Source organism: Onychostruthus taczanowskii, unplaced genomic scaffold, assembly GCF_017590055.1.
Source record: "Onychostruthus taczanowskii isolate IOZ18803 unplaced genomic scaffold, ASM1759005v1 scaffold81, whole genome shotgun sequence".
In the NCBI taxonomy this organism is placed as follows: domain Eukaryota; kingdom Metazoa; phylum Chordata; class Aves; order Passeriformes; family Passeridae; genus Onychostruthus; species Onychostruthus taczanowskii.
The window spans coordinates 2,695,539-2,837,704 of record NW_024506002.1 but is presented as its reverse complement, the minus strand read 5'-3'; the positions used below and the strand labels follow the sequence as shown (position 1 = coordinate 2,837,704).

Sequence of the window (142,166 nt, the reverse complement as noted above, 5' to 3'; positions counted from 1 at the left end):
CCATGAGCATTTTCAGACTCGGTGTGCTGGAGAAAAGGAGATTTTGTGGGAATGCACTGAGGGAAAGGCAGCGGGTGCTGCTGGAGCAGGGGACACATGACCACTGCATCTGCGTAGCCCTTGCTGGGGAGGGACCAACACTTTTTCCTTTTTCATGAAAAAGAAATGAGACAGAGAGAAGTCAGTACATTTGATGAGGCCCAAGTAAGGAACAAGCCTGAGGCAACTCTTTGCTTTCAAGGTTGGCACCCCTTGCTCTGTGGGGCTCTCCCTCAAAGCTGGTGGCAGCTGGAGCCATTTCACAGGAACCTGAATATTTATCATATTTTAAATTCCATCCATTAGAGACTCCTGATTCAAAGTCTACCAAAACATGTCTTTTTATATGTTCTACAAGCCTGTGTGTGGTACAGAACAAAACAGAACAAAAACAGACCCCAGTCTGCCAAGACAAACAGCTACCCCTTGCTTCAGCATGCCCCCATTCACTGCAGCTGCACTGAAAGGAAATTTTAAAGACCCAAATTATGCATTTACTGTGTTGATAGGATTCATGAGCGAGGGTAACACAAGAATCCCTATAGGAACACACAGGTTATACTCACTAACAATCATGCAGAGATCTTGTTTGTTTCTAAAATCCAAATGTCACTCTAAGACTGGTGGGGATCATTATGAGAAAGATATGTAAAATTACCTGATTAAAAGCTTGAGGCCAAATGGTGCAAAGGAAAGAGTTCAACAAGCTCCCCTGGTTTTTGTCCCCAAATTCCCAAAGGCTGTTTAAAAATATACATTCCCTGGGGTCATATCTCTGAGTAGCTCCAAGGGAATTTGTACACCTTTATTTTATGTAACACAAATTTGTCACTGATTGTCCCAGAAATTTACATCTTTCTCAACAATTTGGGAATTCAGCAATCATTCAGTCAAGTATTCATCAGCCTCAGCTGGTATAAATTGTTGCAGTATTTAAAATTCATCTGCCATTATTATATCCTGCCACAAAGTAAACAAGAAATCCAAATGCACCCACCCAGCAAGCAGTAGCTTGGTCCTACAAAAGGGAGAGATAATTTACTGCAAAATCAACAAAGGGAGAAAAAAGCTGAGCAGAGAAGCTGGATGGCATGGACAGGGAGAGAGCCTTTCATTTCAGCACTGCTCATTAGCATTATATAGCAAGCAAGGATGCAAGGTTTCAACATATCTGTCTCTTCTGGGTCTCATAAATTCAACCAGCAACATAATTCCTACTTAAACAGAGCTCTCACTTGTTTCTTCTTAAATACAAGGATGTGTACCAAGGGTTTGGAGGTGCTGTCAGATGGTTTGTTGGTAAAGCAGCAATTGTAGCAATTCCAGGGGAAAAATACACAATCTTCCTTCTGCTTTATCACTGTACTTTCATTCTTATGTGCCTAGCAGGGAATGGTGGCATAGACTGCAATATTGGGGACAGCACTTGATATTGCAACAAAGGAAATATGAACTAAAACCAGCACTCAAAGCTGCCTTTTATGTCTTAGTTTACAGAGTTCGTCTCTGCACAGAAGCGTGGAGGAATTGGGGTTTCTTTTAAGGGACTATGTTTTATTTATCTAAAGAGTGCTGCATTGTAATAATACACTGTGCTTGTGAGCTCCAGAGACTGAAGAGCCTTTAGAGAGATGGATTTATAATGCATCCCAGGAGGATGAAAGTGTGTGCAGCTCTGGCTTTCATTACCCTTTGGCCCCTCTGCTCAGGCTGTGGCCATGGGGAACCAGAGAGGGAAAGCTATTCTAGGAGACAGTTTGGAGATGAAATATCTCTATTTTGTCACACAGAAAGCTGCAGAGAGAAAGAACTAACAGGTCATTTCCAAACCCCTGTGCAGGACCTACTTTTCAGAGGGGAAGCTTGTTTCCAGCGCCCCAAACACAGGCCATGAATGACAGTCTGGGAACTTCCACAAGCCCAGAGGGGCTGTGGGTCAGGTTCACCCCATGAAGGTGCCTCCAGTCCTTGCTGGGGCACAGGGACACGGGCACACAAAATACAGCTGCACACAGGTGCCCAAGCTCAGTGCTCAGAGCCACAAACTGCATCTCGTGTGCTGGTGACACCTTGGGGACAGCTGCAGTGCATCCCAAGCTGGCATCTGTCACGAAACATCCCCACTCTGCCAGCCCGGGAGGGTGAAGGAATGCAGGTTGAGAGGTGTGGCAGTCAGAGGGATCCAGTGCTTTGGGTTCTCACCCAGCCCAGGCTCCCTCTGCCTCATTTCTGTGTCTGTAAATTTGTGCTTCACGCATTCGTAAACTGGCAAAAATCATTTTTGCCCAAAACACTGCAGGGTTGGGGTTATGTTTATTCTTGCAGTTCCAAGCTACTCGGGGGGGGCAGGACCTGTAAACTCAACACAGCCCTTCCCAAACCACCAACCAGGGACAAAAATGTACTAAAAGCTCCATGGCCAAAGAGCAATGCTTGGGGACTGTCCTGAGGGCTGGAAGGTGACAGGAACCCAGCTAGGAGCCCTCACCAGGAGGCACAAAACAAAACAAAAAGCCATTTGAGCCTTCCAGAAAAAGAGAGGAGCCCTAAGGTGCCCTCCAGGGTGATGTCTCACTCCTCAGCCACAGGCAGCGCAGCCTTGCAAGCAGGAAAGAGTTAAACCGAGAGAGAAGGAGTTAAACCGAGAGAGAAGAAGTAAAACCGAGAGAGAAGGAGTTAAACCGAGCCTCGCACAAACTTTGCAGTGAGCTGAGCTCAGAGCGTCCCTCCCTTCTCTCGGAGCCGGAGCTCGGCTCATCCCCTCCTGGTGCTGCCGGGGGAGGCAGGCAGGCAGGGAGAGTTTGCCTGTCTCCATCCCTCCATCCATCCCTCCATCCCACAGAGCTGCTCAGCCAGGGAAGCCCCTCGGCCCTGCCCCTGCCGGGACCCAGCGGTGCCCTCCATCCATCAGCGGTGCCACGCTGCTCCTCTGGCACCCCGGGGTCGGGAGGAAGAGCCATCCCTGCCTCGGAGATCGATAGCAGAGGAGGAAAGTGCACTCGGCTGGAAGGGCCCTGCCCTGGCTCCAGGGACAGGACAGCAGAGCCTTCTGCACAGATCCCACCGCCCGGGAGGAGGAGATGTCCCCGGGGACATCAGCTGCAAGCTCGTGGTCTGAAGCAGGGACTCCGGTGCCTCATCCGAGCTCTGCTGCCTGCTCTGAAAGGTAACTGTGCTTTATTCTCTTCTCTCCCTGTGCACCACCACGGCCAGCACTCTCACACGTGGTCAGCATGAGAATAAAACACCTCCTCTGCCACGAAAAGAGGAGACAAAAGACACCCCTGCCCCTGTTCTCCCCTCCAGATCCTCTCTGGATCTGAGGGAGAAAATGCAAGCCATGGATGGAATTGATAGTTTTGATGGTTTTTTTGGTTTTTTTTTTCATTTCTTCAGTGCTGATATTTTTCTGTAAAGGTGACCTGGACAGAACACACCTGGTGCTGTGTGTTCAACCCCAAACCATCCTGTACTTGCCAGCCAGCTGGGTGCACTTGAAGAAGCTACACAAGTAATTGTTCTATTTTGTCCCACTTACCTGTTTGTAAGAGCCAGAGTGGGAGGAGAGGCCAGGGAGAACTCAGGAAAGTTGCCTGCACTTTCAGAGATGCTGTGCTGGCAAGTGGTGCTCACACTGAGTGTGGGAGTAGAAGGAAGCAGGTGGGCAAGACAAAAACATTTACTGCAGCTGCAGGATCAATTAGTACTGCCTGTGTGCACTGTTTGGAGAAAATCTTTTTTTTCTGCTTCCCTGTGACCTCCAAACATGCAGAGTAGAGCAATGCAGGCTTCATAAACACTCCCCAGAGCTGAAGCTCCCCACACCCTGAGAGCTGCAGTGGGAGGCTGCTAATGTCAGTGCCCATGAAGTTTTGGCTGATGAATTTCCTGGCTCAGCAACACACTGTGGGAAAAAAAATCCTTCTCTTGTTGTGTATGAAGGCTTCTATTTTCATTGCAGATTTTTATTAAATGAAATGTGTTGGGTTTGGGTTTGGTTTTTTTAATCCCTGATTTTAAAAAGCCACAAACTGATAAAAAAACCCCCAAGTGTCTGCTTGGAATCAGTCTGCACCCACTGAGCACCAGTGAGCACTCAGAACTGGAGCATTGTTCAGCCAGAGAATGACTAAATCTTGGAAACTGAGATCACAGGGAATGCTCCTGTGTCCATGAACTTGAGGGCTCCTCATGGTAACCAGTGAGGTTCTGCCTCCTCTAATCTGAGTCATACACAGCTATAGTCCGACCTGCTTTACACACAGAATTATTGTCTACCACCTATTTTCACATCACGTTGGTCTCTACAGTCATTCAGCTTCTCTTCCTTAAAGGGAAGTGTACAAAATCTGAATCTACTGGTATCCAAAGAGATGTGCTCAATGGGATAATTGGTAAATTGAAAAGCAAAAAATCTTTGGGGTTGCCTGGAGCTATTGAATTATTTCTGGCTCATTTCTGGAGAAGATGCAGTTAATGTTGCAGCTTTCAATAGTCTGAATAGTTGATTGCTCCTGACAAATCTATAGTTGAGCCTAAAAAACCCCAAACAGTGCCAGCTCTCCATTGCTGATACTTCTTATTATTAATCTGCTCCTTTTATCAATAAATACCCAGCTGAGCTTTACTAATTCAGCGTCTTGGTTTGTAGTTAATTATTGAACTTCAGACTAATGTCCTTAGCATTCTGCAGTCTAATTTTATGAACGATATAAAGCCATTAGGCTCTCTGCTCATTAAGGAGACAAACCAGCTCTGGCTTTTTCTCTCAGTAACAGAGCAGATGGGATGGGCAAAGACATTGCTCTGTACTTTAACTCACACAAGTGTCAGATTCCAGGCTGGTTGCACTTCATTATCAGCAGAGAAATCATATTGTAAGAACAGAATTTAATACAGTTACCTTCACACCCTCTATTTCCCACCTGCTGTGTAACATGAGAATATTCTTCACGGGGGAAGAATTTCCATTTATAGATTCCAAGTGTGAAAATCACAGTTATTGCCCTGTAATTGAGAGCAAAAGAGCCTGGCTGCCCTGCCCATACCTCTGCATCAGCAGCACACCCTCTGCCGGAGTATCTGGCTCCGGAGGGGCTGGGTCAGCCCCTGGAAGAACACGGAGCTTGCCCACAGCCTCCCTCACACAGCACAGCTCAGAGTCCCCTGCCTGCACAGGGACTGCAGAAGTCAAACCCCCAGGTCGTTTTTTCCATCAGCAATTTGGGCCAGTTTATTACTCGGCAGGATCTGGTCCAGTATTCCCTGAACTAGATCGCTGTCATCTCAAATGCTTTGGTGCTGAAAAAGGAGCTGGGAGGCAAAGGGTATCCAAGCCCTCATGCCCCTTCTCCAAAACCTCAGCAAATCAGATCTTTCCTCATCACATGAGCCAAAGCTGGTCTTTCTTGCTTGTAGTGAAAGTTTGAGTCCCTTGAAAGTCAAAATGTTTTGCAGCAATTTGTCATTTAGGTGAAATGTGTCAGAGCTTTTATCATATTGACCTAATGTTTCATTTATTCTGATTATCATAGTATATTACCATGTTAATATTACTCTATTTACATCTCATGTAGGTTTATAGGCAGTGAACATTATAAATCATTGCATCAGTTTGTTTAGTGCTTTCATTTTTGTTTCAGCTAAAACCAAAATTCTGGTCTTATCAGAGCAGAACATTATGCTTTTGAAGGCACCGTTGACAGTGAAATTTCAGAATTTTCATTTCTGTTTCCAGCTGGAAGAACAGAAACTACTAAAACATTTATTTCCCCAATTTCTAGTAAGTCCTGCTGCCAGGAGGAGAGGGAAGTGTCACATCCTGAGCAGAGTTGCTCCAGGGGGACAGGGAGGGCTCTGGACAGCTGCCAGGTGCATCCAGCCTGAGAAAAAGAGGGTAACTGATACACAATAAATGAGACCCGTGGTGAAAAACACTGATTTGATTCATATCTCCCCTTCCTCTCTGACATCTGACTGCACAGCTTGTGGGGACTTCTTGTGCCCTTAATAATGTGTTACCAGAGAAGACATCAGCAATTAGATTTGCACAGTGTTTTTCTAAAGTTAAATACTCAGTGCTTCTCCTCATCTCAGAGTGTCTCACAGGAGCATGAGAGGGGTTTTCTTATCTATTTGCTCTAAAGATACCACATCCAGGCTAGGCTGTTTTGGTATCTGGTGTCATTTCTCTCTCACACTTTTTTCCCTTTAGAAATCTGACTTTTTGACCGTTCCTAATGAGAAACTCAGAACTCCATACTCCTTAAGCCCTGAATTAGGAGAGAAGAGATCCCCCAGACGTTTGGCAAAGCAGAAAACAACCTTCCCCAGCTCACCCAAGGATAAACCACCTGCTGTGGGAGAGAGAAGCAGGCAGAAAGCTGATTGCTCAGTCTGTCTGGAAAAACAGCACTTGCAAAGACCAAAGCTGTGCCAACCATCTCAGCTCAGCTTGAGAGAAGGACCAAAGCTTTTCACCATCCAAAGGAGGTGACCTACCAAAAGGAGGCCCAAAGTATTTTTAGGATGAAATAAAAGCCAGAAGGAAGTGTAAAGCACAAGTGTGATGCTCGTTGTCATTATGACAGCAATGTGCAAAATGGTCTGCACAGGCTTGTCCCTCGCAGTTTGCTCAATTGTGTGAGCAGCAGCCTTGACACCGAGAGCATGGAGCAGCTCTTGCTGAAGCCATCACGCCATCTGCGCTGAGTTTCCTCTCCTGACCTCCTTTGTGAGTCTGGTGAGGGGAGACAGGAGATCTGAAGGTAAATACAGAAAATGGACCAAAGCTGACAGAGAGCAATGACTGAGATTTATTTCAAGTTCCGTGGAAATCTGACTGGCCGTGTCCACCTTCCAACTCTGGCTACTGAAGTAGACACGTCAGCAGACAAATATTCCAGCCTCTATGTGTATGTGGGGCTGTTCCTAACCCTCCTGGCTCTCCTCCTGATCCTGCTCTTCTCCATGCTCCTGCGCCTGAAGCACGTTGTGTCCCCCATCACCTCCCCAGAGAGCACTGAGAACGTGCACCAGTTCACAGACGTGGAAATGCACAGCAGGATCCCCACCACGTAGGGAACCCTCAGCAAAGAGGTCTCCGTTCTGGGCAAAGGTGTTTTGTTCAGCAAAGGTGGAGGAAAGGAGCTCTGGCTGGCTGTTGAGCCTCAGGACTTCTTGAAGAAGCCTCAGCAGCATCTGGAGAGTGTCGCTGGCTGTTGGCACCAAGGGCAGCATGTGTGCAGCAGCCTCCATGAAATGGACATCACAGAAACCTGCTGCTGCCAGGGACAGCTCACACCCCTCTGAAAACTTTGCAGAAAATGGGAAAAGCCACATTAATGACAGCCAAAACCCCAGAGAAACATAGCAGAATATGTCCTGGAGCCTGTGTTTGCTGACCTCTCGCTCTGAATCAACAAAGTTGAAGTGGTGTAAGTGGGAAGAGCCCACAGGGCACACACAGAAATTGTGGGTGGCTTGAAAATTCTCAGGCATTTCTCCCATTCAAGAGGGAAAAATTAAATTGTTCTCTTTCATTTGAATGGCAATTAAACAATGGAGCTTCACAAATATAGAAATGTTTCATCACCTGCTGGAACTACATCTTTCTGACATTAGAACCCATTTGGTGAATAGTTGCACACCAGATATCAAAAAGAGACAGATCTTTAAAGAGGAAAAATAATAAAGCCAAAATTTAAGCAAGATTTAAAATGCAATGAAGCAGCAGCAGCAGAAAATGAGATTAAAAAATTTATAAGACACTCTACCTCTTCCTTAGTCCTCCTTTATATTAACTGAGCTGAATACAAACATTTTATGCTCTCATGCTTTTAGGCTCTCCAGTATCACTCAGTAACTAAAATGCAATGTAAGTTTTGGGAGCCCAATTGACATTGCTCTCCTAACAGACTCCACTTCATAACAACATCTTCTGTCATATCCATTGGGTTTTCTTCCTCAAAAGACACGCGAGTTCTTCCAAAGATTTTCCATTTGGTTTCCTCCAAAGAAAGCTGAGGAAATGCCCAGGCCTGGCACTGCAGTAAGGAATAGTGGGAACAGCTTTGGACACAGACTAACAGGGAACATGCAGATGGAAAATAAACTCACTGAGAACTGAAAGATATGATTGGATTCAAATGTCCTGATGGAATCTCTTGGGGGAAAGAAATGTTTATTTGAATTTATGGAACAACAATCTGACCCAGTCCTATGAGTGACGTACAGAGGTAGCCTTTGCTTCTGTGGATGGAAAAGTTGGAACCAAATATGGCAAAGCACTCCTGGGAGAGCCACTGCCTCTCACAGAAAAACCTTCAGTGAATTGTTTCAGCCACATCTCTAAAGGGCAGGTATTTTACACAGCTTATCCACTTTATTACAGTCTAACTCTAGCTCAGCAATAAAATCCCCTGGATGTTTTCCACATATACATACACTCTTATTTGCCAATTCTCCTCTCTCCAAGGGCTTGGAAAGTGTAAAGTCCTCACACAAACCCAGTGCAAAATTAGAGAAGACACTGTCACATGGACCTGTGATAGTAGCACAAAATTTTTCTTCAAATGCTCCGTGTACAGCAGGTTTTTTTGCTCACCTTTGAAGGTCTGGGTAAGCTGTTTAGACTGGGAATATCTGGGCTTTTACAGATGATTGACAGGGGGAAGCAGAATGACAGGTAACATCCCCACTGGATACACTGGATCCATGGGCAGGACTAGTGCAACTTCTCACTGATGTATTGAGTACAAAACCATTTAAACATTGCTTCCTTATACTGAATAATTCCTTTTTACTTCATTAACCCCTGTGAATCATAGAATTCCAGAATGGTTTGGGTTAGAAAGGACCTTAAAGATCACCTTGTTCCTGTCATGTCCTTGTTCACGTGTCATGGGCAGGAACACTTTCCACTATCCCAGGTTGCTCCAAGCCCTGTCCAACCTGGCTGGGGACAGTGAACCAGAACAGTGATTGTGTGAGGGGATACAGCAAAAAATTCACCCTCAGCAGTGTCTCTCCATGCTGTGCTTGGCCGTGTTTCCCTAGAAAAATGGCAGGATGCAGGTTATCCTCTATGGGGACAGCACCAGGCAGGATGGTGGCTTCACACAGCATCTGAAGATTGGCTCCTCGACTCTCAGTACTGCACAAGAGCCAAAATTTTGTGTGATGATCAGGATATTAATCCGACTAAGACAGATGGCTACTGAGTTACTCAATGACATTTAAAATTAACAAAAATCTATGCTGCTCAAATTGGTTTGGTATGTGTCATTCATTGAGCCATCATGAGGCAGCCTAGCCCAGGCTCGACTCACCCTGGAAAACTTCTCCATTCAAAAGCTACCACTTACCTGGACTCTGTTCTAACTTACTGAATCAGCAACTCGACCACATCAGCTTCCCAGCACAACTATCTGCAGAAAAGCCTTGTATCCAAGAGTCTGCAGGACAGACTCAGCTTTTATTGACAGACTTTAATTGATATAAAATATCAGACCTACGGATGGAAAATGACAGTATCAAATTCTGAGTGCTCTCAGCCACTCTCTGATCTCAGCCAAAATTGCCCCTGAGGTACAGGTCAGGACTGAGCTTCTTTCTATCACACTAAGGAATGTTAATTCAGAAGAGTCCCACAACACTTTAAAACTTATTCAGTAACTATCCTTTAAATAAATGAGTAATCTCTTTATATATCAGATGGTATCTTTGGGCAGACTGGGTATTTTTATAGAGTACTCCTATGGAAGGCTGCCCTATCTTCTCACAGGAAAATGACAAGTTTTCTTTTCCAAAGCTTGATTTTACATAAAGTTTCTGTCCCACTTGACACATCTACAGTTGCACTGAGGGTGCCTCATTTGTCTGTAAAATGCCAGTATATTTTAAAACATTTCTCACTGAGAAATAGAAGAATGCCTTTCCCCTCTTTTCATTATCATTTACAGTGTCCCAGACCTGAGGGAAAAGAGACTTTTGGGATGTGTTGGCCTGTGTTTGGTGAGTGGCCTCTAGTGGAGTTTGGCATTCTTTGGCTTTCAGAAGTGGTTATGGGAACTTTTGCACAGTTTTGGAGCATCTTTTGGAACTTTTGCTGCATCTTGGAGCACTGCAGGTCTCACAGCCATACCCTGCCCCTCCTGCAGGCTGTTCCCTCCCCACCTGTCCATGTGCTATAGAAAATGGGGGTTTTTTTTACAAAAATAAAGAGACACAGTGCTACCAATGCTGAGTCACTGACTGCTCTGTACATTCCCACCTGTGGGTCTGAAGGAACAACTCAGAAGAAGGCTCAGGTGGTGCCACTATTCCACCCAACTGCTGGCCACAGGGAGTGTCTGGGCAAGAAAACCCTCTGCCAGTCTGTGTGAGTATTACTTGAACCAGCACAGCTTGCCCCCACCCTTACTCCCATCAGACACTGTAAATAAATCGAGTATTGAGTAAATTCCTCACCTCCTCCATGCCCTGCCTGCAGGGGAAGACAGCCACCTGTTGTTGTGAAGGAGCAGAAAACACCGAGCATCACCGCTCCTGCTGGGTGCGGCTGTGCGGCCAGAGCGAGCTCCTCTCACCAGAAAAGCACCAGTGCTCCCAAATCTCCCAGAGCTCTTGGCCTGGGAGCTGTCAGGAGTGTGGTGTGATCCCCCAGACCATACAGCATTAATCATTGAGTAATCTCACCCACGTGGTTTTCATCCACAAGCATGAATTTTCTGTATTACCGGACCCCCAAGGGTGGAGATGTAGAATCTGTTCCTTCTCCATGTCAGAATAAACATAAATATTTTCATACCCTCTCAGAGCTGCAGAGAAAAACTTGATTTTGCAAACAATATAACTGAACAGAGGATCAACCCCAATCCTTGATCCTTCCCAAAGGACCTTTTTGGATTTTACTTGAAAAATAAATAAAAAATGTTCAAAACCCCAAAATCATGTGACGTCACCCCTCCATTTAACTGACAGCGCTAATAGAATCTTCGATGTGTGACTTATCCTCACTAGGAATTGACGTATCCTTACATATCCCTACCCTGCAGTCACTGATGAGGTAAGTAGGAGGGAAGTGCAGACAGCTCCAGCTTTAGGGCAGGCTGGAGAGCAGGAGACATGCAGACAACTCCTCTGCTGGCAGGTGATGCCACATGCCTGCTTTTGCCACAGGTTAGGCAGCAAGGGAGGTGAAATCGTAGCATGGCTGCACTTTTTTCAAAGAAAATGCTTCTTTGTGTTGTGTCTATGCTTCAGCTTAGTTCTGGTATGGAAAGAAAGTCGGTTCATGTGCCCTGCAAAAAATGGGCAATAACATTCATAACTACAAATTCAGATGCAGATATATCTGGAAAGGGGAAATCCCAACCAGTGTTTTGTTGGTACATGAGCTGCAGACTCAAATGTTGACATTTTGGTAGAAAGCTAAAGCTGGAGATGGTGAAGTCTGCTTGATCTTTGCCATGGGCTCCAGAAAAGGCTACACAGAATGCTAAGGAAAAAATATAAATACTTCTGGACTGGGGAAGGTATTTTCAGTTATGTTTCCTGACAGAGATTTCACATTTCTTCACAAAAAGGAACTGCGTGTTATGCATTCCATCTGCCAAAAACCTTACCCCATAAAGGCCTCTCAGATCTTCACCTTCCTCAGGCTTTTCCAGAAGGTTGTGAAGTTCCAGAAAGGGTAAGAGCAGTCTTCAACTCCCAGTGTTCATTCTGGGGGCACAGATATCAAAATAAAGCCTAAAAAACCCACAATGATAATTTGGTTTCTTGTAGACTTGCTCTCCAGAATGTGATATATGAACATTTCCTCCTCAGTCCTTTCATTATCAAGAATAGTTGAAATATCATCTAAGATGATTGATGTTAAGAATGAAAAAAGAAAATGGATTTGAATTTTGATGGATTGGATTTTTCAAAGGTACTTAGAATTTCTTCAGCTGAAGGCAAAAAGAATTTGCCCAGCTGTAGTCAAAGCTAAGTTGTGAAAACAGATCTGGCTGCAAGAGAGGAAGGTCTGTGCAATTCATATGCAATTAATAAATAACCCACTCCTTATACTCCCACCTGCATTTCATGGCTATGTAAACTTGTCAAACAGATGATGAATAATTCAAAATACCTTCTCCTCCCTCCCTTCTCCTCTAGATTTATTAACCCATTTTCAAAGTATAATTTGATCAAGCTAATAGCCACAGACTTCCTAAGCTGACTCTCTCTGCATTAATTCTCTCTGCATGGCCATAGTCCTACTCCCACAGTACCATCTAATAAAAATCAATTACAAGACAACAAAAGACACCTGAAAGCCAAATGAGAGCTCAGCAACATTCTTTGATGCTTGAAGTCTGTTCTTCCCTGCAAGCAAGAAATTTATCTTATTTAATTTGGGCTGTTGTCCTGAAGTCAGTTCCTCTATAAGTCCTCAAACACTTAGCTACTGGATGAAGTTTATTTATGTGGTTTTATGAAAAACAAAAACACCACAAAACCAAAAGAACAAAACAAAACAAAAAACCAAACCAAACCAAACAAAAGAAAACAAAAACAAAACAAAACAAAAAACAAACACCAAAAAAAAAAACCCCCCCCCCCAAAAAAAAAAAAAAAAATCCCCAAACCACATCCTACCAACAATGCTGAAGGACCAAGTAGGACCTGTCTGGGATATTTCTCTGTGATATTTTGCTCACATGTGTGAGCAAACAACAGGCAGAGAAGCCCTCCCTTGCAGTGCAGGGGAGGTTTGGAAGCAAACTGGCCCTGGGCTACCCTTTGAATGTGTGGGCAAGCAAGTGCTGCACTGGGAAACGCCACAGGACAGCACTGAGCCATGGGCTGGATTTGAGTGTACCACAGGCTTTGGCATCCTCCAGCTTCTTCCCAGACCAGAACTCTGTCCTTGGCCCAGACCTCACAAGTGGGTGTTTCCAGTTTACTCCTTATGCCTTAGCAACCCTAATTCAAACTAATTCATGCTCGCAGCAGTTAACATGCAGCACTTTTTGTCCTGTTACTCCATAGTCTTTAGGTGACAAGGACCTGCCCAGGTTGCTGTGGCATGAGCAGCAGAAACACCCCGGCAAGATCAGATCTGGGCTGGGGTGAGGTTGCTGCCGTGGACTTGGTGGCAAATCTTACAGCTTGTCACTGCAGAATCAAACTGACGTGGGCTCGCTCTTGTTCACAAATTTTTCATGCTTTCACACCCTGGGAAAGCTCCCAACAGCCCTTTCAGCACTGACTCCGTCACGATGGGAACACCACACCCGTTTGCACTAAATGTTGGCACCTAGAGGGGAAGAAATGTGACGACTTCTTCTTCTTCTTCTTCTTCCTCTTCTTCCTCTTCTTCTTCCTCTTCTCCTTCTCCTTCTTCTCCTTCTTCTCCTTGTTTGTGTCCAACAAAACAGAGGAAAGCGGGAAGCACCCTGAATGCGCCTGGTCTGGGCTAATGCTGGGCTGAATTTCTCAGCTGTTTATTGTTTCAGGGCATGACCAACACTGAAGGGATGGGTAACAGATAACCACAGCACAGCAGTATTCTCCACATGCACTTCTGCAAGTTTCTCAGGAAGAAAAAAACGCTGGGATCAGAGTGCTGAGGCTGCTTTTCCTTTGTTTGACTTCTGCTGGTAACTATCCATCAATTTACTATAGATACATCATCGTTCTGCTGACCTGCTTCCCTCCACTCACTCTGCTCAGATGAATAATAATTTACTGCAAAGCAATTTGGAAAATAAATGCTGACAGACTGAGTGTATACTTAGCCTAGGTGAGATTTTTTCCTATTTCTACTTTTTCAATTAATTTTTCTGGCTTAGAATTCTAAAAATATCCCCAAAAGGAAAATGTTTTTGTGGAAATTCAGTGCTTTCATGCACTGAAGGTGAAGGTCCGTGCTGTACAACAGCAGTTACAAAGAGATTAGGAAAAGTTTATCACACTTTGAGGTAGTGGGGTGTCTTGAAGGCCCTTCTCTAGAAAGCTGTTTTCCATATCCATGAGCAAGTCACAGTTCAGCCATAAAGCTTGCAGACAACACCTCTGCATTTGGTGTCACTTCTGCCACTTAAAAGTTCAGATAAGCCTTTCCATCTTATGAATACTGATTAGTTCAGCATTGTTGCCTCTTTTTTTTTTTTTATCCTCCTGAAGAAACTTGAGAACACAAGAATTATTCACACCTCAAGAGCAGGGGACAGAGCAAGATATTTATCATGAAAATTTTAGGTCAGAGTGTCCAGTTTATGCAGGCACATAAGTACCCATGACAAAGAGAATATTAATCCATAGAGGAGGTGTTCAAGGCCAAGGAAGGTCTGTTGTGGATGGATGTGTGACTGTAGCTTTTTCCTGCTGTTTTACTCATGATCCAGCTGAATCCAAACACAACAGCCACACAGTAAATCACAGGCAGGAATCACAGCAGAGTGCCAGTGATGTTCATAGAAAGTAAAAATACACGTTAGAATACATCAGACAAAAAGCCCAGTCATTTCTCACTTTAGGGCAGTGTGCTCTCCCTCTCAGCAGGCAGCAGATGCTTAGAAACCAGAAACAGCCAAAGCAAATGCAGGAGTCCAAGCTGCACTGCCAGCCTAGAAGATGGGAGTGCAGACAAACCATGAGTCTGCTTTTTCTAGCTATGTCCTGCTTTGAAAATCTATTTGGATGAGCAGCCCCTTCCACTGAGGTCAGGTTCAGCAAGTGCTGCTTGGCTGTGCCCAGTTTGCCCCTCTGCACGTTCCATGTGCTGCTCCTTCCATTTACCTTGCCACATCACTGTGACAACCACTCCCAGAAGAACACAGGAAGCTGAGAGCAAGGAATTCTCTAGATAAAATCTTTGAATATAATTTAAAGGTAAAATAAGGAGAAGACAACCAGCTCTCCCTGGACTGCTCCTACATGGTTTGAGTTCAGTGTTACTGAAGCAGGAAGATCTGAGAGTTGCAAGGTTTTGTCTTTCTGGGTGTATAAATTCTCTCAATGGTTTCCTTGAAGGAAAGACAAACATGACAAACATCCCTACAGCCAGGAAGCCTAAGAGCTGTTGTCATTCTCTCATGTGATTAGATCCAGCTGTACAGGTTTTCACATCCCAAGTTATCATCTTTCAGCAGTAATCATCATTTGGTTTGGGTTTTTTTAGCAGATCAATCTGTAAATAAATGCAGTCTTGCTCTGGGGAAGGCCATTTATTCTTTCTTGTAAGTGAGTCAGTGTTATGAAGTATGACCATATATTGCATTCCATTGAAGGAAATAAGAGTTTGGATTCAATTTCACCAGACAGCTGGGGAAGGCAATTTCAATATTAAACATTGCCTCTTTATTTAATACTGCTGGTTTTAAACTCATAAGAGAACATCAGGCAAAATAAAATATATTTATGTGGAGTTTTCATCCCCCAGTGACCACAGCCTAATCTTTGTCATTTTCACCCTCTGTTGTGCCAAAGAAGCCTTGCAGCTCTTCTCCCTGCTGACTTTTTTGTCACTCAGCAGTCTCTTGAACAACCCTCAGCAGAGCTTTGCAGCTTAGTGAACCATCTCAGATCTGCAGAGATCCAGTCAAATCAATGCTGGAACTTGGGCTGAAGAATAAGGCTGTGAGTGAGGAAATCAGAGTTTTTTCCCTTCTTGACCACAGGCAACCCATTCTGGAATGTAACATGCCTGGGACAGATTGTAACATACTGGTCTCATTGTCTCAGAATTTCTTAGTGGTGTAGAACATGTTTTCAGCCATTTGCTTCCCAAATTTTGCTAATCCAACAATATTCCTGGATTGTATGTCAATAAATCCATCAGCAATCAATTGACAGTAACATTTCATAGACCAGTCACTTGATTTAATACAAGCCTAGATAAAGTATGAGAGGAGTTTATACAAACCATTACACATTCCTTCTTTGTCTCTAGGTGAGTCCTTTATATTTTTCTGGGTGTTTTTCTTTTGTTTTGTTCCTTGGTTTGTTTTGGTTTGTTTTGGTCTGTTTCTTTTTTTTTTTTTTTTTTTTCCCTGTGGCTGGCACAGGCTCTCTTTATCTATTGCAAAATTCATAATTGGAGTTCTTTAAGATTTTTAGCATTTCTAGGGGGAATTAGTTCTTTACAGAGGAAGGGTTTCTCCATTGTGGGATTCATACCATAATTAGACAAAATGATAGGCTAAGTCCCAGTGGAAAAAATGCACTGTAATTGGTGTTCATTTTTGTTACATAAACCCATGGAGATCATGCTGGTGCCTCCTCTTGCAGCCACTTCTGAAGCAGAGAGTTCCATTTAAAACTGATGTGTCATTATTATCTAGAACCACAAATATCTTCAAGACTTTCATCTGAGTATAATGTGAACCTTCTCCCTCTGACAAAATAAAACTTAAGATCAGTTTAAGGCATCTGCATTATCCAGTCTCAGAAGCCACAGATTACCACCAGCCATGCTTTGCTTTGTTTGTTCAGGCATCCTTGAAGTCAGAACACAAACACCTGGCATGGCACAAATGATATTTGTATGTCAAAGTAAGGCACACAGAAGAATTTCTTCCAGCCTGCACAGCACCTGGGACAAGAATATAGCTGGTGACAACCACAGAACAAAGGCACCAACCCCCAAGAACAGATCTTATTGAGTGCAAACAAGATGTGGCCAGATTTTGTGGAAGGTAAACAAAAATATTTAAATGTGTTTATTGTATCTAACAAACCCTTATTGAGGATAGTTGTTATTAAGAATTAACCAAATATTTGTAAGTTGGTTTTGGGTGAAAAATACCTGTCTCAAAAATTTTTGCTATTGCCTTGCTGATTTCAGAAAACACAGGATGTTCACAATTAAGCCAAGTCATATCAACCCCAAATGTATTTTTAGAGAGGAACAAACCAGTGCTCTGTGTACATGCAACTCCTCCAGCTAATCAGCACCTTGGGATAGGCTGTTCATAAACAGGAAACAGTAAGGGACCACTACATCCCAGCAGTACCTTGTTTAATACCAGCCTCAGAATCAATGAAAATTTTACCTGAATCCTCACCAAGTCACTGCCTCACAAAATAAAAAAATAAAATTTCAGGTTCAGAGACACCAAAGGGAATGATTTTGCCTATGATGACAGAAATCTAAGGCCCTGGAGGGATATGGGACACTCCTTCAGAAGACATTTCCTTTTGATCTTAGGCACGAATTATTCCTTTAATATCAAGCTCATTACCTTTGGAAAAATTAATTTATTTTACTAGTTATGCCACAAGTGTCAACAAGTGTGGGTGCTGCCAGGCAATTCCATCCCCTTGATAAGGGACAGAAAAGAACATAATTTACTTCACGACAAAGGCGTTGGGTCAAGTTCAGCACTGCCTGACAGCAACCTGATGCTGCTGCTGCTCTACACAAGGGTGGCACTGCAGCCTGCAAGGGTCTCCAGTCCGATTTCTGATGGCCAGCTGCCCACACCCACACTGAAACCTCAGAGCCATGACCAAAAGGATTAAACATGGACCGTACTGTGAAGTGGGAAGAATTTTTCAGCTTTAATAGTTCTACCTTCCAAGCCAGGCACATAAAGCTGAGCTGTCTGTAGGTCTGCTGTGCTTCACCCCACTTTTGAATAGATTTAGGGCTTCAGATTACCCTCAGCCATCAGCCCAATCTGTGATACACTTACAATTCAAAAAAACAAAACCAACGCCCTTCTTTTGGACACATTTAACCATGAACCACAATTTTAAGATGGCACAGGAAACATTGGTACACAAAACCTTGTTTAATGAACACAAACATTTTCCAGCTGAACAGCTCTTGGCTTCAGCAGGGAAAAAAAAAAAAAGGAAAAAAAGGGAAAAGGAAAAGGAAAAAAAGGAAAATTACTGTGGATAAAGTACAGGTGGCCATTCATAAGTGTGCTACAGGGTGTAGCAAACAGAACTAATTTGAGTTCAGAAGCTTTCTCTAGAGGCAAGATAATGAAAAATATTCTTGTTTTGACATTAGTGCATACAGTAATAATGGCTCTCCCAAATGTAACACCAAGCTCTGATTTAGATCAAAGCCAGCTCAGTCACACCTGGGATGAATCTGGTCCAATATCTCCCAGTGAGTTGCAGAATGATGATTTATTTTAAACAGCTTAATGTTATCCTGGAATTATGACACAAGAAATCCTGAAAGAAGATCCACCTAAATAGAAGATACCTAAATAAGAGAATTTATTTTTAAAGTACACATGCACACACACTCAAAACAGTTTTCCTGGTGTAAATATGACTTTAGATCTCTCTTACATGTCTCTCTGCATATATCCTTAGAACATTAAAAAATAAGAGCCACAATTTTTCATCTTTGTGAAATTCACTGCATACCATTAACCTCCTGGTTTGCCTCTGCATAAAACATTTCTAGCATTTCTGGTGATAAAAAGAAGGCCATAAACAGGAAATGCATGCAAATATGTTTCTGGTATTCTCAGTATATGCTGTATATCATGCACACAAAAAACCTGGTGGCCCAGAGCTGTTAAAGAATCTCCAAATTGAGCTCAGTGGTTTTGCTGAGTATCTTGTGGCCGCTGTGATCCCTAATGTCTAATGGAAACTAGACTGCTTGTAAATAATAAGCTATCATCTTGTTAGCACAAACAAACAGCAGAGAGAAATGAATCATGACTGTCACTGCTTTTAGCACCCCTGCTGCTGTTGCAAAGCAGCAGGGGGTGATGCAGAGGGCACAGACCCTCTGAACAGGACTGGCTGCAAACAGGCAGGTTCAGTCCATGAAACATCACTGGATTTTCAGACCTTGAGCAGATCTTTGTTGGCTGTGGCTGTTGGTCGGCTGGGAAGTGAACCTCAAATGTTTTCACCATTTCTCTTTGGTTCTGAGAGGCAGATTGGCAATTAAAAACAGGCATTGCAAATGGGAAGATGCTAATGCAGTGCGGAGCAAAATGGAGCCTGCAGGCTGGGTGCCCTCCCTGCAGCGAAGGCAGGCAGCCCTCTCCTGGTGTAAACACCACTGCTCACGTCTGCCCAACAGCCCTTTGCTTTTCTGGCAGAATCAGAGCAGCTTTTCATTCACTGTAGGGCATTTTCAGCAAGTCTGCATATTTCCAAAATCCATTTACTTCATCAGTGGACTGACTTAGGAGTCCCTGGATACTTCTGGAGAACAATTCAAACTGTCTACATAAACTGCTGCTGTCTCGAGCCAGCTTCTGGAGAACAGCAGGCAAATGGACAGAAGTGAAATTTAGTCTGAGTTCACACTGGGTTCACCTCCTTACCTATTTTTATGCTGCGTGGCAAACAGAGATATTTGTATGTACTTGCATAATTGGGACTGTCTGGGAAAAGGAATTTGGCTCACTTGGAGTTCCTTCCTAAAGATCTAAAACTGTTGGTTTACTTGAGCATAATATTCTAATTTCCTTTAAAAATGCACATCAAAAAGAATAATTGAAACATGAATTCCATCTCACTGCTTGTAAAAATGCATGCAAGGCACCTCAGGATTTGATTATATTTGCACCAGCACAAGCTGCCCTCAGAGAACAAAGCTCAATTGATTTGAGGGAGTCTGATTTGCCTGGATGAAAATGAATTTTTAATAGATTTGGTTGTCAGAGGGATTATGCAGGAATATGAAGTGGCAGGGTGTTCACACAGTGGACTGCTGTGGAGGTGTGTGCTGGTGGCCAGCAGGCAGGAATGGTGGTGAGTGTTTTCCACAGACAGCAAGAGCAGGATCTCAGGGGAGCTGAGGGGACCAGTTGCCAGGAGACATCACAACACTGAGTCCTCCTTGCAACAGACCTCAGACTCCCTCTTACCTCTGCACACTAGCCTGGTTTGCCACCACTCTTCAAATTATTTTCTTTCATCTCCCAATAACCCAAACACTACTGAAAATTACCAGCTTTGAGAAATTTCATTTATTTGATACGAAGTCCATTTTCTGGTTCATTAAGGTGAGCATTTCATTTATGACAGAAAACTAGCAGAGGCCTTGAGCATCAGGAAGGATCCAGCTCCAGGGCTGGTACCAATCAGCCCAGCCACAGTCCCTGTAACAAGGATTGAAGCACAGCATGTGCTGTATGCCAAGGCAGAGATGCCCTCCTGCTTCATGGGAGAGCAAAGGCCATTTTCTTTCATAAATGAGCAAACACTCAGCTTCCTGAAGCTCACGTCTCCAGGAATCATTACATTGTTTAAATACAAAGCACAACAGGAGTAACAAACAGATACATAGTTATAGATCTCCAACAAATATTGTTTGTGTCTTCAGAGTCACTGAGTGGTTTTCTCTCTCCTCTTCACAAATATAAGGCCTTAAGAACTATGATTCCATAATTCTAGAAGCAGGGGCTTCAAGGCACATCATCAGATGTGGCAAAATTCAGAAAAATCCATGAGAGCTGTCAGATGGTGGACACTCATTGTGGCTGAGGCACAGCCTCCTGTTCCACTCCACACATGAGATACTCAGTCAGAAGAGCTCCTCATGTCCTTCGGTGTCTGTCTTCTGCCATCAGCCCCGAGGAGGAGGTGATCCCTGTCTCCGGTCAGTCTGAGCCTTTGTGTCAATCCAGCTGCTAAATAACAAGCCCACAAAGACACAACTCAAAGGATGTAAAAATGTGATGAAATATTTCAAACTGACATTTGCCTGACAAATGCTACTCTGTTATTTTCCCAGGCCAAGCATCTCCGAATCACAGTAATATGAAGGAATTATTCCCCAAAAGATCCTCCATCTGATTTTCAAATCTCCCCACAGTAACAAGAACATCAACCCTCAAAGGTACAGCACTACATCTCAATGAGAGAGGAAAAGGAAGCAAATATTTTTTCAGTTCAAATTTATATAAAGCAAATCTGAAACAGAAGTAAGACCACCTTTACTCTTTCTGCACATTTATAAACATAGAAAAAACATAAATTTAGTGTGGAGAAGTCTAATTGCTCTCCTGTGCTTCATGTCATCCGCTGCAGCATTATATCACAAGCCATATGGAGAATCAATCTGTGCACAAAATACAAGGGAAAGGAAAGTCAATAACTAGCCAGTCATTGGCTTTTTTTCCTTCAAAGAAAATCAAAGTTTGTAGACTCATACAGGTTTCCTGCCTTCCTGTTAGTGTATATTTTTTAATGATTCATCATTTGATACACTGTGGCCCACGCATTTCAAGGGTCATCAGAGTTTTATCTCCACAATTGGGGTTCAGCCTTTAGACTTCAAGAGCAAACTAAAGGCAGGATGCAGTTTTCAGAAACAAAGATGTGAGCTGACTAGTTTATTTTCATTTGCATCTTACCCCTGAATAATAAAATTATAGAGCTTTGTGGGCAAATTGTGGCAAGCTCAACTGAATACAAAGGGACAGCGCTCAAAACTGAGCTATCCAGAAACATTTCAAACACCAGCTAAGGAGAAGAGGGGAAGGATATGTCATTCCTTTCCCAACAAAAACCAGCCTGCACTCATCACATCTTCACTTTCTTGCCCAGATGTTGTCACAGGAAGAAAATATCAGAATTTAAGCACAGATGAGAGCAAGCTCTCACAAGAACCTATTTCCCATTTCAGCCCTGTCCTAGCCCTCCCTGGGGTCCAGGACCACCTGATGTCAGATTGAGCCCCTAGTTCTGGACTGTCCCTGCTAATATCACACACATACAGACTGGAGACAGACAACTGGCACTGCAAAGAGAGACTGCCCAGCCCAAGCAGGGCTAGGTTCACACAAGGTTTGCCCAAAGCTACTGGCACTCATTAGCGGCGCCTACAGGGCTCAGAGAACCTGCCTGCAGCATATGACAACAAAAGGATGTGCAAACCCAGTGTTTAAAACAGACTAAATCCGGTGTACCACAGCTCTGCCACCTCCCTTGCGCAGCCCAGTGAGCTGGTCTAACTGCAAACAAGCCACTGGCAGGTCAGTTCTGTGGCCACTGTGTGGTTTATCACAGAGACAGCAATGAAACAAGGCACAGCACCAAGCCTGGATTAAATGACCTCTACCTGCCTTAAAACTGCACAGGCTCAGCTCCAAGTACCTCATTTTGAGAGTGATCTGTAGTTCTCACAGACCTCCGCATAAGCACTCATGGGCAAAATTCTACTTATGCTCTACACAACTTCTAATTAAAACAGCAGGTACAAATTAGCATGAAATTGAATCCCTTAATGGATGGTTTTCCCTTTTCTCTTCCATTTAAAATCACCCTAACAAGCCTGATTCAATGTGCAAGTGGGATGTATCCTCCAGTGAAAACTCCAACACAAATTTAAGTCTGCAATGACTGCAATGACTTTTCCATGTGAATATTTTTAATTCTAGTCCCTATACAGCATGAAGCTGGAAGTGCTAGCTGCAGAGGACACTGACTTTCAGTGACACATGAAAAAAACAACCAAAACCACTAACATTTAATTATCCTGTCCTTTACCAGGTGCTACCAGGTGAACCTCACCTCCAACACCTGAAAAATTTAGCATTTTCCTTTTCATCCCAAATCTATCTTTTTCTCCCACAGCTGTCACGGCCCTAACTGCACTAATTGTCTGGCCAGTCTCAGCTGGGGCTTCCACTCACGCTCGTGGACAGGGACTTTATTTAACCTTGGGGTTTCAATAGAACCATAGAATGGTTTGGTTTGCAGGGACCTTAAGTTCACCAGTTTTACCTCTCTGCCATGGTTAGGAACACTTTCCACTATCCCAGGTTGCTCCAAGCCCCATCCAACCTGGCCTTGGACACTTCCAGGGATCCAGGGGCAGACACAACTTCTCTGGGCACCTGTGCCAGGGCCTCACCTCTCTCACAGGAAAGAATTAATTCTCAATATCCAATCTAAATCTGCCCTTTTTCAGTTTAAAGCCATTCTCCTGTGTCCTGTCACTCCAGGCCCCTGTCCAAAGTCCCTCCAGCTCTCTCCTGGAGCCCCTTTAAGCACTGGAAGGGATTCGAAGGTCTCCCTGGAGCCTTCTCTTCTCCAGGCTGAACACTGAGCTCTCCCAGTCTGTCTCCCCAGCAGAGGTATTCCAGCCCCTGAGCCTCTTTGTGGCCCTCCTCTGAACCTACCTAACCATGTCCTGCTCATGCTGCGATGACAGAGGTGACTTGTGGGTGTCTTTGCTGCTAATTCTATTCCTGAACTGCTGTTTGCATTTCCTGGGCTGACATTGTGTCCATGTCCTTGGACATGTCACTGGACCATGCCCTGTTGGTGATGTCTTTACCTGGCTGGTGTTGTGACCATCCTCAGTTCCCAGATTCCTTTTCCTGAGGTACAACAGCAAGAGCTGCATGAGGCTGGGCAGAGCCACTAAGTCCCTGTGCACACAGGACACCATTAATGTTTTGTTCTACTGCATTTTCCCCCCAGACAATGTCTGCTGTCAGCACTACTTGCTTTAATAAAAAAATAAATACATTTCAACGTGGCTCATTATGCTAAATGAAAACAACAGGGGGCTAATGAGCATTGTGAACAAGGCATTAACATGGCAATCAGAGGTTTCCTCAAGACAGCCGCATCCTTCTTCAAACACCATGTAGACACAACTGTGCATACAGTTGTGACCTCATCTGTTGAATTTAATTCAGGAAATAAACAGATTTAGATGTCTAACTTTGGTTTATCTTTGTAGCAAATTGTGCATTGTGTTACACTTACTATTAAGAAACAAAACTGCCAGCTCTGTTTGTGCAACTGTTCAGGGGTCATTCTTACTCTTCAGTGAACACATTTAACACATTTAATATTCATAACTGTGTTAACACATTTAATACTCATGATTTTGGGGTAGAAGTTAAAGTGTTCTTCCCCCAGTAAGTATTGTGGGAGGCTTGGGCCAGTATCAGTCTGTAAAGGGAAGGTGGCTGTGGACCTACTCTGGCAATGGCACTTCTGAACACACCCAGACAGGCTGTCCGCGAGTTATGTGGGTCCCCAATAGATAACACGTGCAGGCCAAAACTTTCAGAATCCCTTTTCCAAATTAAATTTTCCCTCTTCTCCTTTAAAGCCTAAAGACCTGAAACAGCCCTTAAACGCTGCCGAACAGCGGCCTCGTTAGAGCGGCCACCATCCCGGCCGGTGTGGCACCGTGGGGGAGAACTCCACGTCGCAGCGGCACCAGCCTCGCCGAAACGGCCGAACGGGAAAAAACCCGTGAAGAGAAGCCAGGGTAGGGGACAGGAAGTGACAGGGAGGGCCGGGCCCGTGAGGGAAGGGGGCGTTCCCACCCGCCCCGTCCCTCCCCTCAGCCCGGCCGCCATTTCGGGAGCTGTGCGCGGGCGCGCGGCGCCCCCTGGCGGCCCCGCGGCCGGCCCGTCCCGCCCGGCGGCCATGAAGTCCGTGTTCGTCACCGTGGGCACCACCAGCTTCGACGAGCTGATCGCCACCGCCCGCTCCCCGCCCGCGCTGCAGGTCAGCCGGCCGACACACCGACACCGGCCCCGGGCCAGGCCTGCCTTCCCGGGGCTGGCGCCTGCGCGCCACGAGCTGCCCCGCCCTCCCTGCCGCGTCCCGGCTGCCGTGCCGGGGTGCCTGAGGGCGCCGGGGCGTTTCGGGCGTTCCCGGGGGAGAAGCGTGAAGTGTTGGTGGAGGAAAGGGAGGGACGGGGAGGGGGCAGCGGTATCGCGGCCGGGGTAGTCGGGAGCTGGGCACACCCCTCACACACCCTCTCTATCCCCGCCTCATGCCCTTCATTCCACCCCCATCATCCCTCCCCGTCATCCCATTCCTCTCCAGCTCTCTATTCATCCCCCCACCCTGCATCTCTCCAACATTCCCCCCCACGGCGTTATCCCCCCGTTGTCCCCCGCATTCACCCGTCCCGTGCCCCGCAGGCGCTGCAGAGCCGCGGGTACCAGAAGCTGGTGCTGCAGGTGGGCCGGGGCTCGCTGCCGCAGCCGCAGCCCAGCAGCAGCCCGGCCGTGGCGGTGGAAGCGTTCCGCTTCAAGGACTCGCTGGCTGAGGAGCTGCAGAGCGCAGACCTGGTCATCAGCCACGCAGGTACAGCCCGGCTGCTTCCTGGGGCTGCGGGAGCTCGGTGGGATGGAGTCTCTCCGGGCAGGGGTGGGCTGGCTGGGAATGCTGAGGTGCACAGCTAAAGCGGGGTTGTTCAAGAGGATCCCCTGTTTCAGCAGCAAGTAGGGGGATATTTCATCTCTCACCATGTTTTTTGTTTCTCTCGTAGGTGCTGGTAGCTGCCTGGAGACTCTAGAGAAAGGAAAACCACTAATAGTAGTAATAAATGACAAGCTGATGGACAACCATCAGCTTGAGCTGGCCAAACAGCTCCACAGAGGTGGCTATGTCCTCTACTGTAACTGCAGGTATGGAGCTGCTGCAGCTGTTCCTGCTGGGCAAGAGCATTCAGTCCATGTGACTGCAGAACTGAGACTGTAACGAGGACTGTACATCCTTCTCTGTAATCTCCATCTGGATACTACATTTTCCAGAGTGAATAGAATAACACTAGGTAGTAATTGACCACACTTACCAAGCCTTTTGATCACAACCTCTTCTAATTATTTTTTTCCATTTGAGGGTACATGTATTTAGATTTTAAAAAGAAAAACACTTGGATTCAGGGGATTAATAAAGCAGATATTATCTGGTTAGTAATTTTAAGTACCCCTGTTCTTTCAAATACTCATTCAGGCTGCCCTTTTAACCAAACTTCCTGAATCCATCATACACTCTGACAAGGAGTGGTACAGATCTACTGCTTGTCACTTCAGGAGAAAAACCCAAACCAAACAAAAACACAAGAAAAAGAACCCCATCCCAGAAGCAAACAACACATGAAAAAAAAATCACTTTTTTAGAATTCATCCTGACTCCTCTTGGGTTCATTTCTTCTCCTGGTTTTGACTGTATCTTACTATTTGCTCCTTACTTGTGATTGACTCCAGTCTAAAAATAACAGATTACTTTTAAACTGAAGGCAGAAAAAAATGTAACTCCCATTACTTAGTCTGCATCTTGTTCCTTTGCCTTGCAAGCAGAGTTTCATATGTTTCAGAAGAGCTTTCTGAACAGACCAGGCCTGGCATTTAAATTGAGCAAGTTTCTTAAACTCATTATCTTGGTGCTTCTGTCAGCTTTGGAATTTTTATTTCTTAGTGTTGGGCAGTGCCAAGCATTTCAGCTTTATTTGCAGCCTGATAATAGCAAGTAACAGATTGATGTAGCTGTTCTTTCTGGCTCTGATCAGGGGAGAACTCTGCCATGTGTTCAAATAGGATGGATTTCCTCCTATGGTTTATGGAGCAGAGCCTCAGATCTTGTTCAGTCTCCCAGCACTGCAGCCACAGAAGATAAAAAAGTTTAAAAGTTGAGTTTGTCTCTGAAAGCTGGTGGAAGTTGTTCTCAGCAATGCTGCCTACAAGCCAGAGCTGTCTGGGGCCTGCTGCTCTGGGATTTCTCTTCCTTTCCATACATATCCTTATTTAATATTTCCATGCTAAAGAATTACATATGGATGCATAGAAAGAAAACTGTATAAAAAAGAGCCACCCCATAGGAATTTTTCTTCTTTAATTTTTGCTTTTGGTGTGTTTTTACAGCACTCTTGTGGAGACACTGCAGTCGATGGACTTGTCAGCTTTGAAACCTTTTCCTCCTGGACAGCCAGAAAAGTTTGCTTCATTCTTGGATACAGTTTTTGGGTTACAATAAACAAAACAGAAATAAAAAGGTTGGAATAAAATGCCTCATCTGCTCCACTTAAGATCTGCAACTGGGCCAAACACTCAAAGAAAATACCATTTAATATTAACTGATATTAAATGGCTTCCAATTTAGTGTCAAACTCATTCAGCTTTATGCATAAAAGAGTACAATGCCAATAAGGAGGGAGTATGAACTGTCTAGTGGCATGGACAGACATATTTCTATCATAAAAGCTGCACTGGGATGGTAATTCCAGTGATGAGGACAAGCTAAACTACTTTACAGGCATGGCATATGCACTGTCGTCTCTTGACCTTTTTTGCCAAGTACAGGTGGAAATAAATTGTCTTTTTTGATGTTCCTGTGATGTTCTGCAGATGCCTTCAGCTCTTGAGTCATGTGTTTACAGAAGCACTGAAAAGAGAGCTTAAAACTGAGATATTTAAGCCTCAAAAGGGATAAAGGCATGTGGTGAAACCGGGTGAAAAAAAGTCACAAGCTGCAAACCTGCTGCCAAACTGCGGCCCTTTGTTTGGGTGATTGACCCACAAAACACAGGACAGGAATGGGCTTGGCAAGACAATCATTCCTTTTGCATGGTGTTACCCCATCACAACCCATCAGTTTGAACCTCTGCACACCCAGTGTTTCCTATTTAGATTATATGTAAGGAAGAAATTCTCCCCTGTGAGGGTGGGCAGGCCCTGGCACAGGTTCCCAAGCAGCTGTGGCTGCCCCTGGATCCCTGGAAGTGCCCAAGGCCAGCTGGACACTGGGGCTTGAAGCAACCTGGAATATTAGAAGATGTCCCTGCCCGTGGCAGGGGGGTTGAAACTGGATGAACTTCAGGGTGCCTGCAAACCCAAGCCATTCTGCGATTCTTTGATGCTGATCACAGCTTCCCATTTAGAGTATTGAATTTGACAATGATGTGTTACATCAATTTCTTCAAGTAAATATTTTGAAAACCAAAGGGGACTTAAACTTTAAAATGTTCAAGGGCTTCTAATGCTGTAGAACTCCAGAAGTGCATAACTGGTGCTAACTGCCCTTCCTACAAGGACAGCATTCTTGGCGGGGGGAGGAGGCGGTGTTGCTTTTGTTTTTTAAAACAAGAAAATAAAACTCCTGAATTGGCCCATCTGATGTCGAAGTACACTTTTCACGAGGAAGTTAAATGTACACAGAAGCATTCAAATCAAGCACAAAGGGCTACAGGTGGAATAAATCAGGCCGCACAGCTGTGCAAGGCTCAGTTTCGCCAATCCCCCAAAGTTTGCCCCAAATACTTGATTAGGAGCCACTAACATTTTTCATTCCCTTAACAATTTCTATGGAGTTATTTCCAACCCACTGCTAGCAACTCGCCTCCAGCCCGGGAGCACAGAGGGAATCCTGGATAACCATCGGAGCGATGTTCTCGCTGGTTCTCCGCAGCCGAGCGATGAAGTTGAAGGAGCGAGCTTAGCCAAGGCAGGTGCGGGACGAGCCGCTTCCCGCGGCTTGGGATGCGCACCCACTCCGGGAGCCGGGCACTCTAAAAACTGTCCTGAAACAACCTAAAATGGCCCCCGCGGGGGCAGCTCCAGCGGGATCCGAGGGGCCGGGGCCGGGGCCGGGCTGTCCCGTCCCGTCCCGCAGGTGGGCGCGGTGCCTCATTAGCGGCGCCTCATTAGCCGCGGCCGCGCGCCCGGCGCCTCGCGCCTCGCCCGCGTCTCCGCGCCTGCCTCAGCCGCCCCGGCCGGGAAGATGCACAAAGGCTCCAAAAAGTACTTCGGGCAGAAGTCCTTCAGCGAGGTGGCCATGGACGAGTACCTGGGCAGCCTAGGGCTGTACCGCAAGATGACGGCCAAGGACGCCTCCTGCCTCTTCCGAGCCGTCTCGGAGCAGGTGCGCAGCCGGCCGGGCTGGGGGCAGCCGGGGCGCCTCAGGCCCGGGGCGGGCCGGGGCTGCCCCCGGAGAGCTCCTGGAGACCCGGGCGGGTCACCAGAGCGAGGTGGCGGTAGCGGGGTTGGGTGGGAATGGCTGGGAACGTGTGTGGGGATGGTTGCGACCGGTTCTGGCGCTTGGGCTCCCCTCAGGTGTCCCCAGGTGTCCCCAGCCTCTGCACCGCCTCCTGCTGTGGTGGCGTTAGACTGGAGAGTTCATGCCTAACGCGAGGCGCAAGTCAAACTCTTGACGTTTTCTCCTTTATTACCGTTATTTTTCCAGCTATTTTCATCTCAAATTCATCACGCAGAAGTTAGGAAAGCTTGTGTCTCGTTTATGAGGCAGCACCAGTCGAGGTTTGAATCCGTAAGTGCCGTGTGTTCTGTGTCTAAGCCGGGTGCGTGCACTTGGGAGGTGCTGTGGGAGGGGGTCGGTGGTTTGGCACCGAGAGCAGGATGGTTTGTCACGCTTGCTGCTTGAAAGACAGGAGAAGAGGCTGAAGGCTGCTTCCTTGTGCTGAGTTGCAGTTGCACAAGTTTTGACTTTGGTTCTGAGATTCTGGAAACACGTTACTAAAACCTAAGTAGTGAGTGGGGCAAGTTATTTGTGTAGTATATTCTCTGTGGGGTGACCATTGCAGAATTTAGTAGGTGGGAAATGTGTAGGTTTTTGGAGCAAGAAATTAATAACCAAAGATGCTGGGAAATTCTGGAATAATTATGTAAAGTTGTGGAGTTTTGAGGTGTGGTTTTTGGCTGGTTTTGTCTGTGGCAGTTTGTGTGTGTGGTGTGGTATTGTAGGGTTTTGATGTGTTTTGGGATTTTTCTTTGTTTTCCCTGTAATCACATTTAATTGCTTCATCTTATCTTGGAGGGACTTGAATATTACTTGGACTCATATCCTTAACATTTTTTCAGGATTTCTTGGTATTCATTGATACCCCCAATCATTCTTATGTTCTGCATGCTTTGCCCCCTCCAAATCAACAGCTGGTAGCTGTTAAGTAGTCTTTAGATTTAATTTTTGCTTTCTAACTGCCAAAGTTTTTATATCTGTTTTCTTCTTTGTTTTGTCAAAAGTATGTGGAAGGTTCGTTTGAGAAATACCTAGAACGACTAGGAGATCCAAAGGTAAGCCTGATCTAAGACTTATTAAGAGATTTAAATTTGAAGAGACTAGAACAGTAAGGGGTTTAGGTAGTTATTTAAAAATGTGGTTATTTGAGTTTGTGGGGTTTTTTTAGATAGACCCAAATCTTGGGGAATCAATTGCGTAAGTAACACTTGGGGTTTGTACTGATAAATGTAAATAAAGTGTACATGTATAAACAATACCAGTTTTAGTAGGGAATTTGCATGGGTCCAAAGGAGCAGTCTCTGCAGGGTGGACAGTAAAAAACTTATTCATAACTGTAGCTCTTCAAGAAGAAAAAAAGCAAAATATGTGGAGCGTGCCTTAAATGAAATTTCTGTCAGGATTTACAATCCCCTGCTTCTTCCTTTAGTGTTCAGAGTTTTATTTCTTTATTCTTTGACCAGTAACCTTGGTGAATGCAGCAGTTTCTGAAACAAATGTGGATTTAAAAAAAAGTATTTAAAGTGATGTGTTGGAGCAGCTCTACAGCAACTCAGTCTTACAAATTTTGGTAATTGTGGCCACCCCTGTAGCAGACTCCTTTTACCTCACTCTCCCCCATGTCCTTATATCTCAACTTTCAGTGCATTACTGCTTTAACAAACTGATGATTTTGAACAGGTATTTTAATAGTACAGGATTTTAGTACCACAGAAATGTAGCATATAGTTGTTGATGTTTAGATTCTTCTGCTATCTCACATAATCTCCTAATATTGCATAGGAAAGTGCTGGCCAGCTGGAAATAAGTGCTTTATCAATGATGTACAAGTAAGTACCTCCTTCTTAAGGTTTACTTTGTTTTGCCCTTGGTGTGAGGGTTCTGGCCCCAGAACTTTCTGTGTGTTTGCCACTGAGAGGTGAATGTGTGAAACGGGATGAGAAATGTTTCTCTAAAACTTAATTAACTGAGATGTAAATGGTGCCATCACAGCCCCTATTCCAGTGGGGATTAAGGGCAGGGTCAGTTTCCAGAGATGCTTGCTTGTTGTCTTTTTGCTGATATTAAACTTGAATGTCAAGTGTTTGCTTCTAGTGGCTGAAGACTGGAAAATGGGGAAAACTAAGGAGCTGTGTGCAGTGGAAACACTGTGTGGTAGTTACAAGCATGACTAAAACTCATGTAGGCGTTCTTGAAAGTTCCAGAAGCTGTTCACACACACCTGGTGTGTGAACACTGCTATTTATTTCAGAGGTAACACAGAACTGTGCAGGTGCTGCTGTCTTGCTGAATTAAGCTAATCAAATGCTGCTATCTGTAAAAAGCAGTCTGGCTCTCTAGTGGTGGGAAATAGAAGCCTCCTTTTGCAGGCTCATTGTCCCAGTACTAAAAGAATGACTGAAGCTCGGCAGGAATTACTGGCTCCCAGCACTGAGGTTCTAGTCCTTTTGCAGGGTGCCTAAATCACTTAGAGTGAATAGTCTCAGTGTCTGAGCACCCTTCTGTAAGTATGAGTGCTTGACTTAATCTGTGAGTAAACGCAGATCGTGGTCTTTCACAGCTAATTTTTGTTTTTTCCTCAAGATAGGTTTGCTCATGTGGCTATTGCTTTATGGTAGCATTCGTTTATCAGGGAAAGTGCTTTGCTTGATTTTTCTGTAAACCAACAGCTCTAAACTGATCCCTGGAAACTTCTTCATGACATGGCTTTACTGACAGTGTGCTCTTGCAAGCTTTGTTTTCCCTCTGCTTACCTAGGCGAGACTTCATTGTGTACCGGTACCCCGGGAAGCCGCCCACACGTGCTACAGACAATGGCTTTGAAGACAAGGTCAGTAGAAGTGAGGGCCATTTCCTTCTGGTCCCCTGCCAGTCTGTTTCCTTACTTTTCCTGAAGCTGGATGAGTTGTGCAATTTTTTCCCTGAAAAGGGGAAATTAGTGGGAAGAGATGACTGTAACAAACTGGTTTTTGTGATGTACAGACTGATCTCAGTTCAGAACGGGAGTTACTTGCACAGGTTATCTACATCAGAACTACTGCTGGGGGCAAAAGGAAGGAGCCTAAAGGACAAATACTGTGTATTACCTTGGATCTGACCCCTCTGGTGCTTTCTGGAGCTGTGTAGATGTGGGTGCACAATTATGTGGCTGCTTCAGGCATGATTCCAGTGAAGCTGCTGCGGTGTGGATTTCAGTGTGGGCTGCTAGATTTGCCGAGGTGGTCAGTCTGCTCTGAACCTGTGCTGCTGCAGCTGTTACTGATCTGTTGATGAGCATGCTTGAATTCATTACATGTGCTTCTTTCTTCATCTACACTGTTTCCTGTGTAGCTTAATTTAATTCCAGAATGAGCTGAGTTTAAAAATCAAACACCACCGTCTAAGTGCTCAAGGCTTTCCCACCAGAACTCTCATTAAGTGTTGGCAGCTGTCGGGCATTGTACTGTTGAGTTCAGGCAGCAGCTCCTTCTGGTGTTGCTCCTCTCCTCACAAGGGGAGAGCTTGTGTTGGCAGAATCCACAGAGCACCCAGAATTAAGAGTCCTGGCATCTGGGTTCCTTCTGGGAGCTGATTTTCTGGGAAGCATCCTCACTGGCAGTGTGCTGACAGCTGCCTCAGGGCTTCTGCCCGATGCAGTTGGCTGTGGCTGTGTGCCAAGAAGTTTGGTGGCACATGTTTACATGATGTGTTAATGCATGTGTTGCAGAAAGCATCTATTCTGCTTCTTAAAAGCAAGTTTTTAAGGGCTAGAGAAGTAAATGCTCTTCTAGTCTTGCAGGCAGAGAAGGATGAAATGTGACTTTGACACTTGGGATAGTGAGTCTCGAGGTGCTGCATTCAGTGGGTTGTATTTATTTTACCTCCTGAGCAAATGGTGGTCTTGGAAACAAACTCCCATTTCATGTTCAATACAGCAGGATGTACAGATGGGTTTTTTTCTTTCTACGATACAAAGTTACTTAGAGACTTTACCTAATTTTGGTTTTGAGCTGATGCTACGGCTCAAAAAATGGTCAGTTTTTTCACATTTATATTGAGAATATTTACTGTTTTCTTGGTGAGTTGGTGTCAACTGTAGAATAAAAGAATAACAGAATTTACTGAATTCATCATAATTTATTGGATTACATCATTTCAACCTTAAAACTTTTTTTTTTTTTTAATTTTCCCAGATTTTACTGTGTTGTTCCGGTAACGGCCATTATGACTCTGTGTATACAAAACAATTTCAGGAAAATGCTGCCATTTGCCAGGGTAAACTTGAAATCATTTTTCTGTGGAAGAGAATTGTGTGTTTTCATATGTTTAGAGGCAGGGTTTGTTTCAATTTTCAGGGGTGGGGAGAAGAGAGATGGAAGCTGACTTCTGGTATATTTTTATGCATAGATTAATTTTTTAACCTGTTAAATGGGTTTTGGACCAAATGACTTCCAGAGGTCACTTATTCCCAATTTGGTCCCTAATTCCCAGTTACTTTATGATCCTGTCCTTAACTGCATTTGATGTCACTACTGCCTTGTAACAGTAGATAATATCTGAAGATCTGCCTGCCCTAAACTGCAGGAGTTCTTATGGATCTCATATTATCGAGCTTTGTGTTGGTTTGTTCAGCTGTATTATATGAGATCCTCTACAAAGATGTGTTTGGCATGGATGAGGAAGAATTAAGGTCTGCAGTTGAGGTGTTTCGAAGTGGATCCAAGAAGAACAGAAACAGTGCTCCTGTAGGAAGTGAGGATGCAAACTTTGGTTGTCTCCATGAAAAAGTGCCCCGAAATCCATCAGAAAAGAGGTAGTATGTTGGGAAGGGGATCTGGTAAGAGGAAAGCAAAAAAAACAAACCTACTTTAAAACCTTGCAGAGGACAACTTTTCCAAGTTTCTATGAATTTTTATGGAGTATTAACTCTTCTTTTCCTGTGTTACAACACAAACACAAAGCTCGAGTATATTGTGGAAGAGAGTGTGCTTTTCTTGGAGCTGGGAAGTGCCACATAATTGACTGTCCTCTGCTGCAGGCTGTGTTATAGCTGGGTGTTACTCTGTAAAATGACAGCTTATTTGTAAGTAAAATTGCTCCTTATTCATTAGAGCTTTCTTATTTTCTTTTAATGGGAGACTTATTACTCTTCTAAGCCTCCATAGCTCTGAAAGGCTTGAGAGCTGCCTCTGAATGCTTGCAGACAACGTTGGTTTGATGATACCTGGCACAGAGTGTCATTTTGTCCTTGACAGTGCAAGAATTCAGTCAGTGGGATCCCCATCATCCTTTCCTAATGCAAGCAGTAGCCCTCATTAGGGGTGGGTATTGGAACAAGCAGAGGTCGAGTTCTTAAAGCTTGGAAAAGGCTGGTCCTGCACTGCATTGCACCTGGCTGGTGTCTAAGGCAACATGTGCCACTTGATGGCACCATGGTGCTTTTTCAGGTCTGAGCAGTTAATCCTGGCTAGAAATTGTGTGTTGTAGCTTTTGTAATCTTATTTTCAATTTTTTAGACTGGACGACTGGGAAGGCAATGATACTGAGAATCCACAGGAAACCAAGTTCAAACAAGGCATTGAAGAACAAAAGGTTTGGCAGTTTGGGGAAAAATCCTTATGGTTTGCTTTTGGGGTTTTTTTCCCTGTTACCCTTGTTAGGGCTAAATCCTCTTTACCACTTTGTAAAAATGTATTTTTGGTTAGTAGGTGGCTTATTTCTTCCATCTGCTTGTCTTTTGGTTGTGTCCTTGAGTTTCTCTTAAACTGGAAATGGCCCTTTTACTTTCTGAAATTCTCTAGTCCTTCTGTAGCTGATTTTTAATTCCTCCAAAAGGTGGAGCTTAGCAGATGTTTCTGGATTTATTTGTTTTTTCCCAGAATATGGTTTAAAGTAGTTTATTTTTGTCTTGAACATAGTATAAATTGCTTCAGAATTTTGTTCTGTTTTCAGAGTTCAGAGTTTTCAGAAACTGATTGTCACTTTTGAAGCTGTGGCTTCATTGGTCTGGTTGGCTTCCTTTGGTTCATTTTCAGTACAGAGCAATGCCCAGTGTTACTCTTGAGCCTTTCTGCTTTCCAGAGTCAGTTTCCTCAGCACCTGAGTGCCTGGATTTGTTTTCATACTCTTGAGTTTTGGTTTTTAGGGAAATGCAGTGGAAGTGAAAATTTTGGAAAATAGCATCTGTACTTTTTAAAATGATACACAGATGCTGGCAGAACAGAGACTGTGCTGAACACGTGAAATGCACTTTTTAATGCTCCATTCAAATTCTGTTTTTAGCCTCCAGAAAATCCTCCAAAGATGCCTGTTCCTTATAAAGTGCTAAAGGCACTGGACTCTACCATCTATCGAAATGTGGAGTTTGATGTTTGGCTGGACAGTAGAAAAGGTATCTTTTGAAAAGGGAAAAAGCCAGAAAACTTTTCCTGTAGGAGGGTTAGCATTAAATTTATGAATCTTGAGTCCTGTCACCTGTTTCTTCACAGCTGAAATGTGAAGGGCACAGGTGAACCCAGCAGATAGCTGTAGGTAGGACATGTTCTTGGTTTCCTGTCTGGCATTCAAAGTACAAAAAACCCAGCTTTTGATACTGTATAGTGGTACAAGGTTGCTAAAAATCTGATCTCTGCTACTCACTGACTGTACACAGGAAATAGGAGGATTCAAAGCAGAGCACAGAACTCTGTTGCCATTCTGTTGTATTGGAAAGCATTCAAATGTGAGAGTTTTTTGTTAGAGCATGTGTGCAAAAACTTCTTTTTAGAGCACGATTTTGGCCTCAGAATTGTATAATAATGAAGATCTCAAATTTAGCATTGAGATCTGTCAGATGAGTTTTTCTCCTGCCTCCCAGCCCTCCTGGGCTTGAACATTCTGCAGAGATTTTGTGGTTCTCGTGGCTTGGGAAAGGTTGGCTGCTTTTTGGCATTCACTGTGGCTGATCTGTAAAGCAAGAAGTTACCAAGAAAGATAAGTTTTTAAGTGATACTTGATGTCTGACCCAAAGTGCTTTGCATGCTGAAGAACTCCAGCATTTCACCACGGCGTAATCAGTAATGAGGATCATTAAAATTCTTGGAACAGAGTGTGGTAACCAATTATCTGTGTAGAATACTGACGTGCAGAAAAGCCAGGCAAGGAACGGAGTAAAAAAAGCTGAAATCTAACAGCAAGGATACTTTAGGCAACGTTAGCTTTTCCTGGATGACATTTCATGTTTGCCAAGTGCCACCGGGACTCTGGCAAGATAAGAGATGTCCAACATTTTTAATTCCAGGATTTATATTAAATGCAGGATTAGCTCTGTGCCACCACAGAAGCTGCAGTGTTGTAGTGCTGCTTGCTGCATTATCTGGCTGTTGCTGGTCTCATGTGACTTAGCCTGGTTATAGTCTATTGTAAGAACACCTAGAGTTACTCCACTGTTACTATGGGGAATATTCAGGTATGCAGAGGAAGTATTTAACTCAATTGGCCTATAAATTGTAGTTGGCTGCTGTCATGAAGTACTTGTAGGTTATGTGAAGAAAGAGCAGTAGCTTAAAGGCTTTTTCCCCCCCATTTATTTATTTATTCATTTCTTTTTAGAGCTTCAAAAAACTGACTACATGGTGTTTGCTGGGAGACAGTACTATTTAGGAGATAAGTGTCAGGTTAGTACTCAAAGGAGACTCAGTTATGATCAACTGCTAAAACTACTTTAAATGGACTATGATAAACCAAGAAATCATTTGATTTCATAGACTTTTCTAACACTTTTCTCATTCTCTTCCCTGTAAATGTTCTTTTAAATGTAATTTCTTTCTAAAATCTACCTTTAAACTTGGTAGTATGATAGAAAAGCAGTTTGGGGATTCAATGTAAACCAGTCATGCACATTCTGAGCGTGGAAGTTCCAAGCAGAGCTCAAAATGCACAGGGGGTGCTTTTGATGTAGTTATCTTTGAATTTTTCACTTGAGCTAAGCAACAATTCTGGGTAGTCTTTTATCTTTCTCAACAATGAAGTAGCAAAATATTTTTATAAAATAAAAAGGGAAGATCTAAAAAGGGAGGAGTAGAATGATCTGGACAGGAGATGCTGAAAGAAAAGTCAGTTTTCTTTGTATTCTGATGTCATATGTAGTGATGGCATTTTTTTTACCAATCTTTAAGGTAGTGCTAATGATTGACTCAGTGATTTGTTTCTTACTGAGCAGAGCTTTCCTTTTCCTACTTTATCTTCTGTTCTCCTTGAGCTCTTAAATAGCAGTCTTCCTTGGCACTTATCTGCTGGGCACAGGGGCTAAAAATAAGTTAGGGAGCTGGTATCTTGCCTCTCAGTTGCTCACAAGACTGATTTTATTTCTTTTTATCCTCCCTGAAGTTAGTACAGCACTCTTTATTTTGGTTGCTGTTTTGAAGAAGTATTTGAGACTCCTGGGCCAGCTCACTAACATGGGACTGGCTGGGAGCAGCCTGTGCTGTTAGTGGTTTGTGGACAATATTCTGATGCAGTTTAAGTTTTTTAGAGCTTCCCTTGTTCTTTCTCCAGGTGCGTCTGGAACCAGGAGAGAAGTATTACAATGCTCACATCCAGGAAGTTGGACAGGATAGCAACACATTGACTGTATTTGTTGAGGAGCTGGCAGAAAAGTAAGGAGTCTGGTGATGACTTCAAGTTTAAACTCTTTCTGCTTGAGGGCTTTGGTTTTTTTTCCTTGGAATTCTAATGACTAAAATCATTATTGTAATGCTTTCTGTGAAATCTTGCTGCTCTTTCTTCACTGGAATGTAAAAGTGTTCATTACAGTTTGGGCTTAATTCATAGAGAGAAAATTGCCCTCTGCTGTTGGGTTTCTCTGGAGTTTTTATTCTGTACCCAAGCAACGAAATAATTGGCACTTCTGGTGAATCTAATCACTTTCTCCCCCTTGCTGTTCAATCATTCACCCTTTTTCAAAGCTGGGATTGACAACATCCTGCAAAAATTCTGTGTTGTCCCCTGCTTTTAAGTGTACCTCTGGAGGCACCCAAATGCAGGCGGGGGAGACAGACTTGACCCAAGAAATAATGGTGTTTAAACTAAAGCCTAGCTTGTCTTTTCTTATTAAACAAGTAGCAGTAATGTGTGCTTGGTGCCAGAGAAACAGATTATTTATTTTCACAAGCTATTTTGTCTCTCTTGGTATTGCTTTAGCTTATGTTAACGTGCAGAGTCTATCCCTGGGGCACTGCTAACATGGGTGTCCTTCCTGCAGGCACACAGTTCCTTTGGCAAACTTAAAGCCAGTGTCACAAGTGGCTCCTGTCCTTGCTTGGAATATGGCTCACAACAGAAGAGGAGCTTATCAGAAAGTAACAGGTGGACACTTCTCAGGAATAGGTTTGTACAAGGCTTTCAGAAGCATTTCTTCCCTGGGGAAGTAGGGGAGTTGCTCATGAGAGTTGTAACTGTAGCATTTGATATTGGATGGGCTCAGTTCACCCTGTGATGTAAAATTTGGCCACTGTGGGGGTTTGATGGAAAGCTGTCTTTCAGAGAGGGATGAATTTGCCTTTGCAAATGAGCACATTTATTGAAATACAGAGCAAATTTGGTATTGCTCAAAATTGCCCAGAACAAATTTGCTACTTGAGAACCATCTAAAAGACATGTCAGTGAACCAGAGCTTGTCTGACCAGCATTAGCAGAGATGCATGGATGGACCAGGGACCCACTTAAATATGGGTTCAGTTTAATTTGGAGGAGGAGTTGTGAGGTTTTTTACTTTTATGAGTAAATGCAGCCTGCATAGAGAGGTTTTAACACTGAGTAGTGGTTGGATCAGCTGAGGCTGGGAAGGTACTCCCATGTCAGATGCTTGTATCATGTAGAATTCCTGTTTGATCCTTTTAAAGAGGGGTCTGTAGTGTCCATATTTACAATACACTTTTTATGGAACAGGCCACTGGCTTTCTTCACTATGGGTTCAAATATTAATTCTTCACTTTATCATTTGAGGCTATAGCTCAGGTTTAAGGTGTAAATCTCTTTTCTGCCCTCAATGGAAACCGCAGAAATGGATATGAAAACACGGAAGAGGATGCTCAAGAAGGTCCGTGGGAAGGAAGTGTTCATGGCTGTGGCTTACAGCAGGGGACAGCCAGTGCTGCCGCCCAGGCTGCAGCACAGTCCTCCCTCAGGGCGCTTCCCTCCCGTCCACTGCTCCCAGGGAGGTGCAGGCATGGCACCCTACAAACCCTATCACCAGCAGAATCCTCCCAGACAGCACCGTGACTCTGGGATGCCGAGGTAGGAAGCTTTGGAAACACGAGTTGGCCGCTTGTTTCTGTTCACTCTTGCTGCAGACTGGTTAGGAGAGAATTTATGCTGTTCAGGTAAAACTACAGCTGGGAGGCACTTCTGGTAGTTGCACCTTTTCCCCTTTCAACTCAGGGGTTCTGCCTGTTTTATAGACATGCTTGGCTCTCAGATAGCATTCTACCCCAGCCCGGGGAAGAGAGGCTGTCAGAGTTGTCCTGCTGAGTGACAACAAACCTCTTCCACCAAAAATTGCTCTGGCAGGCATTGCGTAGGACGCTGGGGCATGACTTGCCTCTTTGCAGCAGAGTGTGAAAAAGCAGGTTTCTTGGTGGCTCTGCAGAAAGAGCTGAGTTAAAACTGAGCAGCCAAAGGCAGGTGGAAGTGCAGGTGGTGGTGACTGCTCACTCCTCTCCTGTTCCCCAGCTCGTACAGCCGCAGCCGCCGCCCGCTGCCGTGTGTGAACAAGGAGTGCCAGTACGGCTTCGTGCCAGGGGCTGCCGAGGAGCCCCAGGGGCCCGAGGAAACTGTAACTTTCTGTGAAATTGAAGGAGATGACACTGCTTTCCCTGCTCTGCCTGTGAGTTATGAACAAAGGGTAAACTGAAACTCCTCTGAGAGAGGAGGAGGGGGAAACTAAATGCACAGTGATTCTTAACCAAAAAAACCCTGCTGTATATTTAAGTATTCTTGGAGTAAGGTTTGGCAGTGAGTGCATTTTTGACAATGGAAGACTGAAATTAGTCTAGTTCCTGTAAAACCTGCTTGAAACCTCAGTTTTTCTAGATATTCCCTTCTCTGTATCGTCAGTAGCAACACTTGTTTTCTTTTAAGCATATTTTCATAAACATCATCATGTTTCTCCTCTCTTTTGCAGTTTGAAAACAAAATCTTTTCCTCCTGTGCATGTCTGTCTAGCTCTAAACATTGTGGGAGAAAGCTTTTCACTTGTTTGCCACACTATAATTTATCGTTTGGGGAGCAAGATTCAGAAACTGGATAGTGATAGCCTGGGTTTTTTTCCCTCTGAATTTGTAGTTGTGATGTTTTGGATTAACATGTTGATCCTGATGCAGTTTCTTCTGCTACCAAAACAGGAAAAAATTGTAAACCTAGACTTTTCTTAAAGCAGTCTTTTTGTTGAATTGTAGATAAAGTGGCAAAGTGTATTCTTAAACTTTAAAATGCCTTTTTTTTTTTTTTTTTATTTGTAGTCTAAACCTAGTCCAAAGCTGGGAATGCTAAAAAAAATCAATTTATACATAGGTATCTGAATAGGAAAACCGATTAAAAAAAAAAAAACTAAAGTGAACCTGGTATGTTTGAATTTTTTTGCTGTGTTGACGCAGTGAACTATTGTTAGACTCATATTTAAATGAGGAAGAGAGAATATGCTTAGGGCTGTTTCAGCACCAGTCATTTTTTTCTTTGCTCTGATGTACTAGATCTGTAATCTTTGCTCTGATTTTTCCTCCAGAGTGCCAAGGAATAAGGACAGATTATCCTGTAATTTCTTTTTTCCAACATGAAATCAATACAGCTCAGTGGCTTTTTCTCCCCCTTTGCTAGACTTGCCTGCAGCTCTAATGAATAGGTTTTCATGTTCATTCAAGTGACTTCGTTATTGTCAATGCCAAAGCTTTTTCTCTGTCTCTTCCTTGTCTTGTTTAGTAAAGGAATGTGACATTTCCTGGGGAAAGATGCATCTCACAGAGGACTCTGCCATGCTGCCAGAGGCCTGGTGGGAGAATCTTCTGACTTACCACCTCTGCTTCAACCTTGGAAATCTTTCAAGCCTCTCTGAGCACTTTATCGATCTCGTAGTCACCAGTGGCTTCTGAGGAGAGCTTTGAGTGTCACCTTAGCCACCACAAGAGTGAATCAACTTATTTTACTTAAGCATCTCAACCCTACATTCCTCCTTCAGAGAACTGATCTTTTAAACTGGGGTGCAGCTAAAGATTGATTTTAGTGCAGCAGCAAAGGGCATGTAAAAAACTGGAGTGCTGTGGGCAACCTTGGGGTGTGCTGCTCTGAAATAGTCAGGGTTGCACATGTGGATCAACCTAGTGCAGACAGTGCTGTCTGTGCCAGCAGCCACCTTCTGGTTCCACTAATTGTGACTGAAGATGACCTTTCTCCATGGTTCTCCATCCAAAACCAGTGTTTGGATGAACTGATCTGCTGCTGGTGTGGGGGGAATGCTCTAGAATGAGGAATGCACTAATGCAGCCTTGTCTGCGATCTGCTCCCTCCTTTGCAGCTTTGTTAGAGTTTGGACAAAGCTGGCTGAGTTATGGGAGGGAGCAGCTTGACTGCCTGGCATAGGACAATAAAAAAGCTTCTGAATTGCCTTAAGTATGCAAGGCAGAACAGAAGGAAAAGGAAAGAACTGTTTGTTGCATTGGAATGGACACAGAGGTGATGCTTCTTGTAAGCTTTGGTTGCAGCAAGCTGGGTCTGTCAGCCTGGTCCTGTGTGTCTGTCTGTAGAGCGTGGAAAGGTGCCAAATTATTTCTAAATGTGTGCTTATGACTTTGCTTTTCAGAGCCACAGTAGTCATGCTCACATTGTCCATGGTCCAGGGGCATTTTGGGTAGCAAGGAGAGGTCCAAACTCTGTTCCATCCAATAAGCAGACCCTGAGTGCCTTAGAGGAGGAAGAAGAAGCAAGTGAAAATGGTGAGTTCTTAAAGGATTAATAGGCAAAAAAATGTTTAAGAGATTTTCAATGTGCTTTTCGTTGTCAAAAGTAGGTTCCTTGCATCTCCTAAAGGACACAAAGTGAGATGATACTGAAAGCAGGTTATTAATAGATGCACTGAAGTATAATTGCAGTAACTCCAGGTTTAAGCTTTTTTTGCCTTCCCCTTCTTTTCCCCCTGAATCAAAACTTCCTGTTCTTTCCCTTGTAGGGAAATTTCATGAGGAATATATCTATGTATCTCCAGGTAAGTAAAAGTTTAGTCTTTACTGACAGAACATTTGGTCAATGTAATACACTCAATTATGAGGTTTTTATATGTTTCTGAAGGATTAGATTTAGTGCAGCTCTTTTCAATTAATGTTGCCTATGTCCTCCAGATCCCAACTGTGAAACTGCAACAGTGTTTAGTTCAGCAGAGCCTACAGCAAATTTGGTAAGTTTTACTCACAGACTGTTCAGATTAGAGATCTTTGCTGTGTGGAATTCATGAAAACTGTCCTTGGATGCATAGTAGGCTAGAGACTTAATAAAAGAAATGAAATCAGCATTCCTTTATATATTCACCATCCTTTTCCTTCCTGAATGGTGAGGTTTTTATCTGAGTCTGCAAGTACAGTCTGAAATGCACTGGATACAGTAATAATTTTCCACCTTTCCCTCTGCAAAGAGAATTTGTATTTGAGTGCTGTTTACTTTTCTTTCTCTGCTCCAGACAGCACTTGCTTTTATCAAGCCACCCTTCAGGTTATATTCCAGTTAATCTTAGCCCCCCTCTGTGGGACTGGAGAGATCTCATCTGTGGTAGAACTTACCTTGGAATTTTTTTTTTTTAACTAAATCTTTAATCACCTGCTGCTCCACAGTGGATGTGAAAGCAGTCCTGAGCATGCCAGAATAAAACTGTGTTTAATTGAGCTACAAAAGACACTCTGGGTGTATAGTCCATAAAAACAAAACATAGGGGTGTGGTGTATGTGCCTTGTGGCTTCTTTGCCACTGAAATGGACCATGCTTTGCTTTGGAATCCCTTCAGGAAGAAGGGCCAGTCTCTGTGTCACCTCAAGATGAAGTGGCTTCCTACAGCTATCCCCAGAAGGTAGTGTCTGGTACTCTGAACTGTATCTCACACTTCATTGTGGTGGTAACCACTCTGCTTGGACTGTGACAGTTTCTGGGGACTCCTCACAGCCTCTGGCAGCAGAGAATGCAATTCCTTGCAAATACTAGCAAAACAGAAGATGCCTTGCAGGTGTCTGCAACTCTAAACTGGTATTTTCAAGCCAATTTTTAGAGAGTTTGGATGGTTAGTGCCTTTACAGCTAGGATTTACAAGAAGTGAGAATTTTTGAAGTGTGTGGTATCTTCATAGTCTTTGTCAAAGCCAGTTGCAGAGGCAGACTGTTGAATACTCTTGACTCTTTTCCAGGTGTTGGTGAACTCTGCAACAGTTTCCACCTCCACAGATGTTTATACTGCTCCAGCCACAGGTCTCTCTTCAAATTCTGCTGCCTCCACTCCAGCCAGTGTCATAACAGCAGCTCCCCCACAAACAGCAGTGCAGCCTGTCATAGTATCTCCCTTTTCTGTGGGGAGGCCAGGTAGAGTGTACAGACTGCAGCTGTGGACTTGGATTCCAAGTTTTCAGTTACATTTTCCCCTCCCTTCCTTCCCCCTATCCAAAACAAGTGTTAAAAGGCTTTAAAAAAAAAGTGTCACTTGCTTTGGTTTAAAATTGCATAGTTGTAACTTGGCTGCTGGCTTCTTGTTTTGAAGGGGCTGTTGTCCCTGAATTTTTGTGGGAATTGGAGGTCTCTGCTTTGGGTTCCCCCCTTGACACCTTTAACCATTAATGCCAAGTGTTTACTAGAAGATTCTTTCCAGAAGGCAGAAGCTCAGTGCAACTCCCTTCACATCCCCTTTCCTACAGCTAAATTTTCCTCTTGAGTTGAGGTAGCAAGTCTCTAGAATTCTATTAGTTCAGGAGAGTCACTGGCTGGGGTGTTTCAGTTTATTTTTATGACCCTTAGTTTCCTCTGTGCAAGGAGATCAGGTCTGTGGGTAGTCACAGGGTGCACTCTCCACCTTAGGTGCTCTACCTGCTTTGCTCTTGGAAAATGGCAGTTATGTAAAAATTCTGTTTTCCTTTTTGCAAAGAGAACTTCTCCTGTCTTCTGTATCTTTTCATTTAGCATCTAAAAAATCTTCACCTTCCATTCTGCTCAGTTCTGTCTCACTTTTCTTATCTCTTTTTTTTTTTTTTTGTTCCTACTCTGCATGAGAGTTTAGTCAGCACAGTTCTCAAAGCTGTCTGCTCACTGGTGCCAACCTGCTGCTGTGTTAGAGGTGTGGGCCACCTAAATGAATATTTAACAGTTGTCTGTCCAGAAGATTTTTGTCCTGATAAGTCTCAAACCTTCCCTTGTTTTTGTGGACTTACTGTCACTCTTCTGAGGATTTTAAGTGATTAGTCTGTTCTCTGTTGTTTTCTTACATAACTGTCTGTCCTAAAAGTCTAGCCTGCCTTATAATATGAAGAAATAATTGAAAAATACTTTTTTTCCTTTAACTGGGATATACAGCTTTCAGATGAAAGTGCAATTAAGGCTTGAGAGATTGAAGCCTTCCCATCTAGTTTTAAAATTTCTTCTGTACACCTTTCAAAGTGATTGCTGAACAGAACCTTGTTAGAGCCTGCATTTAGGGGCACCAAGGTGTCAAATTGCGTGCTGAATTGTGTAAGTTCACACCTTACTCGTTTGACATACCATGGCAAAGTTGACTTTTTGGGTGACATTTGTTTCCTTCTAATTGTAGCAGTTTCTTCAGTGCCATTCCCAATTTATTCAGCTCCTCTTCCCCCAGTGAGTGAGGTGGGAGAAGCCAGTGCTGTTCTTCCAGCTTACTCTTGTGATCCCAGCGGCAGTGATTTGCCTCGAGGTAATGATGGTATTTTGTATTTTTACTCCTGCTGCTCTCCAGCACACTTCTGACTTGTGTTCTCCTTGGAAGCTTAGCAGAACACCAAGTGAGAATACATAGTGAGAAGAAATTGCTCTCTGCAAGTTGCAGGGAATGAGAAATAATATTATAGATACTTACGCTAAAACATTTTCATTCCCAGTTTGGAACAGAAAGTTTGTATCTGACTCAAATAATGTGATCATTGCAGCTCTAGACAGCACCTTAAATAAATGAAAGCCCAGGGAGAGGGTGCCTGGCCTGTATCACACTTGTTTGTGGCCAAGTAATCACTTTTCTGGTAACTGATTAAAATAAGAACTGTGTATTTATAAGTTGTGCTCTTGCACAGTTCAGTGGGGTATTTTGGTAGTTTTCCTTTATGGCTCCAAGCTGTAATTCTGTGGTATTACAGGCCAGGGCTGAAGTGTAGGCACAGCTAATTCTTGGGTGTGTAGCTCTGTCACACGCTGCCATCAGCTGGGACAGTGTCTCAGGTCCACGTTGAGCAGTGAGGGCAGAGACCAAGCCTGCTGCTTTCACACTGCTGCTGCCATGCTCTGCAGTTGCTCTGCTGGCTCTCCTGTGCCCTCAAATCCAAGGTTTGTTCATCTTGGCTGTTCTGGTTCCCTTCCCTGCTGTGGTAGCATCACTCTGACCCCAAACACACAGAGTTCCTGCTTTCCAGCTTTAGCTGAATGCCTTTAACTGAGGCTTTCCCCGCTTGGGAGAATGGGGTGTGAAGTGTGCTGACAAGAATCTGGAGTGGATGTGGATTAATAACCTCTCCAGACCCTGCCTGCTGCTCTTCAGCTGAGTCAGTCCACATCATATTGGTCCTGTCCTTGGCACGGGCTTTAGGAATTTTAAAGGTTGCTAGTTAACAGTGCTGCATGTAGCCTTTATGTTACACTGCTGGAGTGTAATCTATGTGGCTTTTCAGTTAAGAAACCCAGCAGGTTTGCAGTAGGGCAGGGTGAAATATGTGGGTGTGCTTGATCTGAAGTTCTGTGTGCTTTGCTAAAGACCCTAGGCCTGGTATAGATGGGGAGCAGGATTTGTCACCAGACTGAAATCCTGGACCTGGGATGAAATCCTGCAGTGGGCTGTAGCATTACTTGCATCTGCATTTATTCCAGTTTTCATAGCATCTTTTATCTTGTTTTGATGGCATTTAGGATTTGTCAAGTGTGTTTATTAACACAGTGACCTCAGGTGTCCTGCCCTTGCATGGTGCCTTGTATTTGAAGGAGCTGTTGATAAAAGCCTGCTTGAAATTCTTAAAATTGCTGTGTTCCAGAAACACAGTGTTCAGTACTGGCCAGAGCTTCCCCACAGCACAGAGAAAACTCTATCACGAGATGAAATTTTTATCAGGCATCAATATGGTCTTTATATTTTCATGTCAGAATGGGTAACCTTTTTTTGGGTTAGCTGTTGCTTCATAAGAGCACATTTTACTGAAGATGGACTTGATTTGCAGACATCTAAAAGAGGAATCTAAACAAAAACTGGTCTTCTACTGTACTGGTTTCTTTTCCATCATTCCACAGATGTCAGTATTTCCAGTGTCAGTTTGTCACTTCAGTCTCCCAGCAGTTCCTTTGTACTGTTGCTGCTGCTATGGAAGCAGCTGTTTCATTCAGCTCTTATGCTTGCTTTGCATAGATTTGCATAAACAATTGAAGAACAAAATTGGGTTTTTAAAAAAACATCCAACTTCTTCCAGATGTAGATGGAATTTCAGCTAGATACTAAAAGGTTTGCACTTGTGTAAGCCTTTGAGTTATTTTTACTATTTTATTGGCCATGGTCAGTGTTACAGCCAGACCACCAGTACTTCCAGGACTAAGGAAGGAAGGATCTGTGTGCATTTGCTAAAACAGCTGCATGGATTGTTGCCCTGATGGATGGGCTGAGCAGTAAAAGAATTGAGACTTGGCAGCAGTGACAGAGGAATAAATCCATGTGCATTTTAAAGTTTTGGTTTGCTTTGCTGATGCTTTTGCCTTCCTGCAGCAAAGCACAACTCCAAGTGCCACAGAAACAGGGCTGGGGAAGTGTGGGAGATGGGTGGGCAGGGAAGCACTGTGGAGCCTGGTCTAGGGCAGGGTGGGTGCTTGTGAAGATGGAATATGGTAGCTCTGGAGGTGTTGCTGGGTTGAATCCCTCAGTGGCTCCTTTTGAGTTGTCTCCCTGCTTTCCCTTGGCTTTAGTACAGCTGGGAGCTCAAAGGCTGTGCTGTGGAATAGGTCACTCACTCTGCCTTCAAAGCCTTCAAAGCAAATCTGTATTAAATCTAAGAAATCAATTTTTCTCATGCACAGTTCCAGAACTGCATCATGGGATTAAACACACACCATCTTTTTTTTTTTTTTCCCTTTCAGTGGGTCAGCTTTAAAGGTTTAAAGCTGCTTCACAGCTTTTGGACACTTGGAAATGTGCTTCCAAGTTCAAAACCCTGTTGCTTTTGGAGAGAGGTTTCAAAGTCCCTTCACACACCTGGGACTGTTTCTCAGCATATCACTTACTTGGCTGGGGACAAATTATTCAGCACAGGGAAGAGAGAAGTAAAAGACTCTGCAAGAAAGCAGGGAACTGAGTACCCTTGTGAGGAAGGAATATATTCCTTATTCCTGCCTTCACTGAGCTTAATATAACAGTTGGGGGGACCTAAAATTTGGTGAGAAGCTCTGTGTTAAGTCCTAGCTGCTTAGACAACTTTTTTGATTTTTTGGTAAAAAAACCTGAGTTATCCACTTGAGTAATCAAGATGAATAAACAAAAACTAATGCTGATGTAGTTATGGAATTAAATAATTAATTGTCCAGACAAATGCTCTGCCATTGCACAAACATCTAACTGGATTTAGTTTAAAAGATAAAACTAGTTGAACAACTATTTATATTAAAGATACATTCCTTACCCTTGAAATGTTAAAGAAAAGGTAGTGCTGAAATACTGTTTTTCATTAAGTAAGAATAACTTCAAATAAAGTGCTCTTAATATAAGTTGCTTTTGCTTCTTGGTTTGTATTCCTCTGCTCTTTAATGTCCTGTCCTTTAATTTCAGATACAAAGGTCTTGCGGTATTATTTTAATATGGGATTACAAGTAAGTGCTTTTAAAATGAGTATAGCAATTGCCTGTAAAAAGTGCTGGATTTCCTGACAAATGTACTGATGTATTGAAAACTTTCAAGTGTCCTAAATGTGCATTTTGTGTACTGGACTACTAATATGGATGGACTTTCTTTGTGGAGATTAAAGCCTGGCTCAGGAAGTGAAGTTCTACCTCAGAATGTGAAGTACACCATATTAATTGTTTTACTGTGGGCTGTGGTGGGTTTTCAGTTTTACTTTTAGTTTTTTGGGGGTTTTTTTGTTTTTTTTTTTTTTTAATATTTTGGTGGTGGATAAATATCTTTCTGTTAAGAGAGTGCAAGAACCTGAGCCATTCTTAAGAGAATTTGTGTACTTAGATAAGATATCAAAGCCATTTAGAGATGTGTGGATGGAGTCTCCTAGGATGCAGCTGAGCTCAGACTGGTTAGCATCCTTCATTTCTCTGTGTCCTGGAAATCTGCTCTGCTGAAGCATTCTCTGTAGCAGTAGTTAAGTGCAGTGTCAGTGCTGCTGCTCAGGGAAGTAAAAAGAGCAACAGGAGCTCCTTCAACTGAAGAAATGGGAAATATCTCTGAATATGACAAAGTTAAGTGGGAATCTTTGTTCTCTGTAAAGACTTCAGACATAACAGCAGTGTGGCTGTTGCTGCAGGTATCTTTCCTAGTAGGCTGTGTTGGTTTGATGGGTTTTTCTGTTTGTTTATGTGTCTTAAAGGGCTAGGGAGGAAAAAAAAAAATCACTTTTTCCTAACTTTAGCTCTGAAAGTAGCAGTGGTTTGGAGGGGGGCTGGAGAGTGTGTGGCTGTGACCATGTTTTTCCTTTTCCTGCAAGTATTGCCATCAGAGCTGCTGGCCTTCCATGATGTACGTGCAGCCAGTGCTGCCTCCATCTCCAGTGGAAGTTTACCCAGCATATGCTGAGCCAGCTCCTGTCCTGGATCAGTCAGTGCCCCAGCTCTTCCCTGATGCTGGGCAAGCTGAGGTCCACCAGGTTCCCTTGGAGGCATCAGCAAATGGTTTGTACTTGAGTAATTCTGCCTTCATACTCGTGAAAGCCTGCATAAGAAGGCCATCAGTGTGGCTGAAGTGTGTGAATGTGCTTTTTGTTCTGTTTTTTTTAAGGTAACTTCCAAAACACAGAGCCTCCACCCGTGTCCTATGGGCCAGTGTATTACCCAGTGGTGTCAGACCCCTTCAGCCAGCAGCCTCTGCCTGGCTTTGACTCTGTGGTTCCTGCCTACCGCTACATTGGCACCTGGCATCCAGTAAATCCTCCCCATGGAAATTCCCCACCTGTGGCCAAGGCTGGGAGCTCAGGAGCACCTCCTCAGGTCGGCTACGTGGCCTCCCCTAACCCTGCACCTCCTGATGCACCTCAGGGAATGTAAACCTGGGAGCTGGAGGCTCCTCCTTGGCTGCTCGTTTCTTGTTTGCCAGCTCTCGTTAATATTGTTTTGTGAACGTTATCCTCTCTTAGAGAGTTGAGTCAGTTGCTCAAACTGTGTTCAAATTTCATGTTTCTATTTAGGTTTATGACAAGATGTTGCTTTAGTTGATTAGGAAAACATAGGAGAAAAGTACTGTAGTGCAGGGGACAGCTTGGATACAAGTAGAGAAAGTATGTGAAAAAGCATGCTGTGACTAAAGACATGTTGTGAGGGCTTGCACTGAACACTTAAACACCTGGTTCTGCTGAAGCACTGAACCACTGCCATCACAGCTCGGGTAGACACTGGGCACAGGGTCATTAGAGGGGGACAATAATGTTTAAAATAAGTTGACTTTCTCAGATTTCTTAAGACAAAGCTGCTTTGCCTCTAGTGGTCACATATTTGTCATAGCTGTATTTCTTCTGTCTGACTTCATGGTGCATAGGTTTCATGGCTGTGGGAAGTGTAAGAATAATTTTGATCCGTTGTATATTTGTAAGATTTGTTTTGTGGAAGCTGTTGCACATACGGTGGTGGCCGTGGTGGTTAAGTTGCACTGACAGCACAAAATAAAAGCATTGAACACCTGAAAAATGAGTGGTCATTTATCACTGGCAGGTAATGTTCCTGACAATTAGCTGTCCCACAGCCTGGACTGAAGAAATGCACTTGTGTGGGACAAGGCTGCTCTGAGCTGCTGTGAGAAAGCAGCAAAAGCTTTCAGCATAGAAGTGGAAGCAGAATAATTCCTGGCAATTGCACCTTTCCCCTCTAAACTCAGGCACAACATGCTTGGCCCTCAGCATTCTACACAAAATTCAAATCAGCTCTATTGCCCCATTCTACTTTTTGGTGATTTTTTAAACATAACTTTTCCTTTCTGGGTAACCAGGGAGTGGTGAAAAGGGTATTAAGTGCAGAACTGGGAGAGGGAAAAAATTGTATTTCCTTTTGTTTCCCTTTTTAGTAACCCTGGAAGTAAAATCATAGTAGGAAAAAGTGACTTGTGTCATTTTTGTCTTAAATTCATGCAGCACTGTTGGTGTTGATAATGTAATTCTGTAGAGACAGGGCTGCAAGCTCAGCTTTTAGTTTGTCTACTGCATTTTCTAATTGCTGTACATTTAATTTGGCAATTTAATAATGGCTTTTCAAGATGAAGCAGCCAGGTAAAAAGTCAAAGTGAGATGAAAATGACCCCTGAATAGCTAATTTTATTTTGAGCTGCTGTGCTGTTTTTAAAACAAAACATTTATACAAAATTGTTTATGAAATAATGGGTGGCCTTTTGTTTCTGCCTCTGGAGGAGCACTTGACTTGCACAGATGTTTTTTGGAGAAAATACCATGAGGGTTTTTTTCCTTTTTCTCTGAAATAGCATTCACTGGCCTACCCTCTTAAAGGAACTAGTAAAGCCTGTGATTTATTTTAAGGAATTTAAAGTGGCACTTACCTAAGCACAGTCTCCATGCTGGAGTCATGGAGTGGGTTTCCATCTGTCATATCCCAAGCAGTTTCTGTCAAGCACTGAAGGGAATGGAATATTTCCCCTTCCAGGCTTCAGCTGTGAATTCTGCCTCCTTTCTTCCTCTCACTGAGACAGCCTTGCTGTTTTCTACAACATGGTTATCACAGCACAGTGTTGGTGTTTTGTCTTCTGGTATTAGTCTGTCCCTGGAAGTCAACTTTTTTTTTTTTTTTTTTAATTGGAAAGGCTGATAATTCTGCTAGAATTCTCTCCTGCATTTTTTGTTTTGCTTACCCATCTAGGGACTGGATTATTCACCATTACCCATGGCTATTTTGGCCTTATTGGCCATTTTGATATACATGAAAATGACTTTAATTGCTATAACAGCATGCCATATGTGGCCAGTTAACTTATTTATGGATTTGATATACAGAGGTACCTCTGTGGCTCATTTTATGTATTTTTCCCAAGGCTTTTAAGCCTCAAAATGGGCTTTTTGAACAAGTAAGCAGGGCTGTGGGGAGCAGGTAGGTGTGTGTCCTGGAGCTGATGAATGCTGTCCATGGATAGGAAATGCCACCTCTTTATTAACAGCAAAGGAACTAGAATGGCACAGAAATTTAAGTGATTGCTGGAGTCTTTTATTTCAATTCTGTTTCCCAGAATTGTGTTGCAGTACAACAGCTCTGCAGCACTTTTCTGAAACAGCTGCCAAAAAAGCCACACACAGCTCTGCCTAAACCACAGCTGACCTGCTTTGTGCTCCAGCCCTGCCCTCAGCTGGGGTTTGCCAGCTCCGGCTGCAGCATCCCTGGACTAACAGAGACAACATCCCTGGCTCAGGGCTAATCAGCCTTTTCAGGGGCTGTAGGATAATTCACATCCAAATTACACCAAGGGCTGGGGCTTGCTTTGAGGGGTTTGGGATTTTTTTTGTTGGGGTTTATGCACGTTCCAGGATGTGGGCTCAGGGTCTTTTCTTTGGTGGGGAACCCAGTGTTAGCCTGGTGCTTTTCCAGACCTCTTTGGCACATGTTTGAGTGTGATTATTTTAGTTTGATTGCTGTTACAGCTTGGTACTAGACCAATGCTCTGGGGTTTTTATGCCTGGCAGAATTGCTGTGAATGGGGATATTGGGATATAGTTTGAAGCCATAATCATATTTTATCTTTAGTTAGAAGAATGAAAAAATCCATGAGTATTGATTTCTACCTGGAATTATTTTTTTCTGTAGATCAATGTTTTTAAATTTTTTGGTTGTTATTGGACTTCTTGAATCATGTTGCCTAAGAGTAAATTTTTAAAGCAAAGATTTGATCCTGGAATATAGAATTTTTTGGGTTTTTTTTTTTTAATTGTTGTTGTTTCTGTTTTGTTTATTTTTTGTGGATTTTCAAGGCTTTTCAGCCTTGAAAAGGGAGAACAGAAGAATTCAGCCAAATTTTCACTAGGCATGCTTGCCACCTCTTTTCCTTCCCTGGGTTTTTACAGATAAAAGGCAGAGGCTCAAATTAAATTAACACCTGAAGGCTGTGCAGGCTTTGTGAAGTGGCAGCACCATGGATGCTGTCCCTCCGTGTGAGCCCCAGAGCAAAGCTTCTCCCTGCTGACCGAGGACAGGGCTCCAGCTGTGCCAGGGCAGGCTCAGGCTGCACACCAGGGAGAATTTCTCATGGGAAATGTTCATTGGTGAATGCTGGAAGGCACTGCCCAGGGAGGTGTCCAGGGAACACCTGGATGTGGCACTCAGTGCTCTGGGCTGGGTGACAAAGTGGGGATCACCCACAGGCTGGGCTCAGTCTTGGAGATCTCTTCCGTCCTGAAGGGTTCTGTGATTCTTCTGAGCCTGTAGGATGGACAAAGCAGTGACCAGCCCTGCTCTGGTGCTTTGGGGGGTGGCTTCTCTTGTGATTCAGTGTTTGGGTCTGGGAGGAGCAGGCTCCAGAGTGGCTGTGGTCTCTGTTATCTCATCTCTGTTATCTCATCTCTGTTATCTCAGCACCCCTCACTGCACAGTCAGCCCCCCTGGTGTTTGCAGAGGTGTCACCTGTGTCACCCCCAGGGCCATCCCAGGTCAGCACCATTCCTGCACTGCCAGCCACTGTTGGTGGCATCTCTCTGATGGGGCTGCAATTCCATCTGTGATTGAAGAAATGATAAATCCTGCACAGAGAGCCCGTGCTGCTTCTGCCTCCAGCAGCCCTGGCCACTGGGCTGTCCCCTGCTAATGCTCCTCTTTTCCCCTGGCTCACATAACCAAACCAATCCCTACAGAAAGTTTGCTTCTCTAGCTCAGTTGTTGTTGTTTTTTTTATTTCACTCTTAGGTTCCATTTCTCTCAGCAGTGCTGCTGGGATAGCTTTTATTTTATAAAATGACACCATCAAAAGCTGCATTATGTATGGAAGATACTCAACATATAAATCCAGACCCAGAATTCCAAGTAACTGCTTTTTTCATAAGGGAGGAAGACAAAACCATTGAACCAGGACTTTATAGCTTTGAAATAAGATCAGAAATTAAATTTTGCAGGGCAGGCCTGTATCTAGAAGCTCCTGGCCACTGCAGCTTACCAGATTTCACAGTCAGCTGGGCTGCAGCACATAGGAAACAGCCACAGGCTCAGAGCACCTTCCAGGCACTGCCTGCAGCCCAGCCCTCCTCCAGTGGGGTGATCTGCAGCCCCAAGTGCCTGAGCCCTACAGGGTGTTTTTATCTCTTAGGCTCTGTTTATGGCAACATTTTTATTCCAGATGCTAAATCTTGCCTTCCCTGGAGCAGCTGAGCATTTTGCCACAAGCTCTGGGGTGCCTGTGACCCAAGGTAAGGGTCAGTCTGTGCTCACAGCTCTGATGAGGGCTTAACTTTGTTGGGTTAGGGAAAATGGACTTTTAAGAGAAAGTGCAATATTCCCTAATGATAAAATTGATGGACCATCCAACTCCCTCTATAATCTCCTTTATGTATTTTTTCTATTCCCTACCCTCCCTGTTTTCGTTTTCCAATCAACTGCAGACATCTGGTTTCTAACTCTGTTTAAACCAGTACTTTTAAAATATGTCATAGTTGAAAGCAAAAGATGTTTATTTTGATGCATTTTGATTATGTGAATGTGTGATTTGTATAACTTTTCAGGAAGTGCAAGTAAGAGGAGTGTGCTGAGCCACTCCCTGGCTTTGCAGGGACAAGGAGGGGTGGAAATCCCTGCCAGGTGAAGTTCAGTCCCTCTTTCTGGAACAAGGACACAACAGGAGATTCACAGTGCCTTAACTTTCAACTTTTACCTTTCTAATGTGAGTGGAAATGTGCATGTCCAACTGCAAAACCTCCTTGTCTATTACAAAAAAAAAAAAAGGTGTAGCCTTTTGTTTTTATGCGAATATTTAAATTTCTGCGACCCTGTGGTCCTGGATTTTGTACAGTTTTTGCCATGGTCAGTGTAAATTTGTGTGTCCCCATTGCCTCCCTTGTGCAGGAATCTTCTGCATTCCAAGGAAAGGGAATTGCTGTGGTTCAACTTGTGGAAACTCTTGTTTTCCTGGAAGCTTGACCAAAAGCCTCTGGTCAGAGATGGAAACCTCCTGAAATGTATCTCTAGGACTTTAATGAGATTTGCTGGAGGACAGCTTTCCAGAAGCAAATTATGTTAATACAGTTGTAGGTTGTTGCTTAATGACTCCCTTACACTATTAGCTATATTGCTAATTGTGTGGCCAATGCAGTTGTGCTGGTCTGAGGATATCTTTGGGAAGTAAATTAAAATGAATTACAAATTACACTTACTTAGACTTTTCTGTGCAGGAGTAATTGCATTCATGTGGTGAATTTTATTTACCAACACTTCTAGTCTGTTGCTATTTTCTGTTGTAGCCAAGATATAATGACTATTTTGGGGCTGTTTTGTTGTTTGGTTTGGGTTTTTTTCCCAGCCAGGTGTTGTTCAGCTCTTGCTCAAATTTGGGTGATCAGCTTCACTGGAGGCAAGCAGGACTGTGAGATGTATTTTTTTATTGAAATACCAATAAAGTCTCCATACAATCAGAGCCCTGAAGTGCTCTTCTGACCTCTGACAGCCCTTGAGAAGTCTGTGCTGAACTTGTTTTTTAAAAACTCTAAAATGTCAGACCTGTTGCTGTTCATAAATGTTTATTATCAATAGGCAGCTGGAAATGTTACATCTGAAAAGGTAGAAACACCTCGATTTTTCAATAGGCTTACATTTTTGGGAAAAAAATTAAATGCTTTTTATTTGGTTTTTTTTTCAGTTTACAGTTAAGCTAAAAATACACATAAAATAAATAATTTTATTTGTTATGTACATTGTTTCATTTTGTACAGGTTATACGAGGGTCTGACATGGAATCTGCACTACAGGTGGAAGAGATGCAAGTAGAAAAGTACATAAAACTAAGCATCTGTTTTTGCTTTTTGCTCTTGCCCTTGTCTCCAGGGGTGGCTATAACCACTCAACTGGCAGATTCTGAGGTCCCCATTCCGTCTTTGCATACACAAAATTCTTACAAGTAAAAGCTTCTTTTGCCTTGAAAAGGCCTTTGAGTTTTTGAGCAAAACTAAAATAAAGAAGAAGGGGGTGGGAGGATGAGAAAAAAAGCCTCACTTTTTTTTTATTCCATGAAATAAAATGGCATTTTAAAATATGCTTGGGTGTGAAGGCTGTTTCTGTGGTTGCTTTTTTAATTAATGAAGATTTAATTTGACAATAAAAGTTGATTGCTAAAAAAACTTCAGTCAGCCCAGGTCTCCAGGGCTCCCATATAGAAAATAGAATACTCAAGCATCTGCTACTGTCTTTTGCTTCTCAAAATCCTTAGCCCTGTAGCTCCCAGATCTGCCTTATAAACACCTTCAGTAGTTTTTAAATAACTGTACAATAGCCAGAAAAATAGCTAAGACCCAAAAGTGCCCCCTTGCTGAAAAAACAACTATTTATAGTCAAAGGCCTCTCACTCTGCTGGCTAAAGGTATCACAGTGTTCTGTCAGCTCCTCACGGGGCACCTCTGAGCCCTGGGCACAGCAGCTCTGCTGCCTCAGGGGTGCTGCTGATGTGGGAATGCTTCCAATGGGAGGGGAAAAGAAAAAAAATCCCCCAAAAGATCCCCAAAACAGGCTGTGCTGAGCGGGGATGGGGACAGGCTGCACTGGGGTCCCAGGGGTGGGACTGATGGAGGAGGGGCTGTCAGGAGCTCCCCCTTGGCAGAGGGGGGGACTGGATCTCCAGGGCTCTCTTCCGACCCAAAGCAGGATTCTGGAATGAACTGGGAGGAATGAACTGATGGCACATTGTGGGTGGTTTGAGCTCTATTGCTGTTCTGCCTGGGGGGTTCGTTTTGCTTTGCACACCGTAAAAAAAAAAAACAGAGGAGGTCAAAGTCTTTCCCTGAAGCACAAAATGCTATCAAAGGTTTGGAAGATGAGGATCAAACACTTTTGCTTTTTAAGTGTAGTTCTTTGGATGAAACATGTTTTCTTTTTAGAACAATGGTTCTTGGTCATGAATTGCCTCCAGAGCAGTTGTTGGTGTGGGTGGAGGCAGTTAGTGAGTAGTACAGAAATTACTCTTTTGTAAAAAGGGCCTGAAATGGGGAAAGAAGTGTGAAAATGAAATTTAATCAAATTATAAATGTTTAGGGAATAAGCTGATGTGACTAGCCCAGAGTATTCTCTATCTCCTCCAAAATTCCAGTGAGGAAGTGACTTTATAGATGTTTCAAGTCACACATTCACTGAAAACTGCTGATTCTGTTGGGGGACAGTTTATTTTAGATGCTTCTCCAGAGAGTGGATTCATTATCCACCACAGTCTCACCGATTCCAATTAATTTCACCATGACATTAATTAGAGTGCCTGATGCTTCCAGCACACCTGGGAAGGTGTGACCAGCTCTGGAGGTCTCAGTTAAAAACCAACTCTCATTAAATGCAGGCAGCCCTGGTGGCTGGGATATTTTGATGGATTTTTGCCATTCTGTGTGTGGAATTGCAGCAGAGGTGGGAGGGGCTCCTGATCCTTTGGGAATCAGCCTCAGAGGCTGCACAGAGCTTTGTCTGCCTGTGGGACAGGGCTGGACACTGCAGGAGGAGCTGACTGGTTAAAGGAGAGCTCAGCCAGGAGTTCAACCAGCACTGAACCCCTCCTGGTTAACTGAAATATGCTTTTCTTTGGGGCTTTGATCCTTTGGAAGGGAAAGGAACAACACCAAAGCGAAGGGAAGTGGGACAAACACATCATGGTGTGAGGGCAGTGAGTGCTTGGGTGGTTTCCAGCTGCTGGAGACCCCAGATGTGATTCAGATGCTTGCTTACACTGCTGCTCACTGCCCAGATATCCCTGCCAACAACATCCAGGTCCAGTGCAGGGAGCTGCACGTGCTCCTGTCCCTGGCAGGGAGCTCAGAGTGCCCCTGCCCTGCCAGTCCCCTCTTGGAGCTCCTCTTGCTCAAACCAAAGACCTTTATCCAGGGTGAACACTAAAGAAAACACATTGTACAGAGAAATCTGGGTGAGGAGCCCCTCCCAGGGGTGCAGGGCATAGTGTCCAGCTGTCCAAGCTCTTCCAGCAGCCACAGGGTTGGCCACTCTCTGCTGCCTGGGTGGGTGCCCAGAGCTGCTGTCCCCTCTCCTGGGGCAGAACAGGCAGCAGGGCCACCCTGCCACAGGCTCCCTTTGCCCTCCTGTGACAGCCAGGTGAGCTGTCCTTGCCAGTGATGGGGTGAGAAGTGATGATCACTGAGGTGATAATGTGAAATTTCCCTATAGCCCTACCCTGGTGTGCTCCAGTGCTGAGCTGCCTGTGGAGCCCCCATCCCATGCTTGGAATCCTGTGGTACCAACCAATTTTAACCTCTTTCAAAGGTAAGGGTTTCTATGCATACATTAATATATTTATTTAAATACTCTTAATATTTACAGTGGCTGTTTCTGCTAAAAATCATGTTACATGGGCTGTGGGGAAAGGGGTGGAACACAAATACAGGAAGGTGACATTTGGGGTGAGGCATAAATCACAAAAGCAAAGGTATCAGAATTTAGGCTTCCAGGGTATGCTGCTCCTGCTCTCAGTCTACTGCAGAAGTCCCCTAAATTCCCTTCATGGGGAAACCATGCGAGTTTCCTACATGGAAAATTATCATAACAGGCATAACAGTTAAATCCTAACCTGAATTAGTTGTAAGAAAATAAAACTACAGACTACTGCTACCAATATGAACCACGTACTGTATATAGCGCCTTGAAACTGGAAAGTGCTTGTCAATAATGAACTAACCCCCCTGCGAGGTAGGTGAGTATTATTATCCCTATTTTACAGATGGGGAAACTGAGGCATTCCAGAGGCGGAGTGACTTGCCCAAGGTCACGGGGGAGGCAGAGGCAGAGCAGGGAGTGGAGCTGAGCTCCCTCCTGGCTCTGAACCTGCCCATGCTTCCTCTGAGGGGACACAGCTACAAACACAGGAGTATTTACAGATTTACCAGCAAGTGAGCCATGTACAAATGCAGTTATCCAAATAACCTGCACTGATAATTCAGTTAATTTCTTGTTTCTGAAGCAATTTAGGTAATCTCTGACCTGAGTACAAACACCTCCCAGCTCTATTAAATTCTTAACCCTGGGTGTTATTTGTTAATTTTTTAATTGGTGATGATGCCCCATCCATGGAAGTGTCCAAAGACAGGGCTTGGAGCAACCTGGCCTAGTGGAAGGTGTCCCTGCCCATGGCAGGGAGGCTGGAACAAGACCTTTCAGGTCCCTTCCAACCCAAATCATTCCATAATTCCATGACCATTTGCAGGTGTGCTGCTTTACAAAGCCAGGTGAAATGACACTGGCATGGGAGGCGAGAAAAAATGCAACTTCAAGAGCAAGAAACGTAAGAAAGGGCAAATGGTTGAGATCCCTGTTATCCCTAGCTCCAAACTCCTTGCATATACGCAAGGGTCCTTCTTGGAGCCCACAGATACAGGGCAGGTGTGAGCCAGCTGAGCCAAGGAAAGGTTTAACTCCTCACAGGAGAAACTCAAGTGTTCCACCAGCTCCTGCCCTTGCAGAGACAGCACAGGGGTCATCCACTGATTTCTCTGAAGGAAAGAAGGACTTTCACTACAACATGCTTTCATTTTTGGGCAATTGAAAGCAGAAAAATACTGGTGTAGTCCCAAATACTGTGCTGCAAGTGAATTAAGCAAAACCTGGGTGGGTTTTTTTTAATCAAATGTATTTTTCAGAAGCTACTTCAATTTTGCTCCCCTGAAGCTCGTGTTTTAGCATAATAATAATTCACCAGCTGCTCCAAAGTCTATTGCTATCAACAGGGATGCATAGATACAATCAAAGAGAATTTTGCCTTTTGGGGGGACCAATTTGAGTTCTTCAAACTCCTGGACACGTGTATTAATCACAGCCGAATCAAATATTTGTATTGAATTCCAGAGTCAGCTCAGACTCGCTGGTAGCTGGGAGCAAGGAAGGATTCGAGTCGTGAAAGAAAGCCCAGGGGAGCCCCAGCCACGGGGCCAGGAGAGCATCTCCTCCTCTAGCCCAGCACTGGGGGCTTGCAGATCTGCTGTGCACTGCATGTGGCAGCTCCCAGCCCTGCCCTTTCGGGACCAGCAGAGGAACGTGACTCACCCAGTCTGCAGGGAAGGGATTTTTGCATTTTTGGGGGCAGCGCTGCTGAGTTAATTCCCTCTCTTTGTGCTGTTTGTACCTGGTAATGCATTCGAGTGACACCATGAGCGTCACCGGCAGCTGGGTGCTTGTTCTCACGGAACACTTCAAAGCCCTTCTGCTGTCCAAGGATACAAACCCAGTTTCTGGCCCAATTTCAAGCCCAGCTGATGTAATCTGCATAACTCTACTCGAATTGTTTTCATTCTTCCTCCTTACCCAGGAAATGCCACAAAGATTCGCCGGCCCCTGTCCAGCAGAGCTCCCAGACTGCAGTGTGGGGTGGCTGAGGCATCAGAGGACTCAAATTCACCCCCCTGCAGCAGCTCCTGTTCACCTTTATCTTTGCAGAAATGTGCTCAGCTTGGTTTCCTGACCTGTGGGGCTTTTGTTGTGAGCCTTGCCTTGGTGGCTTCTGCCCGTGGCTCTCTCCTGTCCACGGATTTGCTCTCCAGCCAGGGGTGCCTGATTTCCTGATGGAATGATCAGCAAGCTGCTCCCCCCTCGCATTTTGCAAGTCTCCTTGTGTTCCACCAATGTCAGTTTGCTCAGCCTTCCATGAGGGAAGAGGAAATGCAGTTTTCAAAGACAACCCTAACCCTGCAATTAGTGTGAAAGCCCAAAATCTGTTGATACAAAAATGCCTTTCACTCTGCCTTAACTAACACATCCAGAGACTTAAATATTTGGGGTTTTACACTGCCTGCTGATAACAAGACTGCTGTCATTATAAGCAAGGAATACAGAAATGGCTTGGAGTCTCTGCTCCTTGCTGCTGATTTATCTCAACCCCAGGGCTGCCCTGGAGCCACAGAGCCCTGCACGGAACACTCCCACGGGTTCGGGGTGTTGGCACCCCAGCTCTGCTCTGTGTTCCCCTTGCTGGGTGAAGCTGCACGAGTGCTCAAAGGAAAAACCCCACAAGGGGAGTGTTCCCTCTCAAGAGCAGGGAGGCAGGGTTAAAACTCGGGCAGAGTACCCAGCTGCAGGTGTTCCAGCATCTCCCAGCCCCTGCCCCTCCGTGCTGCCAGCAGAGCTGCTCGTGCCCCTCGCTGCTGGCTCTGACCCGCCCCAGGGGCAGCTCCAGATTTTCCAGCATTATGTTTCTCCAGAGGCAATTCACAACCCAGGTCCCAGGTGAGGTGGTGGCTGGCAGCCACCGTGGGGAAATGCTGGAGCTCCACAGCCCCTCCTGCGAGCAGAGCCCTGCAGGAGAGCAGCAATGAGAGCAGGAATGAGAGAACCCCTTCCCAAGCCCCTGGGCAGAACCTGCTCCCTCCAAGGAAGCAGCTGACCAAGAACAGCTCTGAGTGCCAATCACCTGTGCTTCTTAGCAACACTGCAGAAGTTCAAGCACCCCATTGTTAAAAAATTAAAATAAAAATCCCTGTTAAGAATTCAACCACCTTGCCCTTGACAGGGTTTTTTCCTCCCCCTCTGATGCTTCTTGGGACAGCTGCAGTGACAGCGCTAAGCTCTGTCCAGACACCCCCACAGCTGGGGAAATAAAAGATAATAAAAGACAATAAAAGATACCACCTCCTGCCACACTCCTTTCTGTTGCAGCTCAGAGAAGGACCTGCAGAGCTGTTCCACTCCTGCTGCAGCTCTTTCTTGGGCTGCTTTTCAGACCTGCAGCTCAGGGGCCCAGGGAAGACGCTCTCCCTCAGGAGATGGATTTCCTCCTGACACCCATCAGAGAGGCAGCAAAAAGGGAATGCAGCACTGGAAGTAAAATTAGGAATTGCAAAATAAGGGCAAGGCTTAGAGCTGGGTTTTGGTTCAGCCTATTAGAAACTACTCTGAGGTTTGTATTTCAAGCAGCCAGAGTTGTTTTGTGTTGTTTTCTTTCCAGTTCATCTACACAGGAGTTGGAGGCAAGGCCAGGTGCTGGCTCCCACTGTCAGCCTAATTGGAAGGTCCTTCTGCTCCCCAAAAGGGAAATTAGGTAAATAAGAAAACATGTTAGCAACAAAAACATGTTCCAGGTGGATGATCAAAGGCGTTTCATATTCAGTAATAATATACAATATTAATATAGTGGCCTGAAAAAAACAAGCACAACCAAAAGAATCAGAAGTTATATTGCTTAAAGGAAACAAAAAACCACCAGTTATAGGTCAAAACCCTTTTAAAAAACATTTTCAGTGTGATTCTCAGCCTCCTGCTGAACAGCTGTTTGTGTTGATGAGGAAAACTGAGCATGATGCAGAGCCAATGGTGCTGGACAGCAGCACTGAAACCCAGCTGGGGTGGGATGATGAGGGGAGCACTGGAGAAATCCTTTCCTCAGCCACCTGCATGCCTGAAGTCTGTGGGGTTTGGAGACTAAGACTGCATCCAAAGGGATTCCTGTGGTTTGTGGCAACCTTATAAATGGTGAAACCATTAGTTTAGTATTAGTGAGTGTAAAAAAGTAAATTTAAAAAGGTGCAGATGGCTATAAAATAGGCTATAACAGGAGCAGGTTTACATTTTTTTTCACCTGTGGACAGAAAGGAAACAATGATGCTGAACCAGATGAGAGCAAACAATTACCAATACTTGGCTGAATTTTGCAGTGAGAGTTAAGAGAGCTTTGCTCAGAGCCGAGTGGTAACATGATCCTCCTGCCCGTCTTTCCACTGGTTTATAAACAAGTCACAGGCCTCTCCCCACGAATCAAACACATCCTCTGACGAGTCTATAAGTTTGGAGTTAGAGGAACAAATACTGGAAGCACAGTGAAGGGAACTGGTACAAACCACAGGGCACTCCTTGCTCTGTCCTGTAAGTCTCGTGTTCCCACTGTAGGCCACCTCATTGAGGTTAATTTCACTTTTGGAACAATTCTCTTCTCTCTCTCTGTCCATGGGAGAATATTTAATGTCTTTCCACATGTAGTGTGGCTGGATGATGCCGTCTGAAATGGTGTACATGGGTTCTGAGCTGGGCTCGGGGACGTGGCCGTTCATCTTGGAGAAGAGCAGGCCCAGCCTCTTGAAGGACTCCTTCTTGGAGCTGGAGAGTCTCTGAACTCTGTTCCCGTTCCGCACGAAGGAGCGCTTGCTGATCCCGTTGCTTTTTGGCTTCTCTTCCACCATGTTGATCCCAGACATGGTTTTAATCAGGGCAGACACGTTGAAGTCCTTTTTCTTGTTGGCTACATTGAAAGACACGCTCTTGGCTCTGGGCTTTTCTCCAGCACCGTCCTCGTTTGTCTCTTCCTTTTGGGACACCTCTGTGCTGCTGGTAGAGTAACTTCTCCTCTGGGGCTTCCTGTTGCCTAAGAGGTCAAGAACTTCGTAGCGAAAACTTGAGATGTCCTGTTTTAATTCCTGGGGCAAGAGGAGACAGGAGTTACTCCCAGCAGCCTTGTCTGGCATGAAGGAATGACCACATTCCCTCTGGAGAGCTCAGTTGTGCCAGTGGTGGGTACCAAATCACACAACAATATCAAATCGACGTCCAGAGTCACACAGAAATGTGTTGGTAGTGCTGAGAATTGGGGACCTCACAAGGCTTTTGTCTCCAAAGGCTGGGGACTGGCCCTATTGATCAACCCCCCCTGCACACCCCAAAAAGTCAGATAAAAGAGCTACAGAAGAGGGAAAACTGCTGAAATATGGCAGGAATCCTGTCTAGCTGATAGGCCCACATTTACATTTTCTGGTGAGTGTTCTTAATAACCACCAAACCCAACCAATTCTTTGGCTCTGTCTGCATTAGGATTGGGAACGTGATGTTGATTCAAATCACATATTTCACTCCTTCTCTTTTCCAGTACTTTTGTCTACATAGCACATTGTGTATTAAAATATGGGAGGTGGTCATATAGGAAGACACTCAATAATAACTCACTCTGCCCACAAAACCCCACAGGCCATCAGACACATTCCCAGCTCCAGTCATAATCTTATTTCCACACATCACAAATCACCTTAACAAGTTAGTGCAAACTCTGCAAGTGGCTGTTTGAATTAATAAAACAAATTATTATTGAGGAATAATAAATTACCTTGAAGTTTTCTTCAGTTAAACCTTCGTTGGTTTTGGAAGTTCTTATCATTGCAGCGACGTATCTTTTCACAAGATTTCTTATCACTTCCTGGAATAGGAAACAGTCCAAGTGATTCAATTGCAAGCTCAGCCCAAACTCTGTTCTTGCTGCATTTCCCTGAGCTCTTGCCAACAGCAGCTGTCCTGACTCTGCTGGTTAAAAACCACTCACCACCAGAAACAAAATGCTTCCTTTTAAGCAGAGCAAACCTTGGGAAGGGGTGATACAGCTTCCACCTTATGGATGCTCAGTTTTTAGCTGAAGGCAAAGCAGTTGTTTTGTACTGGGGCTTGTAGATGTGCAAGTCATGGAGAAAAAAAAATCTTGGAGTGCTCTCTCCAAGCAGTTCTTGGATGTGCTCTTTAATCTCCGCTGCTGAAAGGTTTTACAATTACCAATCTCATGTGCACACTGCGCTTTTTGATGGGCTAAATTTGGCATTTGAAGGTGGTTTATCAAGTCTTTGAAGCCAAGGAGGCTACGTTAGCAATAAATAATGTGAAGAGCAGCCAGGATCCCATGGGTCAATGGACATTCACCTCAAACCACATCTGCAGCTGCCTGAGTGTTCCCTAGGGGCAGAAACTCCTTTAAGGCTGGCTGCACCATCCGTGGGCAGCACTGGGAGGGCCAAATCACACTCTCAGTGACTTCTCCAGGGACTCTCACTCCTCTGTGTCACCTGTCTGCTACACTCCATGTTTTTGGTTGGATAAGCTCCGTTTTGCTCTGCTCATGTCCCTCCCTGATGGCTTCACGGAAGCAAACTGGTGCTTTGAGCTTGCACATTTATCTGTGCCAGCCAAAACACACCCAGGCTGTTTGTGCCTGTGTGCAGGGAAAAGACTACTCCAAACCTGCCCTGCATCTCCCCCCCTTCACAAACAAGTCTGAGCAACACCAAGCTGAAGATGGTGGCTGCAGTGAGGCTTTGCTGGGAGGTTTTTAAGAGATCCCAATGTCGCAGCCGTAAGCTGTGCTGTGAAGTCAGAAAACACCATATGCCAGTTGTCAAAGGTGACTAATTATGTTAACCACCAACTTCTGATAAAAGTGCTCTTCAGAAAGCAGGAGATGTCTTAAGTAAGACAAATTACTAATGGCTTTTGGCAGTGGAGCCTAACGTACCACCTAACATTTCGGAGAATTTTTTTTCCTTCCAGCGTGCTGGCATAATACATCCCACTGAATTCAAGGGCTGAAGCTGGTGTTTTTAATGAAGTTTCATCCTTTTGTAGATTGAGTTTAATGAGAACTTGATGACAGGCAGGCTGAGAATAAACAAACCAGCAAGATTCAATAAAGGAATCATTCCTCCTTCCTGAGCTGTCCCAAACAAAAGAATATCCCAACCACAGTCTGAGTTAGGGGTGCTTTACAAAAAAGAGCAAGAGAGGAACAATTCAGGAGTGTAAATGCTGCAGAAATAGTTTTAATCAGGATGTCCTGACAGTCTGATGGCAATGGGGATGTGACCTTGACTTCAGCAGCCACACTGATACCTGCAAGTTTTCCACTATTCCAGAGGGGCTGAAAGTCAAGGACAGATTTACTGAACCATCCACCTCCAACGAGGAAATGCTTTAATCCATGATAAGCTAAATCCTCTTAGAGGACCTACACTTATCAAAAAAAATGTTCTGGAAGCAAGCAAGAACTGAAAATGAGGAGGAGAAAAAAACAGCAAGTAAAAACTTTATGTGGCCAGAAGTTTACCTGGTAATGTTGATTCTGAATCAGGTTGTCAGCGTGACGTTCCTGGAAAGAGAAAGGCACAGGGATGTCACCTGTCTGGTCCTGTCTTTAGAGCTCCCCATGGCCCTGAGCAAGTGTCTCAGGCTTAGCTGGGTGTGCATTCTATTGTCATCTATTCAAGGTGGGGCAGTTCTCTTCTGTTCATTGCGCAGTTTTATCTCTCCCACAAGGGGTCAGCTCCTGACTCTGGCAGTGGAAGTTTTTGATTGTACTATTGCATTTGTATTTCAGTTTTCCTAGTAAAGAGATGTTATTCCTATTTCCATATCTTTGCCTGACAGCTTCTTATTTTCAAAATTATAATAATTTGGAGGGAGGGGGTTTACATTTCCCATTTCACAGGAGGCTCCTGCCTTCCTTAGCAGACACCTGGCTTTTGAAACCCAGACAGCAAGTGATGATCCTGCAACCCTCTGCTGATCCCTCAGAACCCTGAATATCCCCATCACCCTCCAGAAACCAAGCACAAGCCCGTCAGCTCCTTACTGTGAATGTTTTGAGGTTTTCGTGCCTCTTCTGTTCGTTGTCAGAGTCATCTCCTGGGCACAGCTGGTTGTGGATCCACTTGCAAAGGTACCAGACCGACTTGGGACTGGGGACAATGTTAAAAGGAGGGGGCAGAGTGGCGCCTTCATCGAAGTAACTCATCCAGAGCTTCGTCCGTGCAAACTTCCACTCGATGTCCGCGTGGTCCTGTGAGAGGAGGGCAGAGACCATCAGCAGCTCTAGGCAGGTGTTCCTGGAGCCAGGCTGAGGAGGGGAGGTGTGAGGGATTTCTCCAGCTGCAGGCAGAGCAGTGTCACTCCTTACATCTCCCTCGCTGGGGGTGGGCGTAAAAAAATTGGTGTGAAATGTAGCTGGAGTGAAAAAACACCAACCACTGAGAAAGCAGAGGAGAGCAATATCCAGCAAGGAGAATTCCATGTGCTAGAGGCCAGCTTTGTCCTCAAGATGTTGTGCTTATTAGTTCACCAATGCAAGAAGCAAGAAAACACATTTCTTATTTTGCTCTTTGCTAGCACTTTTATTATCACAAACCACTGTTCCTCATGTCTAAATACAATGAATTCTCATATTCTTCCCTGGGAAAAAAGTCTTCCATAGTGGTTTTTGATTTGTTTTTTATAGCCTCCATTAATTCTGCTCTTATAAGGAAATGACACATTTTATGTGTGTCGTATTTTACGTCTTGCCTCTGCATTATCCTTACAGAAGCCAGGAGACATTTTACTCTTGGGTTGGTGGGTTTTTTGCATTTATATTATCACCATGATGGCTTGCTGTGCCCTGGTGTTTTTCACCCCAACAAAGTAGAGGTGGGAAGTTAACACCATCATTTCACAGCTGCACAGACAGACACAGGGTCCATGCAGTCCCCAGGAAAGGAATGCTGAGTTATGGAAGGGACTGACCTTACAGACTTCAGAATAGCTGGGTCTGGGGAGCAAAATTTAATCAATTTTTAATGATGGTGGAGCCAAGCCAGTAACACAGTGCATATTCCCTCCAACACCAGGGCAGAGGCAGCTCCCTGCAGCCAGAGATGCTGCAGAGACCCAAAACAGATCTCGTGCTGCTTTGTGCTAGTTTTAAAGTTGAAAAAAATGCCACTGTTTTGTAGGTTCTGCAGAAATTCTGACATTAGGCAGAAAAGGGGGTGGGAAATAATTTGTGCTGAACACAGCTGACACCAGTAGCCTGAGCTGAAATGGTGTAGTGTGTGTTGTTACCACTGCAGAGCAGCGCTCAGCCGATGGTTGTGACATTTCAGCCGCTCGGCATTTGCGTGAACGGTGTCTGACACCAGATTAAACCAAAGCCACCGTGATTCAGGCTAAGAACAGCACAAGGTGGGAGAAAAGGACAATGCAGGACTTTAATTTTCTGAGGAGATTTCAGTGAGGCTGGAACAAGCAGCTTATTGAGAGAGGGGTGCTGGGCTGCAGCTCTGGCAGGCAGGCACTGAAGTGTAGGACAGGGAGTTTAATAAAATATTGCTGAACATCATGCCCAAAAAATTACTATACTGGCTCTCTGGCCATGCTCCAGCGCCCTGACACGGGTAAAATATGCTCACATTTTGACAGTGAGGTGCAGCTGAACTCCATTTTGGTAATGTATTCAAATTATGTGCAGCCCTGGATTTAGATCGACTGTCTCAGTGGCCTGGGAGCACATTAATCTCTGCAGATGGTCTGAACCAGCCCAGACCATCATTGTCCCCTGCCAGTTTACCACCGGGGCTCTTTGAAAACCATAGAGAAGCTCAGAGGTGCCTGTCATGCCCCTTTTTCCTCAAACACCATCACACCCTATAAACAGGTGAGCTGCAGCATTGCTGTGAAGTACCACGAGTTGATGCTACTGGAAATGAAGTCCTGGGTAGTAAAAAAAAAAAAAAAAAGCAGTTTGTAGCAGTAGGACCAACTGCCACCATTTGAAAAAAAAAAAAAAATTAAAATTAATTTAAAAAAAATAACAACTCCTGCTGGGTAGTAAAAAAAAAAAAAAAAAGCAGTTTGTAGCAGTAGGACCAACTGCCACCATTTGAAAAAAAAAAAATTAAAATAAATTTAAAAAAAATAACAACTCCTTCTCATTTTTAGTTCATTTGTCCAGCCTGCCAGCCCACAGGACAACTCCTGCTTGTCAACTGCTCCCAGTTCCAGGCAGAGCTGCCTCAGCCCCTTCCAGAGGCAGGGCTGGCTGCTCCCTGCCCACACCTGAAAGCTCCCTCATGCCCATCTTTCCACCTGAGCCTTTCCAGGTCTGGGCAGCTCGAGCTGAAACAAGAGGAACGATGGGCACTGCAGGCCAGGTGAGCCCAGAGGGACCAGGGAGCGGGGAGAGAAGGGGCCTGAGCTGCACTTTCTGTGCTTCACCTGGATACAGAATCATTTATCATGGAAAAGCCCTCTAAGATCATCAACTCCAACCATTCCCCAAGGCTACCACTAACCCCTGGCCCCAGGTGCCACATCCACACACCTTTTAAATCCCCCAAGGGATGGGGACTGCACCACTGCCCTGGGCAGCTGTGACAGTGCTGGACAATTCTTTAGGAAAAGGAATTTTTCCTGGTATCCAAGCTAATTTTTCCTGGTATCCTCCCCTGCTCTTTCCCAGGAAAAGCCCAGTGGCAGCTGCACGTTGCTGGTCTGAGCATCTACAGCATTTTGTAGGGGAAGATCTGCATGAGCCCAGGGCTGAATGACACAGCCCTGCTGGGGCTGAGCAGGAACTGAACCTGGCAGCCCTGCCTGGGGCAGCTGGGGAGCTCTGGGCAAGGCAAGGACTGAAGGACAGTGCAAAGACTTATTTTGGATAGAGATGTATCTTTTAACTTCTTTGTCAACACGGGAGTAGGTGTGAATGTGCTGCCTTCCAAGCTGGCATATTCTGTGATAAATAAATAAATCCAGCCCTCCCCTCCACAAGAGTCCATCAAAGGCCGGGTGTCAGAGTGGGATCAGGAGTGGGGACTTGGCAGCAGTTTCCTTCAGAAACTTCATCAAAGAGCCCATCCTGGGCAGATGCAGTTTGGCACTGGATGCTGGATGCTGTTTGAAGAGGAAGGTAAGGCAAATCTCTACCTTGGGGATTGCAAATTGGTTTCTGGGAAAGGAAGGAAAAGACTTAAAAAGCTTTTCTGCACAAAGCAGAGGGGTTTTTTTTTTTTTAACTTTTTGTTTTTTCCTTTTTAAAATAGCTGGATGGGACACTTCATCCCTGGAAGTGTCCCAGGCCAGGCTGGGCAGGGTTTGGAGCAGCCTGGTCTCATGGAAGGTGACCCTGCCCATGGCAGAGGGTTGGAAAAGGTGATCTCAACCCAAACCATTCTGGATTCTGTGACTACACGAGCTTTCCTAGGGCTGAGAGCTGTGAAGCTGAGCAAGGCTTTTCCCTTAGGAAGTTTTGAGGCTGGTCTGAACAAATCCCTGCTCGTCTGGGTGTGTCTGTGGATGCTGGCTTCACCCCACCTGTACTTCTTCTTGTGCTGTCTCAGTCAACAAGTGCACCATAACCTCTCTGAAAAGACAGACCAGACCCCCTGTACAAAGCTCTAAGTGTCTTTTCTCCCCTTCTCTGTTCTGCTGCTGCAAATTCCCCAGAGTTTGCACACGCAGCCTGTCTCAATTATTCACCTTGATGTTTTGTGAACCTGAGCAAATCAGATGAGAGCTCCTGGCAGCAGTTTTGTGTTGGAAATATACAGCAAAGAGACACTTCAATTTTACTGACAATGTCTTTGTGTGCCAGGAAACCACCATTTTCTTGGTTAGAGCTCTCCTTAGTGCTGTAAGCAATAAAATCCTCACATAAAGCTACAGCTCCCCAAACTCTCCTCCCTGTGCTGAGCACCAAAAAACCACTTCAGTATCTGTTCTGCACCCAGTTCAAAGCTGGAGCACCTGGGACCAACAGCCAGGACATCAGTCCCTGCACTGGCTGGGAATGTGGCCCCACTAGGTGTGCTCCAGGTTTGGGGTGTTTCCCCAGTGACTGCTGGGCCCTGGGCAAGAGACACAATTTTGGGAGCTGCCGGAGTCTGAGCAGTGAGCACAGGATCCTCCCAGACCTGTGCTGCCTCATGCAGTGTTCTTAGATGACAGCTCTTTGGTAACATTTCTAATAAGCTAAAACCCCACATTCACTAGCTTTGCCAGCGTGACCTTGTTGCTTCAGGAATTTTAATCGAAGTTGGGATTTCAGTGTCCTCTCTTTGAGAGCTTCTGTCTCTCTCGCCCTTGTTCTTGTCACCATTTTCTTTCAAGCACTGCTCAGTGTTTCAGCTATCAACCACTCCACACTTAAGAGGGCCGAGCCCTCAAGCTCAAAGAATTCATGAACTCAAAGGAACCAGCACTCGGCTCTGCTGTGAGGAAAAAAAAACTGTCTCACTTCCTATCACAATGTGAATGTGTCATCCTGGCCACATAATCCTCTTGCAAATCTCTGCCATTTGAAGTGAGAATTAATCTCCCACAAAGATTTCCCTGTGGGATGGCTGAAGCCATTTCACTGTAGCAGTTGCAAATATTTTCTAATTCAGTCAAAGTGATGTATTCACAGATGTGCCAGATTTTAAATGATTACCTGCTACACTAATTATCCAGGGTAATTCAGACATTAATCTCCGTCCTTATCTCTGTGTAGAAAATGTGTTGTTTACAGTTTCTGAGATGTTTTCTATAAAGATTTCCATCACCCTCTCCTGCTTGGGCCATGCAGGTTGGATCATACTTTGCCAATGACAGCAGTGAGTCCTGACCCAGCCACACAGACCCAGCTGTCTGGGAAGATGCTGTCAGCTTTCTGCATGAGGTGGATACTTCTGCCACAGGCTCCAGGTTCCTAAACCTCTCCATGAGTTATTCCAGCTCCCTCATGCCTGGGAAGCTGGTGCAGGGATCACTGTGAATTCCTCTTACCACACAGGAGCTGAAGCTCATCCCAAGATGCTGTCAGCTTTCTGCATGAGGTGGATACTTCTGCCACAGGCTCCAGGTTCCTAAACCTCTCCATGAGTTATTCCAGCTCCCTCATGCCTGGGAAGCTGGTGCAGGGATCACTGTGAATTCCTCTTACCTCACAGGAGCTGAAGGTCATCCCTGGAAAGCCTGTGGCAAATCAAGGCACAGGAGTCCCATGTCCTGGCTCTTAAGTGCTGAACACCCCTGGAAGCCCAGGGATAGCCCTGAGTTTTGGTTGGCTCAGGGCTGAGATGGATTCTGGCCACCCTGTGGATTTTGCAGGTGTCCCTGCACTCTGGATCAGGCTGGTGCAGAGCTGTGGTTCAAACCCTCAGCTCCCAGGGGCAGGGTTAGATATTAAGATAAATTCCTTTATTGTGAGGGTGGGCAGGCCCTGGCACAGGTGCCCAGAGCAGCTGTGGCTGCCCCTGGATTCCTAGGAATGTCCAAGGCCAGGCTGGACAGGGCTTGGAGCAGCCTGGGACAGTGGGAGGTGTCCCTGCCCATGGCAGGGGGTGGAACGAGATGATTTGAAGGATCTCCAACCCAAATCATTCCATGAGTCTATGAAATCTAATGCTGGGGTGATGGTGACGCTCAGCAGCCAGGCGTGCTGAGATCCTCAAACTTTTCCACTGTCAAACAATGCCAGGATGATCAGCTCCATGATGCTCCAGCTCCTCTGTGCCACGCAGAGGTGCCCAAGGGCTCCTGCCCTTCCTCTGGGAGTTCCTGGGATGCAAATCCTCCCCACACCCACTTGGAAGGAATAACCCATAAAGATCCCCAGCATCACTGGCTGGCACGAAAAGGGCTGTGTGTGCCTTTCGTGTGTTTTATTACACAACAGGCAGTGGGCTAGGCTGGAATTCAGGCTGCTGCCTGTCAGATGCAGATATAGATGGCTCTGACAATGCCCTGGGGACCAGGCTGTCTGGCTGTGGCTGAGTACCTCTGAAGGAGGGAAGGGAAGCTTTCAGGTTGTGCCAGGAGTGCTGGCAGGAGCTGGAGTGATTTCTGCAGCAGGAGCAGCTCTCTGCTGCTGTCCCACCCCAGGAAGAGCCACCAGCAGCCCCACAGGATTAGGATGTGCCCAAGCTGTACTTTGCTCTAGGAAGGAAGGAGGAGATGTAACATTTGCCTTGCAGGCTCCTGAGTAAGGGAGGCTGGCTGCCCGAGAGGCACAGGAACTTCAAAGGTGCCTTTTTTGCTGTGTAATTAGCAGTGCTGCAAAGCCTAGGAGAAGTCATTAGACTCTATTCAATATACTTCTCTCTCCACGTGCCTCTTTATTGCTCTGTGCTAAACCCAGAGCAGGAAACTGCACAGAAAATATCTCAGGGCTGGCTTTCAAGCAGGCTAGCACAAGAAAGATGCCCTTGTGTGTCCTGAACAGAAAGCACTGCAGAAAGAGGGTCAGGAGAAATTTAATCTTTACAGAACTCCACACAGGCAACTCTTGTGCTGTTTCAAAGCTGTTAATTTTGTAATATGTGTCGGGCAAACTGGAAATAACATCAGCAGAGCTCGGGGGTTTGGTGACAAGCTCAAAGAAGCAAGCAACAAAATCCCAAGCAGGCTGTTTGACGTAAGTGGTACTTAACATTTTTCAAAAGAAAGGATGTCATAGAAAGAAAAAGCCTGTGAGAAAATCAGGAAGCTACAAAGTCAATTAATGCATAGGTAATTCAGCTGCAGCTGGCAACAAATGACTTTGCTTTCAAAGCTGGGGATGACATACTGAGGGGTAAGAACTTAATAGGATCAATCTCCAAAATAATACAAGAAAAATTACTAAAGGAGGACAACCTAGCATTAGGAAAAGCAATTAGAACTTAGTGGGTGAGACAGACAGAGAAGAGATGAAAGCACCGAGGAGCACAAGGCAGGTCCTGGGCAGCTGCAGTGGCTCCGAGGAGGAGCTGTGGCAGTGCCCTGGGACACCAGCCCAGGAGAGCAAAATCAGGGGAAGCACACCTGGAACAGCCCCTGCAGCAGCAGGCAGGGCAGACGGGGGGAAAGGGAGAGCAGCTCCCCAGGATGCAGCTCCAAGGGGGACACAGGGGGATTTTGGCTCCAGCACAGAAAAGAAGCAGAGGCAGGTCCTGAGGAAATACTCACAAATAAATACTAGCACTGGGAAACAAGGGAAGTGAATTCTTGCAGCAGGATGAAGGTAACTGACTTCAGGCAAGAGCTAGCCTTGTCTGGCAAAAGGCAGCAAGGCTCTTAGGTGAGGAAAGCAAGGAAGAAAACACCTCAAATCCAACGTTTTATATAGCAGATAAGCCGTCACTGGGACTGTGAGCCTTCAGAACCTGAACGCTGGGCAAGATCCCACAGGGCAGAGCCCCTGAAAGAACACACTGTAATGGAGGAAGTTGGGAAAAATTAATTTTGCAGTGTCCAAGGCCCCCCACTTGGGAATGGCCAGTGCAATGTCAACAAGACACAGCACAGGACCTGCATTTTGTTAAAAGTTGGATAAAGGACTCCACCTCTGGAGCACAGCCAAGGAGGCTCAGGAATTATGGAAATGGGGTTGGTTGCGATGGAAAAGAAAACCACAAGTGGCTTCTGAACATGCCAGGTCAGACAGAGAGCAGGGACATTCCCTCCTGGGTGACAGCCCAGCAGACCTGTCACAGGAGCTGTGCCCTGAACCTTGCCCAGAACCTGCCCAGAACCTTGGCTGCTTCTCCCAGCCCTGGGGAATCAGTTTGTACTTGGAAAATGCATGCTTTAGCATCTCTGCTATTTATAACTTCCATGTGCAGAAGATATTCATAATTAAAATTTGTATTATGGCTTGCAATGTGCTGCAGCATTCCACAATGTATTTAGGTTATATGTACATATATAGATATATATCAAATACTTTTCATCTCCCAGCAGCATCTTGGATGGAAGCAACGAGAGCTAATGAGAAGGCCAGGGAATATTATATTGGAGAAAACACAGAGAACTGGGGATTGTGCTGGTTTTATTGCAGTTAAATTATGGGAACTGACACCTTTTTGTTTCTGCAGTCATATTCCAGTTAAGTTCAGTTTTTATTTTAATAGTCAAATAAATCGGAGCAGTGGGAAGGTCATGCAGAGAAACAGCTCTCTAAAAGCCTCAGCAGGAAGATATCACCAAGGCTCTGTTCTTCCTGCCATCTATTCTTTCTGCTCCATCACTGCCTGATAAGAGCCTCTTTTCATGCTGAAGGTCAGAGAGATAAGGGGCATCTGTGCTGATAACTTCACTACCTCCAGCCAGGTCAAAACCAAGTAACTCTCACATGTCCTGGAGAACTGGAGGGCTGAGCAGGTATGGATAACCCGAAGTGTTTGAGTGCTGATGATTCTGTGAGTGCTAAGGCAAAAAATAAACAAACTTAGCCTCATTTTTACTTGCCCTACTTCCAGAAGATTGTCTTTGATTTTTTTCTGCATAGCCAGTCAGGCTGGGATTTGATCTTCAAAGGTCCTTTCCAGCCCAAGCCTCTCTAAGAGTTCATAAAGTTCCCATTGCTAAAGGTGTGATATCTGCATTACACTTGGAGATACTGCTGGGCTCAAGAAAGTTCCTGTTCCTCTCTGAGTAACCATTCCCAAAGCTTAGGAACCAAACTCCGTTCTCTCTTCTGGCTTCAGGGTGCTCAATCTGTCAGTCCAGGCCACCTGCTGCAGGTGGATGGGAACCTTGGATTCTCTGCTGGACACAGCCAGGATGATTCCCTGGCACAAACTTGCCCTGGAAGGAAGGAGCACTGCAGAATTCACCACCTTGCACTCCCTGTGCAGAGCACTTCTCTGACCTTGCCTTCTCCAGCTGGGTTTCTGCAGGTGTGCCTCAAAGGGGAAGGACAAACCATGGGCAGAGCACAAAACCAGCCTGTGAGTCACGGTGTCCTGCTGAGGATGGAGCAGAACACTGTGAAACTGGGCTGGAGCAGCCTCTGGGGCTTGCAGGGGAGGCTGGAGGTGCCAGGCTTCTCCTCCCCAAATCTCCTCAGAATCCCCTCATCTCCTCAAACCAAAGGCAAGGCTGCTGCTCCTCGTGTCCCCTCCCTGCTCCTTGCAGGAACACGACTCTGTGCAAGTATTCAGGCACCAAATGCTTCAGTGTTCTGCTCTTTTATGACTGCCCATAAACTGCCTTTCCTCAGCACAGGAGTGGGGCTGGATTATGTGTTTTACTGAGCCTGTAAAGGTCACAGCACCAGAGGGAGCAGCAGGTGCCCAGCACCTCTGGAAGGCAGCCTGCTTGCACAGCCACTTAAATGCAGTGCCTGAGCTTAGCTGCCAAAAATTGAGTAATTGCTCAAAAAATAAAAAAATCCTGTGTCCTGATCATTTAAATACATCCTTGAGCCAAAGGGAAGGGACAGATTATAAATGTATGAGATTGCTCCAGTCTGCAAGTGAACCTTGAGCTGTGCAGATAGCACTGACTCAGGAGAGAAGGCTCTGGTTTCTCCCCCAAAAAGCAGGGGTTGTAGCTGAGTGGCTACAGGGAACAGGACCAGCAAACAGAAAAAGGTTATTAATAATATCCCCATTTAATTAGGAGTGGTTGTGTGTATCCTCTTTCACCTGTACGATCAGCATCCATTTATTTGCAAGATTGCAGCGTGTTGCAAAAGGAAATGTGAAGTACTGGCATCTAAAAAGTCATATTTCAGAGAATTCTTAGTAATATAGTTGTTTCCATTGTTCAGTACCAGGGGAAAGCTCTTCCCAGATAAATCCCTTTTAGTATTTCACTGCTTTTTCCTCAGTAATATTCTTCCTTTATCCTTCACTTTTTGTCTTTTCTCCTGCCTTTCTAACAAGAGTCCCCTCGATGCAGAAGCACAAGATAATGCTAATTGAGCTTGTCAGGCCTAAATAAAAGATGGGATAATGCAGGGGCTGCAACCTATGTGGCTCCATCTGGATACTTCAACTTCTATCACGTAGCAAGAGCAAACCTTGCTGTGTTGCTCTCACGTAATGGGCAGAGAGTTATTGACCTGTCAGGCAGGGCACTGGGGTGTTAACCACACCAAAAAACCCCAGAGCCCAGCCCTGAAAATTCCAAAAATAAATGCCAGCAAACTCCCTGGAATATCTTAAATCATCCAGGGCTCATCTACAGATTGCAAGCTCATATTTATTTTTTTTTTTTTACTTGAGTGTAACTTTTCTGCCCTGAATAATCCCCGAGATGGTTTGGCCATGGTGGTTCCCAGGGACACATAAACTCCTTTGGTTTCAAAGATTAAAGGCAACAGAAAGGCTGAACCTCCTGATTCTGCTGCCAGCACACACAGGAGAGGCAGGATTGGACCCTAGGATGGAGCACGAGCTTTGTCTGGTCTAAGAACAGAAGATGCAGCATGTGAAGCTGGAGCACATCGAGTGCCTCTATTTAGAGGCTCTGCAAACACCAGATGAATATTAACAATGTGATTCAAGTCCATGGGTTACATGTAATTAGTCCAGTGCCAGCAAAAAGACAAACAGTTCTACACCTTCAAATGAATCCTTTAGCTTGCTTACAAAAAGCAATTAAGCTGCCTGCCAGTCTGGAGCGAGGCTCCAGGGCTAATTTCATACCCACAGGCTGTATGGGAGCATCCCAACACACCACTGCTGCAGATTTCCCTTCATTTTCCAATGAAAATCTGCTGGGAGTCCCCCCACAGCCAGTCACAAGGTCCAGAGAGAGTACTCAGCCTTGGGAATTGGTCCCAGTGCTCCAGAGGTGGGCTACAGCTCCTCAGGAGGGAACAGGGAGTGGGGGTCCAGCATTTCTTCACATGGATTGCACTCCATGGGAAATGGAACAGAAATCATGGAATCAGGGGATGGGTTGGGTTTAGGAGGGACCTTAAAGCTCATTTCATTCCAACCCTCTGCCATGGCAGGGACACCTTCCACCATCCCAGGCTGCTCCAAGCCCCATCCAGCCTGGCCTTGCGCACTGCCAGGGATCCAGGGGCAGCCACAGCTGCTCTGGGCACCCTGTGCCAGGGCCTGCCCACCCTCACAGGGAGGGATTCCTCCCTTATGTCTGGTCTAAACCCACCCTCTTTTAGCTCAAGGCCATTCCCCCTTGTCCTGTCTGCCTGTCCAGGTGTCACTGAAGGCACTGACTAAGTGCAGGAGAATTTCCCATTTCAATTAATTATTGCTGATCCACGGATGAGCTCGAGCAGCACAGTAATTGAGATCTGGGTAATTACAGCTGTGCTGCAGAATAAAGCAAAGGTGTGAGTGTGTCACCTGCACCTCAAACACTTCTGCATGGGGGCAGTGACCAGCAGATGTGTGTGTTGGTCAGCCGGAGGCTCTGAGGGCCACAAAACTGAGGGACAAAGAGGGGTACTTCACCCAGCTGGCAAACCACAGAAGAGCCATTTCATCCTCTTCCCAGAACCTCCTTGTTTCACTGCACCATAAAAAGCTTCAAGAAAAATTGATCCCAGCTTGTACTGGCAACACAACAAGAGCATAATTTCATTTCCTGCTGCATTACGGAGTTAAAAACCAATGGCTTAATTTCTAAGAAATTCAAATTAATGGTGCTGAAATGGGCCTGGGAGATGAACATTTCCTGATGCTTTAAAAGAGCTGAGTTCTGAGACCAGATTTAGGAGTTGGCCTTACCTCTGTAGGGGAACACTCACCACCCCAAAATCTCCCAAATGCAGGGACTGGGCAGCTGTTGTACTTTAAACTAAGTTTATTGATTCGTAAAATTCCTCCTTAGCAAAACCACCAGGTAATAACAGTGCAGGTCGTGCAAGCAGAGGAACATTTTCTGACAGTCCTGAGGGTCACAAATCACAGTGGGGAAGAGAATATCTGCTGGTGTTGTGAATTAAACTGGGTAGCAATTACTGCCATGGTGCTGAGGGAATTTGGCTGGTGCAGAAAAGTGGAGGAATCTGTGTGCTTTGCAGAAGAAAAGTTTGAAACTGCCACCTGGGAGAAATTTGAATTTATCTTGGAAACCATGTAATAGGGAGCTGAAAAATCTTTATGTTTCTCTGTGCCTTAATTTTTAAGCTCTCTAGCCTGCAAAAATTGAGAAAATTGCATATCCCATATCCCTATACTTATAGTCAAAGTTTTATTTATTTTTTAGCTGCACATGCCATTTCTGTTTAGTGTACAGTTTTTGTTTTGCTATGCAAAATTTCATCATCTAAAACTGCATCCTGAGGTTGGTGGCCAATGCCCTGACTTGTGCAACCCACTAGCAACTATTCCTATTTAAACATACACTACTTTCAGAGACACACTTAAATTTTTTTTTTTTTTTTTTTTAAAGACTGCAGCCTTTTGGAGGAACGGCTGTCTGAGATGAGCTAGCTTGAAATAACAGACATACCAACCAACAGGAAGATACAAAATACAATATGCAGAACAATTTTATAACTTTATGCTCACTGCTGAAGTCATTATTGCAACATCACACACGAGGACACTGCATCACACACTCGAGGCTGCAACACCTTCACCCCTGGGAGTTAGAGAGAATCTTCCTCAGGCTCACTTTGGTGTCAGTAATCCCTGAGGTATTTAAGCATCTTTGTGCTTTTATGTTAGAACATCTGAAGGTGCTGGTGGGTGCAGAGCTGTTGTGCACCATTTACCACCCTAACTCACCTGCAGCCCTGCCCAGCAGCCCCAGCCCGTGGTTTCCACCCAGCTCAGCCCTTGGCTGCTGCTCTTCCACTGACACTGCTCCTGCTGCTGCAGAGTCACAGCTCTTGGTGCAGCTCCAGTGACTCATTCCTGCCTGACTCCCCAGACTAATCACAGGTGTGGCCACAAGGAACAGGCTGTCAGAAAATACACCTGAAATCCCTGCAAGTGTCCCTGCACCCGAGGGCACTCCCAGGGCCAAAATGCACCTGCACCCTCGGGAACACCAACTATCCTCCTTACTCTGAAAAAACTGGCATCTGGCAGGAGGATTGTATGACTTGATGAGAAACAGCCCATCACACGACGTGTCCTCATCACCCACTCAGTTACTTTCAAATGATGCAGCCACCTGGCCACTCTCACATCATTCCCTTGTCCTTCCTCTTGTGATTGTGACAAATTCCCCTTCCCATCCTCTGATGGTATTTCTGCCACGTCTGGAAGGTATTGAGATGAGGGAGCTGGCAGTGCATAACATCCCACTGCATCCTGTGCTGCTTGTATAAAATATTCTGATCTCCCCATATTGAAACAGCACGAGAGGTATGGAAATTTGGGGGATTGCATTTGGATTTTGTTTGCTTTCTTGGTGAAAGATGGTGCCTGCCACAACCAAATTATGGTTTGGCAAAGGAGAAAAATGGGCTGTCTGGAAATAATCGATATTGAGACTGCTTCAGGGCACTCCTGGAAGTATGCATTTATTGAAGTCTGAAACAGCTGAGGAAAAAACCAACAAAATTATGGCAGAAAAGTTCTTCCTTCTCTGAGTCGAGATCCACTTGAAGCAGAGGTTTTACTCTTTGCTGCCTTGCTCTGCCTTCCACAGCCACTGGTGCTTTCATGCTGTGTGCCTGCAGTGCCTAATTAGGCACCAAGCCCTAATCCCCAGACTGGGATTAGGAAGGGCCACAAGGAAGGGCCAAGGAGGAGCAGCCCAGGTTCTCCTTTCTCAAACCTCACAGCAGAAACTCACATAGGAGAAAAACTGACCTGAAGAATAACTGCTACAAATGTGAGAAAAATAGCAGATTTGTCTTTACAAAGAAGCTGTGGGTCTGCTGGTAGATAAAACTAGCACTGGGAGGTAACAGAAACAATGGGAAGGATTCCACTGGTTGATGAATGGAAAAAGATATTTGCTTTTACAAATAAACTTTAGGTGTGCTGATAAATGAAATTAGACACTGAAAGATGAAAGAAACAATGGGGAAGAAAAACCCCTAAATTCTGTAAGAATTAAAAATTAAAAGGAGGGTTATACATTAGAGGGAAATCTTTGGTATCAGGTGTTTTGGTACCTCTCAAGTACCTCAGCCAATGGGGAAAGAGAGAAGGGAAATGTGGCTGGGAAATTGGGATAAAAAGGAGGCTGCATCCTCCAAAAATTTGAGCTGTCCCAGGGAAATGCCCCATGGCCTCTCCCTTTATCCGAATAAAGTCACAAAGGACTCCTCTGTCTCCTTTTTGGACATAAACCTCTGATGTTTGTGGATCTTCCTAACAAATGCATTAGGTGTATTTGTCCCTGCAGGAGAGGAGAGGAGAAAGCCTGTTTGCATTGCAGCAGTGCCTGGGGCTCATTAACAAACGGGATTAATGAAGATGTCCTCAGCACTCCACTGCAGGGGAGTCAGCAGGCAGAGATGCACTCTCCTCTCATCCCCCACATCTGTTTTATTGCTCTGCAGTGATGCTCAGGCACAGGATTTCCTGCTGATGCAGAAGACCTCCACCCCACCCCAAGGACTCCTTTCCCCTCCTTCCCCCGGGAATGCTGTCATTCCATGTGGATCCACTGCAACAGAAATACCAGGAGGAAGAAAAGCCTGGTCTAGCACCCAGCCTGCTGTCATTCAGCAGGGGGTGAACCTGATTACAGGAGGTTAATTAATGCCCCACATTTATAAAGTTCAACGTTTATTAAAGACTTGTTTTCTTCGGGGGAGAGATTAATTCACGTTTGCCCTGAGAAGACACAAATTTCCTGAGAAGGAAATTTGTCCCTGAGAGGAAGCATGCAGGAATGCAGCTTGCAGAGCCCAGCTGCATGCACTGCGCGGCAGGCAGAGATGGGAAGTTCCTGCCTCTTGCCTTCCCAGGAATTGTCACTGCTCTGGGTATCACCTGCAGCCAGACAGTTTCAGTGACAGCAAAGTCCCCTGTAGCATTTCCAGTGTCATTTTCCCAAGCAGGGGCTCATGCTGCTTGCTGAAGTCCATGCTTTACCTCAGCTATCTGGAGAGCTCAGTCCCCCAGCCCCGGGTCTGTCAAGGGCAGAGTTTCTGATGGGGCCAGTGCCCGGTGCCAGCTGCTCCAGACACAAAACCATTAACACAACAGCCCTCTCTGGACCCTTCTCTTCAGTTAATTGTTATGATGGGTCCCTCTAATTCATGTGGGATTGTGTGTAATGTGGCATTGCATCACTTGAATTATTCAGGGGAAAGAATGATGAGTGGTTTGTGGCCCAGTGAATAGCAAATTCTGCTATTCTTGTGCCAGTCTTAGGCTTGGGCTTTGTCTTAGTGACAAGCCTGTTCGATGACAATAAAGGAAAGGGAATTGGAGAAAATGGCCAAGGAGAGAATCTTTGTTTTCTGTCCCTCATTCCAGCCTCCCTGGAATGTGAGGAGTAGCAGTGAACAAAGAGAAAGCACTTCAAGCATTGAAACAGACTGATAAATGCCTTTGTGATAAACTGCTTTTCTGCTCATCTGGAAGGTCACTGGTCCAGTTTTTCTCAAACTTTTTACCATGATAAAGATCAGATGTCCAAAAGAATCAGCAATTTGACCAAGTGAATTTAGGAGCCACTTGAATCAGCAGATAATCAACAACAATTGTGGAACCTGTTCAAGAAAACAACTCAATACTCCCTCTGTCCTTTAGCCAGGAAAGGAACTCACCCACACACATCCCCGGAGACTTGTCCAGGAATTTGGGAATGGAAATAGTACGAGAAATGCTTCTGGTTCTGTTTTTGCCCTGGTTTATCTTCTAGAATAAAACAAGAGTCACCCAAAGCAGAGGAGGAAGCCTCTACTCTGTACCAAGTGACCAGCCAGGGACACAAACAGCTCCCCCCACTCCTGTTTTGCTCCCAGATGCTGCAGCAGTTCAGCACCTCACTGTCTCCAAACCTATCATGTCAGCGGTCAGAATGGAGACTAAGTGCCCACTGGTTTATCTGAAATACTGTGCACACAAGATTTTGCTTCCTTCCATACTGTTCCTAACCTAAAGAGCCTTAAAATGCAGAGCCATGCTGCTTTAGCTTTCAGTCTGTTGACAAATTTAATCATCAAGGTACAGATTGGCTTTTGGGTACACAGAATGAGATTACAGTGGAGAAAACAGTTTTGAACATTCAAATGAAAGTTCAGTTTGATAAGGGCTCTACAGCCCCGAGCTGCCTCAGCTCAGATCCATCTTGCACTGGGATTACTCAGGAATCTCACATGGTTATACAGCCAGGAGACTCTGGTATTACAGATGGACATGATCTAATTTCAAGTGGGAAGACTGTGTAAAAAGAAATTGCAGGACTGGGCTCCTGACACACATGGTTTCACATGAGAAAACAGAAATAGGATAAAAAAATATACCACAACACCCACCCCCCAGTTCTAACCAAACATCAGGAAGCAGTGGGAAGGCTTCCCTTTATACACCCAAGGTGGTCAGCAAGGTTATCCCACAGGAGGAGACAGGGGCAGATCACAGCCCATGAGCCTTTTCCAGCTAAGAAGCTTTACAAACAGAGCAAAACCTCCTCCACAGGCATGATTCAGGCTGGTGAGCAGAAATCCAAACTACCTGCTGGCAGAAACTGGGGGCAGCAGTCTCCAGCAGCCCAGAAGGGACCCAACTGCTGCAAGTCAGACAAATGAGGCACCCAGGGAGAAATCCCAGCAAAAAGAGAAGGGGTAACTCACAGCAATGAGCTGGTAGGAGTTGTTCATCATGGCTATGAGCATGTTCAGCAGCACAACGAGGGAGATGACGTTGTAGGTCCCAAACATCGTGGCCCCAACAAACTCTGTGAACTCGTGTCTGGCTTTCACGTTGGTGACGTAGAGGTTCAGCAGCCCAAACACAGACCAGAAGAGTGACTGGAGGGTCTCGAAAAGTCTGCAAAGGAAACGGATTTTTAGCTGGCTACCTGATGCTGGGGGGGTGGAAAATGATCTTCAGGTAGGGAATACACAGATATTGGGAGACACCACAGAGCAGCCACTCAGCACAGCCTTTTATCCCTCCCTGGGGACAGCCTGTGCTCAGCCACAGTGACCCACCAGCCAATGCGTGTGAGAGCTGTCCCACCAACAGCATTTGCTGCCTGTCCAAAAGCCCAGTCCACATCCTTGTGAGATGCAACCAGCACAACTTCCCCAAGGAACCCAAGGCTCTCTTTCCCACTCTGTACATTGCACAGAACAGCCACAATATATTCCATTTAATTAAAATTGCCATGCTGCGATGCTGCTGCTATCCATAAACTCTCCTGTTTAATCAGTGTCTGCATCATTAACATGTCTGCAGGATAAATGCTCAGGGAACCCATCCCCAAGTGCAGAGTGACTGCAGCAGTTAACAGTGCACAACAACAAGGCACCAAGAGGTGGGAGACGGCAGAAATCACAGCACTTGCACCTTTTGCTCTAATTTGCAGTGCTCTGTTTGCTATACACCTGCCCAAAACACTGCTCTGTTTGCAATACACCTGTCTAAAATGCTGCTCTGTTTGCAGTGCATCTGCCCAAAGTGCTGCTGTATTTGGAATACACCTGCCCAAAATGCTGCTCTGTTTGGAAAACACCTGCCCAAAACGCTGCTCTGTTTGCAGTGCACCTGCCCAAAATGCTGCTCTGTCTGCAGTGCCCCTGCCCAAAACACTGCTCTGTTTGCAATGCGCCTGCCCAAAATGCTGCTCTGTCTGCAGTGCCCCTGCCCAAAACACTGCTCTGTTTGCAATGCACCTGCCCAAAATGCTGCTCTGTCTGCAGTGCACCTGCCCAAAACACTGCTCTGTTTGCAGTGCACCTGCCCAAAACGCTGCTCTGTTTGGAATACGCCTGCCCAAAATGCTGCTCTGTTTGGAAAACACCTGCCCAAAACGCTGCTCTGTTTGCAGTGCACCTGCCCAAAACGCTGCTCTGTTTGGAATACACCTGCCCAAAACGCTGGTGGCTCTGAGTGGTTGCAGCAGCAGCCCCCCCCCACCTCGGGCAGAGTCCCTGGCCAAACCCTGCAACCACTGCTCAGTAATGACTCAGATGAAAGAGAGTCATCACATTAATTCAGCTCAAGAGTTTCTCTTCTTTGGAAGGCTTCCTTCCGTAGAGGAACCAGACCCGACCCCTCTGAGCTGATGAGATCATCCCAGGTCCCTCTGCTTCAAGTGACCTTTCACAGTCATGTCAGATGCGTAATCAGCGATCTCAGTAATTGCTCTATTTGGGCATCTTTGTTTTGGCTTTCCAAAATGTGGCATTTATATCATCCAAAAATGACATTTATATGCCTGTTTAAGAGTTCCCATTTTGGCCTGAGGTCAGCAGATGTTTTCAAATGTGACTACTAGACACATCAATATGAATAATTCAGATGCTTTACTTGACGCACCAGGAATCTGTTCTCCCATCGTCTCCAGGCATTGTTCACATGTACCCCCATGCCTTATATGAGGATTTTGTTTATACTTTAGGAATGTAGCTTATGTTTTTCACTGGCCAAAATCATAAGGACACTTTAAAGCAAAAAACCTTTCTCCCAAAGTTCAGGCTGTTTGTTAGGCTTATTAAATAACCAAGGTAGTAAAATACAGATTAACCAAAGAATGCCAAGCATTTCTTTACTGGAAGTGGTGGAGTGCTAGCTGTCTTTTAAAATATTTATAATATTTTTACTATTAACAGTAGAAATACTACTTGGGCTGTAGGTACAAGAGAGACATTCTAATCATTGGACTGAAATCAGTTTTAGAAGTGATCAGTGTGTTGTTCTGGATGCACAGATGTACCCAGGTGTGTAATCTGGGCCCAGACTAAGGCAAACACTCACATGTGGGCATGACAAAGACAGCCAGTGGTTCCTGCAGCTGTCAGAGCAGCGAGGCTCAGGGGCTGTGTCCTCAGTGTTTAATGCCAGGACAGGTCCACAGCCTCTTTTCACAGCCCATGTTTCAGGGGGGCTCACACTACTTTGAAGAAGCAGCTATAAAGAAACAGAGTTTTGGAAATTGTGATTGAGAGGCTCTCATGCCCTGCTGAGTGTATTTTGAGTCCTAATCAAACAGAAGAATTCTCAAAGCTCCACCACTCTCCATGGTGGCTTAGAGAGAGCAAGTGCCCCCTCTGCCACAGGAACCTGTGCCCAGGGGAATGGCAGTGTGACCCTCCAGAGGGAAGGACAGAGCAGGCAGGGAGATGTGACTTCCTCCACCCCTTCCTCCTCTTCCTCATGCTCCTCTCCCTCCTTCAGTTGCCAGCATCACAGCTACAAACATATTTTCCAATCATCTGCCTAAGCAGCAGGCACTCTGCTTTCTGAGGGATGGCAAGGCCAAAGCAGAAAACCTTAAATTATTCATTACTTCCCCTCGCTGCTGTCAAAAAGGAATATTACTTTTCCATGATCTGTGTGCAATGCAGAACATTTCCTCGCCAAGAAAACGTTAAACCCACCCTCTGAGAGTAATAGGAAATAAAGTGCCAGTAAATAGGTGTCACACTTGACACAAGCTGCACACGCACGAGGGGCGTCCTCTTTGCTCCCCTTGCAGAATCAGAGCTCATTGTGGGAGCCCAGGAATGCTGGTGGGAACCAAAGTGCACTGATTCAGAGCTTTGCAGATTTTTTCCTTCATAAGGAATGAGCCATCAGCAAAGTCAGGGTCCCCAGCCCTGGCTGGACTGGCTCCAGCCTCCTTTGCTTCCCCCCTGAAATAATATTTGTATCTGCAGCTGCTCCTTCCCAGCCACTGCCCCATGCTGTGCATCTGCTCCCCAGCCAAATGTCAGCTTGTGCTGGGGGTGTTAATAAAGACCATTTAAACTTTTAAGAACACGTTAAATAAATTTCTTAAGCGAGCCTCAAACAAAAACTACCTGCAGAGTGTTCTGTCCCCTGCCAGGAGACCTCACTCCTAATGGATCCCCTCCCACTGGGATTTTGTTTTACACAAACCTCTGCCACAAAGGCTGAGCCCCCTCAATTTCCTTTCTGTGCTACATTCCCTTGGCAGGGGGTTTAAATGAATGTTAGGGTGGCAGCAATTGTGGTTTGTATTTAAGCTGATCGACACACTTTCTGCTAAGTGCTTCTTGTATAAATTTTAGCTCCCAAGACATTACACCTTCTTACAGACTTCAGAATGGTTGGTTGCTTGCTTGCTTGTTTTGTTGGGTTTTTTTTTTGTTGTTGTTTGTTTGTTTTTTTCCTGCTGGCCCAATGTTCTTTTTCTTCAGTCAAATCCTGCTGACTTTCTCCACTTACCTGACACAATGAAGTCCGTAAAAGAAAACCAGTGTGCAGTGGTGGCAGGCCCAAACTAGAACTGAACACATCTGTTCTCACCACAGCTCCAGAGAAAGGCAGGGTTTGGTATTGGATTTTGAAGGTTTGACCCTTCCTGAGGCAGAATTTACCCCTTAACACACACTGTGCTTGCCAAACTTTCCTCCCTCTGGCTGCTGCATCAATATGGACACAGATCAAGGAATAAATTTGTTATTTAATTCCTTTGCCAGGGCAGCACGACACATTTCTGAGGTATGTGAGGCAACTGAAACAGAAAAAGGTCTGAAATCTTTAATTCTGTTTCTCATTAGCACAGTGCAGGTCCATTCACTTCCCTCAGACAGAGATGGGTTTCATGAGAAAATTAATCAAGCCCGTGGTGTTCCTGCTCTGCAGTGGGAAATGGCACACGTCTGGTCTACCCGGTCATGCTGCTCTGGAAGGATGGGATCTATCCCATGAAAATTCCATATTTCTTTTAGGAGAGAGCCCACAGGACAAAGCTGGAACCTCTCCACTCCCAACCAAGTCATGTGGCCTCAGCCATCATCTGTTTTTGATAACAGCGCAAATACATCCCAAATCCTTTCTTAACCCCAAACCTTCAGCTGACAGAGGGAGGAGAATTATTGGGCATCCTGACAAGTTTTATTTAATTTAGCATAAAGTGGTGGACAACAGTTTTGTTTTGCTTGTTTGCAGGGTGTGGGCCTTTTTCTAGACCGTGCTTTATTTATTTCTCCTGCCATTGTGAGTTAAGTACTGTGCAAGCAGCAAGAACAATCGGGTGGGGGCTGATTATTATAATTATTTCTACTATTAGTAATTAAAACAAATACATCAGCAAGACAATTCATGTCATTTTTCAGCATGTGCTCTCTCTTTCAGCTCCGCCAGCTGTCCTCACAGCAATTTCCATGCCAGCATCTCAGTAAAGTACCAGAATTGCCAGCAAAAAAAAAGGTTCTGCTGGGATTTTAGTCTGCAAGGAAATCAGAGAAGCCTGCAAGACCATGCATCCATAAAAATGGTCTAGGTGAGATTGTTGTGGTTGCTGCAGGCACATTATTTATTAATCCCTGTTTTTAACAGATTTATCCCTTATTTTCTTCACTTTCTTCAGGTTCTCCTCCTTTCTTCAATAACTAGGCGAAACAATTACTGTGGCAAAAGGACACTTTCTTTCTCAAATCTACTGAAACTGTGCATAGTCATAGTAAGATTTAAGTTGTAGGACCATGTAGGGAAACTCCTTGGTCCAGAACTAAAAAGTCTCCCAGTGGCAGACCTAAGCGAGAGTGTTTGTGACAGCAGAGCTCAGCACAATGTCTGCCCCACTTAACTCCCACCTGTCCTGCAGAGCCAACCACCTCACCTGGCACTTGCAAATGAATAAATAAAGGCCCTGTCAGGGCAGTGACAGGCAGCAGGGGAGGCAGGGACAGGGGAAGCAGCCTCAGAAGCACAAAGATAAGATGTCTTACGTGGAGAAGGCATTGTTCTGTTTCTCACATCGGATCCCCTTGCAGTTGTTGGGTTCCTCCGAGGCACTGGTCTCATAATAAAAATAAAGCTGGTTCAGTCCGTTGGCAAAAGCCAGAAGCACCAGGCAGTAGATAAAAAGGAACTTGAGGATGTCTAGCAGCATGCGTCCCAGAGAAATCTGCAGGGGTCCCAGGTGTGAGTTGGCTGTAAACAGGGAGATGAGGCGCAGGGAACTCAGGATGTTGGATATTGCAAAGAGGGCTTCTGCAATCAGGGTCGGGTGCCACATCTCCCACTCCTCCCTCGGGCGAGAGCCGTTGTACTGGGAGAAAGGAAGGAAGAACAAGGGTACAAAAGTGAGATGGGGTGTAATGATTCTGGGGTAACTGCAAGGTCACAGCCACTGATCCAACCCTTCACAGCTAAATCCTAACCAGGTACTGCAGCACAAAAACGGCTTTTAACTATCCTTGCAAGGACCCCTCGATGCTGGGAATAATGTGCTCTCACTCCATGATTCAGAAGGCTGAACAATTGCTGTATTAAAACTATACTACACTAATACTATATTAAAACGATACTGAAGAAATACTATACTGTACTGAAGAGACCAAAGAAAAACCCGTGACTGTCTGAGACAGCCAGGGCACAGCTTTGAGTGACTGGCAAATCACTCAAAACAACTTTCACCCATGTCCAATTAACCAAATCACTTTGGGTAAACAATCTCCATAATACATTCCACATGTGCAAAACCAGGAGCAGTGAACAGAGATAACAATTGTTTTTTCTTCTTCTCTGAGGCCACATTTAACCCCTTACATCCCAGCTGCAGTCAGACTCACAGTCAGGATTCAGGAGGTGACTTGATGAGGGCAGAGATGAAGGTTTAATGATGCTTTTTTTATGAATTCTCCCTACTACATTATGATCCCCTGAAGGTGAGAGATGTGGGACCAGGCTTTCTTTAGAGGCTTTGGGTATGTTGGCTGTTCTTAGCCTAAACTGAAAAATTAGGATTTTAAAAAATCTGTTTTACTTTTGAGTTCACACTCTGTGGGTTCCTTATGTCCATGGGTCCACACACAACCTGCTTCTCTTTCAACATTTAAAGGGGTTCAGATTTTAGCAGGTTCCAGATATAAATTTCCAATTGCTTTTGTTCTTCTTCCTCCTAAATATGACTGCACATTATAAACACTGCACATTCCAGGAACAATGGGAGGCAGGGAGAAGGAAGGGAAGAAGAAAAGCAGTGAACTACTGCAAGCTTTCCCTCCCATGTAATCTCAAAAAAAAGAGCAGGCAGCCCAGAACCAAAAGGCTTTTTTCGTATTAATTTTCTTATTAGTTAATTTGTCATGGCAATTTTAGGAGAGTTGCTAAAGCAGAGGTCTTAATTACAGCTGAAACACTGGGTACAGTTGAGTGCATCAATTACAACATTAACTGGGTTTGTAATGTAGCTGTAAAAGCAGAAGCATTTTCTGAGCAAAGCTCAGATGCGAGCAGGTAACGCAAAAGATTGGTTCTGTAAAATGCTCTGGGTCTGTGAAATGCAAAAATGTAACTGCTCTGGCTTAACGACAGTGGCACAGAGAATGGAGTCAAAGACATTTAACATCAAGGAATAATTGTCCTCTTAACATTTGTCTCTGCTCATTTAGCACGCATAAAAAGGCAGAACTGCACTCAGCTAAAACCATAACCAGCGTGTTTAGGGCTCCTAAAATATTTCTGGTACCTTTGAGAAGGAAATGGTACCAATATCACACTGACAGACGAGATTGCAGAGACTTCCTGTTTCAACCTGAAGGTCCAATACACAAGCTCCCTATTTTTTCAAGGGCTCAGCAAAAAGCAGGTTGATATTTCAAACTATGCTTGTGCATGAAGGAGATGAGACATGATACAAAGGCATTTCAGCATGACCTCGGATTGCTTCTGACATTTCCAAACTGTCCCTTATTACATGGACATCATGGCCTGAGCCTGTTAACTTGATCTGAAGATGGGTCTTAAAATGCCTACAAACAGGCAGAGAGGTGAACTTTTTGTGGATATCCAGCAATGGGGGGGTGGGAATTGGGAAGCCTGGACAGCAGATTTGCTCAGTTATTCCCAATTCTCTTCTGCAGGTTGGCTGGACACAGCAGCCCAGAGCTCTCTGCGAAGGTTTAGCACAGATTGCACATAAAAGTACAGGGAAAATGCCTTTTTTAAAGGTATTAATATTTTTAAAGGTATTTAATATTTTAAAATATTGCTTTAAAAAGAGGTGTGGGACACTCTTCTGTGCAATATTTAAAGCAATAAATAAATAAAGCAATAAATAAAGCAATATTTAGGTCATTAAGGTCATATTTTAGTCCTTTATGAACTGATGGTATCTCCTCGCTTGGCAAATGGAATCTTCAGAGCAGCCTGGCATCACAGGTAACAGAAAACAGCAGATTTGAGTTATCTAGTGAGGTATCTGGGAAGGCTGGAGTAGTTTGGTTTGGTGTCTGTTCAAAAGATGAAACACAGCAGAGATGTACACAGAATAGTACAAATAAATTACACCGTGCTGTCACATTTACCCTTCCTCATTACATGATAATTCAATGCAGCAAATGAAAACTTATTAAGAAAGTATTTCTACCCTATAATTAGCCTGAAGATTCCATTTGTATCAGACAATATTAGAGCCAGGTCTTGGAACCAGTCAAATCAAGGAAAAAAAAAAAAATGTAAAAACACATAAAAACAAGGATGAAAAGCATTTAGTGTCAGTATGCAATTTATTTTTTGTGCTATTTGGCAGAAAGTTAAATGTCCATGTAATCCTTTGAAGTTCTAAGAAGTGTTAGAATATGGTATATTGGCATATATCCCAGCCTCTTCCAGCTCAGGGCTGTTCTATAAATAACAAATCTGTTGCAAAATGTTTTGAAGCCGTTATCAACGTTATAAACCCCCACATTTCAGAGCACACTGCAACCCCGGAGTGACACAGGGCAGAGGGAACTTCTGTGACCACGTGTTTCCCACAGAAGATTTTCTGCACCTCTCAGAATTGCCTGACACTGACCCTCATCAGGAGCTGACCTGAGGTGGGCCAGGTTTAACCCAAGAGGGTTTGATCTGGGCTCAGACAGATCTATTCCAGCCAAACCTCCTTTGTGTGCTGGCCCATGGGGTTTGGGGCTGACCTGCACGTTTCTGTGGCTGCACCTCTCTGGACCTGTCTTTGGCTTTAGTCACAAATCCCAGGGTGTGACTGCACAAACCCGTGATGCACAGCTCCTCTAGTAATTTGTGTGTGAGGAAGAACCAGATTGGTAACATTTTAAGTTTTGTCCACGCATTTTACCATTTTTTCCCTTTTTTTTTTTTTTTTTTTTTTTTTTTATTGCTTGCTGTTTAAAGACCAACCTTTCAAGTCTGTAATTTCCTCCCTGGTTCCGAATGTTGGGAGAATAAAAGACGTAATCTGTTCCTGCTTTGATGCTGTTACAGAGCTGCCTCTTCAGGGAGCAGCAACCAGCTTAAAAGCTTTTCCCTTTGAAAATCTGACTCACTACGACTGCAGCCTTCAGGATTTAACAAAGGCCCCATAGCAGGGCTGTTTGCATTCTGGACTCAATGGGCTTGGTGAAATTTTCTCCTCTCTCCCCCTCTGCCTGCTGGGCAGGACTAAACAAGGCTGCTCTGGGGAAGGGCTTGTCCTGGTTATTGGGAGCTGGGCTGCCAGAAGTGGAGACCTTGCAAAGCTGGGGAGAGCAGGAGTGGCCAAGGAGCAGATCCCAGATGCTTGATTTACACCTGAGTAATTTCACTGACTGCAGTGAAGCTGCTGCTGATTCACAGCAAGGGAAGAAGTAGGCCAAGCACGAAGCTCCAGCTGAAGCCAAAGAGAGCTGTTGCATAAGGAATTTTACTTTTGTGTCTTGTCTTTGAAAAAGGGAGACAGAAGGAAAGTGCTTCAGGCCATCCCCTGGCTTCAAACCCTGTGCATATGCTAATTTGGAGCATCAGAAGTTTATAAATGTGGAAGGTGCTTTTGAGGATGAGCTCTGATGTGGGCTCTCACCACAAATGGAACATGACAGGGAAGAACCTACAGGGTGTTAAAGCCCCAGCTTGCTCCTTTGTCATTTCCCTGCCCATAGCTTACATACTCAAGAGTGAGTTGACCCTTTTACATCAGGTTATCAGAGAGAAGCCTCCTAATAACAGTCTTGCTCTTCTCAGTAGACCTGTCACAAACTTTTGATCACTAATCTCCAGATCTGTAGGATCATACAGATGATAAAGCTTGGCTGTAGAAGTTTGCAGGTAACTCTGTCGTTGTTTTCTCTTTACCATTTTATTTGAAAGCCATGTTTTCACTATGCATTGTTGAAGGAGGTCCAGTGCCAGCACAGAAAACAAAAAGTGCCTGGGCAACTGAGTAGCTACAAAAGGCACAGAAAGTGGAGGAATTTCTCCCCAGTGCCCAAGCAATCTATTTAAAGTTTAATCAAAGAGTTGGAATGAGCAGGATGTTCATTCTCCAAACAAAATAGCTTTCCAGGTGAATTTTCAAAATTGGACTGCTTGAAAAGCTGCTATTTTCTTTGCTTTGTGATTTTGATTTGAACAGCTTGTACCCTGTGTACCACAGCTCTCACCAGCACATTATAAATTCCCTCTCCCAAGTTACTGTACCTTGACATAGGCAACAATTTTAAGGGAGATAGTTGCAAGATAGAGGGAGTTCATTGCAAAATCCATCAGATTCCACCAGTCATGTACATACTCATTGAATCCACCATCCCACATTTCCTTGATTTCTCCCCAGATGAAACCTGTAGAAAGAAAGGGAGTTCATTACCATGACAAGGCATTATTTGCCATTAAAAGTCTGTGTATATACATATGATGTAATAGCAGACAATCTGAAATTAACAGCTTGGAAAAAATACCTCATCCCTCCTGCCTTCTACAAAGTACAATGCTGCTGATTATGAGACATTTTACAAGTCTGTGGTGAATGCAGTCTGGAGAGAGCTGAAAAAGACCTTGGTTTCCTACCCAGGGCTCCAGATATGCACATGAGGAGACTGCCTGAAACACATGTTATTTATAACCAGGACGAGTGAATTGGCTCAGCTGAAATTTGTTCTACGTGAATAAACTCTTCAAGCAGCTGTATTTGGTATAGTTTCTAATAGATTGTCTGCTCTCACAGACACTGTGAGCAATTCATTGCTCTGTTGGACAGCACTGATTTTCCCTGACTTTCTCCAGCAGCACCAGAACAAGCTTCTGCATGCCAGCACAGCTCCTCCCTGACCTGGAAATATCACCCCAAAGAAGGAAGGAACAGATCCATTCTCTGCTCAGCCCCTGCATTGATGCATCTTACCGAAGAGAAAGCCCACAGGGATTATTTGTGAGGAAAGGTAAGACTCAGCAGGAAGCAGGGCACTGCAGCCTGGCAGTGACTCACCTCATGTCAGATATGGCTGTGGGGTGTGTGAGCTGTTTGTTCCCAAGGATACGGCCAGAGCCCATCAGCTCAACCCTGAAATGCCTTCTGGTGATCATTTTTGGCACTTGCTAATGCTCACTATACCTCCTTGCAGCTGAAAGGGTGAAGGGCAGCTTCTGAAATTCATCACCAGACTGCTAAACCCAACTGACACAGTTCTAATTACAAGTAACTTCTATGTCCTTTCTTGCAGAACTGTTTAAGTATTTCTGAAAGGCTAAGTCCCATCAAAAAGCAAATGGCAGCTCCTTCATGCCCTGGATGTTTCTGAAAAATGTCTTTACAGCCCCAGGTATTTTGAATTACCCACTTGACATTATCCTTGAATGAAAACTGGAAATGTGTGAAGAGGACACAAAACAAAATGACACAAAACAAAACAAAAGCAAGTACACCTTCAGGTGCATTAATGTAATTACCCAAACTGCTACCCCTGCCTAACCACAGGGCATTGCAGTGGTCACTGATGTGCTGCTTGCAACTCAACTTTAAGGACCTGGATGTTCAATCTGAAGAGCAGCAAAGCTGCAATGAACTGCTGCACGTCCCCAAACATCAATGTGAGCTGCTCAGCTGCCAGCCTGCAGGTCAATGGCCACACAAGCACAATGTCAGGGCCAGCCAGGTAATCCCATTACAGCTGCCTCCACGTCTCTGCACGCACGCAAACCCATAAAATAAAATAAATCAATGGAGAGGAGCCTGTTGAAGAACTTGTACACTGCATTTATAGTGAGTTACCCTTGCTGGTTACTATAGCTACAGCAATGCTGTGTGTGCCTGCTCTCTCTCCTTCTATAGTGGAAAATATTTTGTAAGTAATAACCTTTAATCTGGTGAAACTGTTCTAATTTCTCTATTTAATAAACAGTCATACAATATCTCTATTTATCTGAAACAAAGGAACTCAAGAACAGACAGCTGTAAAAAAAGGTTTTTTGAAAGGATTGTGCTTTTGAAAGGTTTTTTAAAATGGATTATCCTTCTTTCATCTGCAAATCAATTTTACTGAAATGCCTACCATTTCCCTCAATTTTAACATGAATTTAAAGATAAAGTGAAGATATGACCTAAGCTCAGAAAAGACATTTAACCCCCTGAGCTTACTGTGAAGTTTCTTCCAACACTCGCATTTCAGTGCATAAATCAGCTCCATCAGATAATGAGGCTGGTGATGGAACTGTGCAAGGAGCACAGCGCCCTGGGTCACCATCCAAAGTGATTTGTGGACGTGTTTGCAGCTCTTACTTTCCTTCCTCATTTTCCATCAGCAGTTTTGGGTTTGGCACAGGAACAGCTGGGTTTGGTCAGCACAGAGCCAGCCTGACCCAGAGCCACCACAGAAACAAGGAGCAGAGTCCTGGTGTCACCAGGACAGGTGTGGGGAAGCAGGACAGCCAGAAAGGTGTGGGAAAGCAGGAGGAAGGTGTGGAAACCACTGCCCATGAGCAAAGTGCCTGTGACATTCCCAGCTCCCAGGGGTGCCACGTGCTGGTGGCACAGCCAGGGACATGGCAGCTGATCAGGATCCTGATGGAGCTCACAGGCTTCCACTGCTGCTGTGCTGCAGCTCAGTTTGGAAGGGTAAATAGTCCTCTCTCATCAAAAATACACCCATCTGGCTTCTCTGTTCTCCTCCCACCTCATCCTGTCACAGTGCCTCACCTGAACATCCTCAGCACAGAGACACCTGCTCCTCTCCCAGCTCTGGCTGCCCAAGCCAGACTGGAATCAGAGCCTCACATGTAACTTCAGACAATCAACACTCCTCCTTCTCCTGCTGATACCAGAGCACTTGATGCTGATGTGGTCAGTGATTACCAGCAGAGAATGAGCCTTCTCTTCCCTCTCCTGCATTCCTGCAGCTTATCTGGGAGGAATAAACCAGGCTGGGAGCAGGTCAGGGAGAGCAGAGAGCGGAGCCAGGCTCTGGGCACTGCCTGGCCCTGCAGCAGGCACAGGGCAGAGGCAGCAGCAGCAGCAGGGACACTGTGTGTGACCAGGCACAGGACAGAGGCAACAGCAGGGACACTGTGTGTGACCCAGGAGCTCATTCCCAACCTGCTCCTCTCACCTCACCTGGCATGGGGAGGCAGGAGGGAGAGCACCATGCATCTGCCGTGGCGCACCTGGCTCATGTCCAAAGGCACATCAGATGGCACAGAAGAGCAGAGCAGCAGCCCTGGGCCAACAGGAGCTGCTTCTCCAGAAGGAGCCCAGCTGTTCTGTGCAGCCCCTGCAGCTGGATGCCAAACCTCTTCACATGCTGGCCCGGGGATGAGTCCCCACATGGCTGCTGTGGGTGTGAGTCAGGCCCTGTAGCTCAGCGCTCCTGGGTGTGGGATTTATGGGATCTACCTAGAACCCAGGGCAGGACTGCGTGTGGGATTTTCCTAGAACCCCAGGGCAGGATTGTGTCTGGGATTTACAGGATCAGGTGTGGGATTTACCTAGAACACAGGGCAGGATTGGGTGTGGGATTTATGGGATGTACCTAGAACCCAGGGTAGGATCAGGTGTGGGATTTACAGGATCAGGTGTGGGATTTACCTAGAACCCAGGGCAGGATCATCCACTCCACGATGGTGGGAGGTGGTCCCTGCATGTGGAGGTCAGTCCTGACGATGTGCTGCGACGCCAGCAGGAGCATGAACAGGAAAGTCAGGTAGGAGCCAGTGTGGCAGATAAACTTGATAAATGGCTTTTTAATGAACAGTCCCAGCCTGCTCTTGGGTGCAATCAGGTATGCCACAGATAGCACAGGGAACAGCAGTCCAATGGTGACACAGGTCAGGAGTTTCACTGCCCAGTGTTTCCTCCTCCATCCTGGAAAGCCATCGTACCAAAGCGTTGCTAGTAGCTGCTGGCAGTTTGGCTGAGCAACAAACTGGAGAGGAAAAAGAAAGAAAAACTATTAAATTATTACTGACTGGTACTGCACATGCACTCCCCCTCACTTATGTGTTAGAGCCCCCTCAGATTACTTCTGGGGCCAGCTATGGGCTGGAAAAGCATATTTTGGAGATAAAGGGGAAAAACAAGGGAAGTTTCACTCTTCTTTTTCTATGTAGGATTTAAGATTCCTTCTCATGGGAGAAATGTTTTTCTACTTGCAGCATCCTTCTGCAGATCAGCCACTCACCACACACACAGCCTCGTGCCAAAGCAGCACCACGAGAATTACTACAAGCTGTTTCTCTCCCCATGTGCTGCAGCACGTTCCTTCTCACAATGTTTCAGGTTTGGACCGCCTGGAACAAGTCACTGTCAGCATCTTAAAGAAGTGACTCAAGGATGAGGCAGGAGGGAAAAGGTGCAAAGCTCTGAGAGTGTGTGTGAGAGGGAGAAGGTCGTCCACGGCGTGGGGAGCGCTGCAATGTGTGTGTGTGGGCTGGGCTGGCATGGGACAGGCAGCAGCAGCACCAGGTGTGGCCAGGTGGCACCTGGTGGGAAGCAGGACAGCACATTTGGAACCCTGCCTGGCTGCTCAGCAAGGGAGCAGCTGTAAAACACAAGGGATTAAGGAGAGGCCAAAAGGAATCCAGGCGACATCTGACAGTTCACTTTCACTCTGTAAAAAACAGCACTGTGGTGGTGATTTAGTGCATCTCACCCACGCCACACCACACGTGCTCAGGGGCCAACTCCTTCAGGCTGCTCTCATCCCAAACAACCTTTGGGATTTCAAACCAAGACATGGTATTTCTGCTCAGTGCCAGAAGGCTTCATGTTCCTGATTATACCTGGACAGCCCCATGGTTTTCAAGCCTTTCCCGACCCAGAACTAACCAGAGATGTGTGCAAGACCAAGACAACTCTGTTTTTCTTAAAAAATCTTTAGCCCACACCCAAATCTTTTAAATACAGTGCAAAAACTGCCCAGTATTGGGAGGACTTCTAAGCACAGTTCTCAGAGTGCTCTAAACAAGCAGAATACTGTCATTGCCATGTTCAAAATGACTAATCCAAGGTCAACAAAAGGAGAAATTAGTTGCTCGTTCTGATTAAGTCATTCACTTCTGTAAGTATTTTTAGATTTTGGTAATATATTTTATATGTCTTAACAGGCTGTTTACATCAGAATCAGACCATTTTTGGACTGGGTAGTTCAAATCTATGGAATGACCCAAACTAGCACAGAAAATAAGCTCTCCAAGGGAACTATGTGGCATTTATGAAGCTGGATTTTGATGTGTTGTTACAACAATAAGCTTCTGATTACTTCTGCATTGGCACATAACTGAAGACACTCTGCTCCAGAGGACTTGGGAAAATAATATCAGAAGAGTGTGTGATTTGGAATCAACCAGCACATGCAGCAGCTGAAAATGGGCCATAGCTCATGGGGTGATGGTCTCCAGAAAAAGCCAAGACCTGCTGTTGGTAGTGATGAGAAAATATTATTGTAAAATTCCATATATGGGGAGAATGATCATAGAGTCACAGAATCCCAGAATGGTTTGGGCTGGGAGGGACCTTAAAGCTCATCTCATCCCACCCCCTGCTATGGGGCAGGGACACCTTCCACTGTCCCAGGCTGCTCCAAGCCCCGTCCAGCCTGGCCTTGGGCACTGCCAGGGATCCAGGGGCAGCCACAGCTGCTCTGGGCAGGTAAGAGAAACAATTGCGCAGAAACTGGAAAACCTCCGTGCAGTGATTGGTGTTTGGCTGTGTTTTAACTCTGATTTCAGAAGGGTCAGTGCTTTGTGTTTAAAAACTGGAGGAAACAGAAAGTTACACTACTCTGTTTTCTCAAGATCCTGCTCAGGAGCTGTTACTGGATGTGTTCTGCAGTGACTCACAGGGCAAGAGATGCTGCTGCTTCTCTGAGATGAGGCACAACTTCTTTTTTTTTTTTTTTTTTTTTGAGGGAGAAAATGTAATAAACATATTTTCTCTTTATCACATATGATAGAAGGCTCTGAGGGGAGAATAAAACTGTTTTTCCCTTGAGTCAAAGTCAAAGTCATTTGAGAAATCAAATGACTGTATGTTCCTCTGGTTGCTGTGCAACTTGCAAGCATCTTAAAAGTGCCTCTTCTCTGCCTAATAGCTCATTTCTGAAATCTGCTTTCTCAGTTGTATCTGATGTTAGTTCTTCAAATGGAGACAAATTCACACATCATGAAAGAGCAGCTTTAAAGAGCAGATTGGCAAAAAGGAATGGAAATGGAAAAAGCCATTAAATTTTCCAATCAAGCTGGTCCCAACCTCAATGAAAATTGCTCAGGGGAAATTTAAGCACACCACACAAAGAGACTCCCTAATGTCATAAACCACCAAATGCTGTGTTTATTAAAGGTAAGGCCAAGCACTTACCAAAGTTGACTTTTACTAACTTGTATTAGTCCAACTTATTAATCACAGATTTGAAATCAGTAAGCATCACTGATGCTTTTATCTCCAGTAGTGCAGTTGGCTGAAAAACAAAACTTCCAGTGCTGGAATTCTGAATTATAATGAGGAAGGAAACCAAGCCATTGGTGTGCTGCCTAAAGAATTTATTGGTTCTTGGTGAGTTTGCTTCTAGGTGTTGTTAACTAAACTAAACCCCCAAATTCATTGACCAGACTAAACCATTGAATGCTCAACTTATTAAAGATTGCCCAGGAGTCATAGTGCTAAATCAATTCACAAAAAATACAAAAATATATTCTTTCAGGCATGAAGAACCCTGAAACTCTGATAATATTGTGGAATTTTTGTTATCCTCCATAATTTCAAATTTCTCCATTATGTTAAAGAAATTTCTACTTTGCAAATAGCAGAGCAGAGAACTGGAAAAGCAACTTGACATCTTCAACATCACTTTTACCAAGGTTTTTCCTGAGCAAAAGTTAATTTTCCACGTAAGGAACCCCAAATGTGGGTTTTTTTCCACATTTTTGCAAAGCCTTTCATGTGCCACAGCCTGAAACAGTGCCTGTGTATATCACAGCCTTTTATCATTGCACATGAATGCACCGTGTGTGACAGGATTTGGCACCAGTTAAAGTTTCTGCACAACAAAAAGCAGGGAAAAACCTGCATTTTGTCCCAGTTTTGTGGATGGGCCAGAGTCACAGGCAGATGCACTGCACCAGAAGCTCTGCTAAGAGAACATATGACTATCAAACACTATTTTTCCAAAGCTTGACAAGCATTTTATCCAGACTGCTGCATTACAGGAGCCTCCAGTCTCAAGCACAAACAGCAGCACAAGGCATCACCCCACAGACAGGATGGAGAATATTCTGACAGCTGCATCAGTGAAAAGAAATGTCACCAAGAGGTGGCATTTATGCTCAGTTCAGTGCATGCAGGAACTGAACATCTGATGCTGGGTTTGGCTGGGCTAGAGTTAATTTTCCTCCCTGCAGCTGGGTTTGGTTTTGTGCTGGGAACAGGGCTGATAACCCAGGGGTGTTTGAGCTCTCCCTGAGCAGGGATTGCACACAGCCAGGGCCTGTCCTGCTCCTCACCCTCACCAGGGAGGAGCTGGGGGGACACAGCCAGGACAGCTGATCCCAGCTGACCCCAGGGATATCCCAGACCTTATGGCATCACCCTCAGCACACAAAGCTGGGGGAGAAGGAGGAAGGGGGAACATTCGGGGTTTGTCTTCCCCAGTCACTGTGACAGTGATGGAACCCTGGGGATGGCTGAGCTCCTGCCTGCCCAGGGACACAGTGAATGAATTCCTGGTTTTGCTTTGCCTGCACACATGGCTTCTGCTGCACCTGCTCAAACTGTCTTTATGTCAGCCCACAGCTTTTCTCACTTTCCTCTTCCAGTTCTCTCCCCCATCCCACTGGCAGGAGTGGGCGAGTGGCTCCTGGGGCTGAGCTGCTGCCTGGGGTTAAGTCACCACAGAAGCACTGAAGCCTGTGGCTGTACAAAACACTGCCCAGGGGGGTCCCCACCTGCAGACGCATTTCTGGAGGATCTAATCCCAAAAACAACCGCCTTGTCCATTAGCTGTTGAGCAAAACACGTCCCTAGCTGAAGATACAGTTCACAGGGAGGTAAGATGCCACTCAGAGTCCCTCCTTGTGAGCACAACACCCCTGTGATACCTGTGAGCAAGGTGCTCAGTCTCCTGGCTTTTGAAAATGGGGATAAATATCTTTTTCTTTCCAAGAAATGAGATCAGCAACTCCAGTCACAGTTGGGAAGCACTCTAGAGATTACTGCAGTACAAAGTCTTTTATATTCTCTTCTTCTTCTCTCAGCCTTTCCAGGGTCTTTGTGCAACATTTGGCTTGCAGGTGGATTGTGCTATTAGAGAATTTTATTTTCAATGTTCATCACGCTCATTGCCACCTAATCCTATACCAAGGGGGATATTTTTAAGGGGAAAAAAAGCAACTGCTGGATGGAGTGTCTTTTCCTTAATAACTGATCTTTACTGATATTTTTAAGTCACCTAAATTCCACTTCTTGGGAATTAAATGCTTTCTGCATGCTGTTAAACACAGAAATTATGTTCCACCCCCCTCCCCTCATCTATGGGGAAATCCCTGATCTCTCGCAGTCATAAGTAATTTAGGATCAGACACAGATGGGTTGAGATGTGAATGCCTCAGGGAACAACTGAAATAGCTCCCTGATAGACATCACAGGGGCTGAGCACAGCATCCCTCTGCCTTTATTCTGATTATCTGGCTGCTGCCAACAGCCTCTTGTTTGGAGTTTGCTGGAGTTCTGTCTGTGCTCTTGCTGCGGATGGCGAGGGCGAATCCTCTTCATAGATGAATAACCACTAATTTGGAACTGCAGAGCTCCGTCTTAATCAGCAGGACCGAGTTCTTCTATCAGTCAGCTCCGGCAGCTCCCACTGAGGTCACCAGTGAGAGCCAAACACGGCCTGGGAGCCATGAAATTCCCTTTGGTTCCTGCCTGACACTCCTTTCAAAGGTCAGAGCTCACCAACATCCCCGTAGCCCAGAGCATCTCAAACCTGCAAGGCTACTGGGTGACACTGCATGGTGCTGCCCTCCACAATTAAAGATATTGAGGCTTTGGAAAGGCAGATTTTCCCAGAACAGAGCTAGATTTTGCAGCCTGTGTGCAGTGTCTGATGCAGCAGCATACCTCAGAGAGGTCTGTGAGGAATGCAGATTCCTTGTGAATCCCTGTTTCCCATGAAAAGGAGAAATGCCGCTGCCATTCTCCACTCAAGCAGCACCACACATTTCCAGGGCCACACCAAGCCCTCTGCCTCCATTTTTACCAACAAGATCTTCTGAGGAAGAACGGAAATGTGGTGGTTGCAGCAGGCTGATTGCTCTTCAGGGAAATTCCAGTGGGCAACAGTCAAAGAGCCTCATTTCTAAATTAGCCCAAGACAGGAGAGAGAAACTCTGTGTGGCCTAATTTGATGCCTGAAGCAGAGAGCCAGTGAGCCCTGTGAGACCACATATTCCAGAGAAGAAATGCCAGCCTCCTCAAGTTTGCAGTGTTGCAAACAGTGAGATGAATAAGAAAACCCTCTTTTGTAGCACATTTCTTTTTAAAGTTCAACCTTGTTAATGGCTGCAAAGTTATTTACATTCTGCTGCCGAAGTGTGAGCTGCAGAGGGTAAACACCTAATGGCTGTTCACCCTGTTAATTAAGTACTTTCTGCAACAGAAAAAAAATAAATAAGGAGAAATGAGACCAAGTAGTTGGAGGGGGGCTGTGTAATGTGGGGGAAAGGGACTACACAACTCAACATTCTTCATCAGACACTTCCAAGACATAACAGTTTTTTTGCAGATGAATATCCTACCAAAACCACAGCTGTGAGTAGCAGCAGTGAAGCACTGATGAAAATCCAAATGGCAGCATTCCTGCCATGAAGGAGATCACACAGCTGAGCTGGACCAGCCCTTCAAGAAAACCAGGTGCTACCCAAACTGCTCAAGCCCTCAGCTGGTGAATAAAACAAACTCCAGATCCTCCACAGATGAACATATGGCCTCAAATTAGACGAGAATTTAGTTTAATCTGTTCTTAAAATATTTTAAATTATGATGACACATGAATCTCAACTAAAGGTCTCCTATCCATAATAGATCTCTCTGGTGGTAGCAGACATGATCTCAGCTTAAGTGGTAGCAACTGGAAATTCCGCAGTGAGGTGGATGCTGACAAAAGGGAAGAGTGAATAACCTCTAAAATCCTGCCACTGTTCCATCAAAATTCATGGGTTTAACACCTTCAAGTTGGATTGGCTTCAATATTTAAATTAAAAGGTCCCACATGTCCTAAGACAAAGACAGATGCTTGCAAATCCTGGATACCAACCCATGGAAGAAGCAATTATAAAGTCTTTAAGCTTGAAATTAAATCCATCTCTACCCTGAGTGCTTAAATCTGTGTTTAGCTGTAGGTTTGTATTTGTGGCCTGTGTCAGCAGGATTTAGGTGCATTAATTCTGCCCTGAAGCAAGGCAAGGTGGGTGCTGAGGGCTGCTCCTGGAGCAGACACCCCAGCAGACACCCTGGTTCCTCTGGGCCAGAGCTGAGCAAGAGCCCAACAGAACCACAACTTTCCAGCAGTTACTCAAGCAGACAGCTGCAGCTGATAAATAAGCTCCTGAGGGATGTATCCCAGCAAACATCCCAGGATCCAGCTCTCTTACAAAGACACAGGAGGTCTGGGCTGGGTTCCCAAAGGCAGAGTGCTGAAGTGCTGAATGGGAGCAGTACAGCCCACAGGGGGTTAATTCCAACACATACCTGAGCTGAACAGGGGATATCAGACACAGAAGCACTGGAAAAACACTAAAAAGTGTTTAGAGACAAATCTATCAGCATTTCCTGAGTGCTCTTTCAGGCAGCACTTCAGGAGTTACAGATTTTGGCAGTGAATACTGGGAGTTCTCAGGGGCTAGAGCAGAAGTGGGGAAAGTATTGACTTTTAAGTAAAAGGCTGGGCTCATTCTCTAGTGAATTACTAACATTTACATTAAATGAGTGATAAGTAAAGCAAACATGAAAATTTTAAAAGCCATTTACGAGTATTTTAAAATACATACTTACTTTACCCGATTAGTGTTAATAAAAAGTCCCAAAATTAATTTTCCTTGGCTTCCTTTCTGACCTGAGACACATTTACACAGAAACTGTGTAATTTTGGATTCCTTTTCCTTTCTGCCTTACCTTCTCCTGAACGAGTAAATTTATTCCAATATCCACAAAAGAGCAGAGCAGCACACTACAAACACTCCTCACCTCCTTGGGAACCCCCAAAGGCTGCCCCTGCTCCTGAGCTGTACCACCCTGGCAGAACATACTTTGCTGAGGGAAGTTTGCTCAGCCAGCTGGGGTTTGGAGAGAATTAAGAACGAAAACTGCAGTCACAGCTTTTAAATGTCAGTCTGCACAAGTGCTCAGTTTGGGGGGTGTCATGACAAACCCATTGATTCATCTCACTTCTCCTGGAGCCACCTGTGATGTGGTGACTGAGAGCAGTCACCACTGAGATGGCGATGGACCTGATTTGTACACGAGGTGAGAGGAGTGTGCAATGTCAGCTCTTTTCTGAAAGGAGCTTCATAACTCTCTTCTCCAAGCCACAGGAGTGAAGTTGAAATTCTCAGAAATCAGGTAAATAACAATGATCACTTCTAAATCCAAATGAGAGAATCCAGGCCCACAGTTTTCCCCCAGAGTTTATTAATTCAGAGTGTCATTCAAAGTAAGAAATAACATGATTTGCTCTTCTCCACTGACATAAAGCTGACTCTAAATACACTTCAGCCCTTCAGATGTGGGCACACCAAACACTTGGCTGTTACCACACACAAGGCATCACTTGCAGTCTTCAGTTCCTGCTGTCTACAGAAAGCCCATCAATCATGTCCTGTACTTTAGCTTTGGCTTCCCAAGCCTCATCTCTGGCTGGCAAGGAGACTGATGGGAAACATGAAGTCTAGGGAACTGTCAAACTCACTAAATCACTCTTGAATGCTGTTAAAACAGTGGCAACCTCTTCAGCTTTCAACATATTTCCCATCTTTATCCAGCAGATCATTAAGTAAGAGGCACAAGACACCAAAAATGACTTAAAGATCCTGGCATTTTCTGCCCACTACACATCACCATAATGCAATCCAAGTCCTTGTCCTTGACCTACATACCAGTCTTAGGGTGCTTTTTCAAATTGGTGCATGACAAGATTAGTCAGAGATGATTTTGCTGTCAAAAGACAGTGTTCTGCAGCTCTGTTCTGTGACAGCTGCAATATGTGGCTAACCTTCATCAAACGAGAACGTTTCGGCGTTACGTGAACGATGTACCAAATAATGCTGCTCCCTCCAATCAGCATTCCAGTCCACTTTGTCAGACCACTGAACCATCAGCCCTCCGAATATTATTTCTTCTTCCAAGTTCAGAGAGGAGTTAAGATTTAAGTGCCACTTGTCCTGATTTTTGTAACACGATGATGCAGCCGTACAGGTTCAATTTCTGTGACAATTTCCCAAACTGAACAAAGAGATTTGGCAACTGCACAAGCCCGTAGAGGAGGGGCTCTGAGTCATGCACCACCAGCGATCAGCAGGGATGGCTCTTTCAGGGTGCAAATATAGACAAATCTCCCCACCTGCCACCCCAAATTCTGCCTCTGAGGCTGCTGATAACGGCTCAGCTAGTGCCACGTTCACACAAGATTTTCCAAGGTGGTCAAGTGCTGCTGGGATGGAGCTTGAGAGAAAACAGCTTCATTTAGCACAGGCCACTGCTCACACACCAGATGGGAACATTGCTGCAGACAACAATGAACAAATGAAAGGATGGCTGTTGGAAAGGGGAAGGTCACATTTGGACACTCAGTGCTTTTGAAATCCCTAAATTTGTTTACGTTCAGGTTTGTGGCACAGGACAGACCACAGCATCCTCACCATGGAACACACTAAGAAATATGAATGTTCCAGATCACTAGAAACCAAGAAAAGCTTCCACAGGGAGCAGCTCTGCTTCCTTCACCTAGTCCTAATAAAGATCTTTTCACGACCTGATTTTCTTCTAGAAATCTGGAAGTAAAAGCCTCTTTATTACTCCTCTGAGCTGTGCAGGCTCAAGCCAGACTTTTCATTGTTCCTTTAAAGAGCACAATACAAATATTCAGCCCTCTATCATTATTCCTCCAGGCAGCATGGCAAGAAAACAGACAAACCCACAGGAGAATAACTGAGCTTTGCCTGCAAGCAAAGAAAGATCTGTGGCCATCCATCAAGATACCTGAATGGCTTTCAAATCGGGTAAACAAGGTGCAAGCGAGGAGCTTTGATTTTCACAGACCTCACACTTCATTCTTCATGCATCTCTGATATTTTTATAAGCTCTTTTTATACACTAAGTGAAGTGCCCTCAGAAATTTCCCAGGTTTATGCATGCTCCCTGGAGAGGGATGCTGTGCTTCTGACTGCAGCCACACAGCTGACAAGAGTCAAGACACAGCGGAAAAATATGCGGCATGGCAGGAATGATTATTCATTCACTTCAGAACTGCATCTCAGGAGGTGCTTGTCTATGTAAATGTCCTGGGAAAAAAATAAAAAAAGGACTGAAGCTGTTGAAGCTTCATCCTTCAGAGAAAAATGGCAAAGAACACTGTTTTTGAATTAGAAAAGCAAACAATTTTGCTTCTGTCCTTTCCTGCCATTGATTAGAGCACAGTGAGGAAGAGATATGGAGGTTAAGGGTTTTTGAGAAGGAATTTCTCTGTGCACTCCTTTGATCTAATTCTGTGGAAGTGCTAAGCAATAGAGTCATAGATAAAATAATGGGTTTTTTCTGAGTGCCTTGCATTGTGCAGACCTCTTACAGACACATAAACTAAACCTGCCCAAGCTATTTGCCAGCACCAGAAAAACGCATTAAAACCCCCACTACTGTGATGTTTCACTTCGTTTTGGAGATGGGAATGACCTGTGATGGAGAGCAGGAGAGCAGGAATAAGCTGAATGTGTATTGCTGTTCTTGTGGCTCAGCAGAATGTTAAATATGAGCAGAAATCTGCCCTTTCAGACCTGACTCACTGCTACACTGTGGATGTTTTACATTATTGCCAAAGGAAAAAAAAACTTGGAGGACATCAAAATTTTCTTTGCCTGCTGCCTCTGCTCTGATCCCCTAAACCAGCCACACACCCTGAATACACAACTGTGCTTTGCAGGACTGGCAAGATCCTAAGAGATGACTTTTCCCTATCTTTTCTTAGAAATGCAAACACATTAACAAATGCAGAGCTAATTTGGTGCCAGGAGAGCACAGTGAAGACTGATCCTCAACAGCTGAGCTGTGCCTTTTCCTATTAGGCCCTCAGTCCCTTTCTCCTTCCAAAATTAGTCATGAATAAAAGAACTAGAAAAGGAATAATATGAAGACAAATGCCACACACTACAGAGCGTTTATGAAAAGCTGCTGGCCTCTTAGACCTTAATTACTGTGATCCTTGGAAAATAATTTCTTTAATAGCAGACTCAGAGAACTGATGTGTCCGTGATGGGCTTAACTCATCGTGTTCCACAGTGTTTTGTGCTGTCCTCATTTTTGGCTCAGATTTTGTGACTGCCATGCAATCAGATATCACAACTATTAAGTCCTTCCCACCTTCTAGAGAAATTATCACAGTAATTTGGAACTGAGTACACAGACATTCTACACTTCACATGAGAAGGGAGAGGGAGCTTGAGAACATTGCACAGCATGTTTTTACCATTTACTGCCATAAAATAAACTACAAAGCTACCTTAGGGCACATTTTAATCTTTCTTGTGTAATTGATTTTTTTTTCCCCCTTCTGTGTAAACAGTAATTTACCTTCTAGGATTTACGGGCTTATTAAAAACAAACAGGAAAAGAAACAAATTTATTTTCCATTGTTTTGGCCCTCCTCCAAAGAAGAACGGTCTTCTTCCTCATAAGCAACATGTTTCTCAGTTTATAAAATATTTAGCACGTGTCATGTTTGGGAGTAATAAAAATGTGTACATTCCAAGGGGGTTTTGGGGAAAAAAAACCCCAACAAAACATAATGGGAGATTTTTCTAGCCTTTGTAAAGACAAACCCCACGATCTCTTCACCCATCTCCCCTTGACAGCTTCTCTGAGAAGAATCTTGAAGTTGACCTTGTCTGCCTGATTAAGCTGAAATGGAACCAGTTCGTATTTTGGGGAGAAATTTTCAGGTTCAGGTTCATTTCACTCAAAATAAAAAAGCTGCAGGAAATTTGTCTGAAATCAATATGAAATTACACATTCCTTGTGCAGAATATAGAGAACTAAAAACTGCACTAACAATTGACACCCCAGAAAATACACAAAGTCCACATTGGATTCTTCTCTTGGGCTACCAGAGATTTGACTTTTATCTTTGTCAATGTTAAGATGTAAAAATCTTCTCCATCCAATCCAATCCCATTTAACGTTAGGACACAAAAAGCTTCAGCAGAACAAGATGATCTACTTTTAAAAGTCTGCTGTTTTTCTCTGCAGAACCTTCTTTCATGAAAACCAAACTCGCTTCTATTTTCCTTCCTGTCCCCACAAAAATCCTCTCAGTCTGATAGTCAGGATTAAAAAACATTTCCCAGTGTCTCCCTGGCAAAGGTTCCTACTCATTTTTTCAGAAGCTGGCAAGGATGTTTGTATCTTGCTTGATGTTTTGTGTTGTGCTAATTACCACGATAAGACGGCCTAATTATTATGGTAAGAAAACGCCAGCCAGCCTGCAGGATGCTTCAGGGTTTAGTGAATAACCAGGTGGGATGGTGGGGCCCAGCAGCTGCTTTCCCAGCCTCATTCATTCTGCCCCTGCCCACCAGTATTCCACCTGAAAACAGCACTGACTTTAGCTGGCAACACAGAGCGTATTTGCTATCATTTTTAGGCTGGAACTGTCATGAATATGTCACAAAACATGGAATTTGTCCATATGCTTGGAATTCAGTCAAATACGCCTAAAAAAAAAAAGATAAAAACTGTCAAGAAAGCAGGCAACGATTGAAAAATTTAAAATTAAAAAAGCTCCAGCACTGTTCAGCACCACGTTTCAAACACAGCGAGCTGCTTCAGACTTGCAGCTTCTGAGCGTGAACACAAGGCAAGAGCAGGCACAGGCTCACAGCTGGATGTCACCAGCGACACAGCGGGACCTGCACACAGCAGGGCTGGGTGACCTGGAGCTTGTGGCTGCAGAGCCTGGGCCTGCCAGGCCGGGGGAAATCCAGAAGTAGAATCTCTGCTCCTTCTTAGATCCAATGAACACTGGCCTGATTACCTGGGTTGCCCTTCTCCAGAGGAACTCTTCACTACTTGTCCATGTCCCTAGAGCACTTGTGGTGTTACCCAACCCTGTCACAGAGCAAAAAACAACCTGACATGACACCAGTGAGCTGACATGCCCCTGGAGCAGCCCAGCAAGAGCAGGGAGCTGCCAATTGCTAGATCCCAGGAAGTTTGAGGTTTTGGCTCCAGCGTATTGCATCGAGGGGCTGGCACTGGGGGCACAATGCGAAAGGAAATCTGCATCTTTCACCTCTTGGCTGTTTGCACCTCAGATGACGTGCAGCCCTTCAGGATGTGAAATGGATCACACCACGCTGGGTCAGTGCTGGATGTGGGGAAGACAGTGAAAAGAGGAATGTGACAGGATCTTCTGCCACTCAGGTGACCCTCCAGACACAGAAGAATGTAATGCACATTGAAATTCAGCTCCTCCACCAAGCAACAAAATTCCTCCTTCAGATAACCTGGAACATCACTGGCCAACAGCAATATATCATCTCCTAAATTCTGTCTGGATTTGGAAAGAGAAAGGAAATCCAGAGCCAACTAATGAAACTGCTGTCAGCATTCTCCCGGGGTTTGTGGCCTTTATTGAATCAACTTATAAATCTGTGGATCTGAGGGCTTCTGAAAGGCTCTGTGCCCTTTAGCTGTTCTATGGCTTCCCTCTCTGGAACTTGGGGCAAGACTTGGAATTTCTGGGAATTGCTTCTCCTAAAACAGAGATGGGTCGAGGACTGAGGATCAAGAGGTGCCTCAGGTGTGAAGAAACAGTTGAATCACATGAGTGTTTTCACAAGACTGCTGGTACCTTGCAGACCTGGGACTCTGGGAGTGCTCCCAGCCTCTCCTGCTCTCTTTAGCTGCTGTCACATCTCTGGCCCTTTGGAGTTAGAGCTGAATGGGTGCCTGGAAGTGCTTGGTGGCTGCAGGAAGAGAACTGTGTGCTGTACTATTTCTGCACTCCATGAGGGAGCCAGTCTTCAGGAGCCAGGCAACCCCTTCTAGCTTTGGGTTCCTGTACAAAAGCAGCCACTGGGAAAAGCTTACAGAGAGATCAGAAAATGTCTGAAGGCTGTTCTTGGCAAGGGCACAATGAGGTAGGATTCAAGTAACTCTGAGACAGAAATTATTGCTGCTGTAGAAGCCACAGCCCACTGCAGCAAGTCCCAGTCCTGTTACCCTCAGTTGCTGTCAGATTCACGCTGTCACCAAGGTGCCCTGAGCCACCTGGTTTGTGACTAATCCCTGTGCACATCAAAAAATCCCACCTGAGAGCCAGCACTGAACAAACCCACAGCAACTCGAGAAATTAATTCTTTTACCCAATACCTTCAGATTTAGGTGACTCTTACCTCTTTCTGGTGATACTTTATTGCTACCTTTAGCTTTGCCAAATCATGACACTTTTGGGGATCCAGCTCTTCGCTCTGATCATCCCTGTGATTGAGAATGATCTCCAGCTCCCGGGAGCTCCGTGCTTGGTCCAAAAGGTCCTTAGCAAAACGCTTGCACTGCTGTGAAAGCTCTTCATACTCAGCCTTGAACTCATTTTCCACCTTGCTCAGCTCCTTCAGCTCCCAGCCCAGCCGGAAGGCGGTCAGGATGGGATCCTCGCTGGATAAGGCAATCAACGAGGGGCTGGCTAAGGCTTTGTAGATGTTCAGCCTGGACCTGGAGTGCCTCAGGCTGTCCACCTCGGAGCTGGAGACACATTCCACACAGTTGCACCTGATCTGGTGCGGGCGTGGGATTGTCACCCGTCTTTGGACAAGCAGTTTGATGATCTCGTAGTTGTTGGTGTGAGCCGCCAGCATGATGGGCGTGATATCCGGGGTGAACTCCGAAAACTGGGTGTCCATCATCAGCGTTGGAACCTGCAAGGAGGGATAAACCACAATGCTGTATTTGCAGGGTGCCCCGATGAAGGAAGGAATGATGAATTTATGTTTTGAGAAGGTTAATTGATTATTTTAAGACATTATATTATATTGAAGAATAATTAATTTTATTATATTAAAGAACACAGAAAGGATATTTACAGAAGGTTAAAAAGATATTAATGAAAAATTTGTGACTTTTTTTTAGAGCCCCAACACAGCTCGACTTTGGTTAAATTAAAACAATTTACAGCAGAAACTAATGAAACAATTACTTGTTGGATAAACAATTTTTAAACACATTCTAATGCAGCAAAACACAGAGAGATAATATTGTTTTCCTTTTTCTCGGAGGTTTCTCAGTTTCCCAGGAGAAAAATCCTGCATGAAGGGATTTTTCAGAAAATATGAATGCCACACCACGAGGGGAAAAGTCACATCTCATGTGGAGCAGCAGAATTCAGCAGTCCTTCATTCATACTGCTGGACTGACATCACACCAAAACGGGTTTTATGGCACCCTCTGTGCTGTAAATGCTGTTGTAGGCAGGCTTAGCCACACACTGCTATTCTGGCAAAACCATCTTCCCCCTAAATCCTGCAAATTTGCCTCCTGACCACTCCTTCCCAGTCTGGTGTAAAAGTCATCCCCATCCAAATGCTTTATATGTGAATCTGGTCTGAAATGGTTTTGGCTCATATATCAAATTATTAAAAAAAAAGGAGGGGGAAAAAAGGAAGAAAAAAGGCCCAGGTAGTTACACAAAAAGAAAGAAAAGTCTAGAAAAGAGTGAGCACTGAATACATTTCCATACCTACCATTATCTGCACTATATACCTGCATCAGCAGGCCAAGAACCTGCTTGAAGCAGGTCCTGCACACTCCAAACCCCGGGCAAAACTCTTCTTCACTTTTGCCTACTGTTTTTATTTGAAAATATTTTTCAGTGTAAGAATGCATAACATAACTGCCCTCAGAATAGACTTGTGGGTTTTTTTTAAAAACGGATTTAAAAAAAATTAAATGTAAAATTAATGAGCCATAGTCCACTACAAATAAGCCACTCCAGGGTGTGCATTATCCAGCTACTACTGCACTTCTCCAAAGATGAGCTTAATGCACACCCTGTTGTGGCTTATTACTATATGCAGAGTGTAAAATTAGATGGAAATGCTGCTACATGCAAGCACCCAGTGTGCTTCCATTTGCAGGCAGGCAGCTCTCTTTGTTGTGTGTTAATCAGTGCCCAACACTGTTCTCCCCGTACCCACCACTCCTGCCCTGGCACATCCTGCAGCTGCAGGGGGCAAGGCTGGGCTGGGGGAGCAGGGGGTCTGTTCCCTTTGCAAATATCAAAGATCTCTTGGAGGAACTGCTGCCAAGGAGTCCTAATGGCAGGAAACGTTCCTCAGCCTGCCTAAAGCCAAAAGCAAAGCAGTGATGGAGGAGCGAGGTAAGAAATCCCTCTGCAGGACGCACCTAAGTCTGGTGATGAGACCTCCAGCCTCGGAATCTCAGCTCCCTGGGAGTTAAGAGCCTGTAGAGCATTAAAGAGCCAAAGCTGATCAATAAATCCTTACACATAACAGCGTGCCAGGGACTGTTCACAGCACACAACACGCTCCGAAGGTGCTCACCACACTGAGGAGCAGAGTCAGTCACAGGAGCCTGCAGGCATTTTAGGGAGCAAATCTGCTCCCCTGGATGTGCCACGTGAGGGGTTAAATCCCTGGCAGCCTGCAGGCAGGCAGGTGTGGAGAGGCTTTGCTAAGCAGGTCCCCACAGAGGCAGGAGGGGGAGAAAATAGTCTTGAGGATTTGCTGTGGGTCATGGAGGGCTTGGCGGCTCTCAGCAAGGCTGGATAAATGCAGTTTAAGAGAGCCAGTAACAAATGGCTGAAAGCAGCTCTCTGTGTAAGGTCTTGCACTCTCTTCCTTTCCCTTTGCTTAGCTTGTTTAGGCAGTTTCTTAAATGTCAAGAGAAAGGTGTGGGGTTTTCTTTTTCCTCTTTCTTAGAAGCTGTTTTTTGGGGTTTTTTTTTAAGACCTGATGCTTGACTATAACTGCATTTATCTTTCTTCCTGCCCTTTTTCAATCAGTGACTGGCTGCTGTGTTCAGAGCCTGTGCCTCAAAGGAAGAACGCTTTTCCTCCTCTATCACTTCTATTACTGTCAAGTTTAATCTTGTTTTTCTATATGGAAGTTATTGTACCCAGGGCTGCAAGAAGGATTTTCAGCTTTACACAGATGAGGAATTCATGTTGCTCAGAATATGAAATGGGCACTGGAGGAGAAGGCAGTGATGTTACAGGTGGGGATAGTGCTAATCCTGTCTGCTCCAGAGGCTGTCTAAATACAGATCTGGAGCACTCAGAATGGCTTTCCCAAGGTTGGGGATGGAATGAAGTGATCTCTCATCCCTTGTTCCAGCTGGGATCACAAGCCCTCACCCCCAAAACAGAGCACTGCCTCATGAGGACTGGAGCAGGGAAGGTGTGGGGTACACTTCCCTGTGTGGAGCAGGGACTCATCCCTTGTTCCAGCTGGGATCACAAGCCCTCACCCCCAAAACAGAGCACTGCCTCATGAGGACTGGAGCAGGGGTAGGGAAGGTGTGTTCTCCTGGGCACCTCAGAGTACTTCAAATAAAGGGATAAAGAGGGAAATGGTGGAGCAGGGACACAGAGGCTCTGAGGAGCAGATCAGTGCAAGGGTCCAGCCACAGGAGCTGGAGTTATTTCTGAGCAGCAAAGCAAAGCAGCACAACACAGAACAGGGACAGCATGACCAGGGGCTGCTGCAGCCTCTTTTCTGTTTCTGCCTGACCCAAAGGCCATGGACTGGCCCAAAATTGCCTGTCTTGTGATAATTATTTTTGTTGTCTTCTCAGGACTGGCCCAAAATTGCCTGTCTTGTGATAAATATTTTTGTTGCCTTCTCACAGTGTTTTTTGATAACCTGCATAATAAACTGTCTATTTTCAAGCTGTGGCTATGCAAAGCCTTTGCATAAGGGCTGTGTTCTGTCACTGGAGGGGCAGCAGAGATTACAACAGCACTGATGTTCCTCCTGTGCTGCTCTGCCCAGTTGAGTTCATGTTTAGATCAGCTTCTGCTGTGTCTTGCGTTAACCTGCAGTGATGGAAGCAGAAAAGGAATAATTTGTTCTACCCCAAGGGCTCTGCTGAGCTCTTCCAGGGTTACTTTCATTAAGTGACCTGAAAAACAAAATTCTTTTCCATTAACCTCATCACCTGACACCAGCTGTTAAGCCCAGTCCTTCAGAACCTCACTGCCACCACCTGCACAGGAGCAAACACCTTGTCTGCATTTCATCTAGGTTCTTTTCATTTGAGAAATTAATGCTACTGTTAACAACAAGTGACGGAATGCTTGTTATCATCTGCCTAGATTTAATCCCCATAAGGTGGCCTGCTTACCCCTGTACCACTGCTACTCTAAAAGATGTTGCAGCAAGTGAAAAATCCCCTTTATTTGAAAAGGAGGGTGAAGAAACAAGCTTAATTCATTAAAGGAGAAGGATTAGCTCACATAAAAGCACTGTTCAGTACAGCTAAGCTCTCCTCTGAATGGAAAAATAAGTTTTCCAGCAAAATAGAGCACTGCTGGAAAGGAGCTCTGGATAGAAAGAGAGCAGGAATCTCTGCTCTTAGTCAGGAGCACAGTGTAAGAGGAATCAAACTGCAGAAAGGAAAAAAAAAAAAAAAAAAAAAAGAAGCTGGCACTGAAGATCTGGTGGCCTTGTTGTAGGTCTTTTAGTTTTACTTTGAATTTAATCTAGTTTGGTATCTGTCCCTGGAGCATCTCCTCTGGTTTAGTGTTGTGTAAACGCAACCCAGCCTCCAAGACTGCTCAGCAATGTGAACCACACTGTAATAAATGGGAAAACTAAGGAGATGCAGCTCAAAAACATTCTCCTCAGCCATACTAACAGAGGAATGGAAATGTACCTTTTGCCTTTTATGGATAATAATATTTTGTCTGTAAATAACTCACAGTGCTTTTACCTGTAACATTTGGAATTGCCCTGTTTCCAAGCCATCTGCATTTCATAAACCATCATCTCCCCTGATCAGAGCAATAAATTGTAAGTATAACCATGATAAACTGTAAATACATTAATCTGCATTATTTTCAGCTTGTATAACTTTTTGACTCAGCTGTGTTTTATAGAAGATTTTCTGATTGCCAACACAAACTTCCAGTGCAAGCCTCACTGGAAAGCTACAAATATAACACAGCTTTCTTGTAAGCTCTCTTTAGGCACTGGAAGCAGCCTTATGTGGGACCCTGGGAAGGTGGTACATGGCTGTATAAATTGCAGCATTTATTTTAGGTGATTCAGTGCTGTGGGCTTCACTAACTCAGCATCTTAACCAGAGATGCCTTGAGAGATGTCGGTATCAGAGTGATGCCAGAATTTATATTAATAGGGAGTTTGTGGTTTTTCTCTCAAGAGCAATTCATTGACTGAAATGATGTCATTTGGTTAATGAAATATCATGAACAACACAAAGTGCTATCTAAAAACGTCATGTAGTTTAAGGGCTTTTGTGCTGGTTATTCACAATCTTTGTAACTTTGGCATATGGCACACGTTGTTGTAGATGTATTTATGGGAAAACTCTGCTGATATTGAAGTGTTCCACTGGTTCCAATACAGCTGTCCCAGAATATCCAGCTGAAGAAAAGGCTCTTCCTGGTCTAAAATCTCCTCAGTGACTTACAAATGTGCCTGTAAAGCCAAATAAAATCTATACTCCTCAGACTGATACTGCAAAGCAGTGACAATTAGTACCTTTTAGTGCCTTGTAGCAAGCCAAATGCTGATACAAGGTTACAGATGGTGCACATTAACACAAAAATAGGTATCTCTGAATTTAAAAAAGCATGCTATAGAATCAAAGAACTGCTAATAGTTGTTAATTAATGTAATGCATGAAAGAAGGTGAAAAAGTAGATCTGTGATATCTGTATAACCAAATATCCTTCTCTACAACCAGTAAACAGAAGTAAAATACAATATACCCACTCTAGATCCTTCCAGTTTTAATTTGGCTTCTTATCCATGTGTTTAAAAATGGAGGTAGGCCCAAGGGATTAGTTCTCAGAGCTGAACTGAAACCCAGTGCACTTGACAGTGGCAGAACTGCATCAGAGCTTGTGCTCAGCCATGTGTGCAGGAAATGCAGCACAGCCAGAAAGATTGTCAAAAGATGTCACCATTTGTGGCTGATGCTACATAATAACTTCTGCTGGGGATTAAAACAAAACAAAAAAAAAAACAAAAAAAAAAAAAAAAAAAAAAAAAAAAAAAAAAGAGGGACTTGGAGAGGAGCCTTTGGGAGGAAAGGACTTTGCAAATATGCATTTGAATGGCCTGTGGCAAGTTCCTGCAGCCAGAGCCCCTTCTCTGTGTGTGTCTCTCTCCTGAGCCCTCTCCTTTCCCTGCGTGTGCAGGAGATGAGATCAGGCACTCGATGATGAAGGAAGAGTGCAGTCACTGTGGCTGACTGCGAGTCACAGAGGGATGCTGACAAGAGTTACCCCGTGTTTGAACCTCTTGTGCTGAGCTGGAGTGCAACCTGAAGTCACTTTGCCTTGAATTCCTGTGCCTTGATGCACCTCAGAGCCACTGAGTCCAGCAGGGAGATGGGCTGGGAGCGCCCACCCCTGCTCAGAGAGGTGCTGTGCCACCAGGAGCTGCAGCCTCTCCTGGCCATGGCTTCTCCTCTGTGCAGGAAGGCTTTACAAGCCTGTTGTAGTCCTAATTTATCTCACATTATGTGATGTTATCTCCAGAGAACCATGGCTCCATCATAGCCCTGCATGGTCTGGGGCTCACTGAGTGGAGACATCTCGTATTTGCTGTGACCTTGATGAAGGGAGGAATGATGAATCTGACTCCATGTTCTTAGAAGGCTAATTTATTATTTTATGATCTATATCATATTAAAGAAAACTAAAGTAAACTATACTAAAGAATACAGAAAGGATACAGACAGAAGGCTAAAAAGATAATAATGAAAACTCGTGACTCTTTCCAGAGTCTCGACACAGATTGGCCCTGATTGGCCAATGAGTAAAGACAATTCACATTAAACCAATGAAACAATCACCTGTTGGATAAACAATCTCAAAAACCACATTCCAAAGCAGCAAAACACAGGAGAAGCAGATGAGATAATATTGTTTTCCTTCTTCACTGAGGCTTCTCAGCTTCCCAGGAAACAAATCCTGGCGAAGGGGGTTTTCCAGAAAATATGATGGTGACAGGGACACTTCTCCAGGCAGAACAAACACGGCACAAAAGTTCAGGACTGACACAAATCCAGACAATAATGAAGCTGCTGAAGAGGCCCAAGTGACATGGGGACCTGGCTCACAGTGTGTTATGGGTCTACCAAAAATGCAATATTCTGGATCTTCCCAAAATGCAGATGTTCCCTGGCTGCTTGCTGGAGCTTTTTCCTGAGACTGTGACACCAAAACAGGTGTAAATCCAGAATTACTGACATGGGAGTGAACTGAATGATCTCCTCAAGACTGGACAGGCAGACTAGCTGGCTTATTCTGGATGGGTGGGGTTTTTCCCCCTCATTTGGAAACACAAAATGCTGTTTGTTTGGGCTTTTTACACCCTTCTTCATTACCATTTTAAGAGTTACTCTGTGACAGGAGCAGCTGTTCTGAGTAAAAGTTATTAGGGTTTATTTTTTATTTTTAATGCTGTTTTTAAGCTTTGTAATTAATTTTATTAAAGAGTTTGCTTAATGCAGTCCTATAAATTTCTTAACTACTCTAAGAACCTTGGAATGTTGCTGCATCTGAGATATTTTTTCATTTTATGCATAAGCTTTCCCCTGACCACAAAAACAACTGAAACAAAGACAGGCCATGGTTATCTGGAAATTTGCAGGCTCTGTCTTCAAGGTAATCTTTCTTTATTACAGTTACTATTTTTCTAATATTTTTCAGGCTTTATTCTGGGAGAGAGAGCTGTCCAGCTTTTTGATTCATTTTTCTTGGTCTTTGTATTATCCATTCTTAGTGGTAACAAGGACAAGATGTGCTAATATAGGTTAATAATCATGCTATCTACAGCCTTTTATATCATCTTTGTACATAAAACATCCCTTCTTCCTGTAATTTATCACCTTGTGTGGATGAGAGATGTTTCATTAAGTTTAGGTGAGGTATTATGTTGCTGACAGGGCTTGAAGAGGGAGCGTGGCATTCACATTCTCTGAAAAATTCCCTTGCCCAGGATTTTTCTCCTGGGAAGCTGAGAAGCCTCAGAGAAAAGGAAAGCAATGCTTATCTCATTTGCTTCTCCTGTGTTGTGCTCCTGTGGAATGTGTTTGGAAATTGTTTACCCACAGGTGATTGTTCCATTGGTTTCTGGTGTGAGTTGTTTTCACTCATTGCTCAGTCAGTGCCAAGCTGTGTTGGGACTCTGGTGAGAGTCACGAGTTTCATTATTATCTTTTAGCCTTCTGTCTGTATCCTTTCTGTATTCTTTAGTTTACTATAGTATAGGATTCTTAAGTATCATACAGTATAATAAAGTAAAAAATTAGCTTTCTGAGAACATGGAGTCAGATTCATCATTCCTGCCTTCGTCAGGACATCCCCTGCAAATACAGTAAGGGAGGGCTTTTTCCTTGGGTTGCGTTCATATTCAATCACATTCCTTTCCAAAAAAAATTAAATCAGATTGGATCATGAGACAGTGTCATGGAGAGGAGTGAGTTACTGCATCTGGCACCAGCCCAGCACTGCCTGATGCTGCACAAAAAACATCCTGATGCTCAGAGACCAGGAGGTTCATTATTCCCCATTTTGACTACTAAGCTGTGCTTTTGGTGATGCCTCAGGTTTTAGCTTTTCTATCTTTCACATTCTGTGCTGCTTTAGTGTGTGGGTCTGGGCTGCACATTAGGGGATGGTGAGCTCTCTGCACAGAGCAGGGAGACAAAACAATTCCTGCTCTAACTGGGGACCAAGGACAAATGATCCAAATCTCAGCCCCAAGAGCACAAACAACGTGGAATGAAGAGAGAAAAACAAGAAGGATGGGACTTCATGGGCTGGAGCTGGAATTGGACAATTAACTCCAATCTGCAAATGGAGCAGAACTTATAAAAGTGACAGACCCCATGACCAGCTGGGGATTTTTGTGACCATTTGGGGATTTTTTTGTGACCATTCATCTTGGGTGCAGCCCTGGCTGGGCTCTTGTGCTGCCCAAGGTGCATCCATTGAGGCCTTCTAATAAATCCCTGCTTTATTCTTTAACTCTGTCCAGCCTCTGCTCTAGGTCAGCCTGTACAAGGCATCATTGGAACTGTTCAGGAAGATGCTGTGGCTTCTGAAAAGACCCCAGAGTTTGCAACAGCAAAGAAATGACAACCTAGACAGGTGTCAGGGGCTTGCACAAGAGAGAAGAAAAGAAGATCTGTGTGGTTGTGATCTTCCTTTTTTCCCTCCCAGGCAGTGACTTCCTCTGATATCCCAGTGCTAGCAAGTCGAAAGCCTGCAGGTAATGCTGTGCCCCTGATGCTGCAGAGCCTGGCACTGCCTCATCATCTCCAAATGCCTGAGGAGCACTTGGAGCACACCAGCCCTCTCTCACTGCCATCAACTAAACACCAACAATTCACATGGCCCTGAGCCTCTCAGCAGTTTTCCAGCATCCTCCCAAGGCAATGACAGAGCAAAGACCTTGGATCACAGCGTTCCCTCACTGCAGCAATTCAGAGACAAGAAATACTGCTCCCAGTCAATGCCTCTTTGATATTCCACCACCACTGCCACCAAAGTGCTGCCCCACCAGGCTGTATTTTGCCATGGGATAGCAAAATACTGCTCCTACAGGGATAAACAAGCCATAAATGTGACTTTGCCAGCCCAGCACAGCTCTATTCAACAGCCAGGTAAGGCTGAGGGACTCCTGCTAAGCTGCCCTGCAGTTCTTCACAGATCTTTATAGATCCTAGAGCTTTGTTTTGCAGGAGCTTGTAATTTGTTACATTCACTTTTCCCACAGAGAGAAGCTTCCCTTGGAAAAAATGTCTTATAACTATTGCACCAGGAAGAGTCTCCCACAAATCTGTACCAGGGAATCTAAACAGTCATGTCAAACTTCTGGGTTTGGGGTTTCAGACAGACCAGAGGCAAACACATGTTGGGTGATGTCAGGGGATGCTGCAATGGGGGCTTAGGAGCAAAGGGAGGTGGGTACAGTAGACACATCCATGGATGATGGGTAGATAATATGTTTTTTTTGAAACTAAGCTCCTTAATCATCAGATCTACAGGGAGCTCTGAAGTTGACTTGTGTAGCAGCACAAACAGGATTTCTTTTGCCCTATAATAGTTCATCCAGCCAGCTGAATCCTGAGAACCCATCACACCTGACTGAAAATTCACTGTACAGTGTGCCCAGAGCAGGCAAGTGCTAAGAACCCTCCTACAGACCAGTAAAGACAATTCTCTGGGAAGCAGCATGAATAATTCCTGACTTCTCACGTTCTATATGTTCAATTACAAGCATGGCATGTTTGTGCATGCTGTGATGCAGTTCTTGGCTTGACCCCCACCAGCATCCTAGAAATAATAACAGACTTTATGCTGACCCTGGAGAAGGAGCCAGTGTCTTATTGGCACTGTCAGAAATCTGGTATCTGTCACTGCCTTCATCTTGATGCTACTTACTGAGTCCAGGAGATGTTTCACTCAGTTCTTTTTCACCTAGATTTAAGATTATCTGGGGACTGAGGCAATGGGGAGGGAAGAAAGAATTTCACAGTTAAATGTAATCATTAGCTGAAGTGATCTTTGATTTCTCTGCTGTTTAGTTTAATTAGATGGAATTCATTTTGAAGGCAGCCACCAGTGTCAAAAGCATGTTAACTATAACTGTGAATTATTACTGCATCAATAAAAATAATGAAAAGCTTGGGTGCTAATGGAGCCATTAGGCTTTGAAGCTGCTTCTCTGTTTTCAGACATGATCCTTCTTCCTTATTGTTACTTTCAAATATTCCCACACTGAGAACTTGTGGCCATATTTTTCTTAACTGGTTCTATGCTTCAGAACCTCCTCTTGCTCAGGAGTGTTTCTAACCAGGTTCAGCCTTTCCTTTTCACTTTGCCCCCCACCCCTCCTGTTAACGTGGAAATGACTGGTTTGAGTCACACCCATCAGCCTGTTCCCCTGTGTGTCCCAGTGCCCCACAGCCACCATTCAGAACTGCCACAGAATCCCTTCATACAGATGCCTGCTCCTAAACGTCTCCTGTTTCCAACTGACTGCATAATCTGGAGTTTATATTGTCAGATTTTTGAGAACTGAACTGTTTCTTTTGACTGAAGTGGTCCTATCAGTGGTAGCACAGGGCTGGCAATGAGTTTGTACCAGCAAGTCCAAAATCAAGGGCTGCCAGCGGTAAGGGCTAAACTTTACACTGGTTTCTGCACACAGGGCAAAAACCCTGTGTGAGTAGGGAAATTAAGCTAAATCATATTGTCTCAAGAAAATTACTACATTTGGGTAAGACTAAAATGGTTTAATGCAACCTTCATTTTCTGTTTCACAAAAGGCTGTCTCTACGTTGTTCATCTGTGGGATCTGAATAAAGATTAAAGTGGATTTTCACTCATCAGCTCACATAAAAGAGGATTTTTGAGGTCAAATTTTAGGTTCACTAACACTATCCAGTGCAGCAATCTTCTACCAATCTGATGATTAGCAACTAAGACTGAAAACTTGCCTTTTATTCTCTACAGCTTCCTCTTCACAGCCATACTCTTCAAGAGGCTGTACCTGCAAACTCCTTTCGGAATACATATGGACCACACGGATTCAGAAGGCCTTTGGACCAGCAGAACAAACCAAATCACAGCCACAAACCCTAAGATCCCTTTTTCTTTTTATCCTCATTATTGAGGAACTGCATTTGTAGTCCCATCTGTGAACCAGCTTAATTTGGAGCCATCTGCCACGAGAGCAAATCGCTAAGTTTGGCAGATAGCAGAGAGATGCTGGTACCCTCCTTATGTAAACAGCTGATGTCAGCTCTGATTGTTGTGAAGAAAACAGCCACAGTGGAGGTGCTCACGGACCTGGAGTAATTCAGATGGCTGATTACAGCTCCTCAAAGAAGGAAGGAGGGCTCAGCAGGCAGCACAGACCGTGTCTGGCGTGCTGCAAGCGCAGCCCGGCAGGAGGGCAGCGAGGCAGGCGAGATCTGAGAGCTGTGACGCACCTTCAGGGGGCTGCTGCCACCACTCCACACAATTCACACAAGCAGCTCCAAAAAATGGGCCCCTGAACGCCTCATCTGGAAAATTTATACTGATTTCAACAGGTTTTCGAGTGTCAGGAAATACAGCTATTACTGGTAAATTGAGGGTGAATCAAATACGGGGGAAATGAGAGTTTTCAGACATGAATTTCCTGCTCTTTGCTGGAGAAGGTTAGCTGCAGTCTCCAGCTTGACTGAAAGCATAGCCCACTGTATCGATATTTGTATAGTAAAAAAAAAAAAACATCTGATAGCACTTTTAGGGGAAAAAAAAACCAGCAAAACTCAAAAATATCAAATAGGCTGAGAGACCGAAGATTTTACAGGGAAGGAGAATTCATTCAACAGGCTTCATATATACATTTCCTTACTCGTACAGTAATTCTGAATTAAGAAAAAACCTAATATTTTGAAGTTCCCTGTTAATTTCCACCCCATAGGATGCCAGCCAGATCTCTGTTTTTGCTGCGTGCCTCATTTTGCCATTGCATTTACTGGACCTGTCCCATGCACAGACAACTTTGCATTTTGACATTTCCACCCCAAAGACAAAAGCCTGGCCCAGAGTCGATACTGCATCTGCAGGTGCTCAGTTTTGCTATTTCAAACCTATCCCTGCTCTTTCTGTTGGTTATTCAGTGGTTTGTTGTCTTATTTAAATAACATGACACTCATCACTCAGGATGGATTGCCATGCCAAGTACACCTATATTCCTCCTCTGCCACTATGCAGTATAACATCAACCCAGAAAATCAAACAATAACTATCACAGCACCAGATTAGGCTCACTTTTATTTCCTGAAAAATGCATGTTTGCTGACTACAATCCTCTGCAGGAAAAGCGACACTTGCACACCCTCCAGGTTCCAGGAATATTAGTTTGTTTTGTTGTTCCTCTTAATATTTATGAATAGGTTGCTTGATTTCCAAATGCCTGCCATGATTTTGGGAAAAAACAAGCTATGCTATGGTTTAAGTGCCCAGCTGTGTGACTGGTCAAAGAGAGCTATGGTTTATAAAAAGCTTTGAGGAGTAATTGGAGTAAATTATGTAACCCTTGGAAATTACAAGTTAACCTGTAAAAATCACAAAATTAGGAAAGCTCTTTGGTTACTGAAGAGGAGGATGGGTCATTCAAGCCTGGGCTTTATTCTCTGCTGGGAGTGAAGCACATCAGAACATCTCTGTGCTCTTCCCATGGTTGCACATGATGATTTTGTCATTGACCCAAACATCTTCCACAGCATCTTTCAAGACAGCTCTAAGTTTATTAGCATTATCCTGCCTGTAGTTGGCGAAGCCTGCTCCCCAGCTCCACCAGCAGACTCACAGCTCAGTACCCAAAACCACAGCTCTATGCCAGTGCAGGGACAGGGGCAGAGTGACCTCCCTGCTCCTCCTGACCATTCCTTGTTGTCTGGACTGGGCAGCACGGATTTGAGGAGAAATGCTAAGATCTTAAAATAGCCCACAAACCTCACTTGGAGATAAACCTAAAAAGAAGCACATCTACTCGAGCACATCACTGCTAATCTCTGCTGTGCTCTGCAGTATCCTCTGGAGCGAGGTGGCTCTCCAGGCTCCCCATGTAAACAGAGCAATTTGCTCCTGCGCTGGGTTGTTATAGTTACTGGCTGTGACTTACCCCTGCCATTGTCACGGCATTCGCAGTAAATGGCGCTTAAACAGCAGTCTAGCAAAGGTTTGCAGAATAATGACTCATAAAAATTCACTTAATAACAGGATCCCAGCCTCTGCGACGCCCAACCCCTTCATCCATCCCCCCCGGGCCTTACATCATCAATGAAACCCTGATTCTCTTACATAAGGAGCACAGCAAAGGTCACTACGTGTGTTTGAAAGGTTTTTAACTTCTGCTCCCTGAAAAGGTCATCGTATAGGTGGAAAAGCAGAGCTCTTTCCCTCGGGCAGTTCTCAGAACCGGGGCTGGAGCTCTCCTCTTGGAGACTCTGGCTGCTGAGTGAACCTGCCTTTGCAGGTCCAGCCTGAGAGAGGCCACGGCTTTCCACCTTGTTTTGGGTGTCTCTTTTCCTAACCACATCCAGCCACTGCAACTCCACAAGAGTCTGAAATGAGGCAGCTCTAAGAGCTGCTGTCAGAATTGTGGCACAGTGATAAGGCTGAAGATACACACCCAAGAAATGGATTATGCTGAATGATGCTGCTCAGCTGCTTTTGAGATGCAAAGACAACAATTAACCGGGCTGACGTGAACAGACGTAAATAGGAACAGCTCTTAATGCCCAGAGAGACACCAGGCTCGGGGAGAGAGGCAAATAACCTGCTCAGAGGCAGGCAGCAGGAAAAGGGAACCAGCAGGTTCTCCCAGAGCCCAGGGTCAGGTGAATGAACATTCACTACGGATCAATCAGAGGATGCTGCTCCTGCACCTCTGCCCGGAGTGCAGCAGAGACAGCCAGTCCCTGATGGCAAACAGGCTGCCACACGAGCCAAGAAGCTGTCCCCACACAGGCTTGTGCAGGCAAACTGAACCCTCTGTATATTTCATTAACAGATTATACTAAACCTAATATATAAGAAGTGCAGTGATAGCACCTTACAAATTTCACAGCCAGACAGAAACCTTCCTGTGAGGTGTGATTTTTTTTGTTACTACTGGAACTAAAAAACAGCTTCTATGTGTTTTAGAACATCTAAGTAGCTGATGAGGACAAAGCTGTGCTAATCTGCTTTATCAGGTGCTTTTTGTGAAAGCAATTAGGTGTGGGGTTCCCAAAGCACCTTCTGAGAAAGGGTCCAGCAAGGACAATTAATGAATGTATATTGATACTGCTGTGGAATTAGCATCAGGAGCTCCTGTTCAGAAACCCCTCCTGTAACAGCTCTGGGATTTGACCAAATGACCAACTTTGGCCCAGCTTGTCCTATCACCACACAAGGAATAAATGTTCATCACCATCACTGCATGAGCAGTCAGTGAAAGAGCTGAAAGGGAAGTCCAGTCCTGCAGCCCTCTACCAGCAAACTCTTCCTGCAGCCTCCAGAAGAGCCTGAACCCCAGCCAGAGAAGTTAATCCAAGTTTGTTCATAGAATCTTGCACCAAGCCAGTGCTAGTTTAAAATACACTGACAAAATCTGCTCTTGTAACAAACCTTGTAAATAAAGCTGAAACTGGCACTGCATCTTTTCTCCCCCACACAAGCTCTCCTCCAAGTTGTAGAGCCTGCAGCAGATACAATTCTAGCTACAGAAGGAGAGCTGGCACAGAGCTAACGAAAAATGGAACAGGCCTACTATGAAATGGATCACTGAACTGGAGACACTGGAGCTGAATTTCAGCTGTAATATATCAACCTCATTTCATGGACCACTGTCTCTGTCCAGTTAAGCCAGCAGGGCTGGGGATTTGAGTGGACACAAGTTTTTGTATTCAAGGGATGTTACAGAAATCCACATGAATCCCATCACTTGCTTTGCATGACATTTCAGGAGAAACTTGTCATTAGCCTGCTATAATCAGTGGCAATTCCTCATGTTACTGAAAAAAACTTTTCTGTTCTGCTTTCTGTTCTGTTGAGCTGCAGGATGCTCAAATTTCTAGAAGACCAAGGAAAAAATGGCTCATTCTTAACTGATGATCTGTATTTTGCTACTTACATTTTGTCAGACTAAAACTCAATACTAACAGTTCAATTTTTAGGTCAGATAGAAGAGTTTCGTTATCTCTCTAGTTTTTAAACCACACATTAGAATCACATTGCTACAAGTATGCACAATGCTGACATTTCTAAATAATAAAGTTGAGTACTCTTGAATTCTGCCAGGGTTGATCGTTATTGTTTGCTTGGCTACATGAAATTACTGTTGAAAAACTATGTGCCAAGGGGCCTATGCACTGAAAACATTTTCTTCCGTGACTGACTTTAATATATCTTTCACACACAGAGGGATATGTTCCCTTCAAAAGGAGGCTGTATATATAAGGATTATCCAAGTTTTGGATGTTCCTTTCTAAGCAGTGAATACAAAAAAATTATCAGTGGACAGCAATGTACATACATTATTCTAGTTATTGGCAGTAATGCTTACCAATGAAGAGAAGAAAACCAGAAAAAAACCAGCTGGTGGCAATAGGTGACACTTGAAGTGACAGGATTCAAATTTGGTGGTTTTTCCACAAGATCCTTATGTAACTCAGGGATGGATTTGCAGCTCAGCATCCTTCCTACCAGTCACTGCTGTAAGTTATGTCCTGCCTCAGCATTTCTGCCCTGGAGCTCTCTGGAGAGGGAGACCAAGATGATCTGTCTGCACTACAGCAAAGGACTGAAACCCAGCAGACTGTTTGCTTGCTTGCAGCTGTAAATAAGCTTGTGTGCTTTCAGGATTTACTTTTGAAAAGCAATTCCACTTAATATCAGCACAACAGCGTGGCAATAGTTCATATTTACAGATTGTAATATAATTTCAGAGAGCCACAAATTCCTTTAGAAAGTGCTCATCTATAAATCAACCTATAAATCAGTGTGTCCACAAACACTGTGGGGCTGGAAAGAACACTGAGCGAAAGAGGAAAAACTGAGTGTTTAAGTCAGGCAGAACATGTTTACTCAGACTGGAGATTACCATCCAAACAGGACTGCCCAGGTGTGGCATTCACATTCTCTGAAAAAATTCCTTTGCTCAGGATTTTTCTCCTGGGAAGCTGAAAGGCAGCGAGAGAGGCCTCAGAGAAAAAGAGAACAATTCTTATCTCATTTGCTTCTCCTGTGTTGTGCCCCTTTCAAATGTGTTTGGAGATTGTTTATCCACAGGTGATTGTTTCATTGGTTTCTGCTGTGAGTTGTTTTCACTCTTTGGCCAATCAGTGCCAAGCTGTGTTGGGACTCTCTCCAGAGTCATGAGTTTTAATTATTATCTTTTTAGCATTTGAAAGTATCCTTTTTGTATTCTTTAGTACAGTATAGTATTCTTAAATATAATATAGTATTATAAAGTAATAAATTAGCCTTCTGAGAACATGGAGTCAGATGCATCATTCCTGCCATTGTCAGGGCATCCCTTGTTTACAACACCCAGGTTTGCTCTGGGCATTTGAAGCCATGGACCAACATCAAGGACTCTGAGCAGCAGCACTTTCCTGAGGCAGGATAACAGCTCAAAACCAAACAGGAACACTCAACCAACCTGTTTTTCACCACTGGGCTTCCTGTAATTGAGCAGCAGCTCCACAGCTCCCACCACCTCCTTCCGTATGGCGTAGAGCAGAGCATCCCCCACGTAGACGCTGTGGCTCAGCAGCAGCTCCATGATCTCCAGGTTCTCATTCTCTATGGCTATTAGCAGGGCACTGCGACCCAGAGGATCCATGCAGTTAATGTTGATGTTGTAGTAGATCTCTGCCTCCTGCAAGGCATGTTTCACGCTGGCATAGTCCCCCTTCTCCACAGCACTGAGGTAGGCTTTCTCTTCTGACGAGAGCTCTGCCTCCGCTCGCACGATCTGGAGTGGGATCCGGTCTCGGTACGGGGAGAAGTTGACCTTTTTGTAGTATAGCTGGGCCATGGTTCATAGTGACCAGGCAACCTGTGAGGGAGGAGAACCACGCATCAGTGACAGCACAGCCCCACAGGGGACAAACATCCAAAGGGCTATCACGGCAAAAAAAAAATCTTTATCAGCTATGTTTGTCGCTCAAATACGAAAAAGGGGAAGTGTGGAGGGGCTTGACAGCTGGCCTGCAAGCAAAGCTGAGTTAATAGAAGAAATAACAATTGATGATTTTTGAGTGTATCCATAGCAAGGAAGAAGACAAGGCCATCAGCATGGAAACAGATTAGAAAAGATACATGAACATTTTTGTAAGCCAGGCTATGTGCATAAGTAGATGTGTATACGTGCCTTATTAAATTTCTGTAACACTTTTGCCCATTATATTGACGCTAATTGCTTTGCCCCAATGAATATAGTAAGTTATTGTGATGTAGTTAATGACTTAAGATCACGCTTTGTTAAGAGTATATAAGCTAGAGAACACGCAGAATAAAAAACTTTCTCTTCTTAGACCCTGATCACGTGTGTGTCTGTCACGTCCGACGTAACAATGACACTCCCTGTCCCTTTTTAAGATGTTGTATTCCTAACACGTCCCGAGCAAACCCACCTCAGAGGGCTACCTGAAAGCATAAAGGTGGCACCACCACTCACAATGACAGAAACTCAGTATAATTTTTCATCTTGTTTAAACACTATGCCATTGATGTTTTTTGTCTGGTCAGAAGCGTGATCTTGATGTTTATGGGTAATCTATCACATGCAAATAGGTGGATTTATCATCTTTGCTTTATTTCCCACTCAAAGTTCCTTTTATTTCCTCCTATCCCACTGCTAAGCTGGTCCTCAGCATCTCTGAACTGTCAGTGATGAGCTGATTTACACCCTCCTCTTTACAGTAATAGATTCATTTTGAGCATTTTTGCTGCTGCTTCTCTGCTCCCGTCTCTTAAAACAGTCTTTTATTTTTCCTTAGTGTTTACTCTTCTACTAGGTCATGGTTTTATTTTTAAAGCTTGCGTGTTTTTAAACATTTTTTCTCACTCTCCTCATTTATAAATAGGACCTAAAGACAGGCTGATGTAGAAAGCTCCCACCCTTGCTCTCCAAAGGCAGTGATGTTGTTTTGTGGTCTAGGAAAACGAGAAGTAAATCCTGCCTTTGAAAAAGTGCAGCAAACTGAATGAATTGAGGTTCCTTCCCACGCCTCAAAGATCCCAGCAGGTGGCTGGAGTCACAGGAAACACGGGCTGGGTATTCACAGGTAAGGAAAAAAGGAACCAGGTTTGTCTACCTCTGCTTGGCTTTGACCAACGACACCAGGCCAGCACCAGGGCCACCATCAGCTGTAGCTAATTGGGTGACTTATTCCAGCTCCTTGCCCAACACCTTCCTGCAGCCAATTAGCTGGAGTTTTGGTCCATTGTAGTGCCCTGTCCTGGGGGGAAAGGAGGTGCTGATGGAAGATGAGGAGGAGGCTGTGGTGGCTGCAGGGGGACCCGGGGCTCTGCAGGTGCCACCCCGGGCAGCCCGGCTGCATTTCTGCTTTTCCAGAGTGGGTGGAACTGAGCTCCAGCCCAGCTGACACTGCAGAACAGTGGGTGGCTGTAGCAGACAGCAAGGCTGCATCTGAGAACTTCCTGGGGAGCCAGGGATCTGTACCAGCCCCGTTGGCACCTCGGGGAAGGTGCTCGCTCAGGATCCCACTCTCCTCCAAGTGCCAGAGAAGTTTGTGTTTGTTACATAGCCAGAGATGCTGTCACAGTGCTCATATGTGTCTCTCTGCACAGGCAGAACCACAGAATCCAGTGGTTCAACCTCAAGACACACAAAAAGGCACTGGAGGCAAAAGGACCCATAATCTGAATAGAAAACATAAATATATTGGCTGATTTTCTACAGGAACTTTATGCCACTAAAGCTTTTAGAACTAAGGAAGACTCTCAGTGACTCAGAAGCTTCAATAAACTGCCTGTAGAACCAACTACTCTGATTTTGAAAAGCACCAAGGATCACAGGTCATTTTCAATTTTTGTTTTTGAAAACGTTATTCCTCTGGGATCCAGCTAATTCCCACTGAAGCACTGACAGGAGACAGAAGGATGCACACAGGTCTGGTAACAACTAAGGACCAAAGAGATCTTTGGGAAGGTAAGGAGAAACCCAAATGGGAAGGGAAATGTTGTCCTTGTGTGACAGTCTGGCTGATGGGAGCAGGGAACACCAACCAGTGGGACTGCTGCCAGAGGACAGTAGTCACCATGCAAAGGTCTCCTGGGGGAATCTGTTGGCTCCAAAAAACATGAGGGATTCTGGCAACAAGTGCTGCTGCTAAAGTGGAATTGGATATTTTTCACTGCTCTTTAGTTTAATTGGACTTTTGTAGATGGTGAGTAACATTTGCAATGAGTTATAACAAATGTCACCTTATGAAGCATCATGCCAGCACTGGATCCCTTTCCTTCCCAACAGTTTTGTAGAAAGAAAAGAAAGCTTCAAATATCTTAACTCCTCAGGGAGATCTCATCTCCCAGTAGAATTCCAGCCCAAAGAAAGGTAATAATGTTAATACCTCAAGCACATAGGAAGCTGCAATAAAACCAAACAGGAAGGACTCACAAAATTAATGATCTTCCTGAATTCCTCTCATGCCAACACCTGCATAGCCTGACAAACACATGCTGCTGACTGGGTTTGGAAATAACAGCAGACAGGATTAAAAGAAAATAATAAAAATGTCTGCCTGGAGTTCACGGAAGACTTCAGCAAAACCTTTATCTGTTGAGTTTCCCCTCAGCCAGAGATTCAGCACAATTTACAGACCCCATGTCTTTGTCAATCAAAATTATTTAACAAAGCATCAGCCACACCTGTGGGTGGAATGAATGAGCACAAGATCCCTGCTCTAGCTGCCACCTCCCAGCACCACCAGGTTCCCAGGGGAGCATCTCTTGGTGCAGCAGACAATTCTGGTAGGCCCTACACACTTGTGTTTCCCAAACTGGTCCCATCTCCTGTTTAACACTCCAAAATTACAAAAATATTGATGCAATCCAGGTAAGAGAAGGGGGAGGCAATGCACAGGTGCTGCCTAGAGAGAAGCAGCAGGGATATTCCTGAAAGGTAGCAAAAATAGAAACACAGTCACACTAAAATTTGGGAATCGGTGGAGAGAGCCTGAAAACACGTGTTTTCCATATGAATTCTCCTCACAGAGAGGAATTTTCTGCTACTTGGGTTACTGTTTGGGGCAAGGAAAATTCTTCCAGCCTATGCCTGACTGCAGATGCCTCAGACAAAATGCAGTGACTGGCTAAAGCAGTGGGGGTACCTGCACCACAAACAGGCGGAGAGAAACAGGAGAACGATAACGAGAGAAATACAACAAACCACTCAAGATACAGGCAGGAGGACTTAGCACTCAGTTTGGACTCTACCACCTCTCTCCAGCAGAGATGCCCTTCTCCCTGAATTATTAGTCCAAATCTCCAAGCCTTTTCAACCTGACACCACTTCTGTGGTGAAGAAATTAGAGTTTTAGGCCTTGAAAAGCAGCCATACCTGGCAGGAACTGCTGGCCTGGTTTGGGAAAGGAAAGTTTCTGGCCTTTTGCCACTAAAAATTCCATGAGCCGTCACTACAAAAAGCTTTTAGGGTCTGTTAGGAGTTGAGCCATCCCTCAGTTCCCACGTTACACACACCACACACTCGCACACAGCCCTGTCTCAGGGGAGTCAGGGTGACCTGGATGAAATGGGATGAGCAGAACTGGAGGGGAGGCAGCCAGAGCCAGTTTACAGCCTTGTATCACTAAACCCATTATAAAACAGGGCCTTCCTGGATTTTATTTGCTTTGATCATCGTGATGAAGCTGATTCAGAGGTGGAAAAGCACCATTGCTCCTGATGGCTGAGCTGCCTCTGCAACGGAGGCACAGAGACTCTGGGGGTATTGAATTTGGCTGCCAGCTGACATCTGACAGCCTGAGGAACTGATCAAACACCGATTTTGGACACGAGACCAACAGCAAAGAGTTACCTTTCCCACTTGCTGGGACTCTGCATCACACCTGGGAGCAGCCAGCAAAGCCCCCCAGCTGGCAGGCTGCTCAGAGCACGGCCGGGTGTTCCCTCACTCCAGCAAAACTCCCTATGTTAAATGCCACTGCACCTTCTCTCAGACCTGAGCAGGGTTCATGTGCTGCAAAAGCCACCTGCATTTTCCAGCTGTATCAGCCCCATCAAAGAATTGATCTCCTACAACACATCTTGCTTCACTGCTCCCCCCATCCTTCTTGCCAAGGCTGTTTTCTTCTTTTTAGTGTTTCAGGGAGAGCATTTTCCTCATTTTGCAATTCTAATCTGGACTCCAGGTCTGGAAATCACGGCCTGTAACTGTGAAAATGGCCTGACTTTCATGGTGCTCACACACTGCCTGCTCAGTACTATTGATCTTTTTAAAAAAGGTTATAAACCTGAGCTATGAAATAGTCCAGAAGGGCCACTTAGGTAAATAATATTACATGTAGTTAATGGACCAATTGAATTTGTGATTGGATCCTTCTTTTAAGTGCTCTAGATCTTATTTACTAACAATGCCTGGCTGAGCACAGTATGAGGAAATAACTGACTTTGTAACGTTCTGCAATTCCCTTCCTTCTGCAAAGATACCCCCTTGTTCCAGAAAATTGCTTTTTCCATGGAGTTCAGTGGGAACCAGATTACAACCCTAAGTCTCCCTGCCTCTCATGACATCTCTCACCACCAGAAGCAGAAATTTTTCCTGATGCCTTTAAATGCAAAGAGAGCCATGACTGAATAAATGTATGACCTCAGACATGTTTTAAAATTATAAAATTGCAGTGACCTTCTGGTTCTGTGGCTGTGTAAATTCCTTTTAGCTAAAGCCCCATGATCTCAGAAAGTTTATATCCAGCTCATAAGTTATATAAAATATATCACTGACTGGAGTAAGTGCTGTCCAAAACTTGCAGGGCCACAGCCCAACACAAAAATGAGAAAGTGACAGCTAATAAAACTGGGGATGAGTAATCCACTTTCACTGCCCAACATGAGAGAAAGGAAGAGCACTAACAGCACATGTGATAAAAATGCAAGGCACTGTGATTCACAGTGGAGATACGTCCTTAGAACACACAGAGAAAAATTCCCTATGAAGTGTTTTTCACTCACCGCCACTCCAGGCCTAGGTAAGAACACATCAATTCCCTGGGTACAGCACAGAACCTCCTAGCCCAGAAGTGTTTGTAAAGAAAGACAACCTCAAACTTCAGATTACAAAGTTTACAGCCACCAGAAGAAAATTCTTTGCCAGTAACGCAAAATGTCACAATTTGACTCAAGTCCCAACTGCAAATCTTAACTTCCTGGGGAGGGTGACAATTATCAAAGATATATATGTTTGATTTGGAAAGGACAGCTCTCTGGTAGAAGTCTCTTCCGCTGCATAATCAATCGATGAGTCATGAGCAACCGCATATGGGGACATATACACGTGGTTTTATATGTCTGTATGAGATATAGATATGTGTAAATGTTTATATATATAATATAAGCTCCTTGCTGGAAGCTTCAGCTTTGTGTCCACTTGCAAAGCACTGAGGATTCACCTGCCTCATTCTGTTCAAAGATGAGCAAGAAGCTCCCCTTGCAACAGGATGTTCTCCTCTACATCTCCTCTGCCAGGCAGAGCGTAATTCATGGATGACAATTTGGGCTGCAGACAGCCAGGCCTGACCAGAAGTCTCAAATGCTTAGGGCTCCCTCAAGGCTCCTGCATGTCCAGGGATGGGCTCTGTGTGTTTTGATCCACCCCAGGGATGGGATGCAGATGGACATTAGCCCAGCGCTGGCCCACTTCACACGGCATTGATGGGGTGTTAACGATGCTAAAATTTCAGCCGAGCTCCTCAGCCACGCTGGGCTGGGAACGGGGAGAGCAGCTCTGCAATAAAAACCAGCTGCAAACCAGACTTCCCTGCAGCACAGCCAGAGGAGTTATCCCTGCACCTGGGAGAAGGAAGCAGAGGTGCAGGAGCTGCAAACCAAGACACAACTTTGGGAAGGATGACAGGAAAAGCCTCTGGTGTAGAGCCAAATGCAAAGCTCCTCTTTGGGATACAGCAGGAGGGGGAAGTACTGCCCCAGCCATGGAATATTTCAGTATTACCTCAACAGAAATCAGTCTGGGCTATTAAAATGATTAAAATTACTTCCTAGTGATGGAATGGCTGCAGAACATACTTTCAGCTACTATTATAATAAAGCATTCACAGTCTGCAATTCTCCCACTTCTTTCCACAGAGCCATCATGCAGGTGGTAATAAATAAAAATGTACCATTGTGAGAAGATTAAAAAAAAATAAGCCCTGGAATATATTCATAGTATATATCTTTACAAATTCAGGCAGAACAGAAAGCTCATTTTGTCTGTCTGACGTCACTGCTCTGTCCCTTACTTGTTTGAGATGGGGTATGTATTCATTTTCCACAGAAAATAGATGTCAAGTGCACTGAGAAATACTGTCAAGCACGCTGCCCTGTTGTCTTATCTGCTAATGCAGCACTAATGTAGCATGGCATCATTATCATCTCCAGGCTCTGTGTCCACTGCTTCTGTGCCTGCTGCTTGTAATCTCTGCCTGCTGCAGCTAATGAACAAGAGATTGGGGTTTTTTTTTGGTTTGGTTTTTTTTGTTTGGTTTTTTTTTTTTTCTTTTGCTTGTTCCCACTCTGGCTCATCATTTCTGCAATCAGCAGGATAATCTGGGAGCATGGTGTTGGGGAGAGCAGTGAGGAGTGTCAGACCTGCCTCAAGCAGCTGGAAGTGCAAGTGAAGCACCCAGGTAGGAGGGGAAAGTCCAGATGATGGCACAGGGACCAAGCAGCACTAATGTAGCATGGCATCATTATCATCTCCAGGCTCTGTGTCCACTGCTTCTGTGCCTGCTGCTTGTAATCTCTGCCTGCTGCAGCTAATGAACAAGAGATTGGGGTTTTTTTTTGGTTTGGTTTTTTTTGTTTGGTTTTTTTTTTTTTTTTTGCTTGTTCCCACTCTGGCTCATCATTTCTGCAATCAGCAGGATAATCTGGGAGCATGGTGTTGGGGAGAGCAGTGAGGAGTGTCAGACCTGCCTCAAGCAGCTGGAAGTGCAAGTGAAGCACCCAGGTAGGAGTGAAAAGTCCATGATGGCACAGTGGCCAGAGAGGGGGAAAGGCAGTGGCAGCAAGCTCTGCACTACCAACAGTAACAGTCTGGGCTCTTTGTCTCATCTGGCAATGAGTGGATTTATCAGTGGCTATATTTCCCATTTCTGAACAAGCTCTGCTGAGCTGTTTTCATTGTCACCCCTGTAAAAATAGAGCCAGACCCAGCACATGGAGCATCCATCACCTGCAGCCCCTGCTCTGCACCTCCAGGGTTCCTGTGCTGCAGCAACTCTACCTCTGGCTCCCTTTTGGGTTTGTTCCCAATTCTGCATTCAAACCTGACTGGAGATTCTTGGAAGGAAGAGGCAAACTCCTGTGCTCAATTCTCAAATGAATGTTTCCCAGTTGCAAAAAAAGGGTTTTTTTTAGACAATACTACGTTTGCCTGCAGCACCTTTTGGATATGAAAAAGTGCAAAACATGTCAATTCTCTTTCCCAGGTTAACTGTAAACCGTGGTAAATGCAGAGGGATTAAAAGCCAAATTCATTGCATCTGTAGAACACTGGGGACAGGCAGACAAGGAACCTGTGCCCCATGGAGAGCAAGCACACCACTTTCACACTTGTCTGAACAAATGGAACCAAACAGAGAGCACTGGGTGGGCAAGGAGCTCACCCTGCTCCCATGAGGGTGGTGGTGGCTGGCAGTCACTCTGCAAAAGGAACAAACTTCCAGACATCTCCCTGTTCTAAAACCTTCCCGGGAGGAAAAAAATATTATTTTGAGGGGCTTCCAGACAGAGGAAGAAAAATCTGAAAGATCCAAAGATCTGAAGTAGTTAGAGCAGGTGACTGATTTAAATACAGCCCAGCTTGCTGTGGGGTGGGGAGATTCCATCTCCTTCAGCAGCTGCACACACTGCAGCTCACAGTCCCTTTCCATGCAGCTTCCTCATCACGCTGGATCCTGCCTAGTTCAGGCACACCTCACACCAAATCTCACACTCTGAGCCACCCAGATGGTTGTAGAGCTGAGAAAGAGAAACATTTCCACGAGCAAAAGGTCTCTCTGAGTGGATTTTTGAAGGATGGAGACCGAGCATTGCGACTGCAGGGCAGCCACAGTTTGTGTCAGTCATGGCTTTGCACAAATCAGCCCTGGTCATCACATCCTTCACAGTCCCTGGACAAAACAGCTGCCTCAGCTTCATAGGGAGGTGGAAATGCCATCCAGAAAAGAGAAATCTTCATAGAAAGCAGGTGTGAGCGAGCTCCTCCTGACAGTGATAATAAACAGAATAGTCTGCAGATAAAATAAAGAAGCAAAGCCAAATCCTAGTTCATTAAGATAGCTCAGGAAAGAGCATAGAACTGCAGACTGGACAGTTTTTGAAGACCCACAGAAAGGCTGCAGGCAGTAAAGACATATTCATTTTAAGTAGAAAAATGTTGTTCTCAAGAGTACTAAGAAGGCAAATCCAAAAGACACCAAAAATGCTGCAAAGACATAAAGCAGCTTGGGAGGGGAGTAACATTTATACTGCTTCTAAGTGAAGGAATGCATAGAATCAGGGTTTTGCTTCCATGAATGCCCTAAAAGGTTCCTGAATAACAACTGCAGTATAAAACTTGCTCATTCAACCTCCAGATCATTCCAATAAAGTCAGAGATTTGGGTCAGAGATTTGCAGGAGTAACCACATTATTCCCTTAATTTTGCCATACTGACACTGTGCTCTTTGGCTACCAACAATAATAGCACGCTGATCTTTTGATCAGGCCTAAAAGTCCTTTCTAAAGGACAGACAGCATTCATCCTCATGTTGTATGGGCTGGAAATCTGCAGCAGAACAGAAGTTATTTGTTTCATCCTTGTGACAGCAGGTGGTAACTGGGCAGGACACCCCATAAATACAGATACACATATATATTATATACCTAGAGCTTAACAGGTGTAACAATTCCTTGGTGCCTGCTGAGACAAGCCCAGTGCCAAGAGTGACTGGAATGTAGTAGTTTCATACAATGAAAGTGATGATAAAAACTAGAAATGTCCCATATTACCAGGGAAAAACCTGATTTTAAATATCCCACAGGGCTACTCTGTCACACATTGAAAAATCTGCAGGACAGTATCTTGGAAATCAGTTCTTGGTTTTCCTAAGGGGAACTTCTCACATGGGCACAGGATGCCTTTTTCCCTTCAGGCCTTGTCTGCAGTGTACCTTAATGCCACTGCTTTTTTCTTTTTATATTTCCCTTCATCAAGATACTTTTCTAAAATTTTCTCCCATTTTCTTCTGGATTTAATTTTACAGTTTGCTGCCCTGTTCAGTTAAGTGTTGATTCAAGACACCTCAGCTTTCAAGAGACATCTGAGGTGAGGCTCATCAGTTTCTTTTCAGAGGAATTTTATTTTATATGCTCTGGAGTTCAGGTTCAGCTACCATATAACTGCAGGGGGTTCATGTTTAAATTGAGCTGCATTCCTTTGGCTGCAGGAGTGGGCCTAGGCAGAGGAAATGCACAAATCCATAAATAAGGCTTGGCACGATTTCCCTGCTCTACTTAATGCCGACATTTACAAGCTCTGTTTTTCCAAACCCCTCGCTTCCAAATCCCTGCACCTGCTAATTTGTTAATTCTGTTTTCACTGAGTTTAGACTTATGTATTCTTAATTATGCTAATGAAGAATAAACTACTTAAAATATTAACATTTTGCAAACCTTAAAAAGAAAACAGTTAACAAATACCTTGCCCCTGGGGTCTGTCTTAACTGTTGGATTCACAGACCAGTCCAAGGCATTACTTTTTCTCTTGAGGAGATGTCCTGTCCTCCCTTTCTCCTCCTTCCCAGGTGTCTTCTGATACAGCCTCACTTTCTCCTTTTCTGTCTGACCTCTGCTGGGAGGGAGAGCTCACAGTTAAATGAAAATCACCCCCAAGGTGGTCATTACCTCAGATGTCTCCACCAGTTTTCTTTTTCCCCCTTGGTGTCGATCTCTCCCCTCCAAGGCTCTGTAAAGGCTCCTTGCCCTGCTCCCTTCCAGCCATCCTCACAACCAGTGTCTGGAGCCTGCTGGCAGTTCCTGGGGTGCCACAGAGCTCTGTCCCCTCCTGTCCTCTGTGCATCCCCGGGTACCTCTGCCAGGCAGCAGAGTTACAGCTCTGGCAGAGCAATGAGGAGGAGACAAGGTGTGCTCCCTGCAAGGCAGGAGCTGAGCTCTCCTCCTCATGTGTCAAACAATTCCCTTTCCTGACCCAGAGATGGGGCAACTGAGAGGTGTTTTAAACACTTTTATTCCATTTTCAGTCTCATGAGAAGGGTGAGACAATGCAGATGTTATTATTCATACCATCACAAACAGAAGCCAACCCTTTCCTAATCCAAATACACTCTAAGTGTTTCTTGGTCTATCAGCTTTTGCCACACCATACTGCAAACACCTTAAAGCCAATCATCTAAAATTACCCCTCGTGGGTCCTAATACAATAAATCTTCCATAGCTCTACTTCTCCAAAGTATCTAGTCTTATTTACAAGGCCATCCTTTGAAACTTGTTTCTAGCTCCATTTCTCTCTCAGCAATGCCCGTCCTATTCCATTGCATTTCTAAGTCAGCATTTCTTATCTCAAAGTTTGCATACAGATGCACACTGTGTGAGCCTTCTGCCAGGCCCTGAGAACTCTCTACAGATCCATTTCCCACATTCATGCACCCACAATTCCACCAAAGTCTCCTTTGCTCTCCCTGAACACTGCTTTGCACACCTGGTTTATGCTTTCCAGGCTTCTACCTAAACCATAGGTCAGATCATGGCAGCCATGCACTAGAATTGTGATTTACTGCACATAAAAGGGATGGTGAGCACTGAACCTGCAAAGAGGAAAGCTGACTAATTGCTTCATTTCCCCAAACAAGGACTACCTGCAGAACAGTCCCTGGCTGCTTGGGGTTTCTTCCTATCTGTGCACTCCTGATAAAAGCTGTGCTTTTCATGCTGCCAGTCTTTCCTGAATGTCTGCGTGGAGCTGCTAAATCGCAGATTACAACGTGTAGGATATCGTTCTCACCATCTCCCTGACAAGGCAGCATTGTTTCTTACAGGACAGATGGCTCACAAGATACTGATCTCTGCCAAGGGAGCAGCACTGCACTGTCTGCAAAGTGCCTCTAAAGTGACTCTGAAAGCAACTGTTTTGGCATTAAGATTGAGATTGAGGATAAAGCACACCAAGGAGCAGGCCATGTGAGCAGCATCACTCTCAGCAGGGTATCAAGGAGCTGTTTCACCCCAGGAGAGCAGCTTTCCCCAGGGTTGTGTGCTCCCCTAACTGCTCACGGTCTGCACGACTAGACTAGATTACAGTCATGCCATGCTTGTCACTTCCCTGGGAGTCTAGCCACACTTGCTGGGGTTTATTTTCAGCCCTCAGCTTTGGGAGTTCAATAATTACATGAGAATGTGTTCTTCTGGGGGGAAAAAAAAGTTTCTAGCCTCTGGGGTGTGAAGTAAAGAGTGTGAGTCACAGAGTGAACTTCATTGATGCAGAAACCAGACAGAAAGTGTCCCAAATTCTCTGGGTTTAAAAATCTCCCAACTTTAAGCCAAAGTTTGCAGATTTGAGATGTGGGACAGAGAGGGGAGAAATGGGCCTTGGAGTCTGTGGACTTGGCAGAACACGAATCACAGAGTCACAGAACATCCTGAGCTGGAAGGGACCCACAAGATCAACCAGTCCAACTCCTTGCCCTGCACAGACACCCCAAAATTCCCACCCTGTGCATCCCTGAGAGCTCTGTCCAAACACTCCTTGAGCTCTGTCAGGCTTGGGGCCATGACCATTTCCTGGGAGCTGCTTCATCTGGGGATGCCAGATCTTCTCTGCAGGCCCCTGCACCTCCTATCAAGTCCCTTCCTGGCTGGAAAAATCCCCATCGTGGTCCTTGCAGCAAGGGACGTGCCTATGCTCTGCCCTGGTAGCAGGTCAGGGTGACAGAGGCACTTTGTGCACTGCCTCAAGCCCACACACTTCAGGGATTGCCTATTTATAAAGCTAAAAGGTGTTATCACTCAGCCAGCACAGTGCAGAAGCATCACTGGCGCTCTCCATGGAGGCAGTTTTGTAAATCCATTAAATCATTCCAGCTAGATATCATCCACCTTGTTCACATGGAGTGGCACAGGATCCCTTTGACTCAATCCAATAAAGCAGCCACCAGTGTAACACCAGTTTTGGCAGAGGAGAAATGCATTTCTGCGCAGGCCTACTCAACAGCCAAGGCCTGCTGAAGCTCCTCTGCTCCAAGACACCTCTGCCATTGCCAATGCTGAGCTTAAAACCAGCTGTAAAATATGCTGCACACTGGAGAACTTTCTTTAAGCAGAGTCGTAAGTGTGGCTACAGACAGAAATGCAAACAGAGTTGGTTTCACCAGACAGGCCCTCCTGCAAAGCCCGGCCCACTGGCACACCTGGTCACGGAGCCCTGGCAAACAGAAAGCACCATCACCCCCCTTTTCCAAGGAAAACAAGGCAGGAGACACTTCCAACTTTTGAGAGAATATCCAAGGCAGTAAAGAACCTCATTCCACTCCACACCTTAAGCACTGACTGACCCTTGTGGAATTCTGCAGTGCAGTGAGACCTCCCTGCTGGTGTTTTCCCTCAAACAAGGCACTGGAGCAGCAGATGTACAGTGATGATGCACTGCTCGTCTCCTCTGACAAGCACTGTTCTTTCAAATCCTCATTTTCTTTTGGTTTCCTCTTGCTTCTTCATCTAAAATCTTCCATTCTCTATGGCTCTGAAGGATCAGAAAATTCGGGTATCTGATGCTTAGACAGCTACAGGAGTTAGCAGACAGCCTGGAAAAGAACAAAGGGTTTGAACAGCCCCATCTGTCTCAGTGAGGGGTTGAATCCTGGGGCACAACCACTGCTGGTGACAATCCCAATCTTTATACACCAGAGGAGATGGAAAGTTACCAGCTTGCATTACTTTCCTTTTTAGCATCCTTATTATTATCATTTTTACTCCATGCCTGGTGGTGTTTGAAGACACCCCCACCTATTTTGTCCCACCTAAATGGAGCTACATAAATAAAACTTGTGCAAGAAGTGAGCTGTGATTAAGGTGCTCACTGAAACACAGGAAACAGGCAGAGAATTTAAGGAACTCTCCAAGCTGCTGGAGGGACCACTGCAGGCATCAGACATCACTTGGACATGGTTTTACCTGGCACGTGTTTCTTTTCCAGCTTTTGCTTGCTCAGGCTGACCCCACTCCTGGACTCTGCTGTGAACACAGTGTTCAGAATGTAATCCTCCCTTCCCAGGGCTGCTTTGAGAGCTGTTCCAGCTCTCAGCACTGACTGGGGGCAGAGTGCAGGCTGAGATCCCCCTGCACAGCCACCTGAGCCTTTCTGTGCTCCTCCACAGCTCCCAGCAAGGCTGGGGAAAGCAGCCAGAACCACATCAGCCCAGCTCCCCACAGATCATCAGGTCCATGGCAAAACAGGTATAATTAATGTGCAGGAAATGAGATTAGTGCCCAGCTCTGCCCTGACTTTGGTTTCTCACACCAGTGATGTGAATGGTTGGTGTTCCACCAGAACAGGGTCTGTCAGGGAGCACACTCCACCACATGTGGCAAAATAATCTGTGGGTGGCATCCCTGAGGTGCCTGAGAGCTCCTCTGGGGCTGAAAAGTAATCAGGACTCCCACTGGGACTCTCAGCAGAAGCATTGGATCCATCCCACAGCCCCATCCCAGGGACTGGGGATTGCTCCACTGCCTTTTTGGGCAAGCAGCTTTTCACAGCTGCTCTTCTGTTTGCTCCTCTCATCTGTCTTTAGGGTCTGTGGCACCACTGGTGCCTGCAAGCAAGCACAACCTGCTCTTGATTGCTGTGACAGGAGCCTGTTCTGTTCCTAGAATCCAATTTTTGCTTCTTCCTATTTTCAATAAATTTCACTGCACAGCTCTCCTCTTCAGTGTCAGCACTCCTCTTTCCAGATACAGAAAAGCAGATAAAGTGTCTGATTAAAAAACAGACACAAAGGGCTAAACCCAGCCTGTATAACAAGCAAGTGGCAGAGATAATGATGAAGACCTGGGGATTTTTTCCATTACTCTTTCAATGGACATTGGCATAATGAGCATGTACAGCTCCATAATTTCAAGCTCTATGGTTAGTTTTACACATTTCCTTGTTCATGTAATTAGCTGTTAGCATTCTTGAACATTGTCCATTAAATTTTATTACCCACAATCTAGTTTTCATAAAAGAACAGCAAAAATTACTGCAGAAATAATACCCATGGAAGACATGTTACATGTATCATCACAACGGAAAATTGGGACGTTCCTCAAATTCTGAGCTGTTCCTAGACAGACTGCATGATTGATTAAAATACTGTGTCTGATCTTGCTTTTGTCACAAATCTAAAATTAATTCTTTGACTCTTTAGGATTACCCTGCATCCCTGCTTGCTTAATTACATACAGGACTTAATTTGGATTCACCAAAAGTATTCAGGTTCACAATTTCCTGAAAACCTCATTTTTCAGGTCTGTTTCTGTAACTGTACTAAAGGAATAGGTTTGTATTTAGTAGCTAGTTACCTGTATATGCATGAAAAAAATCAAACCAAAACTAATTTTTTCCTGTGATGAACTAAGGCTGAATTCTTCTCAGTGCTGTGAGGTTACATTCCCTGGGTCCTGTGTTCTGAAGTGCCACCAGGGTCCTGGTTTTTGCTTAGTGTTACAGTACCTGCAGCCCGTCTAAACTTCCTCAGCTTCTTCAGCCTATTTCTCCGAGATTTCCATCCCCTGCTCATGAATTATCTTTGCCAGCTCAGCTCTCCAGTGGGAAGCCAGACTCAGCACCAACTTTCTTGTCCTTTCTAGCACTCCAAGGAGCCCTTGAATTTTGTTTTCTTAGCTGGATCTTGCTGCCAGTGATGACCTCTTTTCAATTCTGTCTTAAATTTTCTGTTTGCTTTCTTCAGCTATCTTGGGCCAGGTCTGACTCCTTCCTCCCTGTCTTAGGCTCAAAGATTTACAGACACCTGGCTTTTCAAACCAAGACACTCCCAGAATTGCAGCTC

The 142,166-nt window shown here is 44.8% G+C and overlaps 4 protein-coding genes across 7 annotated transcripts; 3 read left to right on the top strand and 1 right to left on the bottom strand.

The window, feature by feature from the left end:
* Nucleotides 1-6,843: 6,843 nt before the first annotated feature.
* On the top strand, nucleotides 6,844-7,125 carry SERTM2 (serine rich and transmembrane domain containing 2). Its single transcript, XM_041424367.1, has one exon. It carries the CDS (start codon nucleotides 6,844-6,846, stop codon nucleotides 7,117-7,119), a length of 276 nt encoding a protein of 91 aa, XP_041280301.1. The 3' UTR covers nucleotides 7,120-7,125.
* Nucleotides 7,126-24,326: 17,201 nt separating this feature from the next.
* LOC121346483 (UDP-N-acetylglucosamine transferase subunit ALG13 homolog) lies at nucleotides 24,327-26,788 on the top strand. Of its 4 annotated transcripts, none has more exons than XM_041424339.1 (4): nucleotides 24,327-24,498; nucleotides 24,921-25,086; nucleotides 25,271-25,409; nucleotides 26,646-26,788. In XM_041424339.1, exons 1-4 carry the CDS (start codon nucleotides 24,418-24,420, stop codon nucleotides 26,755-26,757), a joined length of 498 nt encoding a protein of 165 aa, XP_041280273.1. In that variant the 5' UTR covers nucleotides 24,327-24,417; the 3' UTR covers nucleotides 26,758-26,788. The 4 variants fall into 4 exon arrangements, with proteins under 4 accessions (XP_041280273.1, XP_041280275.1, XP_041280274.1 ...); XM_041424340.1 differs by lacking the exon at nucleotides 24,327-24,498 and adding an exon at nucleotides 24,573-24,667; XM_041424342.1 differs by lacking the exon at nucleotides 24,327-24,498 and adding an exon at nucleotides 24,598-24,677.
* A 1,712-nt stretch (nucleotides 26,789-28,500) lies between these two features.
* On the top strand, nucleotides 28,501-49,193 carry LOC121346482 (putative bifunctional UDP-N-acetylglucosamine transferase and deubiquitinase ALG13). Its single transcript, XM_041424338.1, has 22 exons — nucleotides 28,501-28,641; nucleotides 28,963-29,046; nucleotides 29,760-29,810; nucleotides 30,538-30,584; nucleotides 31,513-31,585; nucleotides 32,928-33,009; nucleotides 33,367-33,547; nucleotides 34,251-34,326; nucleotides 35,017-35,125; nucleotides 36,325-36,389; nucleotides 37,270-37,370; nucleotides 37,976-38,100; nucleotides 38,775-39,009; nucleotides 39,445-39,616; nucleotides 41,567-41,699; nucleotides 41,933-41,968; nucleotides 42,102-42,157; nucleotides 43,151-43,322; nucleotides 44,539-44,661; nucleotides 47,755-47,795; nucleotides 48,638-48,821; nucleotides 48,928-49,193. The coding sequence occupies exons 1-22, from the start codon at nucleotides 28,501-28,503 to the stop codon at nucleotides 49,191-49,193; spliced, it is 2,553 nt and encodes an 850-aa protein (XP_041280272.1).
* Nucleotides 49,194-61,975: 12,782 nt separating this feature from the next.
* TRPC5 (transient receptor potential cation channel subfamily C member 5) lies at nucleotides 61,976-126,892 on the bottom strand. Its single transcript, XM_041424358.1, has 10 exons — nucleotides 126,515-126,892; nucleotides 109,490-110,011; nucleotides 95,427-95,763; nucleotides 92,051-92,190; nucleotides 87,358-87,680; nucleotides 82,288-82,483; nucleotides 65,674-65,880; nucleotides 65,149-65,190; nucleotides 63,391-63,480; nucleotides 61,976-62,710 (listed from the first exon to the last, which is right to left on the bottom strand). The coding sequence occupies exons 1-10, from the start codon at nucleotides 126,890-126,892 to the stop codon at nucleotides 61,976-61,978; spliced, it is 2,970 nt and encodes a 989-aa protein (XP_041280292.1).
* Nucleotides 126,893-142,166: the final 15,274 nt, after the last annotated feature.

What these genes read in the sequence shown, in the direction of transcription:
- SERTM2 (XM_041424367.1), top strand. Translation starts at nt 6,844, where the DNA reads ATGACTGAGATTTATTTCAAGTTCCGTGGAAATCTGACTGGCCGTGTC.
- LOC121346483 (XM_041424339.1), top strand. Translation starts at nt 24,418, where the DNA reads ATGAAGTCCGTGTTCGTCACCGTGGGCACCACCAGCTTCGACGAGCTG. An exon ending in GCTCCCCGCCCGCGCTGCAG is followed by an intron (nt 24,499 to 24,920) that starts GTCAGCCGGCCG and finishes CGTGCCCCGCAG; the next exon opens with GCGCTGCAGAGCCGCGGGTA. An exon ending in GTCCTCTACTGTAACTGCAG is followed by an intron (nt 25,410 to 26,645) that starts GTATGGAGCTGC and finishes GTGTTTTTACAG; the next exon opens with CACTCTTGTGGAGACACTGC.
- LOC121346482 (XM_041424338.1), top strand. Translation starts at nt 28,501, where the DNA reads ATGCACAAAGGCTCCAAAAAGTACTTCGGGCAGAAGTCCTTCAGCGAG. An exon ending in TCCGAGCCGTCTCGGAGCAG is followed by an intron (nt 28,642 to 28,962) that starts GTGCGCAGCCGG and finishes TTATTTTTCCAG; the next exon opens with CTATTTTCATCTCAAATTCA. An exon ending in ACAATGGCTTTGAAGACAAG is followed by an intron (nt 31,586 to 32,927) that starts GTCAGTAGAAGT and finishes TAATTTTCCCAG; the next exon opens with ATTTTACTGTGTTGTTCCGG.
- TRPC5 (XM_041424358.1), bottom strand. Translation starts at nt 126,892, where the DNA reads ATGGCCCAGCTATACTACAAAAAGGTCAACTTCTCCCCGTACCGAGAC. An exon ending in CAGAACAATGCCTTCTCCAC is followed by an intron (nt 82,484 to 87,357) that starts GTAAGACATCTT and finishes TTTCCTTTGCAG; the next exon opens with ACTTTTCGAGACCCTCCAGT. An exon ending in AAAACCTCAAAACATTCACA is followed by an intron (nt 65,191 to 65,673) that starts GTAAGGAGCTGA and finishes TTCTCTTTCCAG; the next exon opens with GAACGTCACGCTGACAACCT.